This window comes from Pseudonaja textilis, chromosome 1, assembly GCF_049901715.1.
Source record: "Pseudonaja textilis isolate UNSWEBS1 chromosome 1, rPseTex1.2, whole genome shotgun sequence".
NCBI lineage: Eukaryota > Metazoa > Chordata > Lepidosauria > Squamata > Elapidae > Pseudonaja > Pseudonaja textilis.
This window is the reverse complement of record NC_141990.1, coordinates 318,783,396-318,917,232: the sequence shown is the minus strand read 5'-3', so window position 1 is coordinate 318,917,232 and position 133,837 is coordinate 318,783,396. Positions and strand designations below refer to the sequence as shown.

The 133,837-nt window shown below is 45.4% G+C and overlaps 4 protein-coding genes across 5 annotated transcripts; 3 read left to right on the top strand and 1 right to left on the bottom strand.

Annotated features, from left to right (window-relative positions):
* Nucleotides 1-12,363: 12,363 nt before the first annotated feature.
* Nucleotides 12,364-20,957, top strand: LOC148128371 (uncharacterized). The gene is made up of 2 exons (XM_087922602.1): nt 12,364-17,042; nt 17,370-20,957. Exon 1 carries the CDS (start codon nt 13,526-13,528, stop codon nt 15,617-15,619), a length of 2,094 nt encoding a protein of 697 aa, XP_087778728.1. The 5' UTR covers nt 12,364-13,525; the 3' UTR covers nt 15,620-17,042; nt 17,370-20,957.
* A 5,334-nt stretch (nt 20,958-26,291) lies between these two features.
* Nucleotides 26,292-47,877, top strand: SIRT6 (sirtuin 6). Its single transcript, XM_087922601.1, has 8 exons — nt 26,292-26,473; nt 29,573-29,700; nt 31,856-32,038; nt 34,718-34,777; nt 37,359-37,454; nt 41,842-41,922; nt 44,392-44,515; nt 46,803-47,877. The coding sequence occupies exons 1-8, from the start codon at nt 26,408-26,410 to the stop codon at nt 47,112-47,114; spliced, it is 1,050 nt and encodes a 349-aa protein (XP_087778727.1). The 5' UTR covers nt 26,292-26,407; the 3' UTR covers nt 47,115-47,877.
* Nucleotides 47,878-53,726: 5,849 nt separating this feature from the next.
* On the bottom strand, nt 53,727-74,776 carry CREB3L3 (cAMP responsive element binding protein 3 like 3). Of its 2 annotated transcripts, none has more exons than XM_026721532.2 (10): nt 74,409-74,776; nt 71,379-71,503; nt 69,776-70,067; nt 66,351-66,469; nt 65,328-65,462; nt 64,241-64,347; nt 62,470-62,538; nt 60,030-60,114; nt 58,223-58,319; nt 53,727-55,285 (listed from the first exon to the last, which is right to left on the bottom strand). In XM_026721532.2, the coding sequence occupies exons 2-10, from the start codon at nt 71,499-71,501 to the stop codon at nt 54,936-54,938; spliced, it is 1,377 nt and encodes a 458-aa protein (XP_026577317.1). In that variant the 5' UTR covers nt 71,502-71,503; nt 74,409-74,776; the 3' UTR covers nt 53,727-54,935. The 2 variants fall into 2 exon arrangements, with proteins under 2 accessions (XP_026577317.1, XP_087778726.1); XM_087922600.1 differs by having other exon boundaries at nt 74,404-74,658.
* Nucleotides 74,777-83,480: 8,704 nt separating this feature from the next.
* Nucleotides 83,481-128,461, top strand: MAP2K2 (mitogen-activated protein kinase kinase 2). The gene is made up of 11 exons (XM_026721518.2): nt 83,481-83,822; nt 93,952-94,162; nt 101,014-101,160; nt 108,414-108,491; nt 108,796-108,847; nt 110,090-110,214; nt 113,448-113,661; nt 116,863-116,927; nt 119,551-119,612; nt 121,755-121,800; nt 126,144-128,461. The coding sequence occupies exons 1-11, from the start codon at nt 83,725-83,727 to the stop codon at nt 126,252-126,254; spliced, it is 1,209 nt and encodes a 402-aa protein (XP_026577303.1). The 5' UTR covers nt 83,481-83,724; the 3' UTR covers nt 126,255-128,461.
* Nucleotides 128,462-133,837: the final 5,376 nt, after the last annotated feature.

Sequence of the window (133,837 nt, the reverse complement as noted above, 5' to 3'; positions counted from 1 at the left end):
TCTACTCGTTGTAGAATACCTTCTACCACCAGACTTGAAATTCTAGACCTAGAAAACTTTGAATTAACACCGCCTTCGGTCTGATCTAAGTATAGTATATAAAATCATACATTGCAATGTCCTACCTGTCAGTTAATACTTCAGCTTCAACCATGCCAACACAAGAGCACACAATAGATACAAACTCAAGGTTAACCGCACCAAACTTGATTGCGGGAAATACGACTTCAGCAACAGAGTGGTCGATGTCTGGAATACTCAACCTGACTCTGTGGTTTCTTCCCCAAACCCCAAAAACTTTAACCTTAGACTGTCTACTATTGACCTCACCGCTTTCCTCAGAGGTCTGTAAGGGGCCTGCATAAGCGCACCAACGTGCCTACCGTCCTTGTCCTATTGTTTCTTTTATTTTTCTTATAGGTATCCATGTATCCATAACTATGTTTTTACTTATTATCTATAATCTTGTAAGCAATCGACAAACCAAATAAAATAAATTTTAAAAAAAGTTACAACAGCGCTGCAAAAAAGTGACTTGTGACCGTTTTTCACACTTACTCCCCCCTGACCAATAAGGGTGAAATGAGGGCAGCCTTCCTATATTTGAGGGGCTGCCCCAAAGAAGAAGAAGTCAAGCTATTCTCCAAAGCACCTGAAGGCAGGAAAAAGAAGCACTGGGTGGAAACTAATCAAGGAGAGAAGCAACCTAGAACTAAGGAGAGACTTCCTAACAGTGAGGACGATTAACCAGTGGAACAGCATGCCACTAGAAGTTGGGGCTGCTCCGTCACTGGAGTTTTTCAGTGAGAAGAGACTGGACAGCTATTGGTCTAGACTGCTATATTGTCTTCTGCTTGAGCAGGGGGTTGGACTGGAAGATCTCCAAGGTCCCTATTATTCTGTGCTTTTTATGTTCTACAACCTATTGCTCTGGTAAAGATTTTGATGCTGGAAAAAAATGGAAGGAACAGGAAGAAGGAGACCGCCTGTGAAAAAGGCAGATGGACTCGGTTACAGGAGTAATGGAAGAAATGCTGAAGGGTTAGGATGAGGACAGCGCTTTCTCTCGTACTACTAAGTGTCCAGATTGACTTGATGGGACCTCATCAAATCAATCAGCCTTGGCAGCTCCTGCTATTTTTAATCTTAATTCCTCAACAGCAGGGATTTCCCTGTTGCACTAAAGATGAGTAAACTGTCCTTAGCTATTAGAAAGAACTGGAAATTCAATGGAGAGAAAAGGAAAGTCTTACACTTAGGCAAAAACAACCCAAAGTTCACATATCGACTGGGTGAAACCAGACTTAATAGCAATAGTAACTGGGAGAGGGATCTTGGAGTCTTAGTGGACAACCAGCTAAAGAGGAGCCAGCCGTGTGCAGCCGCCGCCAAAAAAGCTAATGCAATCCCAAATTGCATTATCAGAGGGATACAATCGAGAGCGAGGGAGGTACTAATATCACTCTATAAAGCCTTAGTAGGACCACACCTAGAGTCCTGCATCCAGTTTTGGTCACCACACTATAAAAAAGATGTTGAGACTCTAGAAAAAGTACAGAGAAGAGCAATCAGGATGATTAGGGGATTGGAGCAGAGGTAGCATTCAGCAGGTTCTGACCAGTTCTGGAGAACCAGTGGTGGAAATTTTGAGTAGTTCGGAGAACCAGCAAATATCGCCTCTGACTGGCCCCGCCCCCATCTATTCTTTGCCTCCCAAGTCTCAGCTGATTGGCTGGGTCTTCTCAGGTTGCCCTACACAGGAGAACGGAGCTGGATAGCAGGTTAGTGGCAGGGGTGGGATTCTACCAGTTTGCACCTATTTGCTAGAACCGGTTGTTAACATTCTAAGCAGTTCGGAGAACCGGTTGTTAGAAGAAATTTTTACTGGCCTAATCCTGTAAGGAAGGCAGGAAGGAAACATTCTGGTGTTGCTTACAGAAACTGCCTCTCCGTTAACCCTTATTCCATTCTTGGCAGGACTAGACTTCCTGTCTCAGGAACGTCTCTGGAGTTATTTTCCCCTCCTTTGCCGGTACTTTGCTTGTGTGGAGTGACCATTCAAAGTTACAATGGCACTGAAAAAAGTGACTTATGACCCTTTTTCACACTTACGACTGTTGCGGCATCCCCACAGTCACGAGAGGCCAGGCGAGGAGATGCATGCCTCAATTGTGAACGATGTTGAGTTGGCCACATCCAGCCAATAACATGACCGCCAAGCCACATCCACCCAGTCACATGACCACCAAGCCACCAACTAAGCCACGTGCCCAGAACCGGTTGTTAAAAAATTTGAATCCTAATCCCTGGTTAGTGGGTTGGGGAAGAAATAGGATTTTGCAGTATCCTTCCCCTGGAGTGGGGCTGGGAATGGAGATTTGACAGTGTCCTTTCCCTGTCACGTTCACCAAGCCATGCCACACCCACCGATCCACGCCCACGGAACCAGTAGTAAAAAAAACGGAATCCACTGGACTGGAGTTTAAACATACGATGAACAGCTTCAGGAATTGGGCTTGGTTAGACTGCTGAAAAGAAGGACCAGGGGAGACGGGATAGCGGTCTTCCAATATTTGAGGGGCTGCCCCAGAGAGGAAGGGGTCAAGCTATTTTCTAAAGTACCCGAAGGTCAGAGAAGGAATAATAGATGGAAACTGACCAAGGAGAGAGATTCAACTTGGAAATAAGGAGAAACTTTCTGACAGTGAGAACAATCCACTCATGAAACAGAAGTTGCCTTCGGAAGTTGCGGGAGCTTCATCACTGGAGGCTTTCAAGAAGAGGCTGGATTTGCCCTCTGTCAGAAATGGTGTAGGGTTAGTGGGTTGGACTAGATGACCTACAAGGTCCCTTCCAACTCTGTTAATCTATTATCTGGAGTCCCTGCTCCCATTTGCAACCTGTTTTGCAGGAAGGAAGGCCTCAAAAAAAGGGCTCCGGGTTTTAATGCCGACCTTAGGAATCCGAAAATAGGAGAGAACGCCAATGGTGGCTTGTTACTCACGTCACCTTTCCTGAACTTGGCTTTCAGGCTCTTCATGTTGGTCTCTGCAAGACACAGATCAAGAGGGTTAAGGTTTGGGGTGCCTCCTGATGACGAGAGCAGGGAGTCTTCGCCTTATGACCGCGACAGAGTCCAAAATTTCCGTGGCTAAACATGACAGGGCTTAAGCGAATCCCGCCCCGTTTGGCCACCTTTCTTGCCGGTGTTGTTAAGCAAATCCCTGCCGTTGTTAAGTGAGTTCCGTGGTTGTTAAGCGAATCCGGCTTCCCCATGGACTGGGCTTGTCAGGAGGTCACAAAAGGGGAATCGGGTGACTCTGGGACCTTGCGACCGTCACAAGTATGAGTCAAGTGGCCAAGCGTGTGATAGTTTTTGATCACGTGACTGTGGGGATGGTACAAGGGTCGTTAAGTGTGAAATATGGTCATATGGGAATTTTATCTATGCCATTGTAACTTTGAACGGTCACTAAGTGAACAGTTGTAAGTTGAGGACTACTTGCATTGCTTCAACTTACAACCATTCATTCAATGACCGTTCAAAGTTACAACGGCCCTGGAAAAAACAGACTTACGACCGTTTTTCACACTTATGACCCTTGCAGCATCCCCACGGTCCCATGATCCAAATTCAGACGCTTGGCAACTGACTCGCACTTATGATGGTTGCAGGTCCCGTGATCCCTTTTGCGACCTTCTGACAAGCCAAGTCCATGGGAAGCCAGATTCACTTAACGACCGTGTTCCTAACTTAACAACTAGAGCGATTCACTTAAGCACGGCGGCAAAGCAGGGGGTAAAATGGATGCAAAATTCCCTTAACAATGGTCTTGCTTAGCAACGGAAGAAGCAGCCGGTTGCTAAGCACACAAAATATCAAAACTTCAAAAAACGGGTCATCAGGTAGCTTTTTCAGGCGTCTGTCACAACTTGGAATGGCTGCTATGTGACCGGCCATAAGTCAAGGACTACCCCAAAATTGTGCCACCCAAAACATGGCACTAATTCTATCACATGACGCTTTCCCTTTTCCCTAAGCAACCGAGAGAATATCTCGGTTGCTTAGGGATGTAGGGGATCCTTGGAGGGCCTCCCCCTCTGCTCCATCACCTGGGATCTGCAACCAGGAAATTGGACCTCGTGTTTTGGTCTCAGAAGATCCTCAGTCTCCATCATCCCCTCGGGGTTTAATTAGGGATCGGGTTTTCCGTCCCGTCAGAAGAGGGTGACAGTGGCTACCATCCCTTGATCGCCTCTACGGAATCCGGATTTTTATCCCAACCATCTAAACTTTTAATTCAAATTTTTCTCCTTGTCAAACCCCGTGTGTGTGTGTGTGTGTGTGTGTGTGTGTGTGTGTGTGAAATCTACCCAGCAGTGATAGCTTCAGAAAAAAGATAGTTGAAGAGTAACAAAAAGTCAATTTAGTCCTTGACTTATAACAGTTCATTTAGTGGCCATTCAAAGTAACCACGGCCCTGAAAATTGTGACTTGGGACCATTTTCATGACCTTTGCAGCATCCTCAGGATCAGGGGATCGAAATTCAGGTGTTTGGCAAATGCTTCCATATTTATATTATTTGATGTCCTACTTTAGAACCGTCATGATTTATAACAGTAATTGTAAATAAATATAAATATAAAATCATGACGGTTGTAAAATAGACACCATATAAATATGATTATATAAATATATGTGTGTGTGTATGTGTGTGTGTGTGTATATATATATATATGGCATTCAGCTTTGTTCGGGTATTTTCCCACGTCATTGTAGTTGTGCTTTTAAAGTTGTAGCGACATTTCGGCAGAATCTCATCTGCCATCATCAGGCTTCTGTGGAATTTTCTCCAGAAGCCAGATCATCTTCTCCAGAAGCCTGATGATGGCAGATGAGATTCTGCCGAAACGTTGCTACAACTTTAAAAGCAAAACTACAATGATGTGGGAAAATACCCGAACAAAGCTGAATGCCATACATGTAAGTACCGCGAAAACTTAAGAAAACATATATATATATATATATATATATATATATATATATATATATATATATATATATATATATATATATATATATATATAAATATTTATACAAATATATATTTATATGCACTCTTGACACTACCTGACAAGCAAAAGTCAAGAGGGAAGACAGATTCACTTAACAACCAAGTTACTAACTTAACTGCAGTGATTCACTTTACAACGGTGGCGAGAAAGATCGTAACAAGAGGCAAAACTTGCTTAACAATTGTGTTTCCTTAGCAACAGAAGCTTACCTGTGGCGGTCTCTCGGGGCGGGGTTACGAGCCGGTCTGGTCTTTGGGGATTCGATTTGGCTGAGGTCCCATGGATAACCTGAGCCTCCTGTTTCAGCGCTGGTGGGCAAACATCACACAGTGGCAAAGCTGTGTTCTTACACCTGGCTTCTTACACCTGGCTTGCAAAGTTTGGTTTCAGAATATTCCTGGCTCCTGGCTGGCGTTAGCTGGTGAGGCAGCCCCACCAATTGCAGATCTGTAGTGATGGGGAGATAACACAGCTCTGTGTCTTCCTCGAGAATTAATTAGTTACCTGCCACAGGTAACCTAACTCCTCTCCCAGGTAGTGCAGCTGATAGCTGTGCAGTTGTCTTGCTGTTCCGCAGAGCGTAGAAGAGACCCAGAGATAATACGTTGGCTCTGGGCCCCAGCTAGGGTTTGAATTTCAGGTGTGCTTGTGAATTGCAAAAGAATTGTAAGCGTACAGGTAAGCCTCAACTTACGACCAATCGGTTAGTGAACGACGGCACCGAAAAAAAACACCTACAACTGTTGCAGCCCTCCCCATGGTTGTGAGATCAAAACTGACAACCAGCATCGACTTCACGACGGTTGCAGTGTCACAGGGGGAAATCACGCGATCCCCTTTTGCGACCTGCTGACGAGCAGAATCCATGGTGGAAGTTGGATTCGCTGAACGACTGGGCTGCCTAATTTAACAACTGCGGCGATTCGCTTAACGGTGGTGGCAGGACAGGTCACAAAATGGGGGAAAATTCACTTCACAACTGTCCCGCTTGGCAATCGAAATGTTGGGCTCCATTCTGGTCATATACGTCAAGGGTTTCCTGTATATTGAGATCTAGTATACTGAGATCCTGCAGATGAACTTCAAATTTCAAAAGAATATACCGGACAACAATAGAGGCGATCCTTGTTTTACGACCGTTCGTTGAAGACACCTTCAACTGTGCTGAAAAAAAGTGACTTAACAATGAGTCCTTGCCATTTTGTCCATCGCGCCATTCTGGAATCTCAAAATTTGGGCGCTTGGCCAATGGTCAGCATTTACAAAAGCTGCAGCTACCCGGGGTCATCGGTTTGCTTCCAACAAGCAAAGCCAATGGGGGAAGTTGGATTCGCTTAACGACCATTTGGTTCACTTAGCGATTTGCTTAACAAGGTGGCAAAAAATAACCCCCAAAGCCAACACAGTTCTAGGCTGCATAAACAGAGGGATAGAATCAAGATCACGTGACGTCTTAATGCCACTTTATAAGGCCTTGGTAAGACTATATTTGGAATACTTCGTTCAGTTTTGGTCGCCACCCTGTAGAAAAAGGAGGTTGAGACTCTAGAAAGAATGCAGAGAAGAGCAACCAAGAGGATGAGGGGACTGGAGGATGAAACATGTTGTAATGACGAGGCAGTCGAGTTGTTTGATCATGAACAACTGAATCATAATGATCTTTATTGGAGTCTAGTCTTGCATTTATACACATTTTTAGTTATCCTCCATCATTGGTTAACTTTGGTTACTGCTTAACTTTGGTTACTGTTTAGCACAGTAATTAATACAATTAATTATCTCTATTTAAAGTCTAACATATGTTTACTTCCTCTCTCTAATCCTCCTTTAGATTAGTGACTTTGTTTACCTGAGTTGTAGTTGCTTGTAAACATTCCTTATCTGAGGTTTGCCATCCGAGATTGGAACATTCCTACAATTACAACTCTACAGAAACATAGGAAGAACGGTTGCAGGAACTGGGTAATGTCTAGTCTAATGAAAAGAAGGACTAGGAGAGACAGGATAGCAGCCTTGAGATATCTCAGGGGCTGCCCCAAAGAAGAGGGAGTCAAGCTATTCTCCAAAGCACCTGAGAAGGCAGGACAAGAAGCAACGGATGGAAACTCATCAAGGAGAGAAGCAACCTAGAACTGAGGAGAAATTTCCAGACAGTTACAACAATTAATCAGTGGAACAACTTGCCTCCAGAAGCTGTCAATGCTCCAACACTGGAAGTTTTTAAAAAGATGTTGGATAACCATTTGTCTGAAGTGGTGTAGGGCAGAGGTGGTATTCAGCCAGTTCTGCTCAGCTCTGGAGAACCGGTAGCAGAAATTTTGAGTAGTTTGGAGAGCTGGCAAATCCCACCTCTGACTGGCCCCGCCCTGTCTATTCTCCGCCTCCTGAGTCCCTGCTGATTGGCTGGGTCTTCTTTGGCTGGCCTGCATGGGAGAACGGAACTGGAAAGCAGGTTAGTGGGGGGTGGGGAGGGAATGGGGATTTTGCAGTATATCCTTCCCCTTGGAATGGGGTGGGACTAGCCCTGTTGTTGGAAGTTAAAAACGACCCCTCTCCTAGAAAAACGAAGTGTTGTAGGTTATACTAAAAAGGCAGAATATTTCCCCCAAAGGAGAAGTAGTAACTCAGAGAGGCAGAAACTCAGCTCCTCCCCAGCCCCGCCACACCTTTGTCAATGGGCCATTAAGGCCTGAATCAGCCTATTCTACATAACAAAGTTCTACCTCCTTCAGGCAGACCCGTAATAGGAATTGCCCAAAGCCCTTTCATTACATCATCATCCAGCAAAGGCTCAACCAAGCCTGGGGACCCAGCACAGCCTACAGAGTTGCCCCTGCATGGCCCCATGGGAGTCGGACAACCAATCAGAACACAAGCTCAAATTCAAATCCCAACAGAGGGGATAAAACCCGGGGACTCTCGACATCTCCTCCCTTTTCTTTGCAAAACTGGGCTCTTGCTTCGTGTCAAAGCCAAGAAGTCACCCGACAGAAAGTGTGATACAAAATTATACCTTTGTTTTGGTGCCAAGATATAAGGACCGTGGCTCCAAAGCTAACCAAAATCCCCCCAATTACAATCTTATAGTCAAGGGGGGGCCGCACATTCAGCCCTTTTCTCTTCCCCTAATACTGCATGCGTAACAGATAACATTGATTGGTTATTTGGATCTCAGCCCCGCCCCCTACCTAGCTAAATGTGGCATCACCTGTGTTTCACCCCAGATCACGGGTATCTTGCAAAGTGTGCTAGTTTCATGGGCCAGCTATGTGGTTTTGGGAGTTTTTCATATAAGCAGGCTATTCTTGTCCCTAATATCCTGGCTAGTGGTTTAAGGTGGTTAATGTCGTATCGGCCGATACGATCACAAAAGACGCGAGGCAGTGACTGGTTTTAGCTCTTTTTATTTAGGTTTTAAAATCTGGCGCCGGCTGGGTATGCGGCGGCTTATATGGAACTGGCGCCGGGCGCCGCGGCCAATGACAGCCGTTCGAATCGCCCGCGATCGGCTCGGCCAATCGCGGTCGATTCCGAACGGCCAATCAGTGCCGCGCGCTCGACCAATCCGGTTGCTGTGCGCTTGTCCAATCAGGACTGCAGGATTTCAAGAATGTTAATGTCCATACAGAACAGTTAACTTCTGCCGCGCTAAGCATGTGCGGTTCCAACCCCTTTCCTACTGCAGAACGGCTCAAGGCAGCACCCCCGTTCCCCGTGCCCCCCCTCCTTCCGCAGAGAAAAATAAAAGCAGTTTTAAATCATTGTCTGAGGCAGCACCCCCCCCCCACTCCCTCCCATGACCCCCCCTCCTTCTGTAGAGAGGGACAGGAAGGAACAAGGCTGCTTAAGGCAAAGAAATGAAGACATGTTTGATCAGAATTCATGTTCCTCACTCTCATGTCCGGTCCATTGTAGGAAGTTAGCACCCACCCTTCCCGTAGAAAAATTAAATGTCCTGGGAAATATTGCAAAGGCAGAATATTTCCCCTAAAAAGAGTAGAACCTCAGAAGCGGAAACTCACCTCAGAGAGGCAGAAACTCAACAAAAACTCAACAACAACTCAACAAACTCAACTACCCCGCCCCCTACCTTTCAAATGGGCCCTGGGCCAGAGTAATTTACGTAATAATTTGCATTCTATCCATCTCACCACCTGGCCTGGGAAGATGGCATCAACCAATGCTCAGGTGAAGCCATGTGGTCGAGACAAAGCCTACAAATATACTGTATATATATGTGCAAATATATTTTATTTCTTTATTTATTATCCTTCAGTTTCTTGCACAGGAACAGGAAACACTAAGGTGAAGCCCAACAGAAGGTAGATAAGGGTCTCTCAAATCTTGGCCCGCCCTTCTCCTTTCACCTGGAAGTGTGTGATTATCCTTTTCCTTCCTTCTTCACCGCAGGGCCTGTGGTCCTATCCACCATTAAACCATCTTTCCAGACAGCCTCCGTGTTCCCAGTGTCTTTTTCCCTACTTGGAACTGAACCTGGAAGGATAATTCTTCCAACACCATCCATACCTGGGTCCTAGCTCCATATCTGGCGCCTTCCTCTGATCCCCGGGGCCTCCTCTGTACATACATGCCATCCTCGGATCCTTTGGACGCGCGCAATCTCGTTTTGCGTACCTCTTTTCTTGTTCTTATTTCAGTGTGTGAGATTTTTTTTTAAAAAAACCATCCCAAATCTTATTTTATGTTCACTAATTCGACAGACAACTCTGAGGTACAAACAAAGAAAGTTTATTCACCAGGCGTTTGCAAAGCCAGGCCTTCACGTCTCTCTTCCCAAAGTGGATTGAGTACAAGGAGAGTAAAATCCAATATTCAAGCCGTACGTTTTATACTCTCTACACAATGCACGCCACGCCTGAGAAGCCCTCTTCACTCCCCTTATTATCTCTCAAGTCATACTACAAACTAAACGGTCAACTTGACAATTTCTTCAAGACAACAGATATCTTGTTGACTTGTAACTTCTTTGAGCTCCTCCTAGCTTATTTACTTGTGGCCTTTGCTTGGGCAAATATTCCTGTTTTCCAAGAAGATTGTAGCAAGTCATCATGTACTATTGAACTGAATGTCCTCTGAGGTTAATTAATGTATTTATTTCCTTCAAGTATTCAATGCGTGAAATCATAAACTACTTTTTGATACATCGTTTTTTTTAAAAAATACTTAACATGATCATTAGAGCAGAGAACCGGTTGTTTTATTTGTTTTTATTTAATTTATTTATTTTATTTTGATTTGTCAATCGCTTACAAGATAACAGGTATAAGTATATACATAGTTATGAATACATGAAATGGGTACATATAAGGAAAATAAAAGAAACAATAGGATAGGGATGGTAGGCACGTTGGTCCGCTTATGCACGCCCCCTACAGACCTCTTAGGAAAGGGGTAAGGTCAATAGTAGACAGTCTAAGGTTAAAGTTTTTGGGGTTTGGGAAGAAACCCCAGAGTCAGGTAAAGTATTCCAGACATTGACCACTCTGTTGCTGAAGTCGTATTTCCTGCAATCAAACTTGGTGCGGTTAACCTTGAGTTTGTATCTATTGTGTGCTCTTGTGTTGTTATGGTTGAAGCTGAAGTATTCATTGACAGGTAGGACATTGCAATGTATGATTTTATATACCATACTTAGATCAGATCGAAGACGCCGTAATTCAAGGTTTTCTAGGTCTAGAATTTCAAGTCTGGTGGCATAAGGTATTCTACAACGCGTAGAGGAGTGGAGAACTCTTCTTGTGAAATATTTCTGGACTTTCTCAACTGTGCTAATATCAGATACGTAATGTGGGTTCCAGACTGATGAGCTGTATTCGAGTATTGGTCTAGCAAATGTTTTGTATGCTCTAGTTATTAGTGTAATATTACCAGAGAAAAAGCTACGTAGGATTAGGTTAACAACTCTTAACGCCTTTTTGGCTATGTAGTTACAGTGGGCTCTAGCACTTAAATCATTAGAGATGAGAACTCCAAGGTCCTTGACAGAGTTTGGATCATCAACAAGGTCTGACTCTTGACTATTCAGCTGATATCTTTTTTTTGCCAATATGTAAGACAGAGCATTTATTTGTTGAGATTTGTTGAGATTAAAATGATTTGAATCCCACCACTGAGTAGAAGAAACGTTCAAGAGAGAATAATGTCAAAGGGAGTTTGAATTAGATGCCTTCTTAACCCAGTCAAGGCCGGGGTTGACTATTCCCTTTATCGAGATTTGATAACAGATTAATTGCTTCTCCTGCCAGTTCTGGTCTCAAGGAGACAGAGAACGAGGACCCTTAAACCGGAAATTAAAAGAGAAAGAGGCCCTTTACAGGCTGACAGGAAATTATCAGCAAAAGAACATTTAAACACCACTGTCGTGTGCCTATACTAACTCTAAATAGTTTAAACAAAGGATATAGTTTATATCAGTGTCTTTCCAAAGGTACATAGCCCTCTACATTCTCAAAGATTACAACCCATTATATTGTATCCCAAGTTTGCTTATTTCATTGGCTCAAGCTTAATTAATTCTTTATGTCTTTCTTCTGATGATAATAACAACTTTAAAAAAATCCTCTACAAGTTCCAAAGAAGACGGATCTGTGAGTTCAGCAAACTTGCATGCATGTAGAGTTGTAATTGCAGGAATATTATTATCTGGATGGCAAACCTCAGGTAATGAAGGTTCCAAAACAAATAACAACTCAGGCAAACAAAGTTACTCATCTAAAGGAGGATTAGAGAGAGAAAGTAAACATACGTTGGACTTTGACTAGAGATCATTAATTGTGTCAGTTACTATGCTGAACAGTAACGAAAGTTAAGCAGAAACCAAAGTTAACGGATGTTGAAGGATTACTAAAAATGTGTATAAATGCAAGACTAGACTCCAATAAAGATCATCATGATTCAGTTGATCATGATCAAACACCTCGACACGTGCATTGCTAATTTAAAAAAGAAAAGAAAAAAAAACTAGCTAAAGGGGAGGGGCGGGAGTGGAGAAATTAGATAAGGGAGGGAGGGCTGTAAAGGGAGGGAAATTCCCCCAAATTGGGGAAAGTAGGCGTTTCAGAAACTTTGTGAAGCAGGATGACATGGGAGGAACTTGGCCAAGGAGATATAAATGCTCTTGAAATCTATTTTGGGGTGGTGCCTACTTCTGCCAGCCAAGCCCCCTCTTGCAAGAAGCGTATTTTACAATAGAACCGTTTGCAGCTTCACTCAGTGACCCTGCCTGGTTTCTGACTAGCGAGTGCATGTCTCACAATTTTGGGAGAAAGCGGGGCGGGGGGGGTGTCCTCCAGGATTTAAAAAGTCATCTTTGCAGGGAGTGGGGCCAATCCCCCTCCCCCTGGCCCTGGAGGGGGTCATCCATTTCCTCCAGGTGGCTGCAATTCCAGTATACCAAGTGTCGTAGTGACCCAACCAAAACCAAGAGGGGAGTAGGAGAAAAATAAGCGCCCCCGCCACAACAGCCAGGCGTGCGTGGACCACGGTAAGAAAAATTGGACCTGAATGTTGCTTTGGTGGCTGGGACATTTTTGTAAAACTCTTGAAAGTGTATGTGTGTGTGTGAGTGAGAGAGAGAGAGAGAGAGAGACAGAGACGGGGTGTGTGATAGAGAGAGTGTGTGTATGTGTGTGAGTGAAAGAGTGTGTGTGTGTGTGTGAAAAAGAGAGAGAGAGAGACAGTGTGTGTGTGAATGAGAGAGTGTGTGTATGTGTGTGTGAGAGAGAGAGTTTGTGAGATAGAGAGAGAGAGAGTGTGAGAGTGTGTGTGTGTGTGTGAGAGAGAGAGAGACAGTGTATGTGAGAGTGTGTGTGTGTGTGTGTGTGAGAGAGAGAGAGAGAGAGAGAGACGGTGTGTGTGTGAGTGATAGAGAGAGTGTGTATGTGTGTGAGTGAAAGAGTGTGTGTGTGTGTGTGAGAGAGAGAGTTTGTGAGAGAGAGAGAGAGAGAGACAGTGTATGTGTGGGTGAGAGAAAGTGTGTGTGTGTGTGTGAGTGAAAGAGTGTGTGTGTGTGTGAGAGAGAGAGTGTGTGTGTGAGAGAGAGAGTGTGTGTGTGTATGTGTGTGAGTGAAAGAGTGTGTGTGTGTGTGTGAGAGAGAGAGAGAGAGAGAGTTTGTGAGAGAGAGAGAGAGAGAGAGAGAGATAGTGTATGTGAGAGTGTGTGTGTGTGAGAGAGAGAGAGAGTTTGTGAGACAGAGAGAGAGAGACGGTGTATGTGAGAGTGTGTGTGTGTGAGAGAGAGAGAGAGAGAGAGAGACTTTATGTGTGTGTGTGTGTGTGAGAGAGAGAGAGAGAGAGAGAGAGAGAGAGGTGCAAGTAAGAGCAAAGTGAGTGCAGAGTCTGGATCTGTGTTCTGTTCTTCCTCAGGGAAAACAGCCGGAAGGAGGGAGGACGGACGAAGTGTAAGAGGACATCCGAGAAAGAAAGAGAATGGGGAACAACGGGAGTTCGGGGCCAGAGGAAGACATAGGAGATGGGGAGTCAAACAGCCTGGCCAGCATCCCTCCAGATACTCCACTGGGGAGGATGCTGAAGGGTTGGGAAGAGAATCCCTGCACCAGGCACAAGGCTAAAAAGAAAATGGTGAAGTATTGTTGTTCGGTATGGACCAGGGAAAGTATCGGGCCGTCAACCGTCTTCTGGCCAAAATATGGATCGGAAGAGGACGGGCTGTGCCAGATGTTGAACATTTACGTCATCAACAAGCTACCCTTCTGCGAGGAGGAATATGAATACGCCTCTTGTTGGGAAGGAAGAGGCAATGTTGGCCTGTTTGACCATCCAACGACCACGGTGGGAGCTCCGAAGCGAAGGAATGAGGGAGCCGAGCCTTGGGACTCTTCAACCCAAACCCTTTATGGACCCCAGGGACAGGAGGGAGCCCCCAGTCCGGCTGTGTGTTTAATAGACCAGGTGACTGTGGGACCGCAGACTCCACTAGAAGTGGAACCAGAACCAAGTCCTAAGGAGCCATCCCATCCAGGCTTGAGAAGGGAGGTGGGACGGTGTCATTGGAAACCCCGGCACTTTGTGCCCCCATCCATATATCAGGGAGGGGAGGAAGCCCCCCGCCTGGCTGTGCATTTAACAGACCCGGAAAGAGGTCAGGTTGCTGTGGGACCGTCGAGCCCAGTAAAACCGAAGTTGGATTCTAGTCAACCATCGCATCCAGGTTTGAGAAGGGAGGTGGGGCGATATAAAAAGCCTTGGGACCCCCAGGACGTTGGACCCCCACCTCCATATCAGGAACAGGAGGAAGCCCCCAGTCCGGCTGTGCGTTTATTAGACCCGGAACGAAGCCAGGCCACTGTGGGACCGTCGACTCCGGTGAAACCAAAGTTGGGCTCTAGCGGACAATCCCATGCAGGCTCGAGAAGGGAGGGAGATAAAAAGGGTGTCCCAAATAATTTTCCCTTCTCAGACAAAGATAGGGAAAGCTCCTCTGTGGGGCAGCAAGGCCGATCCAAGGAGGAAAGGTTCCTTCCACGTCAGAGGCCAATAAGCAGTAGACCACCTGCCTTTGTCAAAGAGCCCTTGACCAGTAGTGAAGTTAGGAGCTTCAAGAAAGAGATGAAATCCCTCACTGAAGACCCCGCTGGCCTAGCGGAACAATTGGACCAGTTCTTAGGATCCAACCTTTACACTTGGAGCGAAATGACGTCGATTTTAAGCATCCTCTTTTCGCGAGAGGAAAGAGAGCTGATCACAAAAGTGGCCCTCAAGGAATGGGAGAAGCGCCATCCTCCAGGAGTTGGGGCCACGCCGGCGGAGGACAAAGTCCCTAAAGTGGACCCTGGGTGGGTCAGTACAAATCCGCTTCACAGAACCTATTTGGGAGACTTCAGGAAGCTTATCATCCAAGGGATCCGGGAGTCTGTCCCAAATAATATGAATAAAGTGTTGGAGATATCTCAGGGAAAGGAAGAATCTCCGTCGGCCTTTTTAGAAAGGCTGAAAGACCAAGTGAGGAAGTGTTACGGCAAAATTTCGGAGGAGCCCGTAGTAGAGGATTTCCTAAAGGTTCAATTTGTCACAAAGGCCTGGCCAGATATCGGAAAGAAAATCCTAGAAACGGAGGGCTGGAGTCATAAAACCTTAGCAGACCTGCTCCAAGAAGCCCAAAAGGTTTTTGTGACGAGGGAAGAAGAAGAACTGAAGAAGAAAGCAAAAATGTTGGTGTCCCTTGTCGACCAAGTCGTGAAGGAAAGGATGGAGCCAGCACCGCACCGAGGAAGGGGATCGTGGGTGAGAAGCAGGGGAGGACCAGGGAGAGGGAGAGGAGGAGCTCCGGGGCCAGGTCCAGACCCTTTTGGGCATCCCTTCTGGACAACCTCGCAGGCAGGGCGTTTCCATTACGGAAGGGGTGGGCCTTTGAAGTGGGCCCCTCCTGAACTAAATCAAAAGTTTTGGGACCAGAGAAAAGTCAAAACGACGGGTCCTTTAGCAAAGGATCAATGTGCCATCTGTAGAGAAAGAGGGCACTGGAAAAATGAATGCCCTAGAGAAAGGAGGGGAAAGAACTAGTTAAATGGATGAATTTTAAGAATAAGCGGCGTCGGGGTTGGGGGAGACGCACTTCTTTTCTGGTCCGGCTTTTCAAGCACGCCCGATCAACCTTCAAGTTACAGAATAACAGGATAACAAAGTTGGAAGGGACCTTGGAGGTCTTCTAGTCCAACCCCTGCTCAGGCAGGAAACCCTACACCACTTCAGACAAATGGCCGTCCAATCTCTTCTTAAAAACTTCCAGTGTTGGAGCATTTACAACTTCTGGAGGCAAATTGTTCCACTGATTAACTGTTCTAACTATCAGGAAATTTCTCCTTAGTTCTAAGTTGCTTCTCTCTTTGATTAGTTTCCATCCGTCGCTTCTTCTTGTCCTGCTTTCAAGTGCTTTGGAGAATAGCTTGACTCCCTCTTCTTTGGGGCGGCCCCTGAGATATCGGAAGACTGCTCTCCTGTCTCCCCTGGTCCTTCTCTTCATCAGACTAGACACACCCAATTCCTGCAACCGTTCATTGTATGTTTCGGCCTCCAGTCCCCTAATCCTCTTCGTTGTTCTTCTCTGCACTCTTTCTAGAGTCTCAACATCTTTTTTTATAATTGTGGCAACCAAAACCGAACGCAGTATTCCAAGTGTGGCCTTGCCAAGGCATTATAAACAGGCATTATAACACTTCACTTGATCTTGATTCTATTTTTCTGTTTACACAGCCAAGAACTGTGTTGGCTTTTCTTTTTTTAATGCAGCCTAAAACTGCGTTGGCTTTTTTCTGATCAAGTCAGGGGTGCCAAAGCGGTCATTAGTTGCCGCTTAATGGGGGTGCCAAGGAGGGGAAGAGGAACCTTTGTGGAGAACCAATTTGGTCTCGTGGTTATGGCCACAGGCTACAAGGCTGGAGAGAACTGTGAGTTCAAATCCTGCTTTCACCAGGAGGGCCGGTTGAATGTTTTTGTCTGGTATATTTCCACCCCCACCCCCTTCTCTTCAGCCCTAGGAGGAAAGCTTTGGTCGGCCACTTCTGTAAATGTTAATGGCAATTTTCTTCCTGTTTTATCTTTCGAGGGCTTAGTGCTCTGAAACGAAGATAACTGGTTTCTGAAACTCTGAAAAGTTTTGCATAAACTATTTTTACTCTGCCGGGCTCAGGGCAGGGTGAAGCAGTTGTTTATTTTCTCAGCTATCCTGTTGCTTCTTCGAGGGGCTCCTCCAAGAATGATTTGAATATTTTCGGTGAAGCCTGGGAGCTTTAACTTTTAAAATCCTGAGTGTGTTATTTACAACAATTTTATTAAGATAGATAGATAGATAATAGATTAGATGGATGGATGGATGGATGGATGGATGGATAGATAGATAGATAGATAGATAGATAGATAGATAGATAGATAGATAGATAGATAGATAGATAGATAGATAGATAAGATAGATAAGATAGATAGATAGGTATAGATGAGAGAGAGAGAGAGATGATAGATAGATAGAGATAGATAGATAGATAGATAGATAGATAGATAGATAGATAGATAAGATAGACTAGATAGATAATAGATTAGATGGATGGATAATAGATTAGATGGATAGATAGATAGATAGATAGATAGATAGATAGATAGATAGATAGATAGATGATAGAGAGAGAGAGGGAGAGAGAGAGATGATAGATAGATAGAGATAGATGATAGATAGATAGATAGATAGATAGATAGATAGATAGATAGATAGATAAGATAGATAGAGATAGATAGATAGATAGATAAGATAGATAGATAGATAGATAGATAGATAGATAGATAGATAGATAGATAGATGGATGGATGGATGGATAATAGATTAGATGATGGATAATAGATTAGATGGATGGATGGATGGATAGATAGATAGATAGATAGATAGATAGATAGATAGATAGATATAGATGTTTTTTCTCACAACAAGGCATCTCATTATGGCAAAAGGGGAAAAAGAAAAATATTGACAATCTTTGATAGAGCCTCCATGGACAAGTATAGTCTATCTCAGTGGTCCCCAACCTTTTTTGTGCCGCGGCCCGGTACCGGCATCAGCACACACGGCAAGGCGAGCTGAGCGACCGGCCAGCCAGCTGTCCCCCGCTTCTCCCCGCCACCTTCAACTCCTCCTTTGTACCTGTGTCGATGGGCTTCGGGACAGCTTCGGGACGGTCGCTCGGCTCGCCTTGCCATCCGTGCTGAAAGAATCCTCGCGCCTTAGTTTTGTTCAAAGCTGCCCCCCCCCCGATGAAACTAAGGCGTGAGGATTCTTTCAGCACCCAAACGCCGCTTTCTACCTGGAAAAACTCACCGGAAGCACTTTTTCATCAAAACAAGATCGCGGCACCCAGCAAACCGGCGGCCCGGTAGAAATTGTTCCATGGACCGGGACCGGTCCCCGGACCGGTGGTTGGGAACCCCTGTGCTAAAGGATGGACTTCTTATCCAAACTCAGGAATAACAGAGCTTAAGTCTTACTGTAATTCTATTCTAATTCTAATTCTACTCCACTCCGTTCACTTCCATTCCTATTCCTATTCACTCTATTCTACTCCCACTTCTATTCCTATTATCTCTACTCCACTGCCACTGCCGCTCCTATTCCTATTATCTTTATTCTACTCACTCTACTCTACTGGTCAGATATTAAATAAAACATTTCCTTGCTTCGGACCCTCTGCCACCTCAGTGTGGGGAGAAAGCATGCAATATAATCCAACTGCCTGCAAACAGAGTGAAGCAACTCAATAATACTCTGTATAGTAGTACGAGCAAGAAAAGATCCTTGTTGTTTCAGGAATGCGGTAGTTAAAGCCGAAGGAACTACTACTAAAAGCCAAATGCCAGCAGATTAAACCTTTTGCCCCAACCATGGATACCAAAGCTTGTGACTGTTGGAAGGCTGGAAAATGCCTTTCTTCTGAGAGCTCGATTTTCCTGCTGGGAGAACTCCAGTTTAAAGACAGAGACAACTGCTTGGAAGCTGGTTCCTTTTATTTTTCAGGAAGGCAAGAGATAGCAAGAAGTCTGCGTTCCTGGGGCTAGCTAACTAACCTCGAATGGTGAATTCCTGGTTCTTTATACCTTTTTCCTCCCTTTGTGTGTGAATGTTCGTTTAGTATTTAATGTTTAATGTTTAGATATTAAAAATCCTGTCAGAGTTTAATTTTCGCCAGAAGGCACACTTAGCGAGGTGTGGAAAATAACTCTGCCGGGCGGCTTGATTGCCTTATCGGTTCTTTCTTAATCTCTTACCTTTATAACGGGTTTTTTCTATTTGTTTCCTGGCAATCTCCTGTCTGTTTCCTATGTAATTTATTCTGTGTCTTTTGTTTGTTTGTTTTGCTGATTGGGCCTGTTTTCTTTTCCTAGCTTTCTTAATTAATTGGCTTTTGTCTAGGGGGCTCCTTTCAATACTTTTTTATTAAATTTCTTTTCCTATGCAAGTTTGTTTTTATGGATAGCCTGATGTTCCCCTCGGGCTTTTCCTGCTTGGGTGTCGCCACTGTCCTGGTGAAGTTCCCTTTCCACATGACTATAGCGGAAACAGACAACTCAAGACAAACTTTTTTGAAACTGAAATTAGGTACGGAAGTACAAAGGCCTGGGTCGAATGGATGAAATGTATGGTTTTTTTTAAAAAAAAGTTTAAATCAAAAGCAATTGCTGTCGATGTGACCTGTGGCCAAAGTGGTCTTCTTTCCACTTGGATGGAGTATATATATTATTGGCTCTTTATGAACACGGGAACGGCCTGGGGAAATGAGAGGGGTAGTCGATTTGGTTCTCTCCTGTTTCCACCAGTAAAAGGCCGGGATGTTAAGAAACCACAAACAACACAAACTTGTGTTCTCTGCAGCCTATAGGAACCACACCGCATGTCTTACAGGACCAGGTGCGGATTCTGACAAAAGGATAGGAGAACTGGGAAGCCTGTGTCAAAACCAGTAGAGGTAACCACAGCAGAACCACACACAAAAAGGGGAATGACTTCAGAAGGAGCATTCCCAGAGCTGGATTTGTGGTGGTACCGTGGGGGAAAGATATTGAGGTGTGTACTTCCCCCCAAAATTGGGCAGGGCCGGGGACCTGTGCAATTGTTCTATTGGCTATCCTGTTTACCCTGGCATTTGCAAAACAAAAAACAAAAGATGAAGGCAATAAAGGAACATAAATAGAATTTTTAAAAGGATGAAGTGTACCCAAATGCCAATGTGTGTGTGGGGGTCTCTAGAGGAGAGACCCTGATTAATATAAGACCCGAAAGCAGATCGCTGCTGGGTTCGAATCGCTATTTGGCTGGGTGATTGTTAAGAAAAATGAAATGGTTGCGGTTTCTAAAATAAATGCTTATATAACGTGTGTGACGGGTGGAAAAGTCACCGCGGAGGTGGATACGAGGTAAGCAGCTGAACAGAGACTGCAAGTAGAGAAAATAAAGCAAAAAGGTCGGTTAGGATTAAACTGTGAAACTGAAAAACGTGCACAGGTGTTGGAGTATAGTCTACTTCCGCTATAGTCACTGCTTTGCAGGGGGGAATTAGATACCATATAAGGTACATTTTTTGACAGAATGGAGTGGGGGGGCGAGCAAAGTGGGTAGAAAGCTGATACTTGCTTCGTTGTGCGTGAATAATCTTTTTGCTGCTTCCACGTTATTGTCTCGCGTAGTTCCGTGGGCGAACTAGTACTGTTTATAACAGCTATAAACAAGACTGTAGATTGGATCAATTCTATCTACAACAACCAACAGAGATTTTTCAATGACACAAGGGTTGCTGTGACCAACAGCTGCACCATTAGTTGCCGCCACTAGAATGCTACCTGGGAAAACAGAATGGCTCTAGGCATGATATTGGCAGAGAAAGGAAGAGCTTGTGTAATGTTATTTTATTCCAAATAACACCGCACCTGATGGAACAATCCCCAGGGCTTTACAAGGTCTCACCACTCGCCTAGCAGAAGGATTGGCTGAGAACCATGGAATAGATAGTCCTTTAACAAGGCTGGCTTGGAAAAAAGAAAGGTACGGTTGTGTGAGATGCAATGTAAGGGGTTGTAATTTTCCACAATACAGACCTAGCATATATGAAATACGAGGGGGGAGTAAGGGCTTAACTAACATTATACATTTAGGGGTAGTAGTAGATTTATAGGTGGTCGGAAAGCATGTGACTGAACCGGACCTATCCATTGGGCCCGGCTAGGAAGGACCTGCGGCCGGTGAAAGGGAGACGTATAAAATATGCTGAGATCTGTAACTTGAGGTGAGCTTCTGTTGCTATGTCAAGCTGAAGTCTCACCAGCTCTTTGCAAACAGCTTTTCTTAATAAACCTTACTTTTAGTTGACCCAAGTATTGTTTGAATTTGTTACGCACATATAGGGCCACATGTAAGGACCGTGCAGAAGAAGAAAAAAAGCAACAATGGTGTTAAAGGAAAAAAGAAAAGGGAAGAATTGTAAAAAAAATAAAGCGATAATAGCTAAATGTTGTTTTTGCAGCTTTCATACGTTTTTAAGGACCAGTACTAAGAAATGGAATAAGAATGATAAAAAAATTAAACCATTCAGGTAGTCAGACAACTGGAGACGCATGAACAATAAATAAGAGCTTTATTATGAAGCTTTTGCAAAAGGGAATTCTGCTCGTGGGCAGAGGACATTTCCCCCAGGAGGGTTGGGTTTTATATACAGGTTCAAATATACAGTCTCTGCCGCTTCCCAGGTTCACAATCTGTCCTACTCCGTATCTCCCTACGCAACACCCTTATTATTGTAGCACACCATCTGTTTCTTTAACCTTTTTACCCGTTTTCATTTCCAGTAATCTCCATCGTTAACATGACACCGGATAGCATAACCTGCAAAATATATAACCTTTATACAAAACAATAGAGAATTCTTACATAATATTCCAGTTAATTATCTTAGGTTAACAGAGAGGTTTAAAAATGGCATTACCATTGCTTTATATTTTCACAGGTATAATTCTACCGGTACATATCATGGCTTGGGGAGGAGGAAATGAAATACTCTTGAAATCTATTTTGGGGTGTGCCTATTTTACTAGCCACCCCCTCTTGCAAGAACATATTTTGCGATAACACAGCTACACTTAATGACTCTGTCCAATTTCTGACTAGTGAGTGCATTTCTCACAACCAGGGAAATATGGTAAAGACAACTAAAATGAATAGTGGAATTAAAAACACAGTGGAAACCATTTTTAGAACATAGAATAAGAGTTAGATGGGATTCAGATGCAGATAAGCAAAGTTGGAAGGGACCTTGTAGGTCATCTAGTCCAACCCCCTGCCCAAGTAAGAGACCCTACACCAATGGTGTGGGGCAGGGGTCTTCAAATTTGGCAAATTTAAGACTTGTAACTTCAATGCCCAGAATTCCTGAGCTAACATGACTGGAGGAGGAACTGTGGGAGTTCAAGTCCACAAATCTTAAAGCTATGAAGTTTGAAGACTCCTGCCCTACACCATTTCTGACAGAGGGCAGTCCGGTCTCTTCTTGAAAGCTTCCAGTGATGAAGTTCCCACAACTTCTGAGGGCAACTTCTGTTCCATGGGTGGATTGTTCTCCCTGTCAGAAAATTCCCCCTTATTTCTAGGTTGAATTTCTCCTGGATTTGTTTCCAACAGAGTTTCCTGTTTTTACAGAAACTGCAGGAAGATATACTGGCCCGTGAAGAAAATACATTGTGTGCATTTCTAATCTCATGAGCTAGGCTGGAATTTGAGAATTGTACCTAGGAAGGCCTCTGCTATATTCTAGAGACAAGTCCTAGGAACTAGGAATTTAAAAAGAAAATTGAGAAATCAGTAAAGGGAAAATGAGAATTGTTTTATATATATATATATAAACAAAATGGAATTAGTATTTAGAATAACAAAGTTGGAAGGGACTTTAGAGATTTTCTAGTCCAACTCACTGCTTGGGCACAAAATGCTATATCATTTCGGACAAATGGTTATCCAATCTCTTCTTAAAAACTTCCAGTGTTGGAGAATTCACAACTTCTGGAGGAAAGTTGTTCCACTGATTAATTGTTGTAACTGTCTGGAAATTCCTCCTTAGTTCTAGGTTGCTTCTCTCCTTGGTGAGTTTCCATCCGTTGCTTCTTGTCCTGCCTGCAGGTGCTTTGGAGAACAGCTTGACTTCCTCTTCTTTGGGGCAGCCCCTGATACACTGGAAGACTGCTATCATGTCACCCCATTCCTTCTTCTCATTAAACCAGACATACCTAGTTCCAGCAAGCGTTCTTCATATGTTTCAGCCTCCAGTCCCCTAATCTTCTTGGTTGCTATTCTCTGCACTCTTTCTAGAATCTCAACATCTTTTTTTTTACATCGTGGTGACCAAAACTGGATGCAGAATCCCAAGTGTGGCCTTACTACCAAGGCCTTATAAAGTGGTATTAACCCTTCAGGTGATCTTGATTCTATCCCACTGTATTTCTAAACATTTTAGAAATATTGTTTCTAAAATCCCGAGCATAAGTGTATGAACTGGAACAACTATAAGCTGTCTTCGAAAGGAGGGAGCAGGTAAAATGTGTTAGCTGTGTAAAACCACAGCTGGTTAAATGTCAGTTGAAACGGCAAAGAGGAAGTCCAAGCAAAACCACAGCAAAAAGTAGGTTATGATGCAAATGTAGCTGGAACAAAGGGAAAAGGGTTTTTTAGGGGCAAGAAACTGAATGCTTTTGATAGGATGTGGTGTTAACAAGGAGAGGGAGCGGCGAGTCTGTGTAAGGGGATAAAAAGCTGGTGTATGCTCTGTTCTGAGTCTCCCTTTCGAGCACCCGTGTTTGCAAACAGTGAATAAAATTCTTTGCTGCTTTCAAGTTATTATCTCGGGTAGTTCCATATGCGAACTCCTACTGTTTACAACACATCCATGGTTTAATAGCAGTAACTGTGAGAGGGATCTTGGAGTCTTAGTGGACAACCAATGAAAGATAAGCCAGCAGTGTGCGGCGGCAGCCAAAAAAGCCAACACAATCCTAAATTGCATGAACAGAGGGATACAATCAAGATCAAGGGAGGTACTAATATAACTCTATTTAGTAAGACCACACCTAGAGTACTGCATCCAGTTTTGGTCACCACGCTATAAAAAAGAGGTTGAGACTTTGGAAAGATGGTGAGGGGACTGGAGGATAAAACATACAATGAACGGTTGCAGGAACTGGGCCTGGCTAGTCTAGGGAAGAGAAGGACCAGGGGAGACAGGATAGCAGTCTTCCAATATTTGAAGGGCTGCCATAGAGAGGAGAAAGGGGTAAAGCTATTTTCCAAGGCACCCAAAGGCCAGACAAGGAGCAATGGATGGAAACTGAACGAGAGATTCAACCTGGAAATAAGGAGAAACTTTCTGACAGGGAGGACAATCCACCCATGGAACAGAAGTTGCCTTCAGAAGTTGTGAGAGCTTCATTCCTGGAGGCTTTCAAGAAGAGACTGCACTGCCATCTGTCAGAAATGGTGTAGGGTCCTCCTGCTTGGGTGGATGGGGGGTTGGACTAGATGACCTATAAAGTCCCTTCCAACTTTGTTAATCTGTTTCTTGTCCGGCCTTCAGGTGTTTTGGGAAATAATTTGGGATTTGTTGTCTAGTTTTGAAATAAACAACCGCCAGCCAAAACTTCCAAGGGAAAACAATGTTAATTTTATTCTTCACTTTGCAAAGAGTGTGCCCCCCACCCCCACCCAAGGTACAGTGGAGACGCACCTGTATTTATTATGCAATATATTCTCTATTGCCGTTACAAATTTATACCACCATCCCTCCCAACCTTTTCTCCATTGGCTTAGCAATTATGCGGTCTAAAAGGGAATACATTATTTTCACCCCTGATTACATCTCCCATTAGTTTTAATTCTATTGCCCCCTGGCCTTATTTACGAATTTCCTTGTATGGTCCTAGAAGTTGTCTCTTAGAGTTACTATCATATCAGTAAATTCTGGTTAAGGCTGGTTTGTAGCATTGCAGAGGCCTCTGATCATAGCTCCTACGTATGATTCTCAGGCTTCAGCCTAGCTCTTGAGATTAGAAATATATACAATGTATTTTCTTCACAGCATGTCTTCTTACAGTTTCTGTAAAACAATAGGCTCTGCTTACCACAATAGCTTGACCCCTTCCTCCTCTCTGTGGCAGCCCCTCAAATATTGGAAGACTGCTATCATGTCTCCCCTGGTCCTTCTCTTCCTTAGACTAGCCAAGCCCAGTTCCTGCAACTGTTCTTCGTATGTTTTAGCCTCCAGTCCCCTAATAATCTTGGTGGTTCTTCTCTTGGGACTTTGAAGGTCATCTAATCCAACCCCCTGCTGGAACAGGAAAGATTTTCAGGCAAAAGGGCTATTAACATGTGCAAACTGGCACTTTAAACAGCTGGGTTCACCCAACATCCTTAATTGATTGATTGAATCGATCCATATTTTTTTTCTCAGCTCTCCCAATAAGTTGAGCTTGAAGCTGACCAAGGAGCTGGATTTCAGACCACTCCCCAAAAGCATCAAAGGAAACCTAACCAGGATCAGAAAGATTATCCTGGGTGAATGCATCTATTCCTGGGTTAGTTTCGCACCCACACTAAGATTCTGTAGAGATTCTCCATCATCCAAGTCATGGTTGTCCCAAAGGTGTTTTTTATTCAAGCGGCAACTGGACTTTCTGGTTTTTCTTTGAAGATGTTTCGCTTCTCATCCAAGGAGCTTCTTCAGCTCTGACTGGATGGTGGGGAATGGAAGGATTTATACGCCTTGCAGACAGCTGGTCATTCGCATCCCTTTTAGAGGGTTGTTGAGGCCACTTGGAGGTTTCTCTGTGTCCTCAGAGTCACCTGAGTAGAACTCCTGGTTCCTGTAACCTGTAATTTTTCTCTGGAAATTCATTCCTTCTCCTCACGATTCAAAGGGTGCTCATCCCAAACTGTATAGCTAAATGTCTGTAGAGATTCTCAGTCATCCAGGTCATGGTTGGCAACTATCTGTGTCCTCAGTAGTCAAACAAGTGTTGGACTACTTAGGTAAATCTGAGGACACAGACAAACCTCCAAGTGGCCTCAACGACCTTCTAAAAGGATGCAAATGACCAGCTGCCTGCAAAGCGTATAAATCCTTCCATTCCCCCACCATCCTGTCAGCGCTGAAGAAGCTTCTTGGATGAGAAGAGAAACGTCTTCAAAAGAAAAAAAAACCCAGAAAGTCCAGTTGTCTCTTGAAAAAAAAAAAGCACATTTTTTATTACGATGTTCCAAGATCAGCATGTTTTTAAACTGCTACCTTGATCAACACTGCCATATTCCTATTTTGGGGGGTTGTTTTAACTCTCCCCCTCCCCCAATGCAAACGCGCCCCCCCTCCTATCAAAAAAACAAACAAACCCGGAGCGCTTTATCCCCCTCCCTATTGCCCGCCTTCACTGCCCGAAACAAAGATGGCGACGCCGGCGAGAGAACCTATACGCCCCCGCACACATTCTCTCCGTCTCTACCACGCTTCCAAATACGCCCCGGCTCCCTTCTCACACCAGCACCCAACATGGCGTCCGCGACGTTCGTCCCCTTTTCCAAGAAAGCCGCGCTCTCTCAATCCTGCCCAAAACAAAGATGGCGAACCGCTCCACCCAACCCACGGCGGAACGCGCTTGCGCAAAACCTCCCCCCCTCCAGACCGGAAGTTATCCGCTGAGGGGGTGGGGGTAGTGGAGGTGGGGGGTCCCTAATGATTCCCAACGAAACGATGAAGACGTAGCCCGGGCGGCGAGGACAGCGACGGGATGTCGGTGAATTACGCGGCGGGGTTGTCGCCCTACGCGGACAAAGGGAAATGCGGCCTCCCGGAGGTGAGGGCGAGGCGCGGCAAGGCGAGGAGGAGGCCTGGTTGCCATGGGAACGGGCCCCGCCTGAGGGACCCTCGGCCGTGGAGGGTGGCCGAAGGCCTCCCTGGGGGAAACTGAGGCACGAATGGGTGGGACGGTGGGGGGGGGGTGTCAGGAGCCCCGAAGCTGAGCGGGCCTGGAGGGAAACGGAGGCACGGAAGGAGAAGGGGGAAACTGAGGCACAGGGGCTGCCCCGGAGGGCATGGAGGGAGCTGATTCCCCCACGAAGCTTCCAGGGCTTGTTTTATTTTTCTTTCTAAAGTTGGCAGCATGGACTACAATTCCCAGAATCCCCCCAACCAGCATTGTGGGGGGAGGGGAGGTTTCCTTTATCGTTCCTTTGGCAGCATGGACTACAATTCCCAGAATCCCCCCAACCAGCATTGTGGGGGGAGGGGAGGTTTCCTTTATCGTTCCTTTGGCAGCATGGACTACAATTCCCAGAATCCCCCCAACCAGCATTGTGGGGGGAGGGGAGGTTTCCTTTATCGTTCCTTTGGCAGCATGGACTACAATTCCCAGAATCCCCCCAACCAGCATTGGGCGGGGGGAGGTTTCCTTTATCGTTCCTTTTTCTTAATATATGTTTTATTTTATTTTTTATTGATTTTTAAAAGACAAACATAAACAAAACATAAAAACATCCAACTTTCTTCCCTAAATATACAAGCAGTGTGTCGGTTGGTTTACAAATTTTTTTGTGCATCCATTTCATAGTCATCAATTACAGGTTGCATAATAGCTCATATTCTCAATCAGAAATGGAATACCCTCGTATCATCATTAATCAATCATTTGTCAATTTAATGCCAGAATAGCTCATATTATCAATCAGAAATTAAATACCCTCGTATCATTATTAATCAATCATTTGACAATTTAATGCCATAATAGCTCATATTCTCAATCAGAAATGGAATACCCTCCTATCATTATTAATCATTTGTCAATTTAATGCCATAATAGCTCATATTATCAATCAGAAATTGAATACCCTCGTATCATTATTAATCAATCATTTGACAATTTTATGCCAGAATAACTCATATTCTCAATCAGAAATTGAATACCCTTGTATCATTATTAATCATTTGACAATAATTTTATCCATTCATATTTTGCGAGATAACTATAGTTTACTTTGTGTTATTTTTCATAAAATGGTATTATAATACTTAGTAGTATTATTCATATAATCTTCCCAAATCTATCCTAAAAATTTTTTTATAGATATATTAAAATTAATATATGTTTTATGGATACATATTTTTATATCACATTAAAATTTTATATCACATTTGACAATAATTTTATGCATTCATATTTTGCGAGATAACTATAGTTTACTTTGTGTTATTTTTCATAAAATGGTATTATAATACTTAGTATTATTATTCATATAATCTTCCCAAATCTATCCTAAAAAATTTTTTTATAGATATAGTAAAATTAATATATGTTTCATGGATACGTATTTTTTATATCACATTAAAAAAAAAATTCTATCTCTTGTCTGACCAACCTGTGGTCTGGACACAATGCGTAGAAATGCAATATTAATCAACGGTTATTAGAAATGGAATAATGGAATACGTCAATAATATAGGGATTGGCATTTACAATAACAGATCTCCCCCACCCACCCATCGTATAAAAACCTCAATTTAGCCAAAGAAGGGCCTAAAGACTTAACCATCACTTACTCAACATTGTATCAACCTGTTCAAAATACTTAAGCGGGGGCATTTTACCCTGGTATCACTAAGTATATTAATAGTAGCTCGATATCCGGTGCTTCGCTATGAAACTATGTGGTTGGGCTTAGTTTTTGGGGAGGAAATTAAAGGGGAAAAATTATTCTGCCTCCGTCTACCCAGCATCAGTCGGTATTCATCTGGCTAGCGTTCATGTTAGGGTGTGAGAGAATGGAGGGGTGTTTGGAAACTGAAAGAGCATTTGCTGGGTGAGCAAGGAGGAGACAGCAAGGAGCCTGGGCGTGGCTTAGCTCAACTGTTCTGTACCAAAGCTGCTTGGTGCTCTGAAACTGAAAATCCTCTGCTTGTGTTTTGCCTTTGGAAGAGATTTCTTTCCAGGTGGGGAGGGAGAGTCGAAACTCCTTAGCATCCGAGCGTGTTAATAATAATAATATAGTGTTGGAAGAAATATCCTTCTGGGTTCAGTTCCAAGTGGGGAAAAAGACACTGGAAAACATGGAGGCTGTTTGGAAAGAAGGTTTTAATGGTGGACAGGACCGCGTGGCTTGGAGCTTCAAAGTGAAAAGGACGATCACATGCTTCAAGATGTTAGGAAAAGAAGGAAAAAGGGCTGACATGCTTGAGTGTCTCTTGGTTTTATACCCTCTGCTGGGATTTGAATTTGAACTTGTATTCTGATTGGTTGTCAGCATGGGCGGGGGCAACTGTGTAGGCTGTCCTGAGTCCCAGGCTTGGTTGAGCCTTGCTGGATGATGATGTAATGAAAGGGCTTTGGGCAATTCCTATTATAGCTCTACCTGGGGTAGATCTTTGTTACGTAAAATAGACTGGCGTAGGCCAGAGTAGTGGCCCATTAGCAAAAATGTGTGTGTGTGTGTGTGTGGAGGTAAGTTTTTAGGAGAAATATTCTGCCTTTTTAATATTTCCTAGGATATTTCATTTTTCTAGGAGAGGGGTATGCTAACTTCCTACAATAGGAAATACTAAAGCTCTGATAGTCATTTCAAAAAATCCTTTCTTAGTGAGCACCTAGAAGCCAAGAGGAACAGACGTGCCAAGTTTCAAGTTTGTAGGCTTTACGGGTCTGGAGATTTTGTGATGATGCATGAGGGGTCTTTCACTTTTGTATATATATAGATTAATATAATTAATATATTAATATAGCAGAAAGCAACAAGGGCAGACTTTATCTGGGCAGGGGACACCTGGCAGTGGGTTCTGTCTCAGGCATTTACATTCCTGGCTGGCTGGACCCAGCGTAGGGTTCACACCTTTGGAAGTGCTTGCTCTCACCTCTGCTAGGCAATCCAGGCGACGCTCACTCTAATGTCCTCGATTTTTCGTTCAGATTTTCGATCCACCGGACGAGCTGGAGAGGAAGATCCACCAACTGGCTGACTTGATCCAGAATTCTTTCAACGTGGTCTTTCACACCGGGGCGGGTATCAGCACAGCTTCAGGGATTCCGGATTTCAGGTGAGGAAATGGGCAGGTCTGCATAAGAAGCCAAGTTTTACCGAACTCGGAATTTTCAGACCAAGTTTTAGATTCCAGGTATGGGAACAGCAGGCTTTGAATGAGCCACTTTGGCTTATGAAGCAGTGCGTAGAAATGAAGACATGATTTTGGGTTTGGAAGGTGTGCTCAGTGCACGGATGATGAATTATGAAGCCTCGAACGCTCAGTCTCATTTGCGGGGAATCCAAGAAAAAGCCTGCAGATTTATAGTTGAACAGTCCATCCAATACAGGTAGTCCTCATTTAGCGACTATTTTGAAATAATGAAAGGGAACCTTGTAGGTCATCTAGTCCCACAGACATTTCTCCTGGTTATGTTGATTCTGATGATTCATCCAGGAAGTCGATCGAATTAAAGGCCAGGTTGAAGGCGTACGGCCTATCCTTGAAATTATTTCCACGACATTTTCACAAACAATAAGGAAATATAATCATTCTCTCTTCGTACAACTGGAGTTTCCCCTCTTTTTCCTCTCATCTACATGGGGGGTGGGGGGTGGGGGGGGTCATCATCTTTCAGGAACATTCTTTCTGCAGCTGGTTTTACCAGGTTCAAAGCTGGATTTTTTTTTCTTATTTTATTTATTAAATTTATATGTTGCTTATTTCGCTGTGACACTACTCTGGACGGCTTACAACACAATAAAAACAATATGGTAAAACCGTCAATATAACATTAGACTAATTGTCTCCAATGAAGACACAGATTCAGAATAATAGAGTTGAAAGGGACCTTGTAGGTCATCTAGTCCAATCCCCATCCACCCAAGCAGGAGACCCGACACCATTTCTGACAGTCCAGTCTCTTCTTGAAAGCCTCCAGGGATGAAGCTCCCACAGCTTCCATGGTCAACTTCTGTTCCATGGGTTGATCGTTCTCCCTGTCAGAAAGTTTCTCCTTATTTCCAGGTTGAATCTCTCTCCTTGATCAGTTTCCATCCATTGTTCCTTGTCTGGCCTTCAGGTGCCTTGGAGAATAGACTGATTCCCCTTCCTCCTCTCTGTGGCAGCCCCTCAAATATTGGAAGATGCTCTCCTGTCTCCCCTGGTCTTCACTAGACTAGCCAGACCCAGTTCCTGCAACCATTCTTTGTATGTTTTATCCTCCAGTCCCCTCATCATCCTGGTTGCTCTTCTCTGTATTTTTTTACAGTCTCAATATCTTTTTTATAGTGTGGTGACCAAAACTGGATGCAGTACTCTAGGTGTGGCCTTACTAAGGCTTTATAGAGTGGTATTAGTACCTCCCTTGATCTTGATTGTATCCCTCTGTTAATACAATTTAGGATTGCATTAGCTTTTTTGGCTGCTGCTGCACACGGCTGGCTCCTATTTAGCTGGTTGTCCACTAAGACTCCCAAGATCCCCCTCCCAGTTCCTGCTATTGAGCCTGGTTTCACCCAGTCTGTATGTGTCCTTTTGGGTTTTACTTGCCTAAGTTTTCTTGCCCAAGATGGAGGAAGGGAGCCTGCAATGGGGTGGCAGGAGGGTGGAGTGTCTTCTGTTTAATCCAGGATCCTTCTCCAGAACCCCAAGGCCAACCAGCAGAGCCAGGCTTTCAAGGCCGTTTTGGAAGTTGGGGTGAGGCGAAATATCACCTCCAGGGGCACAATGCTGCAGAGGGCAGGAACTGCACCCCCGCTGGCCGAAATTCCTTAGCCCTTTTGGTGTCATCGGGTCGGTCTGAGGCGAGAGGGTTCCTCAGGTAGCCCTGAGTTATGCCATTGATAGGTATGACCACAATGGAGCCCCAGATTTCCTGCTGCTAAGCAGGACAGCCCTTGAGTGGAGTTTGTCCCATTTTACGACCTTATTTGCCACCGTTGTTAAGTTCTTAAGTCAGTCACGTGCTCGTTAAGCGCGTCTTGCCTTCCCCAGTGATTTGGCTCCTCTGAACGTCGCAAAAGGGGATCACCCTTACCCTGGGGCACTGTCATAAATAGGAGTCCACGGCCAAGCGTCCGAATCTTGATCATGTGACCGCCATGGTCTCAAAGTGTGGAAAATGGACTTTACGTTACTTTTTTTCCCTCAGTGCGGTTGCGACTTCAAGCCGTCACTAAATGAACCGTTGTAAGTGGAGGACCCACTGTGCTTCTCTTCCTTGGTGCAGAGGCCCAAATGGGGTGTGGACCATGGAGGAGCGGGGCCTGGTGCCCAAATTTGACACCACCTTTGAGAACGCGAGGCCCTCGAAGACGCACATGGCTCTGTTGGAGCTCCACCGGGTGGGCATCCTGCACTTCCTGGTCAGCCAGAACATTGACGGGCTTCACGTGAGGTCCGGCTTCCCCAGGTAAACGCTCACCTGCTTGAAATGGGACGGCTGAAACGGGCAAAAAAACGGCCATTCGGGTTGAAAGAAAAGAACCAGAAGCCTCTTTTGTGGAAACAGCCTCCAAATTTCGGGCTCGATGTGGAAAAGAATGAAACTCTTGACTTTGGGTTTGACCGATTAGATCAGAGGCCTCCAAACTTGGCAACTTTTAAGACTTGTGGGCTTCAGCTCCCAGAATTCCTCAGCCAGCTATGCCAATTTGCCAAGTTTGGGGGGAAGCCTAGATTAGATGGATAGGTCTTTACAGAAATGGCTTGTTCGTGTTATTATGGAAAAACCAAAAGCTGTGATTTGATGCTAATGCCCTATTCTACTGCAAACAGAGAGAGTCAGAAGTCAGTGCTTCCTTGTCTTTTCTTTCCCCTATCTTTCTTCACTTCCTTTTCCTCTTTCTCCTGCCTCCTCGCTGCTCTTCACTTTTGTATTTTGTATTTTATAATACTTTATAACTTAACTTTTTAAAAATGTTTCTTTCTTTCTTTTTTATTAAAGAAAAGTTGCAGCCGATGGTGTGTGGAGCCAGGTCTTCTCCAACAAATCACCCTAGATCAGGGAACAATCAGGAAACAATGGCCCTTTTATGGCTTGTGGCAATCAACTCTCAGAATTCCTGAGCCAGCCGTACCCTGCCTAACCCTAACCCTCATCCTCTCACTTTCCCCGAAGTGAAATGTTCATTTTTTTCAGGATTGGGCTCTTGAAAGTTTCACTTTGGGGAAGGGAGAGAATGGAGAGAAAACTGTTGTCCCCTGCTGCTGGGTTTTAGAGATGGCATTGGAATTCAAATTTTTCTAGCATGGAAGGAAGGAAACTGTGGAGTCCTTGGTGCTCTCTGATGGTTGGCCGTTTCCTTGCAGGGGTTTCGTTACCCAAACTAGGGAACATCGTCAGTTAAGGAGGGCCTGTGGAGGGGGAGGGAGGAGAAGGAGAAAGGGTTGGAGAAGAAAGAGTGGTGAAGAAGTAGAAGGAGGAAGCATTGGAGGGAGTGAAGGAGAAAGGGTTGGAGAAGGAGGAGGAGAGAGAGTGGTGAAGAAGTAGAAGGAGGAAGCATTGGAGGGAGTGAAGGAGAAAGGGTTGGAGAAGGAGGAAGAGAAAGGGTGGTGAAGAAGTAGAAGGAGGAAGCATTGGAGGAAGTGAAGGAGAAAAGGTTGGAGAAGGAGGAGGAGAAAGAGTGGTGAAGAAGTAGAAGGAGGAAGCGTTGGAGGAAGTGAAGGAGAAAGGGTTGGAGAAGGAGGAGGAGAAAGAGTGGTGAAGAAGTAGAAGGAGGAAGCGTTGGAGGAAGTGAAGGAGAAAGGGTTGGAGAAGGAGGAGGAGAGAGAGTGGTGAAGAAGTAGAAGGAGGAAGCGTTGGAGGAAGTGAAGGAGAAAGGGTTGGAGAAGGAGGAGGAGAAAGAGTGGTGAAGAAGTAGAAGGAGGAAGCGTTGGAGGGAGTGAAGGAGAAAGGGTTGGAGAAGGAGGAGAGAGAGAGTGGTGAAGAAGTAGAAGGAGGAAGCATTGGAGGGAGTGAAGGAGAAAGGGTTGGAGAAGGAGGAAGAGAAAGGGTGGTGAAGAAGTAGAAGGAGGAAGCGTTGGAGGAAGTGAAGGAGAAAAGGTTGGAGAAGGAGGAGGAGAAAGAGTGGTGAAGAAGTAGAAGGAGGAAGCGTTGGAGGAAGTGAAGGAGAAAGGGTTGGAGAAGGAGGAGGAGAAAGAGTGGTGAAGAAGTAGAAGGAGGAAGCGTTGGAGGAAGTGAAGGAGAAAAGGTTGGAGAAGGAGGAGGAGAAAGAGTGGTGAAGAAGTAGAAGGAGGAAGCGTTGGAGGAAGTGAAGGAGAAAGGGTTGGAGAAGGAGGAGGAGAAAGAGTGGTGAAGAAGTAGAAGGAGGAAGCGTTGGAGGAAGTGAAGGAGAAAGGGTTGGAGAAGGAGGAGGAGAAAGAGTGGTGAAGAAGTAGAAGGAGGAAGCGTTGGAGGAAGTGAAGGAGAAAGGGTTGGAGAAGGAGGAAGAGAAAGAGTGGTGAAGAAGTAGAAGGAGGAAGCGTTGGAGGAAGTGAAGGAGAAAAGGTTGGAGAAGGAGGAGGAGAAAGAGTGGTGAAGAAGTAGAAGGAGGAAGCGTTGGAGGAAGTGAAGGAGAAAGGGTTGGAGAAGGAGGAGGAGAAAGAGTGGTGAAGAAGTAGAAGGAGGAAGCGTTGGAGGAAGTGAAGGAGAAAGGGTTGGAGAAGGAGGAGGAGAAAGAGTGGTGAAGAAGTAGAAGGAGGAAGCGTTGGAGGAAGTGAAGGAGAAAAGGTTGGAGAAGGAGGAGGAGAAAGAGTGGTGAAGAAGTAGAAGGAGGAAGTATTGGAGGAAGTGAAGGAGAAAGGGTTGGAGAAGGAGGAGGAGAGAGTGGTGAAGAAGTAGAAGGAGGAAGCGTTGGAGGGAGTGAAGGAGAAAAGGTTGGAGAAGGAGGAGGAGAAAGAGTGGTGAAGAAGTAGAAGGAGGAAGCATTGGAGGGAGTGAAGGAGAAAGGGTTGGGGAAGGTGGAGAAAGAGAAGGAGAGAGTATCAGAGGAGGAGGAGGAGGAGAAAGGGTTGGAGGAGGAGAAGGGCAGCTCTGGGGTCTTTGGAGACCCCTGTTCTAGGGCATCTGATCTTCGCCATCCAGCGCTTTTTCTTCATGTCTCCGCTCTAGGGACAAGCTGGCAGAACTGCACGGGAACATGTTCGTAGAGGAATGCATGAAATGTGGCAAGTATGTTCCTTTAATTACACACACACACACACACACACACACACACACCCTTCCAGCTGCTTTTACGTGCCTGAAAAAACAAACGTGGCTTTTAATCACAGTGATTTATTTATTTTTTAACCAGGGATGCTCAGCATTCTTAAAGCGGGACACCACCCTGCAGGATTTCTGCCATGGTGATTAGTGGCCTGGGTTGGCTCTCTTAGAAAGGCATCATCATCATCTTTTAATCACCCCATAATCCCTTGCGGGGTGGAGTCTAGGCAACTGAACGGAGCTAGCAGAGTGTTCTACTGGCCGGATGCCCTTCCTGTTGCCAGTGAGGAGTTTTGTTCAGCAGATATATTCTTGTTGTTTCCAGAGGGAGAAATATCTGCCTCTACCTAGGATCGAACTCACATCCTCCTGACTGTGACGTGAGAGCTCCACCTCTAGGCCAGCGTAGTCCTCCTCTCTCTTAGCAAGACATCCTCCCCTAATTTTAGTCAAAAGGAGAATCTGGATCTTCCCCATCCCAGTGAAAGTATCTCAGCGGCCTATCAGGATGTCAATTCGCCACAAGTCAGGGACTCAGGCCAAGAGACGGTGGTTCCCACCCCTGGAAGCAGAAGACGCTCATCCGAGTTGGGAGCTGTTGATGCGTAGTCCCCTCCCTCGGTCCAAGATGTGGATGGCAGCAATGCTTCCCACTTAGTCTACTAGATAAGGCAGCAAAGCTAGAGACCGGGAGACTAGGAGCTCTAGTCCCATCTTAGGCCTGAGAGCCAGCTGGGTGATTTTGAGCCAATCACCAGGAGACTGGGAGTTCTAGTCCCGCCTTAGGCGTGAGAGCCACTTTCATGGGGGACTTTGGGCCAATCACCAGGAGACTGGGAGTTCTAGTCCCGCCTTAAGGCACGAGAGCCACTTTCATGGGGACTTTGGGCCAATCACCAGGAGACTGGGAGTTCTAGTCCCGCCTTAAGGCACGAGAGCCACTTTCATGGGGGACTTTGGGCCAATCACCAGGAGACTGGGAGTTCTAGACCCGCCTTAAGGCACGAGAGCCACTTTCATGGGGGACTTTGGGCCAATCACCAGGAGACTGGGAGTTCTAGTCCCACCTTAAGGCATGAGAGCCACTTTCGTGGGGGACTTTGGGCCAATCACTAGGAGACTGGGAGTTCTAGTCCCACCTTAAGGCATGACAGTCACTTTCATGGGATCACTTTGGGCCAATCACCAGGAGACTGGGAGTTCTAGTCCCGCCTTAAGGCATGAGAGCCACTTTCGTGGGGGTCTTTGGGCCAATCACCAGGAGACTGGGAGTTCTAGTCCCGCCTTAAGGCATGAGAGCCACTTTCGTGGGGACTTTGGGCCAATCACTAGGAGACTGGGAGTTCTAGTCCCACCTTAAGGCATGACAGTCACTTTCATGGGATCACTTTGGGCCAATCACCAGGAGACTGAGAGTTCTAGTCCCGCCTTAAGGCATGAGAGCCACTTTCATGGGGGACTTTGGGCCAATCACCAGGAGACTGGGAGTTCTAGTCCCGCCTTAAGGCATGAGAGCCACTTTCGGGGGACTTTGGGCCAATCACCAGGAGACTGGGAGTTCTAGTCCCACCTTAAGGCATGACAGTCACTTTCATGGGATCACTTTGGGCCAATCACCAGGAGACTGAGAGTTCTAGTCCCGCCTTAAGGCATGAGAGCCACTTTCATGGGGGACTTTGGGCCAATCACCAGGAGACTGGGAGTTCTAGTCCCACCTTAGGCATGAGAGCCACTTTCATGGGGGACTTTGGGCCCATCACCAGGAGACTGGGAGTTCTAGTCCCGCCTTAGGCATGAGAGCCACTTTCATGGGGGACTTTGGGCCAATCACCAGGAGACTGGGAGTTCTAGTCCCGCCTTAAGGCATGAGAGCCACTTTCAAGGGGGACTTTGGGTCAATCACCAGGAGACTGGGAGTTCTAGTCCCGCCTTAAGGCATGAGAGCCACTTTCAAGGGGGACTTTGGGTCAATCACCAGGAGACTGGGAGTTCTAGTCCCGCCTTAAGGCACGAGAGCCACTTTCATGGGGGACTTTGGGCCCATCACCAGGAGACTGGGAATTCTAGTCCCGCCTTAAGGCACGAGAGCCACTTTCATGGGGGGCTTTGGGCCAATCACTAGGAGACTGGGAGTTCTAGTCCCACCTTAAGGCATGAGAGCCACTTTCATGGGGGGCTTTGGGCCAATCACCAGGAGACTGGGAGTTCTAGTCCCACCTTAAGGCATGAGAGCCACTTTCATGGGGGACTTTGGGCCAATCACCAGGAGACTGGGAGTTCTAGTCCCGCCTTAAGGCATGGCATGAAAGCCAGCTGGATGACTCAGGACCAGTGCCTCTCTCTCAGCCCAACCCACCTCATAGGGTTCTTCTGGGGAAACTAAGGGGAAGAAAATGTGTTGGATTTGTTCGCCCCCCCCTGAGTTATTTGTAAAAATCATAAAAGACGGGAAACAAAATTAAAGAAATAAATACCAATGAATAAATCAAGGCCTGGTTATCATTGCCACCGGCGTGTCTTCTTTTTATTCTATTGTTTTTTTAAGGCAATACGTGAGGGATACCGTTGTGGGCACCATGGGACTCAAACCCACCGGCCGGCTCTGCGACGTCTCCAAACACCGAGGGCTCCGATCCTGCAGGTGCGTACGCCCCACGGCTGCCTCCCCATGACTCCTTCCCAAAGGATGAGCCCCGTTCACACCCCAGTCTCGTCACATAAAGACGGTTTCATTGATTGGCCATGCGGTGTGAATGCAGCCCGTTTGATACCTTAATGACAGGTAGCCCTCAGCTTACGACGCTTTGTTTAGTGACCCTTCAAAGCAGGGGTCTCCAAACTTGGCCACTTGAAGGCTTGTGGACTTCAACTCCCAGAATTCTCCAGCCAGCATAGTCCACAAGCCTTCAAGTAGCCAAGTTTGGGGACCCCTGGTTCAAAGTTACAACGGCACTGGAAAAACGGGACTTATGACCGTTTTTCACACTTACGAACCTTTGCAGTCTCCCTGTGGTCATGCGATCCAAATTCAGACACTTGGCAACCGACTCATATTTGCGACGGTTGTAGTATCCCAGGGCAACGTGGTCCCCTTTTGCGATCTTGTGACAAGCAAAATCGACGGGGAAGCCAGATTCACTTAACAACCGAGTTACTCACTTATCAACTGCTGTGATCGATCCATAAAATAGGATTAATCCTATGACATTTAGAATAGGGTGATTGGCATAAAAATAACACCGTGAAATGCTGAATATCTAAATAATGAAAGATTATAGAATCTATATATATATAAAAGCGAAAGACCCCCTCATGCATCATCACAAAATCTCCAGAGCCATAAAGCCTATGAACTTGAAATTTGGCCCGTATCTTCCTCTTGGCTTCTAGCTGCTCACTAAGAAAGGATTTTTCCAAATGACCCTCAGAGCATTAGAATTTCCTATATGATTATTATTAACACGCTGTGATGCTAAAGAGTTCGACTCCCCCTCCCAACCTGGAAAGAAATCTCTTCCAAATGCAAAACACAAGCGGAGGAGAGGAGTTTCAGTTTTACTTTCATAGCAGCACCAAGCAGCTTTAGTACAGAACAGTTGAGCTAAGCCATGCCCAGGCTCCTTGCTGTCTCCTTGCTCACTGTTTCAGTTTCCAATACTGTTTCAGTTTCCAAACAGTCCTCAACACTCTCACACACTGACAGGACGCAAGCCAGATGAATACCGCTAGCGGGATGCTAGCCAGATGGATGCTGGTTAGGCAGAGACAGAATTTTTTTCTCCTTATTTTCCTCCCCGAAAATAGCCTGACCACATAGTTTCATAGCGAAGCACCGGTATCAAGCTTGTTTAAATATATAATACACATAAATACGTGTATTATTATTATTATTAGAATTATACAAGCTTGTTAAATGAAACAAATATGATCAATACTACCTCATTGGTATCAAAATGTATGTCACTCGGGTGACACACTGTTGACGCATTGACATGTTTGCAAAAAAAAAAAACATTAAAAAACCCTGCAGTGATTCACTTAACAACTGGAGCAAGAAAGCTGGTAAAATGAGGCAAAACTCACTTAACAAATGAAGGCAAGCTTTTTCTACTGGTTAATTGGTTAAAAACTGGTTTAAAAGTGGTTTAATAGTATCAGTCAAAGGCCGGGGGTGGGGGGCATGCCGGGAGTCCCCACTTCCCTTCGTATTTGGGAGCAAAATGCCTGTTATGGAGGGCAGGGTGCTTAATGGGTGGCCATTGCACCCCACAGCTGCCACTCCCACCCGGGAAGGGGTGTGTGGAAACCCCTCTCAGCCTAAATGCTTTCAGCTGGCATTAAATCTCGACAAGATTACTAATAGCAACTTGGGGATCCTTTGTGGAGAGGGAGCTGCTTAGAAAAAAGGCAGGGAGAAGATCAAGGGTGGGATTCTACCAGTTCACACCTATTCGCTTAGAACCGGTTGTTAACATTCTAAGCAGTTCGGAGAACCGGTTGTTAGAAGAAATTACAGGGCTAATCCTGTAAGGAAGGCAGGAAGGAAACATTCTGGTGTTGCTTACAGAAACTGCCTCTCCGTTAACCCTTATTCCATTCTTGGCAGGACTAGACTTCCTGTCTCAGGAACGTCTCTGGAGTTTTCTTTCCCTCCTTTGCTGGTACTTTGCTTGTGTGGAGTGACCATTCAAAGTTACAATGGCGCTGAAAAAAGTGACTTATGACCCTTTTTCACACTTACGACTATTGCAGCATCCCCACAGTCAGGAGAGGCCAGGCGAGGAGATGCATGCCTCGATGTGAGTGATGTTGAGATGGCCACACCCAACCAGTCACATGACCACCCAGCCACGCCCACCCAGCCACATGCCCACCAAGCCACACCCACCACCTAAGCCACGCCCACAGAACCGGTTGTTAAAAAAAAATTGGAATCCTAACCCTGGAGAAGATGGGTTGTCTTTAACAGTCCCTGCTCAATTTGCACCCATCTCAGTCCTTCATTGTCTGCCGGAAGAAAGCTGGGAAAGGTCCCTGGAAGGTCTTCTAGTCCAGCCCCCTGCTCCAAATTTGGGGCAGCCCTATGCCATTCCAGACGAATGGCTGTCCAATCTCTTTCTCAAACCTCCAGTGATAGAGCAACCATAACTACTGGCGGGCAAAGCAGTCCCACTGGTTAATTATAATTCTATTATACTTCATTATAATTAAGGTTGCTTCTCTCCTCGATTAATTTCCGTCCATTGCTTCTTATCCTGCCCTCAGGGGCTTTGGAGAATAGATTGACGGCCCCCTCGTCCTCCTCTTTGGGGCAGACCCTGAGATAACGGACGATGCTCTGATGTCCCCCGTGGTCCTTCAGTCTGGCCCTCCCCAGTCGTCGTATTCTTCCTTTCCTTTGGCCCATTAAAATTCCCTCAACTGGAGACTGCAAATGGCCATCAACGCAGGTCAGTTGTCGAACACCCCAAATGCGTTCACAGGACCCTGGGGAGGCGTGTGGCGTAGACCCCGGGAATTACAAAGTACCTTTGTTAAGTGCCTTTGGGGGAGGCTGATCTGTTGTAGCTTGAACTTCGAGCCGTTGTTAAACAAGGACTACAGGTAGCCCTCAACGGCCACAACGGGCCATTCACAACCAAGCTTTCCGTTGCTAAAGCGGGACGTTGTTTAAAAGTGCGTTTCGCCTCCTGTTACGACCTTTCTTGCCACCGTCCTTAAAGCGGATGCCCGCAGTTGTTACTCACGTGGTTGTTAAGCGAAAACCAGGCTTTCCCTGTTGACGGGGCTCTTCCGAAGGTCGCGAAAGGGGATCACGTGTTTCCCCCCCCCCCAGGAGACCACAAACTGTCGTAAATACGAGTCGGTTGCCCGAGCGCCTGGATTTGGATCTTGTGGGACGCAGCGGTCATAAGGGTGAAAATGGTCATCCGTCCCCTTTTTTCCCAGGGACATTGCAATTTCAAACCGTCACTAAATGACCTGTGTTCCATCTTGAGGATTACCTTGATCTAGAGCAGAGGTCTCTTTGGCTGGGGAATTCTGGGAGTTGAAGTCCCAGAATTGCTCTGGGGTTTGGCAGATCCCTGATCAGTATCAATGAGCCAGAGATCGGATGCAAACTCCGGTGGGCCAAACAGGAAAAATCCAAGCCACCTGTCCAACTTCCTGGGGGAAAAAAAAACAAAATCCCATGGAATCCATGTCTATTCCTCCTTCCCAAGATCAGATCCTCCCTGTCTTTTATTTTGTGAGCTGCTTGCTTTTCATAAAAGGCCTGTTAGGGAGACACCCTAGCAGAATCTGCACGGCAGGCAGGCAAGCAGGCAAAATATGAGAGATAAACGTTTTTGTAGCTTACACTCAGTAAAAACAGATACACCGTGCTAGTTAAATAGTTTATTCCAGTAAGAGTTTTAGCATAGTCAAAACAGTCCATATATCATTCACTAGTTCAGTCCGTCCAGGGATTGTACAGTTACAAAGTCCAGTGTCGAAAAAGAGGTCAGTAAACTTACAAATATCAGTCCAATAATATATCTCCTCGCAGTAGAGATATGAAGAAGTCAAAAACTCCTTTCTTCCTTCAGCAGCAGGGAACACGCAGTTAGCAAACCATCAATCCATCAAACCAGCAAGCGTCTCTTGCTCCCTCTTATGGCGGTTTCACAACCGCACCCCAAATTACATGCTTTGCAGTTTAAAGGGACACCCACTTAAACTTACTATCATAGTTTATATATATATATTCTTTTACCCAAACTACGTTAGGTAACCTTGTTATTCCTAACAAGGCCCTTCCAATTCCTGTCCGCTGGAGTTTGGAAGATGTGGGTTGGGGGTCTTCATTCACGTCTTCCAACTCTCTGGAGGAAGAGGAAGGGGGACAGGGGGAGGTTGGGACTCCTGAGGGTAGAAATACACCCCAAAACTCTGGGAGGGAGGGGAAGTATTTTTAAAAAACGCTTTTATTTCCCGTTCACCGTTGGTTTGATCATTGTGCCTTTTTGTGTTTTTTTTCCTTAAAGAGGCAAGTTAATGGACACCATCTTAGACTGGGAGGACTCCCTGCCGGACCGGGATCTCAATTTGGCCTCCGAAGCCAGCAGGTCAGTTTTTCCACAACACCGGTTCCAAATTTCCGAATCTATCCACAGGGGTGGGCGGAAGCCACCGTTGAGGAAGCCAAGGTGAAGACCGACGGGGTTCACAAACCACTTGGAAAAGGTCACCAGGAGAAGAGAACCTGTGTAGCTCAGGATTGAACTGGGCCACTCTGAGCTGGGTGGTTTTCTCGCAGACGTTTCGTGACCCGGCTAGGTAACGTCATCAGAGCTAGAAGGGACTGAGGTTTGTGGAACGGAGGAGGAGGAGGAGGAGAAGCTGGGCCGCTATGAGGTCCTTGGTGCTCTCTGAGCTTGGTAGTTCCCTGCAGACATTTCATGACCCAACTAGGTAACACCATCAGTGCTCGAAGACAGTGGGGTTGGCTCTCTGTTTATATACAGGTTGTCAAGTATTAAACAATGCTCCAAGGAATTACCAACTCAGACCAACAATAGAATAGAATAGAATAGGAATAGGAATGGAATGGAATGGAATAGGATATTGGAATGAATAGAGAATAGAATAGGAATAGAAGAGAGGAGAGGAGAGGAGAGGAGAGGAGAGGAGAGGAGAGGAGAGGAGAAGAGATGGAATTAGAATAGACTATTGGAATAAAGAATAGAATAGAATAGAATATATTGAATTAGAATAGAATAGGAATAGAATAGAATAGAAAATATGGAATGAATAAGGAATAGAATAGAATAGAACGAATAAGGAATAGAATAGAATAGAATAGAATATATTGAATTAGAATAGAATAGAATATATTGAATTAGAATAGGAATAGAACAGAACAGAACAGAACAGAACAGAACAGAACAGAATAGAATAGAATAGAATAGAATAGAATAGAATAGAATAGAATAGAATAGAATAGAATTCTTTATTGGCCAAGTGTGATTGGACACACAAAGAATTTGTCTTGGTGCAAATGCTCTCAGTGTCCATAAAAGAAAAGAGACATTCGTCAAGAGTCAAGAATCATCAGGTCCAACACTTAATGACAGTCACAGGGTATAAATAAGCCATCAAATCATACTAGGAAACAGTCAATATAGAACATAAAGATACAAGCAACAAAGTTACAGTGCTACAGTCCCAAGTGGGAGGGGAAGGGTGATAAGGAGTGATGAGAAGGTTAATAGTGACAGTATTGCAGGCTTTGTAAACAGTTGGACAGTGTTGAGGGAATTATTTGTTTAGCAGAGTGATGGCTTTCGGGGGAAAAACTGTCCTTGTGTCTCGTTGTTCTGGTGTGCAGGGCTCCATAGCCTCGTTTTGAGGATAGGAGTTGAAACCGTTTATGTCCAGGATGTGAGGGGTCTCGCAAAGAAAAAACAATAGGCTAACCAATCAGGCAACACTGTTGGGGCAAGCCACTGGTATATTAACAGAGAGCAACTCCTCCTCCTCCTCCTCCTCCTCCTCCTCCTCCTCCTCCTCCTCCTCTCTTCCTCTCCACAAACCTCTCCCACTTCCAGCACTGATGACGCTGCCTAGTTGGGTTTATGAAACATCTGCAAGAAAACCACCCAGCTCAGAGAGCACCCAGGGGGCCATGCAGGCCTCCTCCGCCTCCTTTCCACAAAATTTCACTGCCTTACCCACCCAAACTAGGGAGAGCAGAGCCAATGGGTGGTCCCTGAGCCCCATGGCGCCCACAGCGGTGCCCCTCACATATTTTCTTCAAAAATAACAAGAAGACACAGCTGCTACCAGACAACAACCAGACCTTCCTTGAAATTCCTTAATATTTAATTTGTATCCCACCTTTGATGATTTTCACAGGCGGGGCAGATCAAGGGAGGTGTTAGGGAGACACCCTAGCAGAATCTGCACGGCAGTCAGGCAGGCAGGCAAAATATGTGAGATAAACGTTTTTTGTAGCTTACACTCAGTAAAACAGATACACCGTGCTAGTTAAATAGTTTATTCCAGTAAGAGTTTTAGCATAGTCAAAACAGTCCATATATCATTCACTTAGTTCAGTCCGTCCAGGGATTATTCATTTGCAAATTCCAGTGTCGAAAAAGGAGAGGTCAGTAAACTTACAAATATCAGTCCAGTAATATATCTCCTCGCAGTAGAGATATGAAGAAGTCAAACCTCCTTTCTTCCTTCAGCAACTCAGCAGTAGAGAAAACACGCAGTTAGCAAACCATCAATCCATCAGTCGTCAGGAATTGTCAGCAATCCGACAGGTTCTCTTGCTCCCTCTTATGGCGGTTTCACAACCGCACCCAAAATTACATGCTTTGCAGTTTAAAGGGACACACACTTAAACTTACAATCATAGTTTATATATATTCTTTTACCCAAACTACGCTAGGTAACCTTGTTATTCCTAACAGGAGGGGTGGTAAAATTCCTTCAGCAGCAGACTAAGCTGCTAGACTCCCTCCGTTCTCCTCCGCTCCGCGTGCCCCGTTGAAAAGGGTCCCCGGGGCTGATTTCTCCTCTGCCTGCAGGAGGGCCTCCTTGTCCATCACCCTGGGGACCTCGCTGCAGATCAAGCCCAGTGGGGACCTTCCGCTGCTGACCAAGAAGAAAGGCGGGAAGTTGGTGATTGTGAACCTGCAGCCCACCAAGCACGTGAGTCCGCCCCAGAAGACCCTCTTCCTTCCACGCTTCTGCTCCTCTGGGGCGTTTCCCCTTCGGTCGGGAAAAGGAGGCGGAGATAAACCGACAAGCCAGGATGCTCTTGGGCTGGAAGAGGACCTGGCTAGTTGAGGAGGAGGAGGAGGAGGAAGGCAGGTCTGTAGTGATTTGCCCGTCAGGTGCAAGAAACCAGGAGGCAGAAGAGAGTTCAAAACTACTCCCGAGTTTATTTCCTGCTATATGAATGACCCCCATAACCTCTGCGGGGTGGAGTCTTGGCCACTGAATGGAGCTGAGTGTTTCCTGGCCAGATGCCCTTCCCGTTGCCAATGAGGAATTTTGTTCCGTAGATCTATCTTCATTGTGCCCAGAGAGAGAAATAGCTGCCTCCTACCTAGGATCGAACTCACGGCCTCCTGATTGTGAGGTGAGAGAGAGAGAGAGAGCTCCACCTCTAGGCCTACTCTTATTTCCTGCTATCTGTACACACCGGGATCGGATCTACTCACGGTCCAGGCAAATTGGCCACAGATTAAAAGAGTCCGTGGATTTCAAGGGTGGGGGCAGGAGCGGAGAGACTCCAGGCTAATGACGCGTTTGACACCCCCCCCCCCTTGGTCTCAGCCTGGGTTATCTCCCCCGTTGGCTCTCTACCGCTTTGATGTCTCTTCGGCCTCTTTGCGGTTGGTTGGTTGATTGGTTGAATTTATAACGTCGCTTGTCTTCCCGGTAGGGCAACTCTGGGCAGCTTATAGAATGGGAAAAGAGAAATAGAAAAAGTCCTTAAAACTTGACAAACAATGATGGAACCCCAGCCAAGGAGAGAGGGATGGGACAGGGGGGAGGCCTCCTTGCCCTGTCGGCCACCTCCTGTGGTGAGCACCCCGTCTTTAGGTCCTCCGATCCCCCCTTTTGTGACCTGCCCAGCCAGCTTCCGACCAAGAGAATAAATGGGGGAAGGCAGATTTGCTCCTCTCTCCCCTCTGCTTTCCCCTCCCCCTTCCCCCTCCCCGTCCTCTCCACTCTTCTGTCCTCTCCACTTGCCTCTTCACAACCCTCTTCCCTCCCTTCCCCTGTCTTCTCCACCCCCTCTTCTCCCCTCTCCCTCCCCCTCCACCCTCCCCGTCCTCTCCACACCCGTCCTCTCCACCCCCTGTCCTCTCCACTCTTCTCCCCTCCACTCCCCTCTCCACTCCTTTGTTCCCTCCACTCCCATCTCCTTTCCCCTCCCCCCCCCCCTCCCCGTCCTCTCCACACCCGTCTTCTCCACTCCCCTGTCCTCTCCACTCTTCTGTCCTCTCCACTTCCCTCTTCTCAACCCTCTTCCCTCTCCTCTCCACCCGTCCTCTCCACACCCGTCCTCTCCACTCCCTTGTCCTCTCCACTCTTCTCCCCTCTCCCCTCACCTCCGTTCCCATCTCCTCTCCACCCTCCCCGTCCTCTCCACTCCCTTGTCCTCTCCACTCTTCTGTCCTCTCCACTTCCCTCTTCTCCCCTTTCCTCTCCCCTCGCCTCTCCACTCCTTTGTTCCCTCCACTCCCATCTCCTTTCCCCTTTCCCTCCCCTCCCCGTCTTCTCCACACCCGTCTTCTCCACTCCCCTGTCCTCTCCACTTCCCTCTTCACAACCCTCTTCCCTCCCCTCTCCCCTCCCCTGTCTTCTCCACTTCCTCTTCTCTCCTCTCCCTCGTTTCTTCATTACTCTCTCCACTCTCCTCTCCACCCTCACTGTCCTCTCCACACCCGTCCTCTCCACTCCCCTGTCCTCTCCACTCTTCTGTCCTCTCCACTTCCCTCTTCTCCCCTCCCCTCTCCCCTCCCTTGTCACCTTCTCTTCATTCCTCCCCTCCATTCCCATCTCCTCTCCCTTCCCTCGTTTCTTCATTACTCTCTCCACTCTCCTCTCCACCCTCCTGTCCTGTCCTCTCTCCCTCCCCTCTCCACTCTTCACCCCCATCTCCTGCACTCTCCCCTCTTCTCTTCATTACCCACTCCACTCCTCTCCCCTCTCCACTCCATTTCCTTGTCATCTCCCTCTCCCCTCCCCTCTCATCTTCTCCCCTCTCAACTCTCCACGCCTGTCCTCCCTCTCCCCTCCCCTCTCAATTCTCCTGTCCTCCCCCTCCGCTCTTCTCTTCATTACCCTCTCCTCTCCCCTCCTCTCTGTCTTCTTCTCCCCCTTCCCCAACACCTTGGATTGGGCCCAGAAGCCACGCCAAGACCCTTGTTCCTCGTTCTGTGTCCCGCGTCACATCTTTGGCCCTTCTTTTTCTGGCCCTCAGGACAAGCAGGCGGACCTGCGCATCCACGGCTACGTGGACGAGGTCATCACCAAGCTCATGAAGCTCCTCGGGCTGGAGATCCCGGAGTGGACGGGGCCTCTGGTGGTGGAGAGCGCGGAGCCGCAGGAGCCCAAACCGCTCGCCAAGGCTGGCACGGACTTGCCGTTCCTGAGCAAGGAAGAGCCGTTGCCCCGCTGGAACGGCGTGCGGGAAGCCCTGGGACACGCGGCGGTGCTGAAACAGGAATCCTGCCTGCTGGATGGCGGCTCGGTCCCGGTGAAGCGGCCGAAGCTGGAGCCGTTGCCCACTTGACGGGCGCCATCCCCGCGTGGCTGCTGCCCGGGATCTCTCCGAAAACCAGCGTTGGCCTTGGGCGTTTCTACCTGACTTTTTCTTTTTCTTTTTCTTTTTTTTTTGACAATGGTCTTCCTCCGGGTTCTGTGTGCGATTTTCGTCTTTCCCTGAAATGTTGAAGCCCAGATTTTCTGTCTCTGGAAGAAGGCGAGTCAGTTAGCCTTCTTTCCATGGGACAGGCCAGGAAACATGGCTTGTGTCCTCTTTTTATGCCTCTTGGGTGCTATTGAGGGACGGGGGTCCCTTCCCTTCTCCATCTTCCTCCCCTCCTCTTCTCTTCCCTCTCTCTACTCCAAGGGCCTTCAACGTCGGCCATTTTAAGACTTGTGGACTTCAACTCCCAGAATTCCTGAGGTAACCTGAATGAGAGGAGGAATTCTGGGAGTTGGTCCACAAGGTTTAAAGCTGTCAAGTTTGAAGGCCCCTGGTATAGCATGGGGGGGCCCTTCAACGTCGGCCATTTTAAGACTTGTGGACTTCAATTCCCAGAATTCCTGAGGTAACCTGAATGAGAGGAGGAATTCTGGGAGTTGGTCCACAAGGCTTAAAGCTGTCAAGTTTGAAGGCCCCTGGTCTAACATGGGAGGGGGGTCTTCAAGGTTGGCCATTTTAAGGCTTGTGGACTTCAACTCCCAGAATTCCCGATCTAACCTGACTGAGAGGAGGAATTCTGGGAGTTGAAGTCCACAAGCCTTAAAGCTGTCAAGTTTGAAGACCCCTGGTCTAACATGGGGGGGCCCTTCAACGTCGGCCATTTTAAGACTTGTAGACTTCAACTCCCAGAATTCCTGAGGTAACCTGACTGAGAGGAGGAATTCTGGGAGTTGAAGTCCACAAGCCTTCAAGTGGTCAACTCTCTTTTCTCTCCCCCTTTCTCTCCCCTCCCCTCCCTCCTCCTCCCCTCCCCTCCATCATCTCCCCTTTCCCTTCTCTCTTTCCCTTCCTTCTTTCATCCATTTGTTCCCTGTCCCCCCACCCTTCTTTGTCCTCCTTTCTTTCCCTCCCTCCCTCCTCTCCTCGGTCCTCTCCCCTTCCCTTCCCCGACTCCACTGACACCCCCACCCCCCACAAATTCTCAGCTACGGGTCCACTGGTTTTGCTGCTACCCCCGCACCCGCCTCTTGGTTCGCCAACGCTGAGCTCTCGTCGTCCTCCTCTGTTTCCCGATAAACCGCGAAGGAGGAGGAGGACAAGAAAAGAGCGTTTGAAACAACGACCTTTGCGGGAGTCGTTTAGAATAGGAAAGGGCGTCCCTTAAGCCACGTGTCCGTTTTGTCTCTATAGCGTCAGGGTTCTCTACAAAGCTGTGCCCCACAAGGGGGGGGGCGCGCGGGCCCTTCCTTCCAGGCCGTGCGCCCCCCCACCCGCCCCCACCCCGCTCCCTCACTTCTCAGGTCAGCCCATCCCAGGAATGCAAATTGAGGGGGAGGGTCCCCAGTGTTCCAGGGTTTTTTTGGGGGGGGTGATACCTGGGACACCGCCCCCCCCTCAGACGCCACGGCTGCTTTCTTTTTTCCGGGGGGGGGGTGTGGGAGGGGGAGGAAATGAAGTCACGCATAGGAATTTTTTCTCGTTCTCGGAAGCCCCCCATCTTATTTCCCAGTGCAATTTCCCAGTCATAGGAATATGTGTGTGTGTGTGTCTTGTGTGTCTGTGCTCGCTAATTAATAAAATGAAAGTCGGGGTGAGGAGAATAAGCGTCTTCTTGTTTCTTCTGTCTCGGAATAATAAAAAAAAAACTGCCCAGCAACTCCACAATCTCCTCCTTTGAGTGACCAAAGTAACAACGGCGCTAGGGGGGAAAAAAATGGACTTACGGCCGTTTTTCACACTTAGGACCGTTTGCAGCATCCTGTTCTGACCCAAACCGGGTTCCCAAAGAGCAAACACAGACAAAGCCAGCAGCCCCCGCCGTTTTAAGGTTTATTAACGAATGCTTTACCGAGAAAAGGCTGAGATAAGAACTAATTTACAAGATGTCCACCCGTCGAGCTTCAGAGCTTCGTTGCTTTCTGCAAAGAACACTTTTATCAAACCTGGCTTTTATCCTCTTGAGGAAGGGGCCATTACCTCGCAGCCTTACCTTCCCGAGATGCCTGTGCTGCTGTAACTGTTCTTTCCTCCGAGTAATCCTTCGTGCACACAGACTTGGCACAGGCTCCTCGGGAAACTCCTCATTGCTGCTGCCAGCCCCCACAATCTCTGAAGGCAGCAGTCCACTCCCGGATGGTCCCGGCCCCTCATCATTCTTCTCAGCCGTCCGCGCCTGCTGCCGGCTAACCACAACACATCCAGACTTGGCTACCGGTTCATACAGGCAGTCCTCAACCGCAGTTTGTTTAGTGACCGTCCAAACTTAACAATGGCATCGAAAAATGTGGCTTAGGACTGTTTTTTTCCCAAAGTTACGGCCTTTGCAGCCTCCCCATGAAGAGGTGATGCAAATTCAGACACTGGACAACTGAATCGGATTTATGACGGTGTGTAGTGTCCCCAGGGGGTGAGCGTGATTTCCCCCTTTGGCGACCTGACAAGCAAAGTCAACGGATTCACTTAACGACTGTATCCCTAACAACGTGGCGATCCACTTAATGGTGGCAAGGATGTGTGCGTCGTCAAACAAGGTAAACTCGCTTAACCAATGTTTCACTTAGCAACCTCAATTTTGGGCTCAACACTTGTGGTCATAACTCAAGGACTGCCTGAATGGGTGACGGTCAGGGTGTCTCAGAGTCCTGGGATCACTTTTCTCAGCCTGCTGACAAGCAAAATCCGAGGATAGGTGGGGGTTCAATTAGCAACCGTGTCCCTAACTTAACATCTGCAGTAATATTCACTTGGGCAAGAACGGTTGTAGAATGAGGCAAAACTCACTTCACCGTCTCACTTAGCAACATAAATTTGGGGCTCAACGGTGGTCGTAAGTTGAGGATTGCCTGCGTTTTTCCAGGTGGGGTGGGGAAGGGGCAATAAAAGACCTCAAGGCGAAGTTGCAACTACAGTAGTCCTCGATGTACAACGGTTTGCTTAGTGACCGTTCCAAGTTACAACAGCACCGGAAAAAAAATGACAATGACTTCAGTTTTTCACACTTAATGACTGTTGCTGCATCCCCAGGGTTGCGTGATCAAAATTCATATGCTTGGCAATTGACTTGTATTTACGACGGTCACAGTGTCCCGGGGGATGATGACGTCCCCTTTTGCGACCATCTGATGAGCAAAATCAACGGGGAAGGCAAGACTTAATGACCGTTTCTCACCCTTACGACCGTTGCAGCGTCCCATCCAAAACTCAACCCTTGGCCAGTGACTCCTATTTACGACGGTTTCAGCGTCCTGAGGTCACGTGACTCCCCTTCTGCGACCTCCCCGCCAGCCAAAATCAACGGGGGAAGCCCGATTCACTTAATGACCATGTAACTAACAACGGCAGGGATTCGCTTAACGAATGTGGCAAGAAAGGTCTTGAAAGGGCCAAATTCCCTTTAACAAATGTCTCACTGAAACCACATCAATCTTGGGCTGAATTACGGTCGTAAGCCAAGGACTAAATGTATGCGATGGAAGGTGGTTGCGGCTGCTAGCTTGACATTAAAGAACCTTCCAATCAATCCTTTTTCTGTTCTTTTAATGATTAATCGATATTTGTTCATACAGAAACACATCTCCTTTTGATGATAGTCTTTATTTATTTATTGAAATAAAATTAAAAGTCTCTTAATGGCTGCAGTGATTTGTTTAATGACAGGAAGAGGTTGTAAAATGGGGGGGGGATGAGTTGACGTCATTTGAACAACTGCCTTACTTAGTAACCAAAATTCTGGTCCAATTGTGGTCGTATGTCAAGGACAAGGCAGGGGGCACCACCCTTCTCTGTGGGGTCCTTGGTGCTCCCTGAGCTAGCTGGTTCTTTTAAAAGACGTTTCATTACCGAACTAGCTAACATCATCAGGGCTAGAAAGGAGAAGGGTTGGATGTCATTTTTTTGTACTGTTATCTTCTCTGCCTGCCTGATCCAAAATGCAACACAATCTGCCTTCTGGCACGAGCAGGTTGGTCTTTAGCAAATCCTCCGCCTGGCCTCAAGTGCCTGTTTGCAGCTCCTAGTCAGTTTCCAACGCTGCGGCGAAAGACAAAGGAAGATATCAAAAGGAGAAAAAAAATCTTCCTTCTCCAGTTATAAACCTCGGCTCTTTCTTTTCTTCCCGGCTGCTTTGATCCCGGATCTTGCCGGGCTTCCGAAGGCGTGACCCGCCGTGTTAATTTTGGAACACAGACCAAATCGGCAAGCGATCTGCAGGGAAATTTCTGTCTCGCTTCCTGGCCCGGCACGGGTTTCGCGCCGTGTGATCAGCGCCTCACGTTGCCAAGGAATCAGATGGCAGCTTTTTTAAAAAATAATTAAAAACATGAATAAAAATAAAACCAGTCCAGAATAACCTAACCGTTGGGTTAAGTGAGTCGGGGAAGGGCAGGAAGAAAGGCGGGTGACTCGTGGTTACCGACAACCACCAACCAAGGTTGGTTTGGTCTTGGCCAAGGGCGGATCTTGTCCCGTTAACACCATCAAAAGTGAAGCAACAAGATTGTTGCACGCAGAGGAAACAATTGTGCGATCTTTGTGAGTAAGGCGGCAGCTAGGTTGTTACTGGTGGAAATTTGCAGCTCTAAAAGAACAGCAGTTTTCAGCCCCCCCCAAGCTGGCTATTATACAGGAAGTCCTTGATTTACAGCCGGTCTCGTCCCAAAGGTGCTTTTTTGAAGAGGAAGCTGGACTTCCTAGCTTTTCTTGGAAGATGTTTCACTTCCCATCTGAGAAGCTTCTTCAGCTCTGACTGCATGGTGGAGAACGGGAGGATTTATGTACGCCTTGCAGACAGCTGGTTATTTGCATCCTTTTAAAGAGTCGTTGAGGCCACTTGGGGGTTTATCTGTGTCCTCGGGGTCATCTGAGTGGTGCAAATGGATACAGATAAACTTCCAAGTGGTCTCAATGACCCTCCAGATGCAAATGACCATCAGTCTCCTTGCAGACCGCTGGTCATTTACATTTGCATCCTTTTAGAGGGTCATTTGATTTGATTTGATTGATTTGATTTGTCAATCGCTTACAAGATAACAGGTATAAGTATAAACATAGTTATGAATGCATGAAATGGGTACATATAAGAAAAATAAAAGAAACAATAGGACAGGGACGGTAGGCACGTTGGTGCACTTATGCACGCCCCCTACAGATCTCTAAGGAAAGGGGTGAGGTCAATAGTGGACAGTCTGAGGTTAAAGTTTTTGGGGTTTGGGGAAGAAACCACAGAGTCAGGTAGAGTATTCCAGACATTGACCGCTCTGTTGCTGAAGTCGTATTTCCCGCAATCAAGTTTGGTGCGGTTAACCTTGAGTTTGTATCTATTGTGTGCCTTTTTTTTGTTTTGTTTTTACTACCCATTGGGTAGCGAATTTTGCTACCAGTTCAGCATTCCACCACTGCAGCATCCGTTTCCCTCCTTCCCCAAGGCCATTCATACGTTCCACTATACTCAGGGGTGGGATTCTACCAGTTCCCACCTATTCGCTAGAACCGGTTGGTAACATTCTAAGCATTTCGGAGAACTGGTTGTTGGAAGAAATTTTTACTGGTCTAATCCTGTAAGGAAGGCAGGAAGGAAACATTCTGGTGTTGCTTACAGAAACTGCCTCTCCATTAATCCTTATTCCATTCTTGGCAGGACTAGACTTCCTGTCTCAGGAAATTCTCTGGAGTTTTCTTTCCCTCCTTTGCAGGTACTTTGCTTGTGTGGAGTGACCATTCAAAGTTACCATGGCACTGAAAAAAGTGACTTGTGACCATTTTTCACACTTACGACTGTTGCAGCATCTCCACAGTCACGAGAGGCCAGGTGAGGAGACGCGTGCTTCTATGTGAGCGATATTGAGATGGCCACACCCAACCAATAACATGACCATCAAGCCACGCCCACCAACTAAGCCACGCCCACAGAACCGGTTGTTAAAAAAAATGGAATCCCAACCCTGACTATACCAATAGACCCAAATGCTGCTACTGCTACCCCAGAAAATAAAATAAAATAAAATAAATCGGGACGTTAGAACTAGGAGGACATCTGAGACAGCGAAACTTCTGAGCTGGCTTCGGGACTTGGATTTCATCCTCGGAAAGCTGTCACGTGTCGGGATGGGGGTGGAAAACCCCGCGCCAATGCTTTGGACGCCTTAGAAGGGAAAGCAGCCAAACCGTGGGGGGCTGAAAGCAGCAGTTCACGAAAACGCGGAGGGAAAAATCATCCGAACAGATGCCTCCCGAGGCTGTTTGGAGCTGGCCTGAAAACCAGCCGCTTCCTGACGTAACCGAACGTACAAGACGCGGCAGAAGCCATCTGAACAGGAGAGGGGGAAATAAGTCGATTCCCGCTTTACCCTTCCTGCATTCGTTATCAGTTTCTTACAGATTACGTTTTATATTCCTGATTAAGTTCAAATGAAAGAGGGCAGAGTCCCTTTTCTGGACTCTTGACCCTTCGCGAGAAAGATTACACAGCTAGTCCGCGACTTAACAACAGTTCATTTAGTGACGCCGGTCAAAGCCGCGATGGCACTCAGAAAAGAAAAACGACTGTTTTCACACTGACGACCGTGGCGGCAGCATCCCGCGATTTACATTCCGATGCTCGACAGCGGAGCCGTATTTTACGACCCCGATCCCCTTTTACGACCACCCGAGAAGTCCTGGGCAGGGCAGATTCTCTTTTAACAACCACGTTACTAACTTAACAACTGCGGTGGTTCACTTAGCCAGAGTGGAAAGGAAAGTTGTAAAATGGGGCAAACTCGCTGAAACGTTTCACTCGGCAACGGAAATTGGGGGGGGGAGTCGATTGCGGTCGTAACTTGAGGACTACCTGTACTTCGGAAGGTGCAAAGAACATTTTTCACTCATCCTCACTACAAACCAGATGAATAGAAATCTCAGAAGCCAAAAGGCTTTTGGGGGAACAAAAGAAAATTCAGATTTCAACCTCCATCTTCCCTGTAATAAAAACACAGGAAGCCCTTAGTTCTACAAGGGATGTGGGGTGTGACCCACTTTGCAACAGCTCTTCACAACCACAGATCTCTGTTTGTCAACTCATAAAATATTTCTATGGTCTTTTTAGAGTGGCCAGCAGAAAGGGAGGGGGGAGCAGCGCGGCAGCTTTAGAAACCGAAACTGCATTCCGTAAATGTTTTCAAGGATAGTTTCTAAGTGACCGAAGTGTCTGCCGTGCAAAATTCTAACTGGAGAGCATGACTGATGACTCTGGGCTATGGAGGTGTCCCATTGGAGGATATGAATTAGGATACACCCAGCGGGTGGGCGGGGGGGATGTGTCTCAGAGTCGGCTACACCCAGGCAGCGCCAGCATGTTTGCTCCTAATCTTCTTTAAGTTTTGGACGTTCGGCTCGAGACTCGTGATTTAAATGGGGAGCCCTGACACTATTGTGACCCCCACCATCCTGGAGAATTCCTCCCCCCCAATTTAAAAATGGAAGAGGGGAATTGGGGCTCGGCTAGTCTTTCTCAGGGGGTCCCCAAATACCCCGAGAGGATTCAGGCCCCCCCTTGCTCTCTCACGCTGTGACTCTCATCCTCATTTTCCCCGTCCCCCTGAGTAGGAGAGACGCAGTCCTGCTGCACACACACAACATGCACACAGCCTCCCCTTCCTGGCTTAGTCCCCAGGGAGCCCAGCGAGGGAGAGGAAGCAGCCGGACGGAAGGTCACAGCTCCTCCGTCTGTTCCAAGACCCCATTTCCAGGCTGCTCCGATTCAGTCCATGCCACCGAGGTCACATTGGGGCCTGCGTAGGGAAGCTCAGGCCGGAGTCCTTCCAAAGGGGCAGGTGGACCGCCTTCTGCGAAGACCTCCTCGGTGTGGTTGCCTGCCGGGGTCTCTCCCTGCTTCTGAGGCCTCACGAGGTCTCTGATCAGAGGGCTGGCGGCCTCGTCTTCGCTGTGAGCCCCGAGAGCTGGCTCCTTCCAGATGCTCTCCTTGGCGCTCTGTTCGGCCTCCTTGCTCAGGACGTTGGCGATTCTGGACGATGCGTCGTTGTTGAGGGACCTAGAAAAAACTGGGAGGGGAGGGGACACACGGAGCATGAGTGAGACACACAAAGGATCGGGGGAATTGCAAAGGACGCAGAGGTGGGTCTCCAGCAGGTTCCGACCAGGTCCGGAGAACCGGTGGCGGAAATTTTGAGTAGTTCGGAGAACTGGCCAATCCCATCTCTGACTGGAGGTTTTGCAGTATCCTTCCCCTACCAGGGCTACCAAGCCACACCTACAGAACCGGTGGTAAAATAATTTGAATCCCACCACGGGAAGGATGGGTTCTTAAGGTCTCTCTCTATATATATATCTATATATATATACAATCTATTTATTTGCAGATGGAACATTTATAGCTCTTGGGGCTGGGTGGGAAATGAACCTCTCTACTTTTTCGATCTATCCATCTATCCATCTATATCTATCTATCTAATTATCTAATTATCTATCTATCTACCTATCTATCATCTATCTATCTATCTATCCTCTCTCTCTCATCTATCTATCTATCTATCTATCTATCTATCTATCTATCTATCTATCTATCATCTATTTATCTATCTATCATCTATCTATCTATCTATCTAATTATCTAATTATCTATCTATCATCTATCTATTTATCTATCTAATTATCTAATTCTGTCTATCTATCTATCTATCCTCTCTCCTATCTATCTATCTTCTATTTATCTATCTATCATCTATCTATCTATCTAATTATCTGTCTATCTATCTATCTATCATCTATCTATTTATCTATCTAATTATCTAATTATCTATCTATCTATCTATCTATCTATCTATCTATCTATCTATCCTCTCTCTCTCTTCTATCTATCTATCATCTATTTATCTATCATCTATCTATCTATCTACTTATCTAATTGTCTATCTATTATCTATCTATCCTCTCTCTCTCTTCTATCTATCTATCTATCTATCTATCATCTATTTATCTATCATCTATCTATCTATCTAATTATCTATCTATCTATCTATCATCTATCTATTTATCTATCTATCTAATTATCTATCTATCTATCTATCTATCTATCTATCTATCTATCCATCCATCTATCTATCTATCTATCTATCAAAGCAGAGATGGGATTCCACCGGTGTTACTACCGGTTCGGTGAGAGTGAGTTTTGTCCGGCTGTGGAATTCTGAGAGTTGAAATCCACAAGTCTAAAAGTTGCCAAAGTTGGACATCGCTGCTTTTTAAGGTATTTAAAGTCCGGGCTGCCCTTTGGCCGGGCAAAATTCACACAAATAAGGAACTTCAAGATTTGACTCTGTGATGTAAGCAGAAGTTATCTATAAATTCTTCAGATCCATTCCGCCCCCCCCCCCCGCCTCACTTGGGAGATTAGTTTGTATATTTGTGTCTAAATGTTTCTCATGAAATAAAGACATGGTTGTCTTCAGCACATTCCTCTCCTTGAAGAACGGAATTCTTCAATGGACTTGGGATTTGAAAGAAGTCAAAGAAAAGTCAGGCAAAAATCCGCCGAAGAAAAGTTGGACTCTTTGTCCCAAAGGTGCTTTTTTTTTTTTTCAGGAGGCAGCTGGACTTTCTGGTTTTCCTTTTTGAAGACATTTCACTTCTCATCCAAGCAGCTTCTTCCGCTCTGACAGGATGGTGGGGAAATGGAAGGATTCATACTCCTTGCAGACAGCTGGTCATTTGCATCCTTTTGGAGGGTCCTTGAGGCCACCTGGAGGTTTATCGCTGTGTCCTCAGGGTCACCTGAGGAGTGCAAATGGTCCCTGTGGTCTGCAATTCATTCCTCTGGAAATCCATTCCTCCTCCCACACCATCCCAAGGGTGCTCATCCCAAATTGCATAGCTAAAAGTCCATTCTCCACCATCCTGTCAGAGCTGAAGACGCTTCTTAGATGAGAAGCGAAATGTCTTCAAAAGAAAAAGAAAAAAAACCCAAGAAAGTCCAGCTGCCTCCTGGAAAGGAACCTTTGGGACAACCATGGTCTGGATGATGGAGAATCTTTACAGACTTTTAGCTATACAATTTGGGATGAACACCCTTGGAATGGTGTGGGAGAAAAAAAAAATTGCAGACTACGGGAACCATTTGCGCTACTTAGGTGACCCTGAGGACACTGATTAGCCTCCAAGTAGCCTCAACGACCCTCTAAAACAGGGGTCTTCAAACTCGATCTCTTTAAGACTTGTGGACTTCAACTCCCAGAATTCCTCCTCCTCCAGTCAGGTTAGCTCAGGAATTCTGGGAGTTGAAGGCCACAAGTCTTAAAATGGCCGGTGTTGAAGGCCCGCCCCCCCATATTAGACCAGGGCCTTCAAACTTGACAGTTTTAAGACTTGTGGACTTCAACTCCCAGAATTCCTCCTCCTCCAGTCAGGTTAGCTCAGGAATTCTGGGAGTTGAAGTCCACAAGTCTTAAAATGGCCAACGTTGAAGGCCCGCCCCCCCATGTTAGACCAGGGGCCTTCAAACTTGACAGCTTTAAGACTTGTGGACTTCAACTCCCAGAATTCCTCCTCCTCCAGTCAGGTTAGCTCAGGAATTCTGGGAGTTGAAGTCCACAAGTCTTCAAGTTGCCAAGTTGGAAAACCCTGGCTCTAAAAGGATGCAAATGACCAGCTGTCTGCAAGGAATATCAATCCTTCCATCTTCCACCATTCAGTCAGAACTGAAGAAAGCTTCTTGGATGAGAAGGAAAACGTCTTCACAGAAAAAAAACCTCAGAAAGTCCCGTTGTCTCCTGAAAAAAACAAAACAAAACAAAAAGCAAGTTTGAGACAACCCTGACTTGGGTGACGGAGAATCTCTACAGGTGTTGGGCTCTTCGACGGGATTCGTCATTAAATTTCCTGCCATGATGCCAACTGTTTGAGGCTGAGAGAGAGAACCCCCCCCCGTTCAGAGCCTTCCCTCTGCCCAGGTGCCCACCTACCGACACAGCCCCCTTGCTCACCTCGCACAGGTACGAAGTCACCTGAGGTCTCGGCTTTGTTGCGGGTGAAAGGCCCGATAGACGGGAAGATGATCAGCGCAAAGGAGAGAAGCAAGACCTGAGGAGGACATTAAGAAAGACGCCGGTAGCTTTCTTGAGCAGAGGGTATGGACCTCCAAAGTCCCTGCCAACTCTGCTATTCTGTCCTTACAGGTAGTCCTTTGTTTTAGTGACCGTTCAAAGTTAAACGGTCCTGAAAAAAAGAGACTTTAGGACCATTTTTCGCACTTATGACCATTGCAGCATCCCTGCGGACGCGCAATGTATATTTTCGGATGCTTGGAAACTGACTCACGTTGATGACGGTCACGGGGGTCACGGGGTCCCTTTTTGTGATCTTCCCACAAGCAAAATCAATGGGGGGAGTCAGATTCACTTAGCGACGGGTTTACTAATTTAAGAGCTGCCACGGTTTGCTTAGCCAATGCAGCGAGGAAAGTGGGGAAATGGAGCCAACTCACTTCACAAATTTCTCACTTAAACATAAATTTCTGGGTTCGGTTGTGGTCATAAGTTGAGGACTATCTGTATTCTGTTATTTTTCCCTTAGGGGACTGGAGACTAAAGCATACGAAGGGACAGTTGCAGGAATTGGGGAGGTCTAGTTCAAATCTCTTTTCCCTGATGGGCAGGGGTGGGATTCTCCCGGTTCGGATCGGTTCTATAGAACCGGTTGTTAAGATTCTGCGCAGTTCGGACAACAGGCAAATTGTGCCCTCGGCTGGCCCTGCCCCTCTCTGCCTGCCCCTCCCCTCACCACCCAGTCAGCCCTTATCGCGCATGCGCAACATTTCGCGCATGCCCGACATCGCTGACTGCCTTCTCCCCTGCTCAGTCACTCCTTAAGGTATTTCTTTTTTCCTCTCCCGACGATCAGCTGTTCCGATGATCAGCTGTGCCGGGATTCCCCTTGCTGTCTTACTGCTTCGCCTGGGAGGCAAAAAATGGAGGGTGAGGAGCAATAACGCTCCCCCAGGAGGCTTCCCTGAGGCCCAGAAGGCCCCAAAAACAGGGGGGGGGACATTGCAAAAAAAAAAAAAGCCACACCCACCCTGCTACATAACCATGCCCACCTTGCTATGCCCACACAACCAGTTATTGCAAAATTTGAATCCCATCCCTGCCGATGGGGATGTATTTTTTGGTGGGGGGGGGGCAGGAACCAGAAGTAAACACTGGAAACCAACAAAAGAGGTTGTCAATTATTGTGGGATAGTGCAAAAATGACTGGAAAGAAATCCAGACATCTTAAAAATGTCAAGTTTATAAAAATAAAAAACCCACTATTTTAGAAGCCATTGCAGTTAAACTGCCTGGAAAAAAAAAAGAAAAATAATGGTTAGGCGCCATGACTTCAATTCAGGTAGTCCTCGACTTACAACAATTCATTTAGTGACTGTTCCAATCTGCAACGGCCCTGGAAAAAAAAGTGACTCACGATCACTTTTCACACTTATGACCCTTCCAGCATCCCCAGGGACACGTGATCAAAATTCAGACGCTGGGCAACCGACTCATATTTATGACGGTGGAAGTGTCCCGGGGTCAATGGTCTCCTTTGGGGACTTTCAGACAGGCAAAATCCATGGAGATGCCAGATTCCTTTTATCATCTAACTTACTGCAGTGATTCACTTAATCACGGTGGCAAGAAAGCTCGTCAAAAATTCATGTGTCCCCCGTCTCGCTTAGCGAGCAGAAATTTGGGGGGGGGCTCAGTTGCGGTCGTAAGCTGAGGACTCCCCATATCTACACAACCCCTGACATACCGCCACGCAGGTGCTGGTTTGTGCAGCTTTGCCGCTGGATTGCATCACGATGCCCTGGAGTTTCTTGAGCTGCTGCAGAAGAGACCTGGGGAAGAGAGGAGGAGGAGGAGGAGAAGGAGGCCTTGGTCAGGATTTTGAGGAGCAGCGGGTGAATTCAGGAAATTCAACAAGGGCAGAATTTCTCCTATTTGATTCAGTGAATGCCAAGCATGCTGGAGTGTGTGTGTGTGTGTGTGTGTGTGTGTGTGTGTGTGTGAAAGTGTTGGGGAGGTGGGGAATGGCCAGGAAAGAAACAGAGCTGTCCCGGAAGAGCTCATCTTTTATGGGTCTAGGACAGGGGTGTCAAACTCCGTGTCAACTCATAAAAAACCTTCCTAGGCCTGTTTTAGAAGTTGCCATTTAAAACAAAGTGGGGGTGTGTGGAGGGGGAAGGAAATCTGGAAGAGGAGTTGCAGCAGTTTGGAAGCGGAAATACATTTCCATCTCTTCTCTTTAAAAGACTGTGACTCAAATACCAGGGCTTTTGCCCGCGGATATATTTAATTGGAGAATGTGATTGATGACACCCAGCCTATGAAGGTGCTCAGTTGGAGAACCTGATTGATGACACACCCGGGGAGGGGGGAAATAGGGTCTCAGGGGACTGTAAATGACGTAGGCCAGAGTTGGCTGCATCCAGGGCAGGGGCGGCAGGTCGCCTCTAATGAATCCTTTGAAGTTTTTTTGAAGTTTGGCTCGAGAATCATGATTTAATGAGGGCGATTGCTGGAATCCTAACACTCAGTTTCATTGAGGGATGTGGTTGACCTCGGGGGGCTGGCCGACTGGGTGGGTGTGGCCATCTTGATGTCACTCAGTGGGCGTGGCTGACTGGGTGGGTGTGGCCAGCTTGACCCCACCCCCTAAACTGCTGGCATGTTTCCTCTTCGCACTGGGTAGACTGGGCCAAAGGGATGCGGGCCAGCCCCAGACATTTTCCCAGACGGCCCCAGTAGGCCGGATATGACCACAGTGATTGTGTCTTGTGTTTGACACACCCTTGGTCGAGGACAATTCGCCACAGGCAACTCACTGCGGCCAACTCACCACGGTGGGACAATTTGCCACGGCCAACTTTGAAGTCTATAGCTAGAAGGGACCTCGGAGGTCTCCTAGTCCAGCCCCTGCTCAAGCAGGAGACTCTATACTATTTCAAACAAATGGTTGTCCGGTCTCTTTTTACAAACCTCCAGTGTTGGAGTACCCACAACTGCTGGTGGCAAGCAGTTCCACTGGTTAATTGTCCTGTTAGGAAGTTTCTCTTTAGTTCCAGGTTGCTTCACTCCTTGATTAGCTACTATCCGTTGCTTCTTCTCCAGGTATTTTGGAGAATAGCTTGACTCCCTCTTCTTTGGGGCAGCCCCTCAAATGTTGGAAGGCTGCTATCCTGTCCCCACTAATTCTTCTTTTCTGTAGACTGGCCAAACCCAAAACCTGCAACCATTTTTCATATGTTTTAGTCTCCAGGCCTTTGATCATCTTAGTTGCTCTTCTCTTTATCCAAATCTCAACATCTTTTTTGTAAAGTGGGTGACCAAACTTGGTTGCAGGATTCCAGGTGTGGCCTTACTAGGGTTTTATAAAGTAGTACTAACTTACTTCCTGTGGGACATCTTGCCCCGGGACAAAAAAATCATGTCATATTGAAAAAAAACATGTTGGCCGTGAAAGGCCACCAAAGAAGGGACGAAACGAAAGGCGAAGGACAAAAAATCAAAACTGTTTTTTAAAATTATTTTGAAGATAATGAGATAAAATTGCTAAAACTGTCTCGCCGCAAGCGGTCCAGCGGGAAGTTGGCCATGGTCCAGCTGGCCACAGTTGAGTTGGCCGTGGTGAGTTATCCCAATCTCAGTTTTTTAAATTCCCTCCCATGGTGGGTCATTGCTTAAAGTTTACATTCCATTTTCCAACTTGGGAGCATAATCAAGAAAACGAAATTGAAATGGCATTTCAATGTATGCGCTCTCTGCATACGGGCAGCCCTCAATTTGCAACTTTCATTCAGCAACCGCTTGAAGTTACAACGGCATTGAAAAGAGCGGCTCACAACCGGCTCCTCGCACTTATGACCGTTTGCAGCATCCCTCACAGTCTCGTGATCACAATTCAAATGCTTGGTAAGTGGTGTGTATTTATGGCGGGGTCACGCGATCACCGTTTGGGACCTTCTCAGCTGCCTTCTGACCACCCTAAATTCGTGGGAGGAGCCAGATTCATTTAACGATGGCCCCCTCCCCAGAAAAGGTCGTAAAATTGGGCGCAACTCACTGGACAAACTGCCCTGCCTATTATCAAAGGAAATTCTGCTCCCGATCGTGGGCTACCTGGATTCAGGCCTATTTGGAACCGTCACCAGATTGCCGCCTTGACAAAAGACACTTGGCGGTGGACAACTTACAAGTTCTGCTTCTCCAGGTGAACCACTTTTCGCTGGAGCTCCTGATTTTGAGCTGTGCAAGCCGACATCCTGAAAAGCAAAAACGCCAACGGAGGTGAAATGGAGAGGGATGGGTTTATTTTCCCAGATGGGTTTATTCGGCTTTTAAAGTTTTCCAGCCTGACGTAATTTGTAGAAAGGAGAAACTGATCGATCAATCGATCAGAATAGAGTGGGAAGGGACCTTGGATAGAATAGACCAGGGGTCGCCAACCTTTTGAACCTCAGGGACCACCAAACTCATAATTTTAAATCCCAGGGACCACTAACCGGTTCTGTGGCTGTGGCCTAATTTGTGGGTGTGGCTTGGTGATCATGTGACTGGCTGAGCCTGGCTTGTATGTAAATATTATAAATATTTACATAAGTATTGATTTTTTTTATTAAAAAAAGAGCAACTTTTACCCAAAATCAGGCAAAGCCGGCAAGCAGATTGAGTTGCTCACAGAATCACAGATTCATTCAGAGATCTATCTATCTGCCATTGGCTAGCTCAGTCTGTCACATAAAATTTGCTTGCAAGCAAACTCACAAAATTAACTCACAACACACCATGTATGTAAATATTGATTTTTTTTTTATTAAAAAAAGAGCAACTTTTACCCAAAATCAGGCAAAGCAGGCAGGCAGATTGAGTTGCTCACAGAATCATTCCGTGATCTATCTATCTGCCATCGGCTAGCTCGGTCTCTTAAATTTGCTTGCCGTGAGTCTGCACTGAATAATAGAACCTTCAGTCCTAAAGGAGGTTCGGCTGTGCTTAAAAGCAGAGCCGAAGATCTAAAGACTAGCTGGAAAGCAAGAAATGCAACCGTTTCCTGCTTCCTAGCTAATCTAAAATCTCCTGGCACAGCAGAACAGATGATGGTCAAAAAAAGGAAAAATAGCAATTTAGCAGGCAAGTTTGCTGGGTAAGGAGCAGACGGGGAGGGTTCCCATGGGCCATGTGGGCTACGCAGCCTTGTGTTTCTGTGCAGCCTGGATTAATTGCTTTGAGGGGGGGTGCTCTGGGGGTGAGATTTCACTGCAGCCCACCAAAATTTTCTCACGGCCCACCCATGGGCCGCAGCCCACCGGTTGGCGACTGCTGGCCTAGACCATTCCAGACAAGGGGCTATCCAGTTTCTTCTCGAAAACCTCCAGTGATGGAGCATCTACAACTTCTAGTGGCAAGCTGTTCTAATTGTCCTGTGAGAAAGCTTCTCCTTAATTGCAGGTTGCTTCTCTCCTTGGTTAGTTTCCCTCCATTTGTTTCTTGTCTTGATTTCTGGTACTTTGGAAAATAAATTAACCCCCTCCTCTTCGGGGCAGCCCCCTCAAATACTGGAAGACTACGATCAACAGGATGGATCATCATCATCTTCTCTTAATGACCCCGCAATCTGGACGACTGAACGGAGCTGAGCGTTCTACTGGCCGGATGCCTTTCCTGTCACCAATGCGGAGTTTTTCCCCCAGCAGATATATTCTCAGTGTGCCCAGAGAGAGAAATGTCTGCATCGACCCAGGGTCGAATTCACAGCCTCCTGATTGTGAGGCAACAGCGCCACCTCTAGGCTACCGCACCACTCACAAGAGGATGGACCGTGATGGTGCCTAAACAATCTCACCCACCAATGTTGTTTTACAAAACCTGTGTGTTCAGAACGAACAAACTTTCATCCATGTTCTAATCTAGCTTGTTGATGATCCGATCCAACTCCAAAGGAGGAAAGGAAAAATAATAACATACCGGCTTTCTAAACCATCGATGTATTCCTTCCGTTTCTTGCGACTTTCCTGAGCGGATTGTTTGTTCCGGATCTTTCGACGGATCTTCTTGAGAACGCGTTCCTCATACTGCCGATGCAAAGAGAGATTTAGCTATTCGTTTTGTTTTTAAACCATATCCGTTTTTGCATATCGAATTCGAAGAATTTTTGGTCCCTTTGTGAAACAACGTGCAAGGCCCTCAGTCCTTTGAAAAAGTACGCCAATGACTTTCTCATTGTAAAGATAGTCCTTGACTTACCGCAGTTCATTTAGTGACCGTTCAAAGCAACGGCATTGAAAAAAAGGGACCTCTGACCGTTTTTCACACTTACGACCTTCGTAGCCTCCCCATGTATCCTATGATCAAAATTCAGATGCTTCTTCAGAGCTGAAGAAGCTTCTTGGATGAGAAGCGAAACGTGTTTAGAAAAAAAAAAACCTCAGAAAGTCCAGTTGCCTCTTGAAAAAAAAAGCACCTTTGGGACATTCAGATGCTTGGCAACTGACTCACACTTATGACCGTTACAGTGTCCAAAGATCACGCGATCCCCTTTTGCGACCTTTTGACAAGCAAAGTCAACGGGGAAGCCAGGTTTGGGCCCTTGGCATGTATTTAACGACGGCCGCACTGTCCGGGGGCGTCATGTGTGATCCCCATCTTCTCAGCTGGCTTCCAACAGGCAGAGTCAATGCGGGAAGCAGGATGCGCTTAACGGCGGCATAATTCACTTCATAACTGCCTGGTTCGCTTAATAGCCATGGCAAAAAGGAAATGTCTTAAAATGGGACACACACACCCCAAAAAATCACTGAGCAACGGTCTTGCTCAGCTCAGCGATGCCAATTTTGGGCTCAACGTGGTCGCAAGACGAGGACTACCTGTGCTAATTAGCAACCTCTGCTTTCTCAGATTATATTTGAGAAAAAGCCCCAGCTAAACCAGAGGCCTCCAAACTTGGCCACTTTTAAGACTTGTAGACTTCTCCAGCCAGCTAATGCTGGGAGTTGAAGTCCACAAGCCTTCAAAGTGGCCAAGTTTGGAGACCTCTGGCCTAAACGTTACTCACCTTGGTGAGAGGCAGCTGGGTAGGAAGCATCACCCCTTCCTTAGCCAGCAGTTTTTTCTCATCCTCGGTCAGCACCAGCTCCTGACAGGTGCCTGGGGCTTGTCTCACCATCGAGGAGTTGATAGCCTGCTGGTGCTAGAATGTCACGAGGGAAGAATGAAATCGGCATTAGGAAAATGAAATAAACGGGGTTTCTACATCACAGAACAAGGAATAATAGAGTTGGAAGGGACCACGGAGGTCTTCTAGTCCTACCCTGGACCACTCTTGACAAATGGCTGTCTAATCTCTTCTTTTAAAACCACCAGTGATGGAGAACCCACAAGTTCTGGAGGCAAGGAGTCCCACTGATTAACTGTTCTCACTGTCCTTAATTCCAGGTTGCTTTTCTCCTGGATTAGTTTCTATCCATTGCTTCTTGTCCTGCCTTCGGGTGCTTTGGAGAATAATTTAACTCCCTTTCCTTTGTTGCAACCCCTGAGATATGGGAAGACTGCTATCCTGTCACCCCCTAGACATACCCAGTTCCAGCAATCGTTCTTCCTATGTTTCAGCCTCCAGTCCTTTAATCATCCTGGTTGTTCTTCTCTGCACTCTTTCTAGAGTCTCAACATCATTTTTACACTGTGGCGACCAAAACCGGACGCAGAATTCCAAGTGTGGCCTTACCACCAAGGCCTTATAAAGTGATATTAACCCTTCAGGTGATCTTGAGTCTATCCCTCTGTTGATGTAGCCTAGAACTGTGTTGGCTTTTTTGGGGGGCAGCTGCACCAGACGGCTGGCTCAGGGATGGTCTCCCAAATCCCTCTCAAACTTGAGCCAGGTACAACCATTCTACATATGTTTTAGCATCCAGCCCGCTTGGGGCTTGCTGTTGGTTGCTCTTCTCTTTACTTTTTTCCTGAGTCAGATCTGAATTCAGCAGAAAGCGTCTTCAAAAGCGTGTTCTTAGAAATAACCGTAAAAACATGGGTTTATAAATAGCCCCGCCATCATCGTTATTACGGGAGAAATACTTACCATTTCAGAGTTGTTGGAAAGCAGCAGATCCTTAATTGTGAGCATGCAAGAGGGTGGGTTTTGATGGGCGGCATCGGTTATTTGCCTCTCCTCTGGATAAAAACCAGCAGCCCACATATCTGCAAAGAAAATGAAAGAGGGGATCTGTTGGTTTGCGTGCCAACAAAAATCCAGCTTTTCAGTGTACATGGAAATTGCTTTTTGAACAGATAAGATTTGTTCTTCCAGTATCCTATTATCTTATCTGGTTGAGAGCCACTCCTCAAGGGGTCAGTCAGGCCTTTCTGGTTACTTGTTAATCTGAATGCTGGCCGTTGTTTGATAACAACAGAGTTAACTTGAGTGCACACCTGGGTGGAGGAAGAAAATATTCATTTTACACTACAAACCCAAACCCTTTTAGAAGGTATCCCAGGTTTTCTCCTGCAACAACCAGGATCCTACGATTCTAGACAACTCTCCTGCGTCACTTTGCTGCCTAGCGAAAATGTCACACTCACGCCTCTGTTTGACACCACCTGAACTGTTCCAAACTCCCCTTAGCATTTGGGGTCTTGTTGTGTTGCAATGATTACGCAGGTGTTTCTCAACCTTTACAACTTTAAGAAGAGCAGATTTCAACTCTGAGAATTCTGAGTTGAATTCTACTCATCTTATAGTTGCTAAAGTTGAGGAACACGCCGTTTCTCGCAACAGAATAAAAGAGTTAGAAGGGACCTTGGAGATCTTGTAGTCCAACCCTCTACTCATGCAAGTGATCCTATATCATTTCAGACTGGTAGCTGTCCAATCTCTTCTTAAAGGCCTCCAGTGATAGAGTACCCTCAACTTCTAAAGACAAACTGTGTACCACTGATTAATTGTTAGGAAATTTCTCCTTAATTCCAGGTTGCCTCTCTCTCTCCTTGGTTAGTTTCCACCCGTTGCTTCTTGTCCTGCCTTTTGGAGCTTTGGAGAATAGCTTGACTCCCTCTTCTTTGGGGCAGCCCCTCAAATATTATAACACTGTTATTATGTCACCTGCTAGACCAGGGGCCTTCAAACTTGACAGCTTAAAGACTTGTGGACTGCTACTCTCAGAATTCCTCCTCCAGCCATGTTAGCTCAGGAATTCTGGGAGTTGAAGTCCACAAGTCTTAAACTTGCCAAATTTGAAGACACTTCTTCTAGTTTTTCTGCTCACCAGACTAGATATACCCAATTCATGCAGCTGTTCTTCATATGTTTCAACTTCCAGTCCCCTCATCATCTTGGTTGCTCTTCTCTGCACTCTTTCCAGAGTCTCAACCTCTGTTTTTTTACAGTGTGGCAACCAAAACTGAATGAAAATATTCCAGGTGTGGCCTTACCAAGGCCTTATAAAAAGTGGTATTAACACTTCAGGTGATCTTGATTCTATCCCTCTGTTTATGCAGCCTAGAACCACGTTGGCTTTTTTGGCTGCTTACACATACACAGAGAGAGAGAGAGAAAGAGAGAGAGAGAGAGAGAGAAAGAGAGAGAGAGAGAGAGAGAGAAGGAGCGAGAGAGACAGAGAGAAAGAGAGAGAGAGAGCTAGCTCATATTTAAGTGACTGTCCACTAGGACTCCAAGGTCCCTCTCAGCGTTACTGCTATTGAGCCAAGTTTCACCTAATCTGTGTCTTTCTTTTTTTTTTTTTACTTCAAGCAATGGATTCTGCACATCAAAGTGGGAAGATATTTAAAGCAAGTTCCATTTCTTCCTTATTTCAGCCTCATTGCTTTGGTTCATACGTGCAATCTGATGGGGGATCCCACCATTTTCAAAGGCCTTAGGCAAAACACGTCCTGGACTGTTTTGAAAGCAACCAATCCAATGCCACTGCTGTCATCACAAGCTGTTTTGGGGGTGGGGGGGTGGGGGGGGGGGAGATGCAGCTCTTTTAAGGGGTGACGTTTTTGTGATTCGGTATATTCTGAAGCGGCTACGGGAGATCAGAAACGGATGCCTGACTTCGGCTCTACTCATTAGCCTCACTCTTGAGACGGCAGCCGTATCTATGCGTCACAGGTCCACGAGATGGCGATTTAATATCAAATCGCAACTTTAAAGTTAATTTAACGCTAAATTCCCTGCACGGCTCGTTGGATCGAGGATTTGCAAGCCAATTACAGGTAGTCCTACACCTACAGCAGAACATTTTAGGCACCGTTCAAAGTTACAAAAGTGACTTACGGCTGCTTTTCACGCTTAACAACCATTGAGGCATCCCCTCGGGTCACTCGATCAAGATTCAGAGGCTTGGCCAAACTGACTCGAGTTTATGACGGTTGCAGGGTCCCGGGGTGTGTGTGTGTGTGTGTCATGTGATCCCCTTCTGACAAGCAAAGTCTGCAGGGAAGCCAGATTTGCTTAACAACCGTGTGACTAATTTAACCAACTGCGGCGAGTCACTAAGACAAATGTAGCAAGGAAAGTCGTAAAATGAGGCAGAGGTTCACTTTACACCTGCCTGGCTTAGCAGCATGAATTTGGGGCTCTGTTGTGGTCGTAAGTTGAGGACTACCTGTACGCTGCGGATGCCAATTGGTTTCTTTGGGGGTAACTACCAATAATCTATCTACATATATCATATGTAATGATATCAGACACCCTCTGTGTATTTTGAGCTGCGATTCTCATTTCCCTTTTCTGTTTACTAGAACGAAAGAATTGGAAGGGATCTTGGAGGTCTTCTAGACCAACCCCTTTCACAAGATCCTATTCCATTCTGGACAAATGATTGAGTAAGGCTGACGAAAACAGGTGTTCACACTAATGAGCGGGGTTTTAAGGTTCTCCATGGATGGACACGGTGGAGAGCCCCTTCTCTCAAGGGCTTTTTTCCCAAGAGGACTTTCTGGTTGTTCTCTGAAGACCTTTCTCTTCTCACCCAAGAAGCTTCTTCAGCTCTGACTGGATGGTGGGGAATGGAAGGATTTGTACCCCTTGCAGACAGCTGGTCATTTGCATCCTTTTAGAGGGTCGTTGAGGCCACTTGGAGAACCCTCAGCAGAGCAGGAGGCATACGACATCTATCTCCAGTCTACAACACCGTCCTTTCAGCAGTTCCAAGAAGGCTCCGTACCCGTTTGCACTACCCAGGTGACCCTGAGGGACACAGACCAACCTCCAAGTGGCCTTAACGACTCTCTCAAAGAATGCAAATGACCAGCTGCCTGCAAGGAGTATAAATCCTTCCGTTCTCCACCACCCGGTCAGGGCAGAAGAAGCTTCCTGGATGAGAAGAGAAAAAAGGTCTGCAGAGGAAAATCAGAAAGTCCAGTTGTCTCTTGAACAAAAGCACCTTTGGGGCAACCATGACCTTGGAGGACGGAGAATCTCCAGAGACATTTCTCTCAAGTGCCCCAGAGATGGTGGTTCACCTGGTTTCACATTCAAGGAAAGAAAAACAGGGCACTCACTGAAGTCTATGGAGATGTCCATCTCTCTCAGCTCGGTGGTTGGTCCTTTTAGGACAGGTAAGGCTTGGCAGGTGTCCTGGCATGGTGCGTAGGCCTGGTCACCATCGGAGTAGGCCTCTGGACTCCCAGTTGGAAGGTAATGTGGAGGGCTGTCTAGCTGATCAGAGTTTCGATCCTCAGATATGCCACTGTCACTGGCAGCTGGAGACCAGCTCGGAGAGTCAAGGACAGTGTTTGCCGCTCCTAAGATGGAGTTGATGAAGTCTTCGTTCTCTTGAGGGTTCAGCAAATCCTGCTGACAGAAGGGAGAGGTTCTCTGTGAAAAAGCAACCTTAGAAAGCAACCTTCCTACAAGGAAACAAAGCTTCAACAGAGCAATCTCAAAACTAATTTCCTCTTGGAATCTTACATAAACCATTAATATCATGCTGGACATTTTAAGGAGGCAATATAAGCCCTGAAACGGAATATTCTTAGTTTTCGTTAAGATGGTATCCCTCTGAAGAGTCTTTGGTGCTTTCTGAGTTTGGTTGTTTTTGTTAGAAATTCTGTTTATATATAGCACCACACAGAGCAAACAGTCACCATGTGCTTTACTGCTCAACTCTATAACTGTAACAGGAAACAGGAATAAAAAAAAGAATAAATGAGCATAGAGTATATACCATAGCTCCAAACTTGTAAATACTGCCATCTACTGGCTGAATGCTACTGTACTTGTTACATAGAAATACATTCCAACCATGAATTCCAACAGTTTTTCTTACAGATGTTTCATTACCCAAACTAGTTAACATCATCAGTGGTTTATCTAGTTTGGGTCATGAAACGTCTGCAAGAAAACCACCAAGCTCAGAGAGCACCAATGACCTCTCATTTCAACTCTGAGCTACAAATATCCTCCTTTACTGGTATCTCTCTTCCTCCCCACTGCTGTTCTGTTACTTTTAACGCAAAATAATGAGGACATTTCCAATTGGCAACTGCCAACTGCTTTAGTCAAGGGCGCTGTCAGACCCACAAGATAAGCCAGGTAAGGAAAGAGATTCTACAAATGATACCGGACTTGGCTGATTCAGGCAATAATAGCATAATTTTGAAAGCTTAATGGTGTCTCCCTCTTATACCAATGAGAGTTAAGATGGGGCAGTCTTGAGTTTCTTTCTAACACTTTTCTGGGCTTAATTTGTGCTTGGTTGCAAGTTTATGTATTTCTTCTCCAAGAAGTGTTTTAGTGTTACTCCTAAAATTCTATTCTATGTTATTCTATTCTATTCTTTCGTTATTCTCTACTCTATTCATTCCTTTTTTCCCTATTCCTATTCTGTTCTGTTCTGTTCTACTCTACTCTACTCTACTCTACTCTACGCCACGCCACACCACTCCACTCCACTCCACTCCACTCCACTCCACTCTATTCCTATTGTTTAAGTTCCTCTTATTTGAGATATTAACCTTCAAGTGTTGTGCTACCAAATTTTGCTCCGAGCATAGAATATTTTTTAATGCTTTTGGCCCGAATGGAGCAGTTAACCCTATTCTCCTACCTATTGCTCAGCTGCTGCCTCCCCGCCCCTTTCTCATCCTGGTGCCGCCTGCTTACCCTGCCTTCTTGGGCCATCCAAGGGGCCTCTGAGGATCCCAGCTCCACATTGCGAAGGACTCCGTCCTGCCCATCAAAGAGGAGATCCAGCAACTCCACGCCATCAAGATTGGGGCAGGCCATGACTGCAGGAGAGAGAAGATGAGTTAGAGGCTCGGGAGTGGCTGCTTCTTAGGCAGAGTAGGGTGGACTCAACGAACAGAGTAGTTAAACCATGGAGTTAGTTGAAACTATGAATGGAAACCAAACCAAGGCATCAACTCAGTTGTCACCTTATGCCATGATAAGGTTTGCCGGTTTGGCCTAGCAAGTTATGGGGAAGGAGTAGTTGTGTCTTATTTTCCTAGGTCTATAGTACAGTTGCTGTGGTGCGTGACCCCAACCAGATTACTGTTAAATTACAGGTAGCAGCAGCCAAGAGCTGTGGTGGTGCAGTGGTTAGAGTGCAGTACTGCAGGCTAGTTCTGTTGACTGCCGGCTGCCTGCAATCTGGCAGTTCAAATCTCACCAGGCTCAAGGTTGACTCAGCCTTCCGTCCTTCCGAGGTGGGTAAACTGAGGACCCGGATTGTTGGGGGCAATAGGCTGGCTCTGTAAACCACTTAGAGAGGGCTGTAAAGTACTGTGAAGCGGTCTATAAGTTTAAGTGCTATTGCTATTGCTAATACTCACTATGACCAATCTGTTACAGCTGAAGTTATGTTCACAGAACGGATGATTTTTTACTTATAAAGCACGCACATTTTGGACAGAGGGGATCTTCGGTTGGAAAGAAGGGTCAAAGAGGCCATCTATGGCAAAACTGAACAGACTTCTCTTAACAGAGGAGGAGGGATGTGACATCGTCTGTCTCCAGTCTGCAACACCATCAGAGGTGATATTCAGCAGGTTCCGACCAGTTCTGGAGAACCGGTAGCGGAAATTTTGAGTAGTTTGGAGAACTGGCAAATATCAATTCTGGCTGGAGATTTTACAGTATTCTTCCCCTGCCATGCCCACCAAGCCATGCCCACAGAACCAGTAGTAAAAAAATTCGAATCCCACCACTGAACACGGTCCTTTCAACTGTTCCAAGAAGGCTCCACACCCATTTGCACCACTCAGGTGAGGACACACATAAACCTCCAAGAGGCCTCAACAACTCCCTAAAAGGATGCAAATGACCAGCTGTCTGCAAGGTGTATAAATCCTTCCATTCCCCCACCATTCAGTCAGAACTGAAGAAGCTTCTTGGATGAGAAGGGAAACATCTTCAAAAAATAACCGGAAAGTCCAGTTGCCTCCTGAAAAAGCCCCTTTGTCCCAACCATGACTTGGATGATCTCCATAGAGAGAATCTTCTGGAAAATCTTTCAGAGACAAATGCAGAGGACTTCAACATTATTGACAAACATCTATTTATCCATTTAGTTTGATGAAAAGTCCCAGGAAAAACACAAAATCTTCTGGAAATCTTTCAGAGCCAAGTGACTTCGGTATTATTGAATACAGTATTAAAGGACGGTATTAATATTAGAGAGCTACAACTTTTATTTTGCAGGCAGAAGATTACATTATTTATTATTCAATTTATTTACTCTAGGCAGCTCAAAACCGTAAAAAGAAGAAATAAAAGAAGAAAAAATAGAAGAAATGAAAGAAGAAAAAATAGAAGAAATGAAAGAAGAAAAAGAAGTTTAGAAGAAGAAATAAAAACAAAATTTGGACAAAGCGTAAGTAAAATAACAGAGCGATAAAATAAACAAGGAAAAAGAAAACCAAGAATATAAATCGATACGAGTAAATTAAAAAAAAAACCCTCCATATTCTCCACCAATTCATGTAAACAAAGCCCAACCAAAAAAAAAACAGATAACATCACTTGTTCAAGGACTGATTCCTGTTTCACCTCTTCATTTATGATCATGAGGACTGGAACCTTAGTTTATCTTCAAGGAAGGATGTCCTAATGGAAAGGTCTACCAGTTTACCTGTCCCAAGAGAAGCTTTGGGCTCTCCCCCGTGTTCATAAAGTATGAGTACTCCTCGACTTATGACCACAATTGAGCCCCAAATTTCTGATGCTGCTAGGCAAAACGTTTGTTAAGTGAATTTTGCCCCATTTTACAACTTCTCTTGCCACGGTTTCATGGAATTGTCTTTTTTTAGGTTCGAGCCTTCCATATTACGCCCCCAAAGGTGCTTTTTTATCAAAAGGCAACCAGATTTTGTTTTTCTTTAAAAACATTTCACTTCTCATCCAAAGAGCTTCTTTGGCTGAACTGAACAGGAGCTGGCATGAGAAGCGAAATGTTTTCAAAGGAAAAAAATAAACAAATAAAGTCCAGTTGCCCTTTTGGAAGAAGCACCTTTGAGACTACCATGACCTGGATGACGGAGGATCTCCATGGATATATTACCATCATGCTATTCCAGAATGTAATGGGACCAACTCGTCACGACCAACTCGCCGCAGGACAGCTTAATAATTCAAGCAGGACAAGAAGCCACGGATGGAAACTATAATCCAGGAGAGAAGCAACTTGGAACTAAGGAGAAACTTCCTGACAGGGAGAACTATTAATAAGTGGAACTTCATAACTTGTGGGTGCTCCAAGGCCTCCAAGCCCCCTTCCAACTCTGTTATTCTGTTAAATTCTGTTAATAAATAACAATTCCTGTATTCTCAGCACAACAGATATCCTGCCAATTAAGGCTTTGTACATTTAGTCTTCAAGTTTGCACCCAAATACACCGCAACTACACCCAGTGATTTGGAGGACGTTTCCAGCTTTGAAAAATGTAGTAAAAAAATAAAGCTGAAGAAATTTGAGTAGTTTGGGGTTCTTCTCGTCTGAGGCCGGCCTTCTAAAAACTGCCATTTGTTTGCTTGTCTCTCGCCTTCTGATTAACAGACTTATCTCCACGTACCACTCACTTTGCGCGTGTTTCTCTTCCCTGGCCTCTGCCCTCTTATTTGTCCTGCACTTGTTTCCAAAGATGGAACCTGTGTTAATTTGGAGCAAAGAACCCGAAATTGCACCAACCTTACCCACTCCTGGCAGCGTTCTCCAGTGTTGATTCGGTTTAGCCAATTGTTTCCAATCCCCAAAAAAGGTTTTCCTTGCCGCGAAGTTGAGTACGGTTATTTTCTTCTCCAGTCTCTGGTCCGTCTGTCCAGTCAAAACCTCTTCTTTTTTTTTTTTTCCTACTAGGTGGCAAAGTTTAAACTCCAACGATACAAAAATAGCGTCAGGCTCATTAAATCCCTCCCTTTCGTCCAACTCTCCAATGGGAGAAAGACTGTCAGCTCAGCGGGCAGAGGCATGAAATAAGTCAGGCGATCATAACAGAGACAAATTGGGTAACCATTATCTAAATAACTTTGGTCCATCCTGCCTTTCGTTTCTAATTTGAGTGGGCGCTAGGCTGAGAGGTCCAAAGTCTTCGGCTGGGCTGTCACAGTGACCTTCCACCTATTTTTCAAAAATAATTTTCACTCCCTCTTTTCTCAAAGGAAACAACAATAGCAAGCTCATAAATTGGATTTTAATCACAGTGGCCTACCGATCTCAGCAGTTTACAAAAGGCTCTGAGAACTTTACTGGGGAAGCACAAAACGGCACAGGGAGCCTGGGGCACGCTCAACTCTTGTCTTCGCTGTTTAATGCACCTGTAGGATACAGAGTCGCTGTTATCAGTGAGGTGGTTGGCATAGAAAATACATTTTAAAAAAATATATCAACGGGCCCGATCCATGACTCAAAGCAGCTGTAAGATTCCTGGGGGCAATCTTCTTTTTCAGCATTGAGAGACCATTTTCAACGGTCTCGCACCTGCTGCACGATGGCAGGGCTGGTTCGATGATGATTCTGGTTTTAAAAGTTACCAGATGGTAATGCTAAGTCATGCTTAAGAAATTATTGTTACTACTATTAGAAGCCAGAGGAATACTAACAGTAAACACAAGGGTAGAAGATTCTTCTTTTCTTTCTCTGCAGTAGTTATCTTCGACTTGTCTATCATTTTGGCCTTTAGTACATCTTTTGTCTTTTCCAAGCGCATCAGAAATGTTCCATGCCTTGGACTGATAATCCAGAGAGGTGGCCTGACTTTTTCTGAACAGAAGCTAGTTGCAAGAGGTACTCTCCTAAGCAACGCATCTGTTCCTCTCCTGTATATATATATATATGTGTGTGTGTGTGTGTGTGTGTGTGGGCAAGTACTGGCAATTTTGAGAAAAGCGGAGGATTATATTAGTAACCGTTAGAAAAGCTGGAGATGCAGCCAAGGAGAAAACTGCACAAGGAAAATCGTAAAGGTGACTGCACTTAAGAAAAGAGGGAAGAGGGCACCACTGGTGGGGACAAAAAGTTAATCCAACCAAATGTGCAAAGTACCGTGGTGATAAGAATGGCAAAAGCTTATTTTTCTCATCACATCCAGCTGGGGGCCCGATTCTTTGCCGGGGAGGGAAGGTTCAGCAGAAAGTCTTCAGAGACACTAGAAAAATATTCTAGGCAGGTGCCAAGTAAAATTGCTCGGATCTGCTTCGAACTGGTTCTGCCTGGGCCAATCCTTGCAAATTTGGCTGAGACAGTATCAGTTAGGTGAGACATGCTTGACTCTATAACTCCTAGGAAGTGGCCAGGGTCGCTGAGGGGTGTTTATCTAACCCCTTGTCTGCTAGATTAATGCCCCTCCTGGTGGTCAAGAGTTCCTGGGTCACAAATGTGGTTGGATCAGGGGGTGGCGGCTGCTTCCTTGAGGGATGAGGTGCTTCTACCTTGAACAAGGCCACTTCTGGATCCAACAATTCAATGTCTGCCCATTCTCCAACTTAATTTTCTGGGGGGAAGTTTGAGGAGTTGATCGGATTTCAGCTTCAAGGGCCCTGGCAAAAATGGATTACCTGGACCTGTCCCAGGCAAACAGCGATGGCACTGATTGTACTTGTTGATTACTATTGACAGAGATAGAATGATGCAACACTCCTGATTCTTTTCTGATCTCTCAGCAACTTTTGGCACAATTATGCTATCCTTCTGGATGGGGACGGGGGGGTGTCAAAGGTAGGAGACATGTTGCAGTTGTCCCCTTCTCCTCTACGCAGCCGATTTCAGCTGCTGTTCGTGAGATTGAGAAGTCTACCCTACGGCCTGGGATAGCTCGGTCCTTTTATTTGTCCCTTTGACATCAACATGAGACCTTTGGGGAAGGTCATTCCCTCAACAGTGTCAAGTATTCTCAATAGGCTGATTAGATCCAGTTGTACACCTCAATCCCGGGTTGTGTAAGCAATGCTTTCAAGATCTTAACCCAGGGCTTGGAAGCTGCGGGTGGGGAGGAACAGGCTTAAACTCAGCCCTGAAAAGACCAAATGGTTGTGTGTTCCTTTTTCTTCTAGTAATGTGGGATTTCTGTCTTTAGGTTCTGGATGGAGTGGCACTTCTCCGGACAAATTAGCAGGTAACCTGGTGATCTTTCACAAAACAGGTGACTGTAATAGCCAGGAAGTCCCTTACCTAAATTCATGTGATCTACTAACTAGTTTTATGTATCTTGAGATTAGATAAGAGTAGGAACAAATGGGAAAGGCTACATTACCGCCGGTAGAACTAAGGAAGCTTAAGTCTGTCTCAGTAGGCTAAGGACAGGACAAAGCCAACAGCATAATAGAAAGCAGGACATGGCAGAAAGAAGAGGCTGCCGGAGAAGGTTTGCATCATGTCTGATGCCAGGGGAATGACTCTTGAGCATTTGTCTCAGACTTTAAAGCCTGTTTCCAAGATCAGTGAATTTTCCAAAATGGGTACTGTCCTATTTATCATCAGTATACATCTCTCAAGCATTAATTCTCCATTTAAGACTTACAAATATACTTCTGGAATGAATACAGCTTTTCAGAAATTATGCTATTAAGTCCGTCCCACATTGCTTGGTTCAAAAAGCCTATCATTCTAATGCTGATAAGGTTCGGTAGATGATAGATTTGAATCTACTTTTGGTTCACTAAATATATCAACAAGGATGTCAACAGTTAATAGCAAAAACAACAAAACAATTCTCTTTTGTTAATCAGGAATGGATTTTTCTATGGACAAAATGTTAACTCTAATTCTGAATGGGCTCAGAATTCTTTAGATAAGCCCCACGTTGTATGATCTTTAGAGTCTAGTATAAAATAAATGCAATCTTTCAAACCTACAATTCCTATATACCTATATTCCTCTAAACCAGTGGTCCCCAACCTTTTTTGTGCCACGGCCCGGTACCGGCATCACAAAATGATCCGCAGCCCGGTACCGGCATCAGCAAGCATGACAAGGCAAGGCGAGCCGAGCGACCGGCCAGCCAGCCGCCCCCCACTTCTCCCCGCCACCTTCAACTCCTCCTTTGTACCTTTGTCGATGGGCTTCGCTTTGGGACGGCTTTGGGACGGTCGCTCGGCTCGCCTTGCCTTGGGTGCTGAAAGAATCCTCGCGCCTTAGTTTCGTTCAAAGCCCTCCCCCTTCGATGAAACTAAGGCGCGAGGATTCCTTCAGGACCCAAACGCCGCTTTCCAACCGGAAAAGCTCACCCAAAAGCACTTTCTCGTCAAACAAGATGGCGGCGCCCAGCAAACCAGCGGCCCAGTAGGAAATGTTCCACGGACCGGTACCGGTCCACGGCCCGGTGGTTGGGGACCCCTGCTCTAAACTATACAGTACTTCAGCATACTGCAAGCTACTTCTGCTGCAGCCAGCTGCCTATAATTTGGCAGTTCAAATCCCACCAGGCTCAAGTTTGACTCAGCCTTCCATCCTTCCGAGGTGGGTAAAATGAGGATCCAGATTGTTGGGGGCAATATGCTGACTCTGTAAACCTCTTAGAGAGGACTCTAAAGCACTATAAAGTGGTATATAAGTCTAAGTGCTATTGCTATTGAGAAGTATCTTCCGTATACACAAAAAGTCTTAACAGCATATCACTGTTATTTTCAAGCTGATAAACTTCTAAGAAATTTCATTGTTTCCCAGAAGACAAAGTCTGAAAATCCAGACTTGAGGGCAGATGTGATATAACCCACTTCCTCCCTTCAGGTGACCAACTGTCCCCTAAGGGATCATTGCTGTACAATAAATGTACTTTAAAATATATTTTTTTCCAGATTTTGAAGGCCGAGCCTGAAGGAGCTCTGACCAAAGGTCTTTCCTATTTCTTGGCTTATTAGATGTACTTGAAGTAATCCCTGTCAGAGCAAGGAGAAAGCAGATGTATTGATAAAAAGAAATCAATCTTATCTTTGGATAACCAATCCATTGGCTTTACTTCTAAAGATAATTACGTAACTATATGATGCCAGCGCCAGCACATTTGTCAAGGTGCCCCTTGGACCCCAATCTTTGCCCTCTTCAGCCTCACCCTAATCACAAACGCTTTACTCATCTGTTCTCCAAGGTTACTTTAGTGAGAAAAATCAGCAACTACTTGACTTCACTTTGATAGGAGATAGAGCTCCTTGCTTTTGTGTCTTGGGCTACCCAACTCCAAACTTCCTACTTTTCAGAAAAAACAGCTCAAGCATGAACAGATTTTTAACATGCAAAAAAGCAACTAACATCGCTTATTTCTAAAGCACCAAAATAACATTTAAAACAATCCTTATTTTATACAATTCCTTTTTGCTCATTGGTTTTCTTTCTTTAGGATTTTTCATCTGAACCACTGCAGAGTTGTCGCAGTTAGTACTCCTAATATTTCTAAAGTAATGATCAAAAAGTTTTTTTTCCCTCAGGGCCCATTTTTAAAAATTATATATAGAGGACTCCAAAATAACTTTTTATATAGATATTTGTCAACATTTACCATATCAAAAATTAAGACTGACACATTCACTGCTGCCTCTGCTTCTCATTATTATTTGATGGAATATTAATATTGTATTCTTTTTCAACGTAGGTCACTATATAATTTTGATTTTAAGGAGCCCTGAGATGGTCTTGGCGATATCCTCCATGGATCCTAGGAGCACTGCTCTAAAGCACCATAAAGCAGATTACTTTGTTTATGTATTCATTTAGAGGGACGTTTGCAGCGCAAAGATGTTCAATAACAAACCTTTCACCTACATATCTATTTTAGTAGGATAGCTGCTTTAGTCTTTTGCAAAAAGAGCAAAGCCAAGGCTCTTGTTAGATTACTCCTGGATTTGAACAACCTGCTGGTCATGTGCATCCTTTTTGACCACTGAAATTGTTCAAGTTCTGGTCCTGTGGCAAAACACATTCCTTTTGAATGTGTATGCTTCAAAACCTGCAGTAAGAAATTGTGAGAAAAGATACTGGTTTACTACTTGGTTTATATTGCAAACTGGCTTAATAAGATAATTCATAAGTAATTTCTTGCTATTTTAAATACAGGTAGTCCTTGATTTACAATAGTTCTTGTAGGGATGGTTCAAAGATACAGCAGCACTGAGAAAAATGATGTATAACTGTTTTTCACACTTATGACCGTTCTCCATGGTCAGCTAATCAAAATTCAGATGCTTGGCAAGTGACTCATATTTATGATGGTTGCAGTGACCAGGGTCACACAATCCCCTTTTGTGATCTTCTAACAAGCAAAGTCAATGGGGAAGCCAGATTCATTTAACAATTGTGTTACTAACATAACCATTGCAGTGATTCACTTAATTGTGGAAAGAAAGGTAATAAAATGGGGCAAAGCTCACTTAACAAATGTCTTAGCAACAAAAAGTTTGGGCTCAACTGTGATCATAATCTGTCTTTCAATCTATACCAGGAAAACAAACCAGAAATGTAAGAAATGCATCGCAGCATAATAAAAATGTAAAGCATTGTCCAGTTTTTTGTTCTTCACTGGTCCATGCTAGTCATGCTTAGTTAACTCCAAAACATAGTTATGTGTGCTTTTGCACAAAAAAATGCATAGTTGGATGCATAAAAGCAAAATTTTGTTCTCTTGAGAATAGGAATTCACATTTACTTTTGATTTCAAGACACCAGTTGTAACTTATAGTTTGCACAATAGGCATTTTGTAGCTGAATGTTAGTATTCATGCATACATCCTAAGTGCATAGATGTCTCAGGTATCATTTGTGAATATAATAACTTTAAACTAAGGTGGACTTGTGCAGATCTTCACTTTTATTTATAGAGAACTATAAACATTATATGAATACAGATCCATGTATATGGATGTACATTAAGAAATAAAAAAGCAGGGTGAGTTCATATGCATCAGAAGATCCAGAGTTATATAATGTGTTTCTTTCTCAGCCAGGCACATGTAATGCAACGCTTCTGTATGTGTGTGTGTGTGTGTTACATCAACGCCTCAACCTGTTGGCAAACCCTGATTTGTCTTTTATTGGAAGACGAGAGATCTGTTCTTTCTATTTTTAAGTGACTAAGAGGTGTTTGGCTGCCATGGGAATGTGGGGAGAACAATGTGAGCGGCTCAGCAGATGGATAGGGTAATACAGTGGGTGAGAATGAAAGGAACAGAACAATACTGCGGGTTGAATCTTCTTCTAGCACAAGTACACAGCCATTTTTCTCAGAGCGCCTGGCTGTGTTTCAGGTTGGTTAGATGGACATGTGGCTATTCTGTTAACAGTGCTGAGAAAAACTTAATGACAAATATAAAGGAGAGGTGAGACAAAAGAGGGATCCCTTGTTGTCTTGCTTTGGAAGATGATATTTCATACTCCAGTTCTAAGACATAGTAGGAGGCTGAGGAGCCATTTCCAGCTGTTTAATTTTGGCATTCAACAAACATGACGATTCTTGCTTCCCCCAGCATTTAATAGACTTTTATTGAAGATGCTGCCAATTTCCTATTATTGTTGTTTAAAAGGTCTTGTATTGACAGATCAACTTGTGGTTGGTCTGTGGGTTTTATACTTTCTGACTCTTGTGGCAGACTGCTCAGGGATGCATCAATCTGGGTGAAAAAACAGCAGCACAGCATTTAAAAATATTTAATTTTGCTGTACAGATTATACACTATTAAGTTGGTGTCAATTTTTAATGATCAGACAAACTTTTTCCATGAACTGTCCCCAAGTGGGCCTTCAGGTTTTCTCCAATGGTGCACTCAGCACTACTATTATCAAGTTCATCAACCTTCTTGCTGGTTCTCCTTCGTTTTCCTTTTCACCTTTCCCAGTTATTGACTTTCAAGAAAGCTACGTTTCAATAATTGGAGCCCAACCATCCGATAACTCTGGATTGATTTGTTCCCTGTGTTTGTTTCCCTGGATAACTATTATTCTCAAAAGTCTTCAACACTAAAATTCAAATGTCTCAATATGCTTTCTACCATTTTTTCTAACTCCAGCATTTGCTTTCATAAAGTCACTGAAATAAACATTGCCTCCTGCCTGATTCCAATTCTGATTGTCACCTCAGATATTTATATTCTTATTTTCTGAATTATCCAGCACATACGAGCAATAACGTTTCTTGTTCTTTGGCCTTTTCTAAAGCCTGCTCGAACGTATGGCATCTTCTTTCTCCTTTTCCTTCCAAGATCCAGGGAGGGTCAAAGCCAACACATCACTATATCCAGAAACGGGAGTGGGGCAGAACCCAGAGCCATTCTATCTTGTAAGGGTTGAGTTGGAGCCAATTCCTCCTTGTCTAAAGCTGCACCATTTCCAGGCACCTGCTCAATTCCTCAACAGCATCACCTGATTGGTTAGAGCTGGAGGCTTACATCAATCATCAGTGTACTCAGTATACAGGAAGTCTTCGACTTAATCACAATTGGGACCACAATTTCAGTTGCTAAGCAAGGCAGTTGTTAGAATAAGTCATGCCAGATTTTATGACATTTTTGCCATGATTGTTAAAGGAGTCACTGCAGATGTTAAGCAAATCGGTCATTAAGTGAATTGGGCTAACCCGACTATGCTTTTTGAAAGCCACTTGAGATCACAAAATGACAGTCACATCACCCTGCATCCACCATTTTGAGGTACACTGATGCTAGGAAAGTACATTTTTCCACACATTCTCTCTTCACCATCATTTTCAATGTTCCCCTTCCTTGCCATGGCCTTTTGTGACGTTCAGGAAGAAACTGACATTCGAATTTTCGTCTTCGCTTTTTCTTGAGCAGATGTTCCAGGACTTTTGTTTTCTGAGAGTTGAATCATCAGCATATTGAACCCATTTTTTAATTCTTCAAGATCTAGCTTCCTAGAGATCATTTCAGCATTCAGATTGGGTAAGAAAGGCAAGAGAGAATGCAACCTCCACATACTCCTTTTTCTGTAGGAAGCCCAACCAGGAGCATCTTCCCTGGGAACATTTCCTCATGATTAAGAAAGCTACTTTTGGGTAAGCAGCCAAACGCAACAAACAAACAAACAAAAAATCCCAGTTGCCATGACTCAACTTCCAGATTTCCTCATGAAGCATTTCTCTTGTAGGCAAGGCCAAAAGCGGGTTCAGTGTAAACCCTGGTTTTGCCGACTCAGCAGAAAAAGAATCATTTAAAAAAAACATTTGGCGGAGTCCTTTGTTTGAAATTTGCCCACAGCACGGGGAAATCAGCAACCGAACCGTTTACTTCGCCTCAGGCTTGCCTTCAACTGACAAGCTTCTGCCCTCGCGCTAAAAAAAAAAGCTTTCCCGCCTTATTCCACAGCTCGCTGTGCACATGCGCCAACCTTTCCTGTCACGGTTGGGGACACCTTTGCTTTCAGGTGGCGCCCTCCCCAGGTCCATTCTCGCGAGACTTGCTTCCTTTCTCCTCCACCCCTCTCAACTCCCCTCCCCGCTCTCTCCGCATGCGTCTCTCAACTCGATGTCCCCTCTCTCTCTCTCTCTCTCTCTCTCCACACACACACTTCATTAAAGCCGTTCGACCAATCGCGAGCTTTCTTCAAGCGGAGCAGGCGGGCGCGAGCTGTCTCGTTTCTCCTGGCCGGCTCGCGCGCCCCCCTTTTTTTTTCCAGCGGCCGGCCAATCGGGAGAAGGGCTCGCGTGCGCGCGCGCCTACCTCACCCACCCACCCCCACCGGGTGAGCCGACCAATCACGAGGCGGCGGCGAGAGGCCTCAGCCAATCGCGGGGCGGCGAAGTTGGTTGGGAGGAGAGTTCTCCCTTCGCGCGCGCTCGCGCTTCGGCCACGCCCCCTTGTTCCTCTCAGCCTTCTTCACGTTCCCTTCAAGGCTTTTTTTTTTTTCCCTTCTTTTAGGCCTCGCACGCAGCCTCGGCCTCGCTTAGGGCAGCCAAGCCGGGCGATGACGACGACGGCGTCGCCGCTGCCGCCGCTGCTGCTGCTGCTTGTGAGGCGGGTCCCTCGCTAAGGCGGCCACGGAACGCCAACCCCGGGCCTCCGCCGCGCTGCCATGCCGGCTAAAAGGAAACTGGTGCCGCCGGCCCTCAACATCACCCCGACCATCGCTGAGGGACCTAGCCCCACCGGCGGGGAGGGCGACGGCTCCGAGTGAGTTGGGCTGAGCGAGTGGAGCGGCGGTGACGGGTCTGAGGGGAAGGGCGAGGTGTTTGTGAGGGGGTGAAAAAAAGGAGGATTTTCCTCAGGGAAAAAGGGGCTGAGGAAAAGGTTGTGGGACCGCGGTGAGGTGAGGATAGCTGGCCGTCGGTCCTCGGAGAGAAGCATCCCCAGCCACGACCACGGGGAGCTTAGTTGGCTGGGAATGGGGGGAGTGGGGTGTCTTCCCTCAAACTGAAAGCCCCAAAGGCGGAGTCCGAGGCGGGGATGGTGGTGGTGGAGAGAAACTTCATTCACCTTTAGGTCCAGGAAAGGGTGGAGGAAGGATTGGGTGAGGATGCGCCCCGTGGGAAGGAGGAAGGAGGTCAGGCCAGGCAGGTTCTTCTGCCCCGAATGGGCTCGGGATGCCGATCAAGGGGAATATTTGTACCTGGGAGTCGAAGTGAGGGGGTCCTGGGGAGTCTCTTGAGGATGGTGGCTTGCTTGCAGACGTTTCAGGACCTAAAGTGGGATAATAAATGGTGTTATCTAGTTTGGTCGTGAGAAAGGCTATCAGAGAGTCCCAAGGAGCCCACAGCCACAATTCCACTCTACAAACCCCAACATCATTCCAGCACTTACGATATTACTTAGTTTGGATCATGAAACGTCTGCCAAAAAAAAACCTCCACCAGAGAGTCCTAAGGACGCCACACCGTCCTTTCTCTTCTCCTGCACTCCACAAACTCCAGCTCCCATCTGGCACTGCTGATGTAACTTACTTGGGTCATGAAACGCTTGCAAGAAAGCCACCAAAGCGCTCAGTGAGAGCACCAAGGACCCCACAGCCATCATCCTCCCTATTTTCTTCTCCATTCCACAAACCTCACTCTTCTATCATTGATGATACCCAGTTTGGATCATAAAAACAGTCTGCAAGAAAACCACCAAGCTTAGAGAGCAACAGTGACCCCAGAGGCGTCGTCGTCCTTCCATTCCACCAACCCTACTCCCTTCCAGCACTGATGGTATTACCTAGTTTGGGTCATGAAGTGTCTGCAAGAAAACAACCAAGGACCCCTCTAGATCCAGAATGATGAGAATCTCCTATACGATAGGATCGCTTATAGGTATAGGATACGTGGTTTGGACTAGATCTCCAAGGTCCCTTTCAGCCCTATTGTTCTTTATTCTGTGAAGATTGGACAGACAAAAGGGATGTAATAGCTGCTTAGACCTGGTGAAAAGACCAAAAGAAATCAAATAACAATTCATTTAAAAACCAATGAAAACAGGTAGTTTTATCACCTCATATTGGCTGGCCAGGTGTTCTGTAATTAAGGGAGGAGGATTTGCTTGATACATCTCTTGAAAGAAAACAGTGTCGCCACCTTTCCTATTAACTCGGTCTACAGTGTGATCAACCAAAGTTGTGACGAACAGATGTTGGAGAATGGAATGCTTCCTATCATGTTTGACAGATAATAGAGATGTTAACGTAAGATAGCACCAGACTCTAGGACCTCATTTGATTGATCAGTTGGAGCACACGCAGGAAGAATTTAAAGACTTGTATGTCTGCCCTTAAAATAATCTTGGAAAAATTTTGCCTAAGTAAATCCTTGTTGCACTACTCCAATTGACTGTTATGCATGAGAAGCAATAGTTCATTCTGTAATGGCTAAAAGGCTGTCTGGAACAACTTACATATAGATTTAAAAGATGTTTTCATTTTCTTTCAGCATATTTTATATGGCACGCTATTCTTCAAGCTCATTATAATGCTCTTCCAGACATTCTTGCTCAGATAAAATGAGGCATTCAAACAATATTTAAAATGCATTTTACAATAATACAAAGCAAGAACTGAGGAAATGATTTATTAGAATTGAAGTACTGATACTGTATAAGAGGAAGAATGAACTGACAAAGTAATGACTGGGGAGACAGAAGAAAGAATGTTGGATGTTTTAAAGCATAATACTTGGCAAATTTACTTAGAAGGTGACTATCTTAATCCAATGGGCCACACTCTCAAGAAAGTGTACTTAAGGTTTAGCCTTGAAAAAGGTCCATGATGAGAGGGATTGAAGAGGTATGTAAGAATAGAAGTGAAGCTTGGGCTGACAGCAGTGACATTCAAGATTTCACTTGTAGAATGATATATGTTGAAATGTATTTTCATAAATGTTGAAGTGTTATTAGTTACAGAAGTGAAGAACAACTGTGAATGACCTGGAAAGGAATAATTGTAATGAGACATCTTAGCCATGTAAAGGATGAAGCCTATATAGAAATATGGGCAATTGGCAAAAGGAATGGATGAATAGAGAATAGAATAGAGAATAAGAGAGTTGGAAGGGACCTTGGAGGTTTCTAGTCCAACCCACTGCTCAGGCAGGAATCCCTATTCCATTTCAAACAAGTGGTTGTTCAATCTCTTCTTAAAAGCTTCCAGTGTTGGAGTATTCACAATTTCTGGAGGCAAGTTGTTCCACTGATTACTTTTTCTAAGTGATGCTATTAAAAGTACTGTGTTTAAAGGTTGCAGCATTTCATAGTTAATAGATGTATTTTTCTACGTTTTTAGAAAGTGTTGCCAAACATAAGCCTTTTGCCCTCTTACTGATGATGGAGTTCATTGAAACTGCTTGAATTTTTTTATAGTGTTATTTAAAATAAAAAATAATAGGTGTGTGTATGTATATGTATGCACATATGTATGTGCATACATGTAGTTAAATTATGCTTTAATGACATAATAATAACCAATTTAGATTATTTTAAAAAGCGACTAGGGACATCCAACCTTGATAACTTTAAGACCTGTGGACTTGAATTCCCCATGCTGGCTGAGGAGTCCATAAATTTTAAACTTGCCAAGGTTGGACACCTATGGACTATGTAAAACTGGAAATCCAAATTATTGGTAAGATGCTGCTGATTTTGTAGTGGAATAATATCAAGATTCACAGGCTTGAATAATTACCAGCTGCTGTGGAGTGACAGTGGAACAGTTGCCTCCCTGTATTTTTAGCTTCCAGAACTGTTGGCCCCTGAACCACATAGGATGCAGCACTGAGAGGGTCTCTTCTCTGATACAGCAAAGTTTTTCTTATGATCTATATTAGTATGGTAGTGATCCACATAGTTAAAATAATTTATTAATCTGCTTCTGTACTATTGATAATTTAGAAATGAATGCTGGAGAGAGAGAATCAGTGTTAGTCCAGAAAATGAGTGTGTGCCATAAAATGTTTAAGAAATGGAGTACGCATAATGTAGCATGGAGAGGAAATGAGAAAGAATTGGAGGTATTGAGTAGAGAAATTGTGTGGAAAGATGAGCAGTAGTTTAAAGCCAATAATAAAAGAACTGAATAGTAATTATTACATAGTTTTATCCTGTTTTTTCCAAGGAGTTTAGGGTACTATTACTGTAATGGCATTATCTCTCTCTTTGTCCCCCCCAACTCCCCCTGGTTTTCACTCTAATGCTATTCTTGTAACAACTTTGAACAGTTGGGAATATGGAAATGTGTAACTAGGACCACCATGTATTCAGATTCTTGTGCTGTTTTTAACCGCAGTCTATAACTAGCTGCAGCCATTTTGTGAATTGATTTCCCTCATGGCAGTTAGTTTGTGAGGGTACAAATGACACTTTCACAAAAATCTTATGCCATCTAAGCTAAAAAAATTGGAATGTATATGTATGTACATACATTTTAGTATTTTACTGTTTATAGAAATTCCTGTTCAGAGAGCTTAAAACTTAATGTGTATATGTCTCACATAACTCACCCATACACTCAGGTGTAATTATGGTGTATTTGCATAACCTGCTTATCCCTTATTAATTAAGCCATGAGTTACTTAGTGACACACTGAAGCATAGAAAGACATCCTCACTGGATTTGCATAGCATACTATTAAAATGTCCAAATTCAGTGTCACATCATACCAACCTAAGAAACATGCAGCATACAGGTAGTCCTCCGCTTAGGACCACAGCTGAACCCTGTGTTGTTAAGCAAGATATTTCTTAAGTTGTTTTTGCCCCATTTTACGACATTTCTTGCCACAGTTGTTAGGTGAATCACTGCAGTTGTTAGTAACAAAGCTGAATCCGGCTTCCCCATTGACTTTGCTTCGCAGAGAGATGCAAAAATCACATGACTCACGACATTGCAACTATCATAAATGTGAGCGGCTGGATTTTGGTCGCGTGACTATGGCAATGCTGCAAAGGTCATAAGTGTAAAAAACTATCATAAGTCACCTTTTTCAGTGCTGTTGTAACTTCAAATGGTCACTAAACAAACTGTTGTAAGTTGAGGACGACCTGTAATAAGGTATGAGACTCAGGGTCCGTGACCTTTATGAGTGGTAAGGTACATGCCTGAATAGAGATTTGAACTTGGGACTTCAGTCCCACACACTTATGATGTATACCGGAGATCCATGGGGTGGAAATTTAACAGATTGTGGATTGTTTAAAAAACTGATTGATTTTCATGGGAAACTAATACTCTGGTTTGGCTATAGGAAGGTATTTAATTTAAAGGGGGCTGCAAAGTATAAGTAAAAAGGTAAAGTTTCCTTGCCTAGTCATATTCCGACTCTAGGGCATAGTGCTCATCTCTGTTTCTTGGCTGAAGGAAGACAGCATTGTCCGAAGACATTTTTGGACAACGCTGGTCATGTGGCAGCACGGCTGTATGCCGAAGTGCACAAAATGCTGTTATCGTCCCACCGAAGTGGTACCTGTTTATCTACTCACATTTGCATGCTTTCGAACTGCTAGGTGGGCAGGAGCTGAGGCAAGGAACAGGAGCTCGCCCCACCGTGCAGCGCTTGGGTCTTGAACCGAGGCTGTCTGCTTTCTTTAACCCTTATAACCATGCAGATAAAAATGGGTACAGTATGGGAAGAAGGGCAGGGTGCTGAATATGTGAGTTGCTGATGGCGGGAGATATGTGTGCCTCATAATAAAATTGTTCAGATTGATATAGCAAAAAAGTAGCGTCTGTTGAGTGTATTTGGAGGAAAGAATGATGAGTTGGCAGTTCTGAAATGCTTAGGGGGGAACTTATTTTATAAGGAGCGGTGATACTTAAAGAAACTGAGGTAGATTGGTGGAAATGCTGCAGATTGGTGGAAATGCAGCAAATGATGGATGGCTGATTATATAGTGTGTCCTTTCAAGAGCTGTGTAAATGGATCAGGAATGTACATGTACATATTTGTAATGCCGAATATTATACCAAAAGGACTGCTATAAGCGCTGGGGTTCAGATCAAAGAAAGGGTAGTGTTCAAAGACTTCACTGAAGGTGCGTGAATAAAATGTAAGGAGAATTGTGTGTGAAAGAGGAATCAGAACTGTAGAGAAAAGAAAAGCAGGAGAAACAATGCCCAAGGAAAACTGCCCCACTTTAGATACTTTTATCATTTTTGTTGAAAGATTTTACCTAATTAAAAGATAACCAAGAACAAATTATAAAAAGTGGAGAATGTAGAAGAGAAAGAAACAGAAGAGAAGAAAATTTAAAGCCCCTTCCAATCTTCATTACAACAATTACAAATTTTTATCTTCTCCCACCCTTTGCTGTTTCTCCTTATACATATTTAAACCCCTTTAACTAGCAAACTCCAAAATCTCCAGTTTATTTGTGTCCATTTTCAGCAAAACATCTGTAAAAGGTTTCCAGTCTTTTATAAAAAAAATACTTATGGACTTTAAACAGGATATATTCTAAATGGGAAGAGAGGGGCTTCTGGAACCTAAGAGCTAGGATCTGGGAAACACCAGGATACAGAATTTACTGTCTATCTTCTATTCTTTCATTTTTTTTTCTTTTTCCTAAGGGATATTTTCCCTTTATCCAAATGGACTATCCCCTGTCTTTTAAAATAAAAAATGTTTTTTTAAGATGATAAGTCAACAGATTCCTATTAAAAATAGTATCTCTAAATTCTGCTCGATTTATTTTGAATAAATATGCATAGAATTGCAGGTACGGTAAATGTAAAACTTGCACTGAGCTGGGATAATAAAGATTCCATTTCATTGCAGAGAAGGACCTCCTAATTATTTATAGCCTGAGACTTGGAGAGGTTTAATATTAAGACATTTTGGTTTCAGGGATAAAGCTTAACCCAGTGGTTCCCATTTTGAAGAGAACCTTCATGTTAACATAATTTAGGTGTCTTCTAGGGTCAATAGGAGATTCCTCAAATAACCACTGACATGGAAATGTGTGAGGAAAATAAATGAGAGGGAGATAGACCTATAGAGGTTTTTGATACCTGTACTCAAACATTCTGTGCATATTAGACTTCGTTCTTGCCTGCATCAAAGAGATTTATTTGGTCAAGGTTTGTCTGTGAGTCTTCTGTTGAGTAAGTGAGTCCCTGAATAAAGGGTTAAGTGTCCAGAAACTGGAGGTTTTTAGTTGTATCCCTGTGAAGTGTGACATTCTCTTTGTTTACAGATTTTAAAGTCTGCGTAAATAAAAAACACATTGTGCAGATTACAACAGTTTAAAAAAATGAATAATAATGTTAATCCTTCCCTCAATACTGCTTAACTGAGTTTGAAGCTCAGTGAATTTAAACTGCCGTCCGTAATCTTGTAAATGCCACAGTGTAGGGTGCTGTAATTCACAATTACATCCGCAAATAGCATGTTGCTAAATGGAAGCAAAGTGTAGAGGTGGAATGGCATGTGTATGGGTTAGCAGCAGGGAGAGAAAAAGCCGAGGAGTTTGTTTAGTAAATTGTTGTGTGAGTGAAAAAAGGGCATGAAATTGTCTTGAACGAAAGGGGATTTGGAAGAAGCTACAATCAGATGAAATAGGCAAGATTGAGGCATTTAGAATAACAGAAGGGGATTGTTAAATGCATCAAGAAAAAAAAGGAAAATAATCCCAATGTACAGTACATTAAAAAATTCAAATAGAATAAAAAAATAAAACAGAATATATATTGGAAAGCCCTATCCATATTTTGTTTAGTCTGCTTGGAGAATTTCTTCTTTAGATTGAGAAAATCGGCATTCCTTATAGCCAACACTGAATAATAGAACCCAGCCTGGCAGAGAACTAAGAAAATACTGAACAGTCTTCAGTACTGTTTAATACTTTAAGTCGAGGTAGATCTCGACTTAAAACCACAATTGAGTCCAAAATTTCCAGTGCTAAGTGAAATAGTTGCTAAGTGAGTTTTGCCTCATTTTTTTTTTAAAATAAAGTTTTATTTGGGTTTTCACACACAAAATACAAGTAAAACGTCTTTTTTGAAAATAGGATGGTCCCGGGTTGAACTTCTTTATACAGACACAAAACTCAATTTCATGCTCCTTTTTGTATTCTGTTCCATATCTTATACTATTTTACATTTTCTATATAGTTTTTCCCCTCTTTTAATTTTCTCAATTTTATTTTGATTATCTCATCTCAATTCAAATCACTATATTTATACTTTTGTCTGTTCTGTTTCAATTTCATATTATCTTTTCTCATTAAACGAATTTTCTCCTGTAGTTACTAATTGGACTATGACACATTTATATCTTTTAATTACATCCATTCAACTCTTGTTTAAACTTCAATATATACCTTAAGTTTATGACCTTCAATATAATACATAATACATAACTTCCAATCGAATTCTGCTTGGCACATTCTTATAATACTATATTCTTTTTTTAAAAAAAGAAAGATTGTAAATATATGTAATTATAAACCCTCATTCCATTCCAGTTCATTTCTATCATTAATAATCATTAAAACCATAACATCTGTAACACTTCTTTTCAATTAAATATCATACTTCCTTAAAAACTTATAATCTCCATAATTAATTTTTCCCCTATTTCTCTTCACATATGTTTTATAAATCATTAAATATACCTTTTGTTACATTTATTTATTGACAAGCATTCCACCGAATTACGATAGCTATTTTATCAGACATTTTAATCATACATTGTTTCATATTTTCTAAAAATATTTCTGCTTCTAATATAACCATACTATCTTTTGTACCTTTGCAGAAGACCCTGTTTCTCTATATTTTGCTTCTGTCCTTTATAACTTCTTTTCCTTTCTTTCTTCCTTCTCATCTTCTCCCTCCCCTTTTTACCCCGTTGTCTCTCTAGTTCTAATTCTCTCTTCTGCATTTCCCTCTTCTTTTGCTTTCTGATTTTATACTTATTTTTCACTCTATTTTTTTTTGGAGTTGTTTTTCCCAATCTTAAACTTTCCATTCTCTTTCTCCCTGTTCCTTTCTTTCCCCCATCTAAGATTACTTGTTCATTAAAGATGGCTTCTTCTTTGTCGCAATCTTCTTGTTCTGCAGGCATTTCTTGTTGTTTCTCATAATTCCAAATCTCCATTTCTAAAAACTGAAATACGAAGCCAAAAGAACCTCTCCCTTCTTGTGCATCTTCTTTGTACTTTTTAAGTTCCATTTTCAGTTCTTCTAAAAGTGGAGCCATTTTAAAAAGTTTTAAACAACCACCCGATCGATTTTAGTCATTCAAAACAATAACCAAGAATCCAGAAATCATCAAGTAATCCAGATAGTCCCGAGTTATATCTTCTTATTTCTTTTTCGACTTTCTGTTCCTGGGGTTTTTGTTGTGGTATTTCAGTTAGAATGTATCTTTTGGAAGTCTTGTTGAGATTTTGCTGTAAGTTCTTTTTTAATTCCAGGCAGTCTCCTCCCTTCCAGATCGTGCCCTTTTATTCTTCCTCTCTCCTTTCCTGTTTTCAAAAGCTTTTAATTATCCAGAAATCTTTATTATATCCCTTTGACTTTTTATTTTCAGCATTAAATGCCTATTGATGTCAAAGTGGATTTTTTTCCAATTTCTTGCTTAAGTCTCTTAGCTGTCAGTATAGGAAAAGGAGAAAACCAAATCTTTTCCCTTTTCTCTCTCCTTCACAGCTTCAAAATCTTCTTTGGGAACAATGTTGTTAAGTTTAAATTCCAGGGTACCTTATTTGTTGCTTTTGCTGTTTGACCCGGTCAACTAAAATTTTCTCTTCTTATCTTCCTCCTGCACATTCTTTTCTGGTTGAGTTCTTCTTTGTGGTGGCCATTTCTGACCACCGCTACAACTGCCTTCAGGAAAGGGAGTAATGGCCAGCTGGGGAGGAGAGATGCGGCTCTCCTTGACCCTGCTGGCGGTCTCCCCCCTCTTCACCACCTCTATGGGGTGGCTTAGCCCTGAAACCAGCCGGCTTGGGGCGCTCCAGTGGTGAGCACGGATCGAAGCCTCACAGAGATGAGGTTTCGGTCTGTCGCTGAAGAAGCTCAAACCGGAAGTCGGGTTTTGCCTCATTTTATGACCTTTCTTGCCACCATTGTTAAGGGAATAATTCACTTGTTAAATTAGTAACATGATTGTAAAGTGAATCTGGCCTCCCCATTGAGGTTGCTTGTCAGAAATTCACAAGAGAGGATCACGTGACCCCGGGACACTAACTGTCATAAATATGAGTCAGTTGCCAAGCTTCTGAATTCATGGGGATGCTGCACCAGTCATAAGTGTGAAAAACAGTCACAATGGTTGTAAATCCAGAACTACCTGTACAAGTAGTACCAATTTTACAACAGTTCGCTTAGTGACTGTTTGAAGATACAACGGCACTGAAAAAAGTGACTTTAAGACCATTTTTCACACTTACGACTGCTGCAGCATCCCCATGGTCATGTGATTTACATTCAGATGCTTGACAATTGACTCACATTTATGCCGGTTGCAATATCCCGGGGTCATGTGATCCCCTTTTGCGACCTTCTGACAAGAAAAAACAATGGGGAAGCCAAATTCACTTTACGACCGTGTTACTAACTTCACTGAATGATTCCCTTAACAATGGCAAGAAAGGTCGTAAAATGGGACAAAACTCACTTAACAAATTCCTCAGTTAGCAACAGAAATTCTGGCTCAATTGTGGTCTACCTGTATATAAATTTGGGAAATTGTGCCAGCCAGGTGATTTTCCTACAAATCATTCTAAAACAGCCTTCGGGCTTCACCAGCAAATAGTAGGAATGACCGTGCTGCCTCACTCCGTTGCATACCGTGGCGTATTACGTAGATCTGATGTCTCTCACCTTCTTTTCCCTTAGAGCACACCTTGTTGACCTCCAGAAAAAACTGGAAGAACTGGAGCTGGATGAGCAGCAGAAGAAACGGCTGGAAGCTTTTCTCACCCAGAAGGCCAAAGTGGGAGAACTGAAAGACGACGATTTCAAGAGGATTTCAGAACTGGGAGCTGGCAATGGTGGGGTGGTCACCAAAGTACAACATAAACCCTCAGGGCTAATTATGGCACGGAAGGTGAGACCGGGTAAGGGGGAGAAAAGGACCGCTCGTTTTCAGAGCATGGGCTTGGGCACACAATCAGAGCAATGAACCGGTCAAGTGATGGGACTGCAAATTGCAACTTTTGAGTTGAGCTTTCAAAAAATGTGCAGTATATGGCCATTGGGGCTGGGATTCCCATTACTAAGCGGTGTGGTTCTAAAGCCATCCCAGGTGATCTCATTAACTAAATCTCACAGTTGTTAGAAGAGGCAACTTCCTGCTGGCTTCTCACAGAGTTAGGGGAAAAGCTAGCAGGAAGTTGCAAATTCCAGGCATGCATGGGTCTGGGAGCAGATATGGGAGACCCAGTGAGAGAAAGTGCATTGACCAGCACAGAATAAGCACAGAGCAGCCTGGGGTGGGGTGGGTTATGCGGGGTGAATGGAGACCTACCCCCGCAAACTTGCAATGTTTCCTACTGGCTTTCCCATTTCCTCTCTTGGGGGAAATGGCGATCATGTGACCATGGGGCGCTTGTGACCAGTGCAAACCAATTGCCAGGCATCCGGATAGCAAACTTGAAACTGCAGGAAGGCTGGGGCAGTTAGAACCCCAAGGACTAATTCAGTGATTTTGTAGCTTTGAACAGTTGCTGAACTGTCATAGGTCAAGGACTACCCTGTTTCCCCGAAAATACAACCTACCTTGAAAGTAAGTCCTAGCTTGATTTTTACACGTGTGCCAATGTAAGCCCTACCCCCCCCCCAAAAAAATAAGCCCTAATTAAGATCCCACCCACTCCAGAGTGCAAGGGTAAAAATTAAGCTAGGGTGGGGGTGGGGGTGGGGTGGACCTGCCCTACTACTTACCTTTGGACAGTTGAAGCCAGACCTGGCACACCCCAATACCTGCCTTGCTGGCCCATTTCTTCTGCAGCCAGCAAGGCTGGCAAGGCTTTCCTGAAGGACTCTGTAGCTGGATCGATCCAGAGGCTGTTATTGGCTGCAAAGGCCTACAGGAAAGCTTTGCCGGCTGCAGAAGAAGTTCCTAAAGGCCTCTGACCACGAAAAAGAGGCTTGGGATGACACGTGCAAGTGAGGTTAGTCAGTGGATAACTTCCCCTGAAAATAAGACCTGGTGCCCTTTTTCGGTGGCAAAAAAATTATAAGATAGGGTTTTATTTTGGGGAAACACGGTATTTTTAGACTCCTTGACAGTTTTCATATAGGGCAGCCAATCTCAGAAAAACAAAAAACCTTGCAAAAATGCATGACTGGAAACCCAAAACTGAAAAAAAAAGCCAAGCACCCAATCACCATCCAAAGGGGCTTAACCCCAATCATGCCAAAGGAAAAGGGGAACAACCGGGTCTTTAAGCAAGTTGTGCGAAGTTAGAAGGAGGGGTTCTGTGCAAATTCTCCAGGGTGATATAATTGATGCTGCAATAGTTGTAACTGTGGAAAATGGTCATAAGTCGCTTTTTTCAGTTCCACTGTAACTTCGAACAGTCACTAAACGAATGATTGTAAGTGGAGGACTACCTGTAATCTGGAACTTGACTCCTGATTAATGAAGTGGATCGATACAGGAAGTCCTTGACTTATGACCACAATTGGGCCCAACATTTCTGTTGTGAAGTGAGACATTTGTGAAGTGAGTTTTGCCCCATTTTTTGACCTTTCTTGCCACAGTTGTTAAGTGAATCACTGCACTTGTTAAAGATAACACAGTTAAGTGAATCTGGCTTCCCCATGGACTTCGTTTGTCAGCAAAAGGGGCTCACATGACCCCTGCGGGGTTGATAAGTTAGTGACATGGTTGTTAAGTGAATCTGGCTTCCCCACTGATTTTTTTTTTTGTCAAAGGTTACAAAAGGTGATCCCATGACCTTGGGACACAGCAGCGTTCACAAGTTTGAGTCAGTTGCCAAGCACCTGAATTTTGATTGCATGATCATGGGAATGCTACAAAGGTCATAAGTGCAACAAATGGATCTAAGTCACTTTTTTTTAATGCCGTTGTAACTTCAAAACGGTCACTAAATGAACTGTTAACTTGTATTAAAATATTGCAACACTTAGAGCCTCATCACTACGAATGTGAGGTCCTTGTTTTAAATCCAGTTTCCTGGATTATCCTAGACAATAGTTCTAGTTCCCTAGATTTCTCCTCGTATCTACAGAATTTTATTTAAGGATTTGCTTCACCCTTTGCTAGAGACGACTTCATTTGATGACGAAAGGTTGTGGCTTTCTTGGCAACTTTAGAGTGTCTTTTTTCCCCTCCTTTACTAATCTTTTCTGCTATTCTGACATATCCTGGCAGTTCCCCACCCAGGTTCAATCCCATTTAGCTTTTCACAATCAGGCATCACTTCCCAGTTGTTATCTGGATCTGGATCTGACCCTGCTAGCCTTTCATAAAACTCTGAAGATCTGACTATTTCCACGGGAATTTGGGTCAGGAGGCTAGGCGAGCCTTACTGATGATGTGGCCCTATGATTAAGGTGTCATGTATTCTTATTTTTAATTGCTGGTTTTAATATTTGTACGCTGCCTAGAGTCACTAACCCGAGGTGGGCAGCTGTGTAAATTTATTTAAATAATCTTTTTCGGCACAAGATTCCATTCTTACTGATACTGCATTGATGCCTACTTAAACAAAGGCAAATGTGAAATTCCTTTGGCTTCTAACTACAGGTATTTCTCAACTTACAAACATTCATTTAGTGACCAAGCAAAATTAGAATGGCAATTTAAATAAGTGTCTTACAATTAGTTCTCACGCTTATGACCATCGCAGCATCCTCATAGTCACCTGATCAAAATTTGGATGCTTGACAACTGGCACGGGTTTATAACAGTTGCAACATCTTGGGTCATGTGATCGGAAAAGTCTTTTAAGTTTGCTTAATGACCACATGGTTCACTTAACAATTACCGTGATTCATTTAACAATTGTGGCACATAAGTTGTCAAATCAGGCGTAATTCACCTTTATTCGCACCTCAGATTCTGGTCCCAATTGTGGTTGTGAGTGGAGGACTGCCAGTAGTGGCTTTCAGTCCATGTCCCACCCATAATTGTAAAAAAAATAATAGATACCTCTTCTTTGAGATGGTGGAAAGTATTTAGATGGACTTCTCTTGTCTCTGAAGCACTGTGATAAGAGAAGCTGAAATTCGTCTCTAATTTTGGCCATGGTTTTCTGATTTGGCTTATGTGACCTGTTCTCATGTGAGCGAGAAGAAAGATCAAAGAGAAAAAGACAGGAAGGAGAACTAATAGGGGCCTAGCGGCCTCTTTTTAAAAATTTTGGTGCTTCTATCTTCTACTTTAATGGAAGAGAAAGTTTGATGATTGGTGGGATGGATATTACCGTATAGTCAGAGCTATGGTCAGTAGTAATTATGGCTGTGAGAGTTGGACCATAAGGAAGGTTGAGCACCAAAGAATTGACGCTTTTGAATTGTGGTGCTGGAGAAGATTCTTGAGAGCCCCTTGGACTGCGAGGAGATCCAGTCGGTCAGTCTTAAAGGAAATCAACCCTGACTGTTCTTTGGAAGCTGGAGCTCAAATACTTTGTCTATGGAGATTCTCCGTCCTCCAGGTCATGGCTGTCCCAAGGGTGCTTTTTCAAGAGGCAACTGGACTTTCTGGTTTTTCTCGGAAGACATTTTGCTTCTTATCCAAGAAGCTGAAGCGAAATGTCTTCCAAGAAAAAAACAGAAATTGCCTTTTGCAAAAGCATCTTCCGGACAGCGTTGGGAAAGACCGAATGCAAAAGTAGAAGGGGATGGTTAGTGTCATCGACCCAATGAACATGAGTCCAGGAGGCAACGGAGTGCAGAGGAACCTGGTGTGCTGTGCCCCTTGGGACCGCAAAGAGTCAGACACAGCAACAGCAATAACGAAGGGTGGATATCTCGTACCTTCTTCCTATGGAAGATAACGCTAGCAGGTTGGGCGGGTGATGGGTTTGCTCTCCTTTGCAAAATTATACATCTGGTACGGAAAGAACATTGGTGCAGCATAAGGCTTCAACTCTTCCGTGAACCCTCTTCCATAAATTGGTTTCGGTGTTCCATTCCTGAGCCGTGCAAGCGTTCCTATGGTGACTGCTTCCTTCCCACTTTTCTTCTGCTGTTGCTTTTCTTTTTTTTTTTCTTTTTCTTTTTGCACTGCTAAGTAGGTTATACTGCATGCCTTCCCGGGTGCAGAATCATTAGCAAATGTAGAGCTATAATTGCAGTCCCATAGCTCTCGGTTATCGAGCAAGGGTGTCTGCCAATAGCTTTTAAAAGGCCAGAAGCTCATCTCTGGGCCTGACTGGGCAATCGTAACACAATACAACCTGGTCTCTTAGGTGAATGAATTGTGTATTGCAAAACCCTATTTCAAAACTTGCGTCTTTTTATTTTTACGCATATTCCTGTTTCTAGGATTTTAAAGTGTTTTTTTTTTAAAAAAAAAATTGATTTATTTCACTGTTGGGTGACCTGCCTCGATGTATGGACAATGGCTGAAATACAATGGATTTTAAAAAATGAAAGTATAAGTTTATAAGGAAATATATTTCTTATAATTAATAGAAATTGCCCAGATGGTCACCAGAACATTAAATTCTGTTTAAATTGCAAAATGTGTTTCTCAGTTGCAAAAATGACTTGCAGGAAACAGTCAAATTCTAAGGGCTTATTTTAGTCTGATCTTTTGAATTCCATAATGTTAAAAAATGGAAGATTTTTTAAAAAAATCTTTAAGCAAGCTGGAGAAATGCAAAATGAAACATTGAATCAGTATCAGTGTTTTGGAATCCCAGTATAGATTTAAATAAGCCTAATCTATAGTAAAATCAGAAGCTGCTTTTTCGTGTGCAAATAGAGAATGCCAAATCTTGCAGTCTATCCATACTTTTTTTCTGGCTGTCCTCTATACACCATTCAAACGCTTTTGTCTGTTTGTAACCTTCATTTAGCCAAAACGGTGCATGATATGACAACAGTTTTTGAATCAATGTACCTCAAATGTACTAACTTAAAGAATACGTACAAAGAATGTGAGACTCATGATTTCTGTGGAATTGAAATTTCAAGGATCTCCAGATCACAGTTATACTCACAAACTTGTTGCCACTGCAGTGCCACCTTGCTCAACTGCATTCACGTGGTTGTGTTCTCCAATGCTTCCTGCCAACTTCTCACAGTCAGTGGGGAAGCCAGCAGAAAGTCAGAGATTGTTCTCTTCTCTTGTTTTTTTTGCTTGCCCTGAGTCATTCTGTTGATCTCTTTAGTTAAATGAATATTTATAAAAGGATGGCCCAGTGAGTCATAAGCAGTCTATTCCCTTTCAAAATGTATTAATAGTCTAATCATCAAGGCTGTTGATTAATTTAAGAAAGGTTTGTAGTGACTAATGACTAATAACAGTATTTTGTCAGTAGCAACTGAGCCTTCTAATACTGGTTTATTTGCATGGGACTATTTCATAATAAACTGCGCTCATCAAGCTAATGTAGGACTCTTCCCAGTTAGAGGCATGGTGGCTCGGGCTTAAAAGATGCCGGAGAAGCTCTGTGCTCTGGCGGTTCAAGTCCTACCACCGTGGGATGGAGTGAGCTCCCGTCCCTTGCCTCAGCTCTTGTTCACCTAGCAGTTTGAAAGTGTGTAAATGTGAGTAGATAAATAGGTACCACTTCGCTGGAAAGGCAACAGTGCTCCTCCGTATTTTGCTGCATGCTCTGTGCTGTGGCGTCAAACTGGCTACGTGACCACAGAAACATTTTCAGACAGCACTGGCTCTCAGTGGCCTAGAAAAAGAGACCAGCGGAGTAAAACCCGCAGGGACACCGTTATCTTTACCCACTGTGAAATCTCAAATGACAAACTATCTGTGGCACATCTTCAGATTCGGCCTTTTAAAAAAAAGCGGAACATGCCATTATATTAACAGCATTACATTACAACTTTTAATTTCTGTTAGCAAAGCATTTTAAAACAGCAGTGATTTTTTTTTCCCCTCCAGGAAAGACGTACGGGCTTGACTGAGTCACATCCAGCCGTTTCCCCCTAACTACCTTTCCCTATGAGTAATAAGGGTAGAACCTGTGCCTGCTGTTTATTGGTTAATGTAGAGCTTCAATGGCCTGGAAGAATAATAATTAAAAATGAAACAATTTAGCACAAGTAAAATAGTTTCATGTTTAAGCTACTGCCCCATAATGCTATAAATTAAAAACATAAAATACTTTCAAGCTGGAATGGTACGGTTTGGAAAAGTTTTCTCAAAGGATACCAGAATTCCCAACTGGGTTATTTACTGTTCAACTGATTCCCAACTGAGTTAAGCTTTTGTCTAATTAAATCCCAGTGGTGAGATTCAAATTTTTTTACGACCGGTTCTGTGGGCGTGGCTTGGTGGGTGTGGTGTGGCTTGGTGGGCATGGCAGGGGAAGGAGACTGCAAAATCCCTCTTCCCTCCCCACCCCTCTAACCTGCTTTCCAGCTCCGTTCTCCTGTGCAGGGCAACCAAAGAAGACTCAGCCGATCAGCTGGGACTCAATGGGAGGCGGAGAATAGATGGGGATGGCGGGGCCAGTCAGAGGCGGGATTTGCCGGTTCTCTGAACTACTCAAAATTTCCGCTACTGGTTCTCCAGAACTGGTCAGAACCTGCTGCATACCCACCTCTGATCTAGTCCATATATATCTGGGAGGCTGAGATGTGCAGAGGCCGTACCAGTGCTGGTCTAGGAACTAGGCGACTGTGAGTTAGATACCAGTCCTCCCTACCATGCCTAAGATGGGCACAATTGTTTCTGGAGCTGTTCTGCGCTGTCTCCATCCTTTGATGTGTGTGTGTCTTTCTCTCTTATTCCCTCCACAGCTGATTCACTTGGAGATCAAGCCTGCCATACGAAACCAGATCATTCGCGAGCTCCAAGTGCTTCACGAGTGCAATTCTCCGTACATCGTCGGTTTCTATGGCGCCTTCTACAGCGATGGGGAGATCAGCATTTGCATGGAGCATATGGTGAGGGCTTATTCCCTGTGCAGAACAGGACTGATTCAGCATCAAAGGTTCGAAGGGAGCTTGCTTACCAAAGCGTCGGTGACGGGGAGTCAATCCACTTGTGGCCCCAACTGAGCCCAGAATTTCCATTGCTAGGCCAAACGTTTGTTCAGTGAATTTTGCCCCATTTTAACCACTTTTTTCTTGCTGCTGTTGCTAAGTGAATCACAGCCGTTAGTAAATTAGTAGTTCCGTGAAACTGGTTTCCCCATTGGCTTTGCTTATCAGAAGGTCACAATCGGGGATCGCGTGATACCCCGGGGCCACTGCAACCGTCATAAAAATGCAAACTCAGTTGCCAAGCATCTGAATTTTGATCACGTGACCACGGGAATGCTGCGGTGGCCATTAGTGTGAAAAACGGTCATGAGTCACTTTTTCAGTGACTTTCTAACTTTGAACGGTCATTAAATGAACTGTTGTAAGTAGATGACTACCTGCAGTATTCTAAAAGTTTCTTCTCTGCTTTTTGTGGCATCAATTGCAGGTCTCTATTACCAATAACGACCCACTTTTTTCCACAGTATGAGGAGAATTCTTGATTTATTGGGATTATTGGCTAATCTTCCTGATTTTTGCTACCAGATTGCTTCAGATACTGGCTTATCAGAAGAACAAGCCAAAAATCCACTCCAGATGTAACATAAAAGCAAGCAGACTATGAACTGAGATACTATATTTTACTTAACCTTCCCATATTTAATCCCGATAAGAGATCAAATAATTGAATATTACCAAGATAGTCGGTTTATTTGCTGATGGCTGCTTAATTGTTTCCTACTTTGGGAAATATTAGTAGCCAGTGGAAATCCCAGCCAAGATGATATTTATCCCCTTAAAATGTATATTTATGTATTTAGATTTAGAATTAGAATTCTTTTATTGGCCAAGTGTGATTGGACACACAAGGAATTTGTCTTGGTGCAAATGCTCTCAGTGTACATAAAAGAAAAGACACATTCGTCAAGAATCGTAAGGTACAACAGTTAATAATAGTCATAAGGTGCAATAAGCGATCAAATCATACTAGGAAACAGTCGATATAAATCGTAAGGATAGTGGGAGGGGATGGGTGATGAGGAGGAGATTGATAGATTCAATTTGATTTTGATCCCACCTTTATTATTATTATTTATGAATAACTCAAGGCAGCAAACATACCTTCTGTGTTCCCACATCAACAACCCTGTGAGGTGGGTTGGGCTGAGAGAGAGGGACTGGCTCAAAGTCACCCAGCATGTTTTTCATGCCAAAGGACTATAACTCACAGTCGCCTAGGGTCAGTGCCTTAAAAGGAATCTGCAGTGGTACAGCCTCTACATTTCTCTTGTTCTTCAAGCTTGGAAGACGTCAGCTTTCTGCCATTGGACAATAACCTGGGTGCCAGGCAAACTGAATATTATAACAGGAAAAGGCACATGAAGTAGTACATTTAGTCCTCGACTTACGGCCACAACTGAGCCCAAAGTTTCGGTTGTTAAGGGAGGTATTTGTGAAGTGAGTTTGCCCCACTTTACGTTTTTTCTTACCACAGCTGTTCATCACAGCTGTACAGGTAGTCCTCAACATACAACCACTCCTTTAGTGACCTTTCAAAGAAAGTTACAATAGCATTGAAAAAAAATGTTTTTCACCCTTAACGACCATCGCAGCAACCCCATGATCGAAATTCAGACCCTTGGCAACTGGTTCCTGTTTGTGACGGTTGCACAGGTCACGGGATCGCCTTTCTGGCAGGCAAGCGTCCATGGGGAAGCCAGATTCACTTCACGACGGCCGTGTGTCAGGGTTCCAAGTGACGTACCCATAGCAAACAAAACTCCGAGGCAGGTAGATTCTTCAAAGGAATATTGCCTTATTGGGTATATCATATTGGCACAGACCTGGTGAAAACTGAGGGAAACTTCAGAGTTGGTTTTCACCAAGTCTGTGCCAATATGATATATGTTTGTGGAAAGGGAAAAAACTTTTACTTTTGTTTAGGTGAAAACCTCACGTGGGAACCTTCAGAGTCGGTTTTCATCTTATTAAAAGTAAAAGGGTTTTCCCTTTCCCCAAACAATCAGTCACAAGGTCCAATCGAGGTGCTCTCTGGTTGCTGGGTAACATCACTCTTCCTCTCTCCGACCAGGTGTGCAAATGTCCTTGGTTCCCAAGAGAAAGTATTTTGTTTTGGCTACAAATCTTTATTCCTACCTCTCTAGCCCTCGGCTCCAGTGTAGCAATACTGAAGCGACAAAATGGCTTCAGTCGGGTCAGCTTCAGGGTTGACACAGTAATTCACTTCATGACCGTGGCAAGTAGGGTCATTAAACAGGACAAAACTCGACTGTCTTAGCAAGAGAAATCTTGGACTCAGTTGTGGCCCTAAGCCAAGGACTACCTGCAGTAATTTCTATTAGTCTGTCTGGATCGCTGTCTTGACTAGCGATTTTGAGAAATATGTTAAATGTCTGTTTCATAGGATAGAGGTTGATCTGAATTTGACTTCTGGGCAAGGCCGGTCTCTCTTGAGCATGGAATCAGTCCCCGGGGAAAATGTCGTCTCCTTGCTTGTAGCACAAAGTTGATGCTGCCATCTGTTGACTTAATTCTAAAACTGGCAGAGTCCCTGGAGTTTATCTTTTCAAAGGCAAAGCCACTTAAGCACATTACGACAATTGTAGGCAGCCTTGCCAGCTTCTTCAAGAGGCCCAGCAATGACTCTTGCCATGTCTCAAGAGCCACTTCCATGGGATATCTTTCTAGGGCACCTCTTTAGTTCCTCTCCTGGAAGCAGGTGCTCAAACCCTAACTGTCTGAACGGTTGGCTCTGGGTATGGATTTTGCCTCTTGACAGTTACGTCCATACGGCTTGGAAAAAAGTAAATGTTTGCAGAGCATTGTCCACAACAAAAGGAGTGGGGAAAACTGACCTTTTATGGTAAACATTGCGGGGGGGTGGATTAAAAGCTGCCCTTCGATAATGCTATATAAAAGGAGGCCTGATGGCAAATTTATTTATTTGTTTATATGTCTATGGAGATTCTCAATCATCCAGGTCATGGTTGTCCCCAAAGGTGCTTTGTTCAAGAAGTGACTGGACTTTCTGGTTTTTCTTTGAAGACATTTCACTTCTTGTCCATCGTTATTTATGTATACCTCTGTTATTATTTTTTTCAAATAGCTCAAAGTGGCAGAAACATTCATCTTCCTCCCACAACAATAATCCTGTGAGGTGGATTTGGGCTGGGAGAGAGGGCCCAAAGTCAGCCAGTTGATTTTCATGACGAAAGCAAGACTTGCCTCATTTTGTAGCCTGATGCCTCTTAACTGCTCAGCCCAACTGGCACATAGAGGCAGTTCTCAACTTAATGGAGCCTGCCGATTACGGTCGTGAGTCCATATAGTTAACATTTCATTGTGTGTCACTCAAGAGTCGCTTTCTGAGGGAGACCGGCAGTTCAGAAAGGTGAAAAATAATCAATAAATCGTGATAGTTGTAAAAGAGGTTACCCATGTGATCAACCTGATTTTTATCACCGTTTTGTTTTTGCAGGAGTCATTAAGTGAATTCTCTGGTCGTTAAGTGAACCAGTTGTCCACTATAGGGCATTTTTTGCCCAAAACTGAAGGATGCTTTTTGACAAAAACGTTGCTACTTGCAATCATGGGACTGCAGGACACTAGAAACGTCCATAAATGTGGGTCGGTTGCCAGGTGCCCAGAATGCAGTTCACATGACTGGGGTGGTTCTTGGATTTTGGAATTAGGTTGTAAGTACCTTTGGGGAGGAATCTGATGTAATTTTCACCATAAGTCAGGGGACTACCAGTATAACACACCTAAGCATTGAATTTCCCTGTTTTAACTGTCTTACTTAGAATAACAGAGTTGGAAGGGGCCTTGTAGGTCATCTAGTCCAACCCCTCCTGCCCAAGCAGGAGACCCTACACCATTTCCGACAGATGGCAGTCCAATCTCTTCTTAAAAGCCTCCAGTGGTGGAACACCCACAACTTCTGGTGGCAAGCTGTTCCACTGGTTAATTGTCCTCACTGTTTCTCCTTAATTCCAGGTTGTTTCTCTCCTTGATTAACTTCCATCCATGGTTTCTTGTAGTCAGATTAACAGAGTTGGAAGGGACCTTGTAGGTCATCTGTTCCAACTGCCTCACACCCAGTGAGGAGACCCTACACCATTTCTGACACAGGGCAGTCCAGTCTCTTCTTGAAAGCCTCCACGGATGAAGCTCCCACAACTTCCCAAAGGAACTTCTGTGTTCCATGGGTTGATTGTTCTCCCTGTCAGAAAATTTCTCCTTTATTTCCAGATTGAATCTTTCCTTGATCATTTTCCATCCATTATTCCTTGTCTGGCCTTCCGGTGCCTTGGAAAATAGCATGTACTTCTCCCTCCTCTGTCATTTCTCTTTTTTTTTTTTTTTTGCTTCATTTTAAGCTACTCATGACAAGGACCCCACCTTTTGTACCATTGGAATTGCCATATTAAAGCCTCTACAGCAGGGGTGTCCAACCTTGGCAAAGCTGGCTGAGGAATTCTGGGAGTTGGAGTCCACAAGTCTTAAAGTTGCCAAGGTTGGACACCCCTGCTCTACAGCATGTACATAATGAAAATGAGATAACCCTTCAGTAATGCTGGAGGAGGAGGAGGAGGTTTTCTGTGATTAAACCAATTTTGTCCCAGAAATAGGATGGGCCTGCATCCTCCTTTCATCGCGTCTTCCTACCGGGTCTTGAACGTTCTCTTCACCTCGCTAAATTCAGCTGGTGGCTCGTGTATTCGTCTTGCATCCCAGCAGGTCAAGGTGATGCAAGTAATACTCCCTCATCCCTCTGGCTCTCCTAGCAACCGTCCTGTGAGATTGATCGCAGCTGACAGTTAACTGAGGCCGGTGGTCATGTGAGGACACGAACATGAGCCTCCCTGGTCCCCTTTCAGCCTGGCAGTGGCATCAGCACAGAAGCCGCTGTTGGGATTTGTTACAGCATTCTTCCCTTTCAGGACAGAATCTTTTCCATGTGTTCTGCAAAGACTGTAACTTCCTGTGGTATAAGAACAGTCGATGTGATACATAGGTTTACGGAGTGTCATGATGATGATGATATCCAGGGGTGGGATTCAACTGTGTAACAACCAGTTCGGTGAGCGTGCGTGCGCCAAATGCATGCTTCGCCCGTGCGTAGCATTTACAACTCACCTGCTGCTGCAAGCCCCGGGTGTAAAACGGCAGACACGCGGCAATCTGCTGTGCTTCGCGAATCAGCTGAGCTGGAAAACCTGGAGATAAAGCACAGACTAGAGATGGGGCGGGCAGGCCCAACAGCTGATCGTCGGAGAGAATTGATTCGCTCACAGCTGGTCTTCGGAGCTACCCGTTTGCCCGAACCAGCCCAAACCAGTAGAATCCCACCCGTGATGGTATCAGACCAGTCATATCTGATTCTTCGTGATTCTAACAGTTTTAACACATAACCAGAGTTGGAAGGGATCTTGTAGGTCATCTAGTCCAACTCCCCGCCCAAGCAGGAGACCCTACACCATTTCTGACCGATGGCAGTCCAGTCTCTTCTTGAAGGTCTCAAGTGATGGTGCTTCCACAACTTCTGAGGGCTTCTGTTCCATGGGTTGATTGTTCTCACTGTCAGAAAGTTTCTCCTTTATTTCCGGGTTGAATCTCTCCTTGTTGAGTTTCCATCCATCATTCCTTGTCTGGCCTTTGGGTGCCTTGGAAAATAGCTTGACCCCTTCCCTCCTCTCTATGGCAGCCCCTCAAATATTGGAAGACTGCTCTCCTGTCTCCCCTGGTCCTTCTCTTCCCTAGACTAGCCAGGCCCAGTTCCTGTAACTGTTCTTCATATGTTTTAGTCTCCAGTCTCCTCATCATCCTGGTTGCTCTTCTGTGTACTCTTTCTAAAGTCTCAACATCTTTCTACAGACCAGGTCTGTTCCGATCTTGCTGCTTTGATTTTTTTCCATGTTCTGGCTGATGTTTCCAGGCCACAGTGTTCTTCGTAGGCCTGGTTTCCTTTTACCGCTAATTCTTCCTAACATCATTGCTTTCTCCAGTGAATAAGGTGCCTTAGCCAAGCCAGATATTGTTTCAAGGAACCCAGGTGTAATACATTCTGTTAAGAAGGAAGGTACCTTCGAGTTACAAAAAATATACTCAGAATTTTCAGGAAAGCCTTACTTTTGTGTGATGGGCAGCTAGATAAATTTGATAATTAAATAGATTTTTAAAAAAATGGGAATCTGCTTCGTTAGTCTTCCCGAACTATAGCTGATTAAAGCGGATGGAGGATGGTTGACAATGAAGGGTGTTTTAACATTTTGCTTCCTGACTCTGAACCAGAGCTGCTGAGAATCGTCTTTGGCTCTGTCAATCAACTTTCCTATATAATTCGTTATTAAGAGGTTTGGTTGAGGCCATGTGGAATTGTGTCTTCTCTAGCAATGCCCCATTCGCAGGACGCTCCTTGAGGGGGTAGTAGCCTGTCCTTTCTTCGTCTAATTTCAGGGAAGCTGTTGAAATGTTACATGCCTTGTATCTTTCAAGTGACGTTAAGATATTCTTTGTGCCCTTTTTTAAACTTAAGTCTGGTTTCTTATTATTCATTTGGTTGAGTGAGATGTTTTCTAATTCTAAAATTTAAGATAATGCAGGGTGCTGCTGGCCTAGAAACCAGGAGACTGGGAATTCTAGTCCCATCTTAACCCTGAAAGCAGGCTGGCTGACTTGGACACCAGAAGACGGTGAGGTATTAGTGCCGCCTTAGGCAAAAAAGCAGAAAATAGTGAGTTCTAGTACTGTGTTAGGCATGAAACCTGGCTGGGTGACTTTGAGCCAATCACCAGGAGATGGTGAATTCTAGTACCGTCTTAGGCATGAAAGCCAGCTGGATGACTTTCGATCAGTCACCAGGGGATAGTGAGTTCTAGTACCGCGTTAGACATGAAACCTGGCTGGATGACTTTGGGCCAATCACTAGAAGGGGGTGAGTTGTCGTTTCACCTTAGCACAAAAGATAACTGGGTGACTTTGGGCCAGTCCCTTTCTCTCAGCCCAAGTCACCTCACAGATTGGTTGCTGCAGGGACAATAGGAGGAGGAAGGAGTATTTACGTTCTCCACCTTGAGTTATCTATAAAGTGATAAAGGCTGGATAAACATCCGGTTAATAAATAAGCATAATTACCTTTCCACTGGTTTTAGGATGGCGGTTCCCTGGATCAGGTTTTGAAAGAAGCCAAGAGGATTCCTGAAGAAATTTTGGGCAAAGTCAGTATAGCAGTGAGTATGCAGCGGCCTCCTTTTAATTCCCCCAAACAAGGTTTTACTAGATACAGAGTGTCATATGTATCCTCCTATAAGCATTTGGGCATCGGATTATCCCTTCAGAGATGGCCAGCCTCTGTTCTGTCGCACACTTGTATGAGTCTTTTATTTTTTAGTTTCCCATTTATAAAATGGGGGTCATGATTGCTTCCATCCCTCAAATCCTGATTTTTATCTCCTCTCCTCCCTCCCCCTTCTCTCCCCTTTCCTTTCTCCCCTTTCCTTTTTCCCTTCCCTTTTTCCTCTCCTCTCCTTTTAGGTTCTGCGAGGATTGGCTTATTTACGAGAGAAGCACCAAATTATGCACCGAGGTGAGCATTGCTTGAAATAGGAAGAGGAGTCCGCATATGTAAGTGAACTGGGGTTGTATAGATCTGCTGGACATCTTTCTCATTCCAAGGCTTAATTCTACACATGGTTTAACCAGGAGCATTACCTAGGGGCAGAGGCAATTATCCAGTGCCTTATATTACATTACTTTTTAAATATCTACATCTATATCTATCTATCTATCTATCTATCTATCTATCTATCTATCTATCTATCTATCTATCTTGTGGCTCTATGGTGCGCTGCCTGGTTTATGGGTTTTTGCAACCTTGTTGGGGTTGCAAAAAATCTGGAAATTGTGTTTTATATCGCACAGCACTTATACAGACCATGGCTTCTTGTTGGCAGTTGCTCTTGAGGGCAGCCTCTTCTGTCACCTTTGTGTTCATGTCAGAACTAGGGACATTTTTCTGGTTCACCAAGAAAAGCCCTTCCCGGTTAATTCTAAAATTAATCACTTGCAGTTTTAAGGCTTTTAAATTTTGCTTCCCAGCAATGGAAGGAGAATTTGGGCAGGCGGGTCGTTTCCATGGCGAGTTTCCCGAGTCTCAGAAGAGGGTTTTTTTTGTGGGGGGGTGGGGGTGGGGGGACCATACACAGAGGGGAAAGGGATCGCAAGATGATTTCTGAAGAATTGCCCAGGGGATGGACAACATTTAGGCTGGCGTGAAATCAGCCTAAAGTCACAGGTTAATTGGACCCACAGTACGGCCCTTGAGAATACAGGTAGTCCTTGATTTATGACCACAATTGACCCCAAAATTTCCATTGCTGTCATATGACTGGATACGATGCAATGGTTGTAAGTGTGAAAAAGAACCCCAAGACACTTTTTCAGTGCTGTTGTGACTTTGAACAGGAACTACACAAATGGTTAGTAAGTTGAGGACTACCTATATTTACTGGTTTATTAATATTAATAGTTTATTAATTGTTTGCCATCTAACTGAGTTTTTTTAACCTGAGCAGCTTTAAGATAGGTGGACTTCAGCTCCCAGAATTCCCCAGCCAGCCATGCTGATCTGTCCAAAATTGTTTTATGGTCTAGCGCGATAATTGACCCCTTGCAGGGTTCTTTCCTGTCTTCATTAGGTGGGAGAAACCATAGAGCTTTTATCTAGAACAGTCTCCAAGTGGAGTTCCTTTTCAGTGTTTCGTTTGTGTGTTTGCGGGGTTTTTTTTCCCTCCCCTCTTCGTCTCTCAAAACAGTTTTTCATTTACAGACGTGAAGCCTTCTAACATCCTGGTGAATTCTCGAGGTGAGATTAAGCTGTGTGATTTTGGAGTCAGCGGGCAGCTCATCGACTCCATGGCCAATTCCTTCGTGGGCACCCGGTCCTATATGTCTGTACGTCCTCCTCCTTTCTGAAGGTTTTTAAAAACAGGAGTTAGGACACGTCCTGTGAGGAGGGATTGGTACCATATGACAGCTGGTGTGGGGGTGTTGTAATGAAGATTGCCTAACTTCAACCTCTCTCAGGATGGGCTTGTGCTATGTTGCAGCTATGTCACCTTAAACCGGTGTTTTCCCAACCTAAGATATGAGGACTACTTCAACTCCTAGAATTCTGGGAGTTGAAGTCCTCACATCTTAAAGTCCCCAAGGTTGGGAACAATGCCTTAAACGGTTTCTTCCTTTAAGCTGGATCAGTTTCTTTCTGAAAAAAAGTTTCTTTTCTGAAATCAGTTTCTTTGGGCTATGAATGCCTTCATTTTTCTGGCAGATACTGTTCCACTCCAAGCCTTTCCTTAATCCTGTCTGGTGTAGAGGAAGCTCAAGCATTCGTATGAGACACAACAATTCCATATCAACAGCTAAATTAAAGCAGTGGGCTACAAAACCTGAATTCTTTACAATTCTGACTGAGCGTGCAAGCCATTCAGTTGCTTCCCCTGAGATTCCGACTCCTGAGAAGCGTTAGAACTGAAGAAGCTTGTTGGATAAGAAGCGAAATGTTTTCACAGAAAACAAAGCCCAGTTGCCTTTTAGCAATAGCACTTAGACTTATATCCCGCTTCATGGGGATTTATAGCTTTCTTCAAGCAATTTACAGAGTCAGCGTACTGCCCCCAACCATTTGGGTCCTCATTTTACCGTCCTCGAAAGGACAGAATGCTAAGACAATCTTGAGTCGATCAGGATGGTAGTCAGCAGAGTTAGCCTGCAATACAGCATTCTTAACTGCTGCACCACCAGAGTTACTGAGAAACAGAGAGAGGGGGATTGTAGGTAGGTAGGCAAGCAGGCAGGCAGAATGTAGACAATATAGACAGACTGATAATATAGACAGACTGATAATATAGACAGACTGATAATATAGACAGACTGGGTGGATGGATAGCTAGATAGATAGACAAACAGACACAGCAATAAATAGCTATTGTAGATAGAAGGCAGAGAAAGACATGATAGATTATAGGTAGCAGTAGCACTTAGACTTATATACCGCTTCACTTATATACTGCTTTACAGCCCTCTCTAAGCGGTTGAGAGAGTTAGCATTTTGCTTCCAACAATCTGGCTCCTCCTTTTACCGACCTTGGAAGGACGGAAGGCTGAGTCAGTCTTGAGCCAGTCAGGATCGAATTGCTGGCAGTGGGCAGAGTCAACCTGCAATGCTGCATTCTAACCACTGCGCCACCAGGGCTCCTTTGGGGGGCGAAAAAATCCCTTGGAAAAACTAATCTGGGTGATTGAGAATTTCCATAGACCTTAAAAAGGAAAGAATCTTCTCTCTCTATAAGCACGAAATAGAGAATCTGACTTCCAATTCTTTTCGGTTAAAGGAAGAGGAGAACCAAAGTACAAACCTAACACAGTATACTTAGCATGAATGGATCTTTTTAGATTGGTTTGTTCAGCAGGAACCAAGTGGGGAGCAAAAGCCCAGTCTTTATTGGATCACAAGTTGAAGTTGGGATCCCGGTGTTACATCCTGTTTTTTTTTTTTTTTTAATTTATGTATTAAATTTCTATGCCACCTATCTCACTGTTAAGTGACTCTGGGCGGCTTGCGGCATGGTCGGTAGTTACAAATGATGATACAAAGCGGTTAAAATTAGGGGGTTTAAAGGTTTTAAGAGACGAAAAACCATGAGGACAGGTGACATGAGGGGGGTGAGGAATCTCTCCAGCCCATTAGCCGGCCCCAGCATAGTGCTCTCCTGTTGGGGCCCCAGACCAGCTGGCAGATCCGGGTTTTCAGACTCTTCCAGAAAGAAAGCCAGGATTATGGGCCTGACTCCAACAGAGAGAATATTCCAGAGGGTGGGGGCCACAGCGGAAAAGGCTCTTCCCCTGGACCCCACCAGCTGAAATCCTTTTTGTCAGACAAGATCCAAAGAATGTCTCTTCTGCTGATGTCAGCAGGAGAGGCTGGTCCCATTGGGGTGACAAGGCTCCCGAGATGCCTTGCCAGTGGTGGGATTCAAAAAAGTTTACTACCAGTTCCGTGGGCGTGGCAGGGAAGGACGCTGCAAAATCTATTCCCTCCCCACCCCACTAACCTGCTTTCCAGCTCCGTTCTCCTGTGCAGGGCAACCAAAGAAGACCCAGCCAATCAGCTGGGACTCAATGCGAGGCAGAGAATAGATGGGATTGGTGGGGCCAGTCAAGAGGTGGTATTTGCCGGTTCTCCAAACTACTCAAATTTTCCGCTACTGGATCTCCAGAACTGGTCAGAACCTGCTGAATGCCACCTCTTACTTGAACCCACTGCCATAAAGAGCTTTGAAGATAAGAGACGACATCTTGAATTGGACCCGGAAGCAAACTGGCAACCAATTCAACTCACACAACAGAGGTGTTAACATGTGACACCCCAGGATTGTCCCGCACCTCTGCGCTCTGTACTTCCTACGCCTAACTGGACTGGTGTGTTTGTCAAGGGAAGTTGCGTAACAACTAGATTACCAGCTAGGCAGGTATTAAAGCCGATGTAGCATCAAGATAGCGATAGTTGGAATATTAATTTTGATCCCAGCCCTTTAAAAAAAGCATGTTGCTGTTTTATATTAATATAAATCTGTCTTTCTGGGAAGTCATCAACCTATCAGCTGGAGTGTTTGCCCCCTCCATCCAGTCTGGGTTTAAAAGATGGTTTAAAACCAGAGTTTTTCTTTCAAACCCTAGGAAGCAAAAGCAAGTCATTTAGGAGCTGATGCATCCTATAAATTAAATCATCAATCATAGCATTAAGCGTCAGTGGTTTCAGTTCCCAGTCTGTTGTGACAACAAAGGTAGCACAGCTTTTTGCAACTGCAGCCAAAGGAAGGTACCTTATGTTCTCTGTTAACTGCACAACTGTATTTTCTGCTTTTTAAAATTTATTTGCATATGACCCAGTAAGCAAAAGTCCCCTAGGTAGATTATTATACCTCTCTTAGCCTGTCTTCTGAAGATCTCCTCTGGTAATTAACTGAGCATCTATCCAGACAGGGAAAACCTCTTTGCTGGCTTGCCATAAATTTCTGACACAGGTGTGTACCCGCAGACACCTGGCTGTTGAAGGAGCCACTGGGATTGGCAGGTGTGTTTATGCAAGATGGGCACTCACCCACCTCTGTTGCTGTTGCTTGCAGCCTGAACGTCTACAAGGCACTCATTATTCCGTTCAGTCGGACATCTGGAGCATGGGCCTCTCCCTGGTGGAGCTGTCAATCGGACGGTACCCCATCCCCCCGCCCGATGGCAAGGAACTGGAAGTGATCTTTGGTCGTCCCATAGTCGATGGGGCTGAAGGGGAGACCCACAGCATCTCTCCGCGGCCCAGGCCCCCAGGACGTCCCGTTAGTGGTAAGAGTTCATTCCTGGGAAATTGCTGGCTGAAGTTGAAATTACATCACTTTTTTTTTTTTTAATGTCGGAAGGTAGCATAATCATCCATAGCTGGACTGCGGTTCATTCTTCTTCCTAGCATTTTCCAAAGAGTGTTGATCCACTGGTTATGAAAGGAATTGACCAACCAGCTTGACATAGTAGGCTGAGAGAGATTGACTGGCCTAAAATCATCCAGCTGGCTTTCATTCCTAAGGCGGGACTAGAACTCACAGGCTCCTGGTGATTGGCCTAAAGGCACCCAGCTAACTTTCATACCTAAGGCAGGACTAGAACTCACAGGCTCCTGGTGATTGGCCTAAGTTCACCCAGCTGGCTTTCATGCCTAAGGCGGGACTAGAACTCACAGGCTCCTGGTGATTGGCCCAAGTTCACCCAGCTAACTTTCATTCCTAAGGCGGGACGGCGGGACTAGAACTCACCGTCTCCTAGTGATTGGCCCAAAGCCACCCAACTGGCTTTCATGCCTAAGGCGGGACTAGAACTCACAGGCTCCTGGTGATTGGGCCAAAGTCACTCAGCTGGCTTTCATTCCTAAGGCGGGACTAGAACTCACAGGCTCCTGGTGATTGGCTTAAGTTCACCCAGCTGGCTTTCATGCCTAAGGCGGGACTAGAACTCACAGGCTCCTGGTGATTGGCCCAAGGCCACCCAGCTGGCTTTCATTCCCAAGTGTCAGGCCTGAAAGAACAGCACCAGCAGAATTAAACTCACGCCTATGCACGTTTCAATAAATACTCACAGGCTATTCCAATTACAGAAATTCAGTATTACTCACTTTCAAGAATGACAAGTTGCAGGTGGCCTTCAACGTACAACTTCAACTGACCCCAGAATATGACCTTTCTTGCCACGGCTGTTAAGTAAATCTGTCTTCCCCATTGACTTTGCTTGTCAGCAGGACTCAAAAGGGGAATCGTGTCATCCCGGGGACACTGCAACTGTCATAAGTACATGCCAGTTGTCAGGAATTTTGTTCACGTGGTCATGGCGATGCTGCAAAGGTCGTAAAGCGTGAAAAACGGTCCTCGGTCCATTTTTCAGTACCGTTGTAACTTTAAACAAGTCACTAAATAAGACGGTTGTAAGTCAAGGACTACCTGTACTCCTCAATGTACAACAGTTCATTTAGTGACCATTTGAAGTTACGACGGCACTGAAAAAAGTGACTGATGACCATTTCTCACACTCAGGACCGTTGCCAAACTCCCCACGGTCACATAATTGACATTCGGATGCTGGACAACCGGCTTCCATTGATGATGGTTGTAGCGTCCCATGATCCTGCAAATAATCCCCTTTTCTGACCTTCCGACAAGCAAAGCCAGATTCACTTAACAACCATGTTACTAACTTAACAACTGCAGTGGTTCCCTTAACATACGTGGCAAGAAAGGTCGTAAAACGGGCCAAAACACACTTAACAAATTTCTCACTTAACAACATATGTTTTTGGGCTCAGTTGTACTTTGCTGATTTTTTGCATGAGTTTTTTTTAAAAACTCTCCTCGACTCGCCAGTTTGCATCAAGTATCCTTTGCAACGAGACAAACTGGCTGGGAAAATCCGCAGTGAGTTTCTTTTCAAGGCGGCTCAGCCACCCTCCTTGACGCAATGCCCTCCAGATACATTGGACTGCGGCTAAGCGATGCCTAGCTGGCACGAGTCGTTGCTGACTGGCAGGGCTAAAGTTGAACATGGCACATACTGAGGCAGATAGATGGTGGGGTATGATATTGCAGCAAGATGTTGCTTGTCAACAGGATGAAGATTTGGGAGAATGAAAGGGCGAGGTTTTCAAGCCCCAAAGATCCCCAAACTCAAGGAATCCGCGGATAAAAAATATTCAGTATCCAGAATGGAAAGGAGGAGATAGCCACTTTCACTCGTGCTTTTTCCCATAGATAAAAGATGTTCAGGACTGTACAGCTTGTCTTTTATCTAGGGATGAAGACACCAGGCTAGAAACCAGGGGATGGGGAGTTCTAGTCCCACCTTATGTAGGAAAGCAGGCTGGATGAGTTTGGGCCAAGCATCTAGTCCTGTCAGGTACAAAAGCTGGCTGGGTGTGACAAAAGGAGACGGTGAGTTCTAGTCCTGAGTTAGGCAAGAAAACCAGCTGCGTGACTTTGAGCCAGTCCTCTCTCTCTCTCTCTCTCTCTCTCTCTCTCTCTCTCTCTCTCTCTCTCTCTCTCTCTCTCTCTCTCTCTCTCTCTCCCTCCCTCCCTCCCTCCCTCTCTCTCTCTCTCTCTCTCAGCCCAACCCACCTCACAAGGTCGTTATTGTGGTGGGACATAGGAGGAGGAAGGAAGGTTCACCGCTTTTGAATTATTTATCAAAAATAAGAACGGTGGGATAAATCAATAAAACTAAAACAAAAAAGGAATATCGTGGGTCTCAGTAAACTTAGTTTTGTTCTTATTATCCTACCTTTTAGGCTAAAAGTCACCAGGCAAGGTCATTATTTAAGACCAATAAGGTAGATCGCAGACGGGACTGGCTGCTTCAGCCCAGCCTCCTCTCCTATGTCTTCCCAACCCTCTCATATTAACTCCTAAGCTACATAGTGGAAGCTGGGTGACTGACTGCAGGTCGTCCTTGACTTACAACAGTTCATTTAGTGACCATTGAAAGTTACAATGGCACTGGGAAAAAAGTGACAACCGTGTTCATACGATCAAAATTCAGACGCTTGCCAACCGGTTCATACTTACGACCGTTGCCGTGTCCCATGGTCACACGATCCACTTTTGCGACCTTCCGACAAGCCAAGTCAATGGGGAAGCCAGATTCGTTTAACAACCGGGCTCCTGGCTTGTCAACTGCAGTGATATTCACTTAACCACCATGGCAAGAAAAAGTCGTAAAACGGGGCAAAACATGCTTAGGGGATGTCTCCATTAACAAGATAAGGGTTGGGCTCCGTTATGGTCGTTAAGTCAAGGTCTGCCTGTCTCTCAGAAGCTGTTGTTGCTGCTTTCTGCACACCTTTCAGGTTCCAAGGCCAACCAGCCAAGCGCCCGGTTGTTGTTGGTTCCTGGTCTCACTTCAGTATTCCCGGGGTTTCTTGAAGATGGACGCGCTTTTCTTGGCGCGTGTTCTCCCGCCTGCCGTTTTTCACCCCCTCCACACACACCTTTGCTCTTTTGAACCCTGCAGGTCATGGGATGGACAGCCGCCCCGCCATGGCTATTTTTGAATTGCTTGACTACATCGTGAACGAGGTGAGTGGCCGGGAGAAGGCGTTTTGACTCTCTTTTAACTGCGGGCCGGTCTGTTTGCATTCATGCCTTGTAAATCAGGTCCCTGGAGGCGTAGGATTAAAACGGTATGGTGGGCGGATTAAACACCTGGTGGAAGATCCGGCTTTTTGTGTTTTCGGGGCCAGGTGCTGTCAGGGTATTCTTGCCTCAGAGAATTGGTTTAATGCCAGGGTTCCAAGTACTAGACCAGGGCATCCCAAAGTTGGCCACTTTAAGACTTGTGGACTTCAACTCCCAGAATTCTCCAGCCAGCTATGCTGGCTGGAGAATTCTGGGAGTTGAAGTCCACAAGTCTTAAAGTGGCCAACTTTGGAGACCTTTGTACTAGACCCGTTGCAAGCAAAAACTCTCAGGCAGGAGATTTCCTCAAAGAATAGCTTGATTGGAAATATCATATTGGCATATATCTGGTGAAGACCAAACTCTGAGGGGGCCCCTTGGTTTTCACCTAATTAAAAGTAAAAGGTTTTCCCTCAAAGCCAAACAAATCAAGTCACATAACCCAATCGTGGCAGCATCCACAGATCTGGTTGACATCACTCCTCCTTCCTCCGGTCAGTGTGGGAACGTCCTTGGTTCCCAGGAGGAGGTATTTTATTTTGACTACACAACCCCAGCTATCTCCAGTCTTCTCTCTCCCTAACCCTCAGCTCCATTGTGGCAGCCCTGAGGCTCCAAGAGGGCTTCGGCCAAGCCAGCTTCAGGATTGACGGGTGCCCCAGCCTGCTCTGCGTTCCCTTCTCTTCCCTTTTTCTGTCAATACCTATTTCACCAATAAAAGCTCCCAACCAGTTTAAGCTTTGTCTGTTACCCCACTTCATTGTGTCCACAGGTTAGAAGTCTCTAATCCTGGGGTCCCCAACCCCTCAGGCCACAGCCCAATACTGGGCCGCAGCCTATTCTGAACCGAGCTGCACCAGCAGCAGGCCAGCACATACGCATGTGCAGCTCCAGTTACATGGCCAGCCAGCACTCGCGAATGGCAGCTCCGTTTACACAAGCGGCAGGTGCTCACTTGCGAGGCTCTTATTTGCGCGCATGATGTGCGTGCACTTGCTTGTGTAAACGGAGTCACACCCACGAGTGCGGGCACCTGCCACTCGCATGGAACCATCCCCTCTCCTCCAGCTAGAAAGGTTGGGGACTACTGGTCTAATCTGTCCTCCACCACAGTGTCATTCATGTCTAAAGGTTCCCCTCGCACATATGTGCTGGTCATTTCCAGCTCTAGGGGGCGGTGCTCATCTCTGTTACAAAGCCAAAGAGCCAGCGCTGTCCGAAGACGCCTCCGTGGTCATGTGGCCAGCATGACTAAACGCCGAAGGCGCACAAAACGCTGTTACCTTCCCACCAAAGGGGTCCCTTGCATTTTTTTTTAACCTTCTTTCGAACTGCTAGGTTGGCAGAAGCTGGAACAAGTATCGGGAGCTCACTCCTTGACGCGGCGCTAGGGATTCGCACCACCGAACTGCTGACCTTTCTGATCAACAAGCTGAGCCACCGCGTGCGTCCCTTCGTTCATGTCTAATTGCGTGTAAAAAATAAGGCGCCGCTAGTAAAATGGGAACAGTTCAATCGCACGCCTGTACATTTTCAGTCTCGGTGAAAATACAGAGAAAGGAAGAAAGAATGAAGGAAGATGGGAAAGAAGAATGAATGAAAATAAAGATTTATGTCCACGGTCTTGCCTCTTAAATTGAAAGGAGGAAGGAAACCGGGAAATTTCTCTTGTTGTGGACCAACGAGAGATAGAAAGGGAGGGTCACAGAGTTGATGGGTTCTGTTTGGGCTTCACGGAGACAGAAATAGAATGAAGAGGGTGCAAATGGAAATAAACATACATCGGAAGTAAGAAAGCAACATGACTGAGTCCCTGGAAACTGCGTGGCTCCCTTGGGACTCTATCCTTTCAGCACAGAGAGAAAGAATGGCCCACCCACCCCTGATCCCATTCTGTGGAGAGGCCACTTTGGGAAAGAGGACTTTTGCTGCTAGTTTATTAATGTGCCAAGTTCTTTGGGATCTTGGATGATGAACCAACGAGGAGCGTTGTCAGATTTGGAAGAACAAGGGGACTTCAGAGCCTAGGCCCCAAACCACGCTGAGTTTTCTCCATCCCTATCACTTGTGGCTTTCCTTCTTGACCAGTGGGGACCAGGAGCTTTTATCCAAATAGAAGAGATTATTTGTAGCTTGGGTTTGAGCTGTGGGGGTCCTTGGTGCTCTCTGAGCTTGGTTCTTTTCTTGCAGACGTTTCATAACCCAACTAGGTATCATCATCAGTTTTCATCCCTTAATGTTTACTCCCTCCCAAGGCTCGATGATGTTAGAATGAGCTAAGGACCTGTTTATTGGGATTGCATCCTTGTACATAAACGTGTTCAAATCTCTCCAAACATACAGGAAAGACTTCAACTTATGACCACAATGGAGCCTGTCTGTTACAGTGGTTTTTTGCAGTGGTCATTAAGCAAATGCCACTGTCATTAAGTCAGTCCATTGGTTGAAGGCTGTTTCCTAAACTGATGTGGCTTTTCCCGAACCTCCTCAACTTAATTTTTTTTTTTTCCCCTGTCTATTTCAGCCACCTCCAAAACTGCCGACTGGGGTTTTCACCCAAGAATTCCAGGAGTTTGTAAATAAATGGTAAGTCGTCTTGCACTTATCAGTGGGAAATATAAAAACTTGGCATTTAGGGGCCCGGCAGTCTGTGTAAATGTATCACTTGGAAACTTGCTGGCTCAGGATGAGGGATTCTCCCTTTGGGGTGCCAGGCCTGCAAATGGGGACCTTGAGCATCCCTGTTTGGTTTGGTGGCAGCAGTGCCTCAGATAGAAAGTCCATACAGAGAGTGGTAAGGACAGTGGAGATCATAGGAAGCTCACTTCTCGTTATTCAAGATACTGCTTATAAGTGCTAGGTGCTTAGCGCTCCAACATTGTCAGAGATCCCACACACCCAGTTTACAGTCTTGTTTCTATTGTTCCCCTCTGGGAGGAGGTTTCAAAGTAATTGTAGCGGGATTACCAGCTTTGTTCCCTAGGCCATCCTTCTGGTAAACCTGCAAGATTCATTTCTCTCACCATGTACCTGTAGACATCCAAATTAGACTGTATTGTTTCCCCGGGTCATAGAATATGTGTGGGTATATGTGCATAATTTTGTATTTATTTATTTTGTCCTGTTCATGTAGCGTATACTGGAAATGGAGGCCCTTGGTATGGTGACTTCCGGTTTGCAGGGCTTCGGCGACAGGCAGGAACCCGCGATCGTGCGCGGTTTCTGCCTGGGCTCGCCGCTGGAGCGCCCCGAGCCAGCTGGCTTCGGGGCTAAGCCACCCCGTAGAGATGGTGAAAAGGGGGGAGATCGCCAGCAGGGTCGAGGAGAGCCGCATCTCTCCTCCTCAGCTGGTCAAACTCCCTTTCCTGAAGGCGGTAGGAGCGGTGGTCAGAAATGGCCGCCTCAAAGAAGCCCTCAACCGGAAAAGAAAGTGCAGGAGGAAGATAAGAAGTGAAAAATTCATTTTTAATGTACGCCGATTATTGTACATTCAAAGTGACAATAAAGTTATTCTAAGTTCTAAGTGCCAGGGCTCTTCGACACCGGCAGATTATTTTCATCAGGAGATTAGAAAAGGTGTAACTTCCGAATGCAGTTCGGCAAAGCTGTCAGTTCCTCTCTCCGTGGGCTTCTCTGTACAGGTAGCCCTCAGCTTATGATGACAATGGAGAACCAGATTTTTGTTACTAAGCGAGACCCCTGTTAAGTGAATTTTGCCCCATTTTACAACCTTTCTTGCCAAGGTTGTTAAAACGAATTGCTGCCATTGATAAGTTAGTGACACGGCGGTTAAGCGGATCTGGCATCCCCATTGACGCTGCTTGTTAGAAAGTTGCAAAAGGGGATCACATGACTCTCCCCCCCAGGACACTGCAGCCGTCATAAATAGGAGTCAGCCGCCAAGCTTCTGAATTTTGGTCACGTGACCATGGGGATGCTGCAACAGTAAAAAATGGTCCTAGGTCATTTCCTTCGGTGCCATAGTAACTTCAGATGGTCACTAAATGAATTTTGAACGAGAGAATTACAATTTTGTTGTAAGTCGAAGACTACCTCCAGCTAGAAAAGTCACTTCAAGGAGACACATACAGGTAGTCCTCGATTTACAGCCACAGCGGAGCCCAAAATTGATGTTGCTAAAGTTTATTAAGTGAGTTTTGCCCCATTTTTACTTTTTTTGCCACGTTCGTTAAGGGAATCGCTGCAGTTTTTAAACTGGTAACACGGTTGCTAAGTGAAAAAAAAAAACAGCCGCGAGTCCCCTTTTCCCAGTGCCATCGTGACTTTGAACGATTGCTAAAAATGAACCGTCGTAAACTGAGGACTAGCTGTGCTCTTGGCATGACCTTGTTTTTGTGACTGAGCCACGTGGACGGGCTTGGGTTAGGACAGCTGAGGAGAGCTTTGTGCCTCCGGCATCCCCCAAACCCCGGGGTTGGGTCCCCCCAGGACTATATGCGGGCGCATTTTGCAGTGATCGTAATTGACCAACCTCCTTCTTCTTCTTCTTCTTCTTCTTCTTCTTCTTCTTCTTCTTCTTCTTCTTCTTCTTCTTCTTCTTCTTCTTCTTCTTCTTCTTCTTCTTCTTCTTCTTCTTCCTCCTCCTCCTCCTCCTCCTCCTCCTCCTCCTCCTCCTCCTCCTCCTCCTCCTCCTCCTCCTCCTCCTCTTCTTCTTCTTCTTCTTCTTCTTCTTCTTCTTCTTCTTCTTCTTCTTCTTTTCCCCCACAGCTTAATTAAAAACCCCGCTGAACGGGCAGATCTAAAGATGCTGATGGTAAGAATCATCGCTTTGTGTGCACAAACCCCGAATTCCCCTCCATAAGGAGAGCCAAATCCTTGCTCAGTTTCCCAGCAGGTCAACTGGCTCCATCTCCTCCTCCTCCTCTCTTAACAATTACTCCTCTCTGAGTGGGAACGTGTATGTTCCACTGGGGTGGAATTCTTTGAGGAATTCCAGCAGGGGCGGGATGCCAATAGTTTTACTACCTGTTCTGTGGGCATGGCTAGGTGGGGCGTGGCCATGTGACCGGGTGGGCGTGGCTTTTTTTGCAGACACACATACACACACACACGGGTGCTCAGCTTTTTTGGCCTCCTGGGCCTCAGGGAAGCCTCCTGGGAGGCCATGTTTGCTCCCAGGAGGCTTCCCTGAGGCCTAGGAAGCAAAAACGGAGCACGGAGAGACCATGCAGCACACACACATGCACACGCGCACACACACACACACACCTTTTTGTCTCCTGGGCCTCAGGGAAGCCTCCTGGGCGAAGCAGTAAGACAGCAAGGGCGATCCCAGCACAGTTGATCCTTGGAACAGCTGATCATCAGGAAGAGAAAGAAAGAGAAAGAAAGAGAGAGAGAGAAGGAAGGAAGGAAGGAAGGAAGGAAGGAAGGAAGGAAGAAAGAAAGAAAGAAAGAAAGAAAGAAAGAAAGAAAGAAAGAAAGAAAGAAAGAAAGAAAGAAAGAAAGAAATTCTTGTTCTGGCTGTTTTTTTTTACTACTGGTTCACCCAAACACCACCCCTGAATTGCAGCCCTCCCCTTGAGGGTAGGGGTTCCAAGTGCGAAAAGCCCTGAGAATCGCGCAGCGATTGTGCAGATTGTCCAGGGAAAAGCCCCGAATTGGGTAGAGTGTACTTTCCGTCCAGACCTCATTTGTGGCAGAGAAGGAGGAGGTGGTCTCAGGCTGAGGAGCTCTAGGGTCCTCCCACAAAAAACCCAGGAGCTGGAGTCCTCGCGTGTCCCTTTGCATTTCGTGAAAAGAAGGACGAGGGGGCGACACGATAGCCACGTTCTCATATCTGGGGGGGAGGCTGTCACAGAGAGGAGGGGGAATAACCTGTTTTCCAGAGCGCCCGAAGGCAGGAGGCCAAGAAGCAACGGATGGAAACTAACCAAGGAGAGAAAAGCAACCTGGAGCTAAGGAGAAATTTTCTGACAGGGAGGACAATAAAGCCAGTGGAACACCTTGCCTCCATAAATGCTCCAACACGGGAAGTTTTTAAGAAGAGATTGGACAACCATTTTTCTGGAAGCAGAGGGTTGGACTAGAAAGCCTCCAAGGTCCCTTCCAACTTCAGTTACTCTGTTATCCCCCCGTGGCCAGGGTGTTCCCATACCACCAGTACGGTAGGGCCTTCCCACACTTCCCCTGAATTCCCCTGGCCCAAAACACAAATCCTTAAAAGACTTCAGGAAGAGGGAAAATCCACTGGGAAACCGAGGATGAGTTTCTGCATCCACGTTTCTCCTCCTCGGCCGTTTTAAGACGTGTGAACTTCAACTCTCAAGAATCGGGGGGAAGATGGGTGGGGGCTTCCAGCTCCCGTGTTAAGATGCATGGACTTCAGCTCCCAGAATTCCTCCTCACGCTGGCTGAGGAATTCTGGGAGTCGAAGTCCACGTATCTTAATAACCGCCAACCCTGAAAAACTCGGCTTTTTTCTAGAAACAGAAAGCGGGCTCCGCATAAGGACTTGTCTCTCCGCTTATCTCCAGACAGGAGAATTGTATCCAGCTCTGCGCTGCTGAGATAATCTCCCCCCCACCTTTTTCCCCCCCTCCTTCTCCATTTGCATTTCTTACTCCAAATATCGGTCCGTAGAGTACCAAGTCGTGAATAAGCACCCGTGACACACACAACGTGATGCAAAACAGCAGGGTGGGTTTGAGTTCCTTCTGAAGCCACGTGTGCATTGAAGGAGGGGTCTCCGCTATGTACAAGGAGCAGAAGCTCGACAGAGCGGCCTTCCAGTTGGGGGATTTCCCTCCGTTGACAAACTTATCAGAAGAGAACCAGATTAATGACGGGGGAAGTATTGGGCAGGATTCCACCCTAAATGAAAATACAGGCAGTCCCTGACTTAAGACCACCCTAAATGAAAATACAGGCAGTCCCTGACTTAAGACCACCCTAAATGGACTTAAGACCACCCTAAATGGACTTAAGACCACCCTAAATGGACTTAAGACCACCAATTGAGCCCCAGATTTCTGCTCTTAAGTGAGAGACCTTTGTTAAGTGAGTTTGCCCCCCCTTTTTTACGGCCTTTCTTGCCACTGTTGTTGAGCGAGTCGCCGCCGTTGATAAATTAGTAAGCCGGTTGTTAAGTGAATCTGGCTTTCCCCCCCCCCCTTGGCTTTGCTTCTCAGAAAAGGGGGGATCCTTTGACCTTGGCAACGGTCATAAGTTTGAACCGGTTGCCAAGCGCTTGAATTTTGACCACAAAGGGGTGCTACAAAAGGTCGTAAGTGTGCAAAACATTCAGCCGTAAGTCACTTTTCAGTGCCGTCGTAACTTGGAGCAGTCACTAAACAAACAGTCGTAAGCCGAGGCCGACCTGTACGTTCAAGATGGGTCAATGCGTGTGTGGAATTTTAAGGAGTTAAAAAAATAATAATTCAAATGTCCATTTTTTATTCCTCTTGAAGCCCTCCCCATTATTATTATTATTATTATTATTATTATTATTATTATTATTAAATAGAGGAAATTAAAATGTGCCTTTTGCTACTTGATCCTGGTTGGCGTAAAGGTCAAAGAACCCCGTGTCTCTTCCAATGCTAAGTGTGGTTGTTGTGCTGTAAGGCCACAGACTCCTCAGCGGTTTTGTGGACCCACAATCTAGGCAGGACTCCCCCAAATTTACAGACGGCCCTCTACTTAGACTACACTTGGGACCAGAATTTCCACGGCAAAGCACGGTGGTTAGACTGAAATAGAATAACAAGACTTGGAAGGGACCTCAGAGGTCTTCTAGTCCAGCCCCCTGCTCAAGCAGGAGACCTTATACCATACCAGACAACCGGCTGTCCAGTCTCTCTTAAAAAGCCTCCAGTGACGGAGCATCCACAGCTTCTGGTGGCCAGCAGTTCCACTGGTTAATTGTCCTCTTTGTTAGAAAGTGTCTCCTTAATTCTCCGTGATGAGTTTCTACCCGTTGCGTCTTGTTTTGCCTTTGGATGCTTTGGAGAATAGCTTGACTCCCTCTTCTTTGGGGAAGCCCCTGAGATACTGTAACACGGTTAATCATGTCTCCCCTGGTTCTTCTTGTCATTAAACTAGACAAACCCCCCCCCATTCCAGCAACTGTTCTTTCATATGTTTTAGCCTCCAGTCCCCTCTTGGTTGCTCTTCTCTGCGCTCAGATTCAACGAGCGACTGCTGATTTTACAATCTTTTTTGCTCGTCTGTACGGAGACCCTCCGTCATCTAGGCCACAGTTGTCACAGAAGTGCTTTTAACCAAAAGGGCAAGTGGCCTTTTTTCTTTTTTTTTTTTTTTGGTTTACTACTTTGAAAAAGTTTCGCTTCTCATCCGAGAAGTTTTTTTTTCTTCTTCTTCAGTCCTGAAGAAACTTCTCAGATGAGAAGCGAAACCTTTTCGGAGGAAAAAGAACCCCCAAAAAGAAACTCACGTTGCCTCTTGGGAGAAAAAAAGGGGGACTTTTTATTTTTTTTTTGCCACCGTGGTTAAGAAAATCGGTGTTGTTGTTAAGTAAATTGCACGGTCGTTAAAGTGAGTCCAGATTGTCCCATTGTCGGGAGCCAACTGGGAAGGTCACAGAACCGTCACACAATCCTGGGACGCTGCACTTGCTGTAAACACACACACACACACACAGACACACACACACACACACACACACCACTTTGCCAAGCCTCTAAATTTTGTTGATAATCCTGTGGTTGGTCATAAGTGCAAAGGGCTGGCCGTTAGTAGTTGGGTGTTTTTTTGTTTTTTTTTTGTAACTTCAGACGGTCAGTTGTAAATTGAGGATAACCTGTACAGCGACGGACATTCTTTGTGCCCTTTTTCAAAAGCCCCACACCCGCAGGTCTCCCAAGCGCGGCCCCTTGAAGACTTGTGGACTTCCAACTCCCAGAATTCCCCAGCCAGCGGAATTCTGGGAGTTGAAGTCCACAAGTCTTAAAGGGGCCACGCTTTGGATACCTCGGCTCCACACCTTTCACGAAAAGGCTCGAAAAATCCGACCCCGGTGGTTTCCCCCTGACCCTGGTTTCCCTCGGCGAGGCCACCGCTTCCTGTCCGTACAACAACGTCTAGGCTGCTAGCTAACTTTCTTCCCCCCACCCCTTTCTACCGTTTGCTTTCCAGAATCACACCTTCATCAAGCGCGCCGAGGTGGAAGAGGTGGATTTTGCCGGCTGGCTATGCAAGACGCTGCGGTTGAAGCAGCCCAGCACCCCCACCCGCACGGCCATGTGACCGCCACGCCAGCTGCCTTGCCCTCCCTCCCTCCATCTCTCTCTCTCTCTCTCCCTCGTGCACCTGCTTGTCTGCCGCTGTTCGCTGCCCTCCCGGCAGAAGGAAGACAGACGCCCCTTGGCCTCTCCTCCACCCTCCATTTTTGCACCCGGAACAAGCCAGGCAGGAGGGTTGCCAAGAAAGAGACTGTCTCTCCCTCCCTCCCTCTCTCTCTCTCTCTCACACACACACACACACACACACACACAAGCACGCGAACCCGGCTTCCTCCCCCTGTTCCTGTTCTTGGGTTTGGTTTGGTTTCTTCTTCCTGCAGTGGGAGAACCCCCCCCGCTCTCCGCAGCTCTCGGCTTTGGTGGGCAGGGCTGGCCCAGCTGCTGTTTGGTTTGGGGAGGTGATAAGAGGACAGAGCGACCCGGATAGGCTGGCTGCATCTCTCTCTTTTCCTTCCTTCCTCTGCAGCCACTGCCGAGGGGAGGGGTGGGGAGGGGAAGGACTACAAGGTCAATTGGCTGGGCCAGGATGGGCCACCCCCCTGTTTTCAGCCCCCTTGCCTCAGCCCTCTCCAGTCCGTCTTTCTGTCCGTCTGTCCTTCCTTACCATCCATCCATCTTTTCCTTTCTCCCTCCTTCCATGTTCTTTCTCTCCCTCCCATCCATTTATCCTTCCATCTTCCTCCCTCCTTCTCTATCTCTCTTTCTCTTTTCCTCTGTCTTTCTTTTTGGACCACCATTCATCTAAAATGCTATAGGGTTTCCTGCTTGAGCAGGGCGTTGGACTAAGATCTCCAAGTTCTTTTCCAACTCTTATTTTGTGTTTTTTCCCTATCTATCTTTCTATCTATCTATCTATCTATCTATCATCTTTTTTCTTTCTTTCTATTTCCTTCCTTCGTTCCTTCCTTCGTTCCTTCCTTCCTTCCCTTTCCTTCCTTCCTTCGTTCCTTCCTTCGTTCCTTCCTTCCTTTCCTTTCCTTCCTTCCTTCCTTCCTTCCTTCCTTCCTTCCTTCCTTCCTTCCTTTCCTTCCTTCCTTCCTTCCTTCCCCCTTCCATCTGCCATTTCCTGTCTCCCTCTCATTTCCTTTCTCCTCCTTCCTTCCTTCCTTTCTTCCCTCCCTCTCGCTCATTCCTCCCTTATCTCTCTCCTTCCTTCCTTCCTTCCTTTCCTTCCTTTCCTTCCCTTCCTTCCTTCCTTCCTTCCCATTTCTCCCTTTCTCTCCCTTTCTCCCTCTCCTTTTCTGTAGGTGAATCTAAGGGTGGACCTTTGCTGACGGGCAGACCGCTCACTGCCTGGGGGCAGCTAGGGCAAAGCGGGCAGATTAGCCAACTTGGGCGGCTACGGGGGTTGCCTCTTGCACCCATGGCCCAGGAGCGGAAGGTCCCATGGCCTGTTGACGTCCTGGAAGCTGTTGGGGAGCAGATAGAAAAAGAACCAGCCCCGGTGAAGGAAACGCGTCTCTGGCCAAGCTCTCCACTCCTTCCTGTGACCATCCTCCTCTCCTCTTCTCTTCTCTCCTCTTCTCTTCTGGTCAGCTTGCCTGTCTGCCTGCCTTGGGGACTTTCCTTGGAAGGGGGGTGGGCAGGAATTGGGGTGGGGGTGAAGAGGTAGGCAGGGCCCACACTTGAAGGACCTTCTCCGTCCAAGGCTTTGGGGACACGAATGGGTTTGGAGCCCTTAGAGAATGCTGGATTGTGGCAGAGAGTGTGTGTGTGTGTCGGGGGTGGATAGCTTTAGCTGTCGGTTCGTGGTTCTGCGACGGTTGTAAATGCGAGGACCGGTTGCCAGCCCCCCCTTTCCCCCTCCAGGGCTGTGAATGCCAGCAGCCGCCTCTGGCCTTGGCCGTCCCATCTCCCCCTCCCGGGTTTCGCTGCTTGGATACAGCCAGGGTGACACCGCTCCGTTTTTTTTCCCCCTAAAGGCTCGCCGGGCTTCGTCTGTTTTCCTTTCTCTGGGCTCTGCCGCTTCTGCCCTGCTGTCCCAGGAGGCTGCGGTGGCATCATAGTGGTTGGGCTGCACACCTGGGGCTCTCGCGGGCGAGGCGGCAGCCCTCGGCCTCCCTGGCTCTTGAGGAAAGGCAGGCACTGCAGAGGACGAAGGAGGAGGAGGAGGAAGAGATTCATTGGCTGGGCCACGATGGGGCTCCCTCCCTTCCCACCCACCCTGTCTGTCTGTCTTTTCCTCTCTTCCCTCCTTCCCTTTCCTCTCCCTCTCCTGTTTATCCTTCCCGTCTTTCCATCTTCCTTCCTACTTCCATCCAATCATCCATTCTTTCTCTTTCTCCTTCCTTCCTTTTCCTTCTCCCCCCTCTCATCCGTTTATCCTTCCTGTCTTTCTATCTTCCTCCCTACTTCCATTTTCCTTCCTTCCTTTCCTGCATATCCCTTTCTTTCCACTTCCTTTCTCCCTCTTCTCATCTATTCATCTTCTGTCATTCCTTTCTCCCCCTCCTCTCCTCTCCTCCCCTTTTCTTTTTTTCCCTTTCTCTCCTCCTCTTCTTAAAATTTCCACATGGGCTAAATGCACGCTTTTGGTTCACAACGTGGACATGTTGGCTCCAAGAACCCGGTTAGGGTCCCGCAGGACCAAGAACAGGGCGGTGTTTTTATCGGAGGGGAAGCAATACATGCTGCAGCCCTTGCCTCCTTGAAAGGTTCGCCCCTCCCTCCACGGCCCCTTGGGAATGAATCTTCTTTCCTTGATCCATTGGTCACTCGAACCTCCAGTGGGGAGGAGATCTCAGCAAGGGCCTCAGCCAGCCAGCGCCATCCCCTGTGGCCCATTGATCCGCTGGCTGGCTGGCTAACTAGGAGCCCCGCTGCTTGCAAAGGGTCTGCACCTCGGATACTCGAGCCTGCTGCTTGCTGACGCCATCTTATCTCTGTTTGCACGTGGAGCCACCTCGCCCAATTTCCATCTCCTGCCATCCTAAAATGGCAGCCCCCCCCCCCCCAAGCCCAGAGGTGCCAAGAGTAAATTCCCCGACCTCCCTGGAGCAAGGAAGTCAAAAATGGAAGCTGTTCTGACCAGTGGCTTTCTCCAGTCGGCATGCCTTCGGCACAGCCACTCGGCTGTCCGTATGTTTCGGGCCTGGCTTCCACAGACCCCCCGTCCTCCCTCTCTCTCCTCCTCCCACCCAAGCCTTACAGAAGACCACAGGCTATTCAAGCACATTCTTTTGCCAAATTTGGAGCCAAATGGACGTGTCCTCTTCCGCAAGGCTTTCCTATTAGGCCCCGTGAATACGGACGGCTGGCATCTGTAGAAGTGTAGCTGGATCCCCCATATCCCCAAAACTAGCCGAGTGGTAGGATCGGAAGGGACCCAGAGGTCTTCTAGCCAACCCCCTGCTCAAGGCAGGAGATCTTATACCATCCCTGTCAAACGGTTGTCCGGTCTGGCTTTTTTAAAGCCCCCACAGCTCCAGGAAGTCAAATTCGTAGGATCTGCTTGTGTCACCCGCCTTGTTCAAGCTAGATCTTTCTTTTTTTTTCTTCGTCTTTTAATGACCCTATAATCCCTTGCCTTGGGGTGGAGTCGGGGCAGCTGAACGGAGCGGAGTATTTACTGGCCCGATGCCCTTCCTTTCGCCGGTGTGAAGTTCTCGACAGATAGTTTCTCATTGTCTTTGCTCTCAGGAAATTCAAGGCGAGGAAGGGTTTTTTTTTTTTAAATTGGTTGGCGCTCGGGTTGCAGCTTTTTCTAACGGAGTCTGCAGCCTTCCTTTTTTTTTTTTTGAGACGCGGGAGAGGACCTCTCAGGGATGTCTTCTGATGGAGAAGAAATGCTAGGATCACTGCTTCTCCTCCTTTGAATTTCTCCCCGGTTCTGCTGCATCTCCGAACTTCCCTGTCCATGAGAACCCAACGGTCTCTTTTCTCTTTTTCACTCTCTTTCCACTGGTTTTAATTGGAGGAACGAAGGAGCGAGGAGTAGGCAGTGGGCTGGCTAGAAAAATTTGAGGAGAAAGGATGCAACAGCTAGCAGTTACTCAGAGCAGAGTGGAACAATTTAAGCCTGAGGTGTGGGGGGGGATTCACATTTCTCCTTGGTCATTGGTCCATCCTGTGCTGCTGGTTGAGTTTCAGATATGCTGGGTGTTGCAAGTAAAAAAATGATTGTATTGTGTTTTGTTTTGTTTTTAAAAAAGGCTCTTTAAGTCAATCATTCAAAGGCCTTCATTTTAAAGCCGGAATTACTCTTATTGCAGGTATCCCCAAACTTGGGGCACTTTTAAGACTCCCTGGGAGTTGAATTCTAGGAGTTGACGTCTGTTAGTCTTAAAAGTGGCCCAGTTTGGAGACCTGCTGTATTTGAATGCTTCAAAGGCCTCTGGCCACATTGCTGCCATTCTGGTTCAGTGCGGCTGAGAGTGCCTGGAGCCCGGGGGACAGCGGGGGGGCTTTGTGCACGATTCTGGAGGCTTTCATTCCTCCCCTTTTACCCACCCTGCTGGAGAGCGATGAGAGAAGGGGAGAGGAAGCTGGATTCTCCCCCAGGAAGAATCCAAAACTGCAAAGACAACTTTAAAAAAAAAAGAGGGTGGAAAAAAAAAACCTTTAGGCAATTCAGGCGGGCCAGGTTGTGTCCCCAAACGGTTCAAGTTGGCGAATCGCAACCGTCTGGTCGAAGCTCTTGTCCATTTTCATGCGGGTCACTGCAAACGAGCGTCTATTCTCCTACGTGAAACGTCCAGCTTGGGACATTTTTGGGGGGAACCTTACAACCCCTGCGAGATGGCCCTTAAGAAGTCGCAGCGTGGCGGCAGGAGGGTCTGTGGCGCATGGCTCTCTGGTTCTGTTTTGTTTTTTTGTGTTTATTTTCAATTTCCCCATTAGCTGCTATTGTAATTCTCTCTCGTCTCCCCTGCGCGAATGCATTTTGCTGCGGTTTTGGGGGTGGGGGTGGGGGGGGACGACTCCTGCAGATTTGAATGTACCCCTTATTCAGCCTTTGGAGTTGAGAAGCGGTCCCAAGGGGGGTCACTCCGTCCCAAAATGGGCCCTGCTTTTCTTCTTCTTCTTCTTTCAGTTATGGTTATTTTGACAGAACCCATATCTGCACAGTAATGCTTTAGCTGGGACGGGAGGGGGGGGGTCCGTGCCCTTCCGGGGATGTATTTTCGTGTTTCTCTGCCTCTTATTTAAATTTTTAAACCAACCAACCAACAAAAAAAAAAAAAAATTAAACTTAGTAAAAATGTTTGACAGTTCGGTATGTTTTGCTCTGGTTTTGTTTGTGTTTTTTTTTGTTTTCATTTGTTTGGGGGTAATTTTTATTTTTTTTGGCTTTAGTTGTTTTAGGGGTGTTTTAAGGAGAATGGTTTCAGCATTATTATGATGGTGCAAATTTTTTTTAAAGGAAATATTTTCATCATGGGGAGATAAAATAAATGGCACTTTACATTACAATGTTGTGCTTCTTTCTCTCTCTCTCTTTTTTTTTTTTTTTTTAGAACAAAGTATAAATTTAGGTGGCCGTGCATGGCTAATTCTTTTTAGTTCCAAGAAAAGTTTGCAGATCATGTACCCCTGTGGGTTTCAATTAGCTCAGTTCGAGAGAATTATTCCCATAAACCTGTGACGGCGAACCTAGGGCAGAACCATTTGTGCGGGCACGCGAGCTCGCGTGCCCGCACAAATGGTTCTGCCCTAGGTTCGCCGTCACAGGTTTATGGGAATAATTCTTACCCGCCCTGCACATGCGCGTGCCTCTCAGATGATTTTTGGCCCATTTGAGGCCATTTTCACCCTCCCGGGGGGCTCGAGGGAAGCCTCTGCAGCCTTCGGAGGCTGAAAATCGGGCCCGTTTCGGCACTTCCGGTATTTCCAGAATTCAGCTAGGAGGTGCATGCATTGCAGTGTAGGTAACGCGGCGGAGGGGTTGAGCTCACATGCGCTGGGGGGTGGAGCACATTGTATTGTGGGTGCTGGTGCACGCGCACTTTTTTCACACAACAAAAAGGTTCACCATCAGTGCCCTAAAACATTACAGGCAGTCCTTAACTTACAGCAGTTCTTTTATTGACCATTCAAAGTTAACGACGACCCTGAACATAAGCGACTTATGACTGCTTTTCACACTAACGACCGTTGCAGCATCCCACAATCACGCGATCAAATTTCAGACCCTCGGAAATCGACTTCATCTTTGTGACGATAGCACTCTCGGGGGGGGGGTGTCACATGATTTCCCTTTTGCGACCTTCTGACTGAGTTAAATCTGGGGAAGTGAGATTCATTTAACAACCAGGTTACTAACTTTTAACCGCAGATTCACTTTAACAACTGTGGTAGGAAAATGGAACAAAGCTCCACTTAACTGTCTCGCTGAATAGAAATTTTGACCTCCATTGTGGTCGTAAGTGGAGGACTACCTGTACAACGCTGCCAATTGTAAAGCTGAAAAAAACCCAAAATGGTGTCTGTTGGGACAAGGAAATCCTTACCCAGCGGTTCCATTGCTATAAAATAGGTTTGCGTTTCTCATCCAGTTCATTGATTGCTTCGTTCGTTCATGTGTTCAGTTTCTATAGTCGCCCAATTCAGCCAAGCGACGCTGGTTTAAGTTCATCATATTAGGACGCCATTGGACAAGAATTTTAGGCTTTAGTGGTAAGATTAGGCTGGGCTCCAAAATGAAGTAGGGTGTCAGGATTCCGGCAGTTCCCCTAATTAAATCATGAGTTTTGAGCCAAACTTCCAAAACTTCAAAGGATTTACTGGGAGTTAACATTGCCTGGGTACAGCCGACTCTGAGGCACATCATTCACTGTCATCCTTGACCCTGGTTTTCCCGCTACCCCCTGAGTGTATCCTAATTCATATCCTCCAATGGGACACCTCCATAGCCCAGAGTCCTCAGTCACGCTCTCCAGTTAGAATTCTGTGCAGCAGAAACTGCAGTCACCTAGTTACTACCTCTGAAAAACTACGTACAGAATGCGCTTTCGATTTCCAAGCTGCCACACTGTTCTTTCAAACCCCTCCCCCGCCCCCTTTTCTGTTGGCAACTCTAAAAAGGTCATTGAAATATTTTATGAGTTGACAAAGTATAATGCAGAGTATGGGCCCAATAGGGATCCAGGAAGCCATCCTGGAAGAAAAGATCAAACCAATCATCCCTTAGTTATTTTTTTTCCCCGTCATTTCATGTTATTAATTTTAAGGCTGATTCCATCAGGGCTGCAGTGGAAGAGCCAGCTTTAAGAATTTAAACCAAATTTAAGGCAAGGCTGGTTTTCATACAGATCTCTGCAGAGAGTCTGCCAGCACAGAAGGCCCATTTTCTAGGTCCCCTCAAGTGGCATTTTATTATTTTATTTTAATATTTAAAAAGCTATTAAACAAATTCTGCAATTAAAAAATATTTCCATTCATTGCAGCCTATTTGTAGTAGGGTTCACTCACCTTGACATATTAAGTTATAAAATACTATTAAATATGATTATTTTACATTTTATTTATGTCATATTTTCATATATTTACGTAGTTATTTACATATTTATACATAAGTATACACAGGTAAGCCTATTCATACCAAATTGTTTCGTCACACCATAACCTTTCATTTCATTCCTCTATTTT

Coding starts and splice junctions, on each gene's coding strand:
- SIRT6 (XM_087922601.1), top strand. CDS start 26,408: ATGTCGGTGAATTACGCGGCGGGGTTGTCGCCCTACGCGGACAAAGGG. Junction 26,474..29,572: donor GGAAATGCGGCCTCCCGGAG/GTGAGGGCGAGG, acceptor TTTTTCGTTCAG/ATTTTCGATCCACCGGACGA. Junction 32,039..34,717: donor GTGAGGTCCGGCTTCCCCAG/GTAAACGCTCAC, acceptor TCTCCGCTCTAG/GGACAAGCTGGCAGAACTGC.
- MAP2K2 (XM_026721518.2), top strand. CDS start 83,725: ATGCCGGCTAAAAGGAAACTGGTGCCGCCGGCCCTCAACATCACCCCG. Junction 110,215..113,447: donor GCACCCGGTCCTATATGTCT/GTACGTCCTCCT, acceptor TGTTGCTTGCAG/CCTGAACGTCTACAAGGCAC. Junction 113,662..116,862: donor CCCAGGACGTCCCGTTAGTG/GTAAGAGTTCAT, acceptor TGAACCCTGCAG/GTCATGGGATGGACAGCCGC.
- LOC148128371 (XM_087922602.1), top strand. CDS start 13,526: ATGGGGAACAACGGGAGTTCGGGGCCAGAGGAAGACATAGGAGATGGG.
- CREB3L3 (XM_026721532.2), bottom strand. CDS start 71,501: ATGGCCTGCCCCAATCTTGATGGCGTGGAGTTGCTGGATCTCCTCTTT. Junction 65,463..66,350: donor TTTCCAACAACTCTGAAATG/GTAAGTATTTCT, acceptor GTGACATTCTAG/CACCAGCAGGCTATCAACTC. Junction 64,348..65,327: donor CCCAGCTGCCTCTCACCAAG/GTGAGTAACGTT, acceptor TTGCATCGGCAG/TATGAGGAACGCGTTCTCAA.